The 143038-nt window shown below is 52.0% G+C and overlaps 1 protein-coding gene across 4 annotated transcripts; it reads right to left on the bottom strand.

Annotated features, from left to right (window-relative positions):
- Positions 1–4665: 4665 nt before the first annotated feature.
- On the bottom strand, positions 4666–102377 carry SLC6A6 (solute carrier family 6 member 6). 4 transcript variants are annotated; one of them, XM_075550080.1, is made up of 15 exons: positions 102096–102377; positions 84873–84909; positions 53616–53855; positions 52132–52266; positions 50708–50951; positions 40204–40336; positions 32126–32260; positions 30803–30906; positions 30520–30644; positions 26897–27009; positions 22239–22370; positions 20936–21038; positions 20282–20382; positions 17745–17915; positions 4666–14799 (listed from the first exon to the last, which is right to left on the bottom strand). In XM_075550080.1, exons 3-15 carry the CDS (start codon positions 53842–53844, stop codon positions 14659–14661), a joined length of 1866 nt encoding a protein of 621 aa, XP_075406195.1. In that variant the 5' UTR covers positions 53845–53855; positions 84873–84909; positions 102096–102377; the 3' UTR covers positions 4666–14658. The 4 variants fall into 4 exon arrangements, with proteins under 4 accessions (XP_075406195.1, XP_075406193.1, XP_075406197.1 ...); XM_075550078.1 differs by having other exon boundaries at positions 84873–84912; XM_075550082.1 differs by lacking the exon at positions 84873–84909.
- Positions 102378–143038: the final 40661 nt, after the last annotated feature.

A 143038-nucleotide genomic window follows, 5' to 3' on the forward strand; every position in this document is an offset into this window, starting at 1 on the left:
ACAGGGAATCCAGGACAGATGATCCCTTCAGGACCAGTGCTGAGAGTGGCGATACCAGGAGGGTGGAGGGAGAGTGGGGTGGAAAGGGGGAACCGATTACAAGGATCTACATATAACCTCCTCCCTTGGGGACGGAAAACAGAAAAGTGGATGAAGGGAGACTTCGGACAATGTAAGATATAACAAAATAATAATATAAATTATCAAGGGTTCATGAGGGAGGGGGGAGGGAGGGGGAAAATTGAGCTGATGCCAGGGGCTTAAGTGGAGAGCGAATTTTTGAGACTGATGAGGGCAATGAATGTACAAATGTACTTTACACAATTGATGTATGTATGGATTATGATAAGAGTTGTATGAGCCCCCAATAAACTGATTTTTAAAAAAAGCTCCTTGGTGGTGTTGTGGTTGGACTGCAATACACATGGTTGGCAGTTCAAAACCACCAGCAGCCCCACAGGAGAAAGACTGAGTTTTCTACTTGCATAAAACAGTTAACCAGTGTTGGAAATCCACAGCGGATTGGGATTGGTATGAGTCAGCATGGACTTGATGGCAGTGAGATGTGTGTGTGTGTGTGTGTGTGTGTGTGTGTGTGAAACCACCAAACCACCAGTAGCTCCGCAGGAAGCTGAGCTGCTGTCTACTCCCATAAACAAATAGTCTTAGAAATCCACAGGGGGCCACTATGCGTCTGCATTGACTAGATGCAGTGAGACAGGGTTACATCAGTTCTGTCTCATTGATGGGGATGTGATTCTCACCACCTGGGCTCCTTGGGGATGTTATTAGCAAGAGAGAACCAGAGTGAAGGATCAGTGAGTTCAAGGCCTTGGTAGTTAAGGTTCTCTCAGTCCTTGGGGCAGTCCCTCTTCCAATGGCCAAACTTCCAGCGTAAGGAGGCATGCCTGTGGGGGATTCTTCTAACCAGGACATTTCTCCCTTTCAGTGCCCAGTTCCCACCTGTGGCAGTTCCCACTGGGCGTGCCTCAGGGTGTCCTCTTTAGTAAGCCTTGGGGCTGCTGACCCTGTATTAATTGATCCTGTCGTTTCTCTTCCCGTTCCTCCTCCTCTAGGCCCTCTCCTCCCCCTATATCCCTGTTCTATAGAACGCGTAGGAAGCCATTTTTACTGACTCTGCCATGAGGCTTGCTGGACCCACTCCTAGCTTTCTGATATCTGGGGCGATGGAGCTATAAACTTATCTTTTAACAGGGTCTATCTGGTGCGATTCTCTGGGTCTAGGTCAGTATTCGGAATGAAAGCCTCTTGATTCAACGGTTTTTTTAAAACAGGCCGTTGGAGCCTCCAGAAGCCCTTGGTCAAAGGTTGCTAGTTTGTTATAATTAATTGTTCTCTGTTGGAATTTAAAAATTCCTTGTAAAAGACAGGAGAACCATTTCCCATCTGTTGATTCATCATCCCAGTAGGGATCAGTTTACGGTACGGCTTCTGCCATTTTAATATTTAGAATATCATTTTAATATTCATGTCACCGCCTTGGCTTTTCCCTTCAGACTCTCACTCTTGGAGATGGTGACAGCCTCTTGAAGATTCACTGACATCTCTCCAAGACAAGTCGGAGGTGAGAGTTGCCTTGCCCCACCCATTAGTGAACTTGTGAGGGTCTCTGTAAAAAACGTGCTAATTATCTGTAATGCTTTTAAGTCCTGTATGGTGAATGGGTCTTGGGTCTTGACTATGCAGTGTGGACCTGGGGCTCCTTATAAAGGCTTTGGGCAGTGACATAGGCTCTATTTACCCAGCTACCGTCTTTTCACCATGACTAATGGCTTTTGAAGTCAGAGGTGTCGCTCTGGTGCAGAAGGAGCCTTTATTTAGCTCCTAGGATTCCACCTGGGGAAAACTGGGATTTGGTTTTTACCCTCTTGGGCTCTGGTTTATTTTTTCCCAAGCAAGAAGGCAGGGTCCATTTTACAATTCCCACACAACTAGAGATCATTTCACAGGCCAGAGAAAGCCTGTAGATTAGAGACCTCTGTCTACTTTCCTTTTGCAAAACAAGTCTAACTATAAGAATATATCATAATTTAGACTAGTACTTTGGGGCCAAAGTTTCTCATGAATTCATATTGAGGGAAATTCATGAATGTCTTTCTAGGGTCTAAGAAGCAAACTAGTCCCGGTTGACAATCAGGAAAGGTGTGTGTCAGGCTTGGATCCTCTCACCAAACGTATTCAATCTGTGTGTCTGTCAGTTCTCCTTCTTGGTCTTCCTCTTTGTCATGGCCCCTCCATTTACTAAGCACGATGTCCTTCTTCAGGAACTGCCTGGTCTCTCCTGACATTTCCCATGTATGTGAGATGAAGTCTCATCATCCTTGCCTCTAAGGAGCATTCTGACTCTACTTCTTCCAAGACTGATTTGTTGGTTCTTTTGGTGGCCCATAGTACTGTTGATATTCTTTACCAGGACCATAATTTAAATGTATTGATTCTTCTTCAGTATTCCTTATTTGGTATCTAACTTTTACATGCATATGAGGTCATTCAAAATACGATGGCTTGGGTCAGGCACACCTTAGTCCTCAAAGTAACATCCTTGCTTTTCAAAAATTTAAAGGTCTTGTGCAGATGGGCACAGGAAGTGGGATGGGTATATTGAGGGAAATCTAATAAATGAGATGAATCAGAAAGTGTGTGAATTGAATGCAAACTCGGGGATCTCTTCTGGAAACCTTCACTTAATTCACAACCAGACGTTAACCAGGAAAAAAAAGTAATTACGGCCTAGAAAACCTAATGCAGTTCCCAAGTCAATCGATTCACAGCACTTTTAAACAACTAACATAATTTTGAGTCCATTTTGCCCTCTATTAAATTGGGTGAGGGGATACTACAGGCTCTCCTGACCTTGCCAGGTCAGAGTGATGGGAGTTGATTGGTTGGGAGGCTGCCTCCCAAATTGACCTGCTCCATGACCTTCGTGGGGCCCATCTCCACCCCTGATCTCAGTTTCCCTGTTTACAAGACACCTGGACCAATCCTTGACTTCTCAGGATCAGAGTATCCTCCATCTAAGGACCCAAAGAGGGTGGACATAGCAGAGCCGGTTCACCCTCCTTGTTTGCCCCTCTCCTGAACTCAGCCATCAGACTCCTCACATGGGAGGGAATCAGTGATTTCACCTGCAGGTGGAGATCCCGCTGTGGGTGACACGCCTTAATCAGGCTCTTCTCTCCTGGTCTCTCAACTCCAACCAAAGGGTTGGGTGGGACTATGAAAATAATTAAGGGTGATTGGAACCCTCATCGAGTGGATTGGTCCATTTTCGTTACCGCCTCTCTGGCTCTAAAGGTCTTCGAAGCAGGAACAGAGGGAAAACCCAGAACCATTGGCAGAGTATGTTCCAGATGTCTGAAGTGGCAGAGGCCGATACCCGAGGTACCAGAGGTGTGTCAAGATTACGGGACCATGAGACAGCAAGAGGTAGGCTGCCTGGCCTGGGAAGGCAGAGGCCAAGGCACCAGAGAGGTGTTGTGGACAATGACTATATCCTTACTGTTTTCAGACCCTGAATTTAGGTAACCTTTTCACTCCCCTAAGAACCCCCCTTACTGGGTGGCCGTTGCACAGAATTATCGAACCCAGAGCAGCTGAAGGTGGCATGGGAGGAGCGGCTAATGTCAGACTAGGCCGAGGAGAGCGGAGTGTGGGGGGAGGTCTGACCCCATGTGGCATGGCAGAAGAGAAGCCAGAGGTCTGATAGGGTCCCCATGCCATTGACGGCAGTTACTGAGTGATACAATTAGTTGAGGGCTCAACTTCTGACAGGTTGACAGCTTGAACCCCCACCCCGAGATGCCCTGGGAGAAAGGCCTCGTGGTCTGCTTCCCAAACATCACAGCTGTGGAATTCCTACGGCCTACCGTTCGACTCTGCACCCAGGCTCGCCGTGCGTCAGAATGCGCTTCGTAGCAATCGGTTTAGTGTGGGGTTTGCACCCAAGGAGGTGACTGCAGAGGCAAGGGGAGGCAATTTTCTTGGATTAGTATCCCTTTCCCAAACTCCTTTCTGGACTTCTGGGGTTCCCATGCCTGTCTCCCGATCCCTAACCTTGGGCTGAAGAGGGAATATTCTTACTGGAGCCTCTGAATGCCTTATGGCCATGGTTCTCAACCTCCCTGATGACGTGACCCTTGAATACAGTTCATGTGGTGCTGACCCCCAACCATAAAACTGCTGCTTCACACCTGTCCTTTTGCTACTGTTAGGAATCAGGCAACCCCTGTGAAAAGGGTTGTTCGAACCCCCAAGGGGTCGTGACCTGCAGGTTGGGAACTGCTGTCTTATGGCCTCCCTTCTAAGCATTCCAACATTTTGTTGTGGAGATGAAGGCTCAGCTCATGTAGCGTGCGAGCTCTCAGCTGCAGACAGCACTTGAATCAGTCCCCTCAGAACCTGTAGGAACAGATCCAGGTGTCTGAGAACCTGGATACCATTGTTGGTGCCCTTGTGTGTCCCCTTAGAGAAACTACTTCCTCTGTGAGCTGGGCTGAGTTTGCACCTTTAGGTCCTAAGTGGATAATGAGCCGCCTTTCAGCCTTTCAGGCACATCGTGGCGTCCCTCAAGGTCTCTGACACCCTAGTAAGCACTTACCCAACGTGAAGAAAACCCCCTCACAAATCCAACACCAACACAGGTCAGATTTTAAAAAGGAAATGTTTATTTTCATGTTATAAGGTGATTACAAACTCCTCTAAAAAAAGCAAAGATGAATTTAAAATATCGATATACATGTTTATCTAAAAAGCAAGAGGGAAAAAAAACAAACCCTGCAAAATACAGAGATTCATATCATAAAACATTTATACACAAAAGCTTGTATACTGCAAGAATGAATTACACACCAAGGATCTTGTTCAAATACAAAGGTTCCTCCTCAGGAGAGTCTCCTGTTGGTTGATTTTTGTTTGTTTAAAAAAGTTTAAAATATCTTAAAAATAGTTTGAGGTTAGAAAAAAAAAAAGTCCGATGAGCCAGACATGTTTCTGGAAGGACGAAGGCCCCACCTACTCAGCTTTGCCTTGTGCTGAATACAGTCCTGTTTGCCAGGGAGTGGAAAATCAATTGGGTTGAAAAAATAAAATGGAAGAAGCCAACATCTCTACCTGAAGCCAAATATAAATAACAAGATACTTCATCCTTCAGGGAACGCATCCAGTCTGTAGTGACATCCACAAGAGAATGGTGAAACACAGCTTCCTATTGCGACAAGATGCATCCCAGGGTGGGTTGGGAGGGCGATGGAGAGAGGGGAAGAGGAAGTGAGAGGAATGCTATTCCTGGGCCTCTGGGTGGTCTACTACGCCCCTCTCCAAGTGTTGAAATCTGGGTTTTATATTGTTGGATTTTTACATAAGGTGTCTGTTTGGATTTTACCTCGGTTCAGCCCCATCCCCCGCTAAATGGTTATTTTGTTGAGAATATACAGAGCAAAACATACACACCCAATCAACGGTTTCTACGTGTGCAAATGATCGATCTTGTTTGCATCCTTCAAGTTGTGCAACTCTTGCCCCCCTCCCCTTCTGGGGTCCTCCTGCATGAGCAGAGATGCACGGTCCACCCCACCCCTCAAGGGTCCCTATTGAGTTTTTTGAGTTGCTGTTAATTTGATCTCATACAGGCGGATCTTCAAAGAGCAGAAGGTCCAAGGCAGGCTTTCCCCCCAGACTAGTTTAGCTGATGACTTCAGGAAACAGGGTTTAAAGGTTATGTCAGGGCAGTCGGTTCAGGGGTCATCCAGCTTCCATGGCTTCAAAACGCCCCGAACCCATGATCATGTGAAATTGGGTTCTACACTTCCCCATTGCTGACCAAATGTGCTGTTAACTGCAGCTGGTACCAGGAAGTGCTAGTCTCACGGCATAGGAAGTATTGGCTACACATTCCCTTTTCTCCTTCCTGGTGTTCCAGGGGCACGAAGACAGGTGGTGCCTTGGGTGTCCGTCTGTAAGCCTCACACATTATGCTACCTGCTAGGAGGCAGACAGGCGCTAATCACATTACTAGGCCAATTAACTGGGATGTCCCATGAAACCATGGCTCTGAAGTGAGGAACCAAATCCTATGTCCGGAAGCAGCTCAATGGCTACTTTTTCTCCATCAATGTGAAGGCTCCTTTGTCCCTCCTTCCGTTCTTCTAGGAATATTATGGGTTGAGTTTGCACATCTAGGTGTTTAATCTGTTTTGATTTTGTGAGTCATGGTCTTATTTCATTGTCCTGCGTGTGGAAACCCCATTTTCCCAGCACCATTTATTGGAGACTGTTCTTTCCCCGACGAAAGGACTTGGCACCCTTGTCACATATCAGCTAAGCAGAGAAGGTGGAGACTGATTGGCTTATGTGACCAGCTGTTTGAATTCTGGTAGCTGTACAGTATTTTTCAAATTGGGAAGTTTGACTTTCTACTTGGTTCTTCTCGTTCAATGTTGCTTTAGCTACTCAAAGCCTCTTGGTATCTAATACAAAGCTGAGGGTTGGCTCACTTTGACTGGCATTGACATCACTACCAAGACTGGTTTCTAATCCAGGAATGTGCATCCTCTTTTAGAGGTCCCTTTGTTTCCTTTCGGCAGCGTTTTCTAGCTTTCACTGTAGAAGCCTTCATGGCCCTTGTTATGACTTGCTCCCCCTCCAGATGTCCCATCTAATATTTCAAGATCAGTGATACTGGCCTGCAGTTTTCTTGTGATGTCTGTCTCATTTGGTCATCAGGGCTACGTGGGCTTCACAGAATGAATGAAGTAGTGTTTGTGTCTTTGCTATCTTCTCAGAGGGTTTAAACAGAACTGGTGTCAACGCTTCTCTCAAATGTTTGGAAGAATTCCCCACTGAAGCAAAGACTTGAATCACTTTTGGAGGGATCAGGGGGAGCTTATCACTAAATTGATTTTTTTTTTAAATGTGAGAGGTTGGCTGTGCGCTTCTAAGAATTTGTCATCTAGTCCATCCAATTGGTTGCTAAATAGTTATTCCTAATAATGTCATAATTCTGACAGCTCTCACTTTTTGTTTTGGTTATGTGCATCTTTCTTTTTTGCCAGTCTAGCTAAAACCCAAACCAAGCTCACTGCCAATGGGTCAATTCTGATTCACAGTGACCCCCTGAAAGGCAGGACAGACCTGCCCCCTGTGGGCTTCTGAGACTGTAACTCTTTACAGCAGTAGAAAGTCTCACCTTCCTCCCCCCACCCCAGTCCGGCACAACGGTTCTCAGTTTTATCAAAGAAACCAACTTCTGGTTTATTGATTCTATGGCTTATTAGTCTATGTTCTGATCTTTATTTCTAGTCTCCTGGTAGATTTAGGCGGTTTGCTCTTCTCTCTCTAGGAGAGAAGTTGTCCGCTTAAGCTGTTGAGGTTTTGACAATATAGGCCTCTAGAGCCGTTTCCCTCAGAGCACTGCCTTTGTTGCACCCACATTTCCGTGCTGGGCCTTCCTATTCCTTTTGGATGGTGAAGTGTTTTACATGCCTGTCTTGTCAAGTTGACTTGTAGTGTCATAAAGTCTTCTAGTTACTTGTTCTTTCTAGATGTTCTGTCCAATCGAAAGTGGCATAGTGAACCTCCAATCACGACCTAAGGGCTATCGGTGTCTGCTTTACCTTGTCCAGTTTAAAGTGCCCTGATGTTAAAGGCATACACACTCAGGACTGCTAAATCGCAATGGGCCCTTTCATCACTAGATAATGTCCAAATTGATCTAACATGTTTTGTCTTAAAGTCTACTTTGCCTGATAATATGATTGCTACCTCAGCTCTTCTGGTTATTTGCAAGGACTTTCCCCCTCTGTCCTTTCATTTGCTACATCTACGTGTCCTTGGGGGGAAGAGGTATGTCATGTAAACAGCATAATTAGATCATGCTTCTTCAGCAATCGTGCATTCACCGACAGTTCTGCTACTTTGCTGGGGCTGTTTAGTGTGTGTCTTAAGCCTTCATGGTCTAGACTCTTTGGGACTGCTTGCTCTTGTGTTTTGCTGGAGTCTTACGGTTCTCTTCTATCCTTTGTGTGTGTGTTTTTAATAGTTTCTCTTAATGGTTACCATAGATATTACAGTTAAGAATGGGTAGTTAACATTCTAAGATAAATTGGTACCAAACTTAACTTCAATATCATACAACAAAGTCTACATCTATACCATTCTTCCGCCTGCCTTTTGTTTGACCACTTATTATATCTTAACTTCATATACCCTGTAACATAATTTTATACTTGCCTTTTTATAGATTTTAAAACATGAAGTATAAAACACTTGGAATTATCAAGCATGAATACCTTATAGCCCTTATATTTGCCCACGTGTTTCCCAATATCAAGGATCTTTCTTTTACATACGGTATTGAATGACTTTCTAGTGTCTTTCCCTTCTATCTCCAGCACATCCACTAATCATTACTTTTTGTAGGGCTAGTCTGGTGGCTATGAACTCTCTCGCCTTCTGTTTGTCTAGGAATGTTGTAATTACACCCTCGTTCTCGGATAGTTTCCTTGGGTGTACTATTCTTGGTTGACGCTTTTCTTCCTTTGAGCACTTTAAACATTCCATTGTCTCAGGGCCTCCAAGAGTTAAGGAAAAATTGGCACTTAGTCATGTTGTGGATCCTTTGTACGTCACTGTGCTCACTGCCTTCAGAACTCATCTTTAATTTTTGAGATCCTACGATGCAGTTCTCGGTGTACGTCTAGTTGGGTGTTTCTTGTTTGGTGTTCTCTTAAGTTTTATGGGCTTGTGGATTCATGTCCTTTGTTAGGTTGGGGAAATTTCATGTCATCATTTCTCAAATACTCTGTCGCTTTTGGTCTCATTCCTTCTGGAATTTTCATTGTGCGTCGTTAGGTCTCTGGTTGTTATCCCATAAGTCCATTGAATTGTGCTCAACCTTCTCGAGCCAACCTTCTTGTTGCTCTTTGGTGTCGCCTTTGCCTAACTCTAATTTGCTGAGTCCTTCTTTTGCCTGATTAGATTTCCTGGGAAGTCAGTGTTAGTTGAATGCACCTTTCAAACGAAGTATTGCTTTTTAGATTCTCAGTTTGTTCCTGCATTGCTTTCCTATGCCTTTGGGTTTTTTTGGCTATGTCTCTTGGTTATTCTAATTATGTCAGTTGTTGCTGTATGATTTCTTCCATTCCTCTGACTGCCCCCACCCCATTTGGTCACCCTAGATGCGTTTGTTCTCACTCACTTTGTCATGTTGATTTGGACCAGCCACTGTATCCCTGTTCTTTGTGTGTTTTGTGATTTTGTTGTTGGCCCAGTACTGAAATTCGAGGATGTCAACGTCCTCAATTTCCCTACATTCTGCACACAAAAAAAAGTTCTAGGTAACATTTCCTCTCCTCTGTGAAAACTCCTAATGGGGATCGAAAGTTCCAGATCTCAGTTTTTTAACTTCCAATGTCTTCCAAACGCATCTGCTGAGAACCTGTCCACCTGTCGGCACTGCCACTCAGCCGAGTTGTCATGTGCTACTCAATCTGTGCACCAGGGATTGTAGTCAACTCTCTCTGGTTATCAGTTCCCGTCTCTTCCTGTAATCATGTTTTTATTGGGAAAACTACACCAGGCAAGTCCTTTCTGGGGCTGGGTGTTGCCTGCTGGCTTTGCCTGATATTTCCTTCCCTGCTTTGTGAGGGTGGCTTAGATCAGCTTGAGCTGCATTCAGCAGAAGTACAGGCAAACGTTCTTTCATTTCAGGAGGATGATGTGGGAGGGACTGGTATTCCATAGAAGGTCCTCCAAGAAGCTGCTTTTGTTGGTTCCAGAGTGCCCGGGGCCCTGTGGTGGCTAGGAGAGCAGTATCCAATTAGGTGGCCCGTCTGTGAGAGTTCCTATAAGACAAGCTGGTGACTGTTACCAGTTGATGGCGGGGTCATCACACTGGAAACACCCATCCAAGAGAGGCGCGCCTCGCTGCTATCAGCTTATTCATAGTATGGCAGCTGTGTGTCACCTCCACCGGAAATGCCTGCTTCCGAGCAGACAGGGGCATCAACCAGCCATGCCGACTCTCGGTCCTCGGTGTCAACTCACTGTAAGGGGGAGCAAGGAAACCAAAACGGCCCCTAAGAGAGGTCTATCCTGTTGGCTTCAGCCAAGGAGGCAGGCGGAATGATGCTGCTGTGAACAGTCCACTGCAGGGGCCTTCCGTAGCCATGTGTAATAGCCTGGCAAGTAGTCATTCCTGGGTGGGGGTGTCACACTCGAAGGTCAGCCTGGTTGCTACCCGAATCCCCCAGTAGATTGTTGGCTGTGGGTGCAGCTCCCGCTTCGCAGTCCCCAGTGCCAACTGGACGTGGGGATGGGCGGAGGAGCCCCAGTGGACCCCCAGAGGGGATTTTCCTGTTGGTTTCAGAAGCCAGTGGTGTAGGGGACACACGGTGGTGCAGGTAGAATGGGGAGTGCGCTGCAGGGCCCCTTTGTAGCAACGCATAGCGGACTCGCAGGTGGCGTGTCCAGGTTGGAGAAGGGCTGTCATGCTGCAAAGGCACCTCCAAGGAGCGCTGCCTTGTTGCTGTGTGAGCCTTCCCTGTGGTATGTTGGCTGTGGGTGTCATCCCCACTCCAGAGACCTGCTTGCTTAGCCCACAGCAGCCTGGATCAGAAGTCCTCAGCACTGACCGGAAGTAGGGGAGTCTTCAGAACCACCTGGAAGGCCGAGCATGCAGAGCTGACCCGGGAGGTCTGTTCTGATGTTTCCGACATGAAGCGCTGGGGAGCAGAGAGAGGCAAGCCATGTGGACTCTGAGAGCAGGCTCCATCCGCCGCACAGACTGCCTGTGGCAGCTGCTTGCAACCAACAGTGTCTGGATGGGGAGGTGCTGGTACCCTTCACACCGGCCCCCAGGGTCGTCTTCCTTGTTCAGTTTAGGACAACAGTTTGGGACCCTGGTTGTGTACAGCAGGAACTGCAATATTTAGGGTAGCAAGTTCATCTTTCTGGGGCCACTACCCCAGTTCACAGTAGCCAACAGCCTGTGTGGCTCGGGGAGGGGTGGGGATGGTGGGGGAAGCAATTTTCCCAGTTGAGTTACTGATTTTTGTCTGTTTGCGGCGCTCCCCCGATTTCTTCTGCTACCGGAGTCCCTCCTCGCTTAGCGCCATTTCCTTGTTGCCCTTGCGCGGAAGGGTCAGAATCCGTTTCATGATGTCATCATCTTCCCAGTATTTGCATGAGACATGGTGTACAACATGCCCATGGGCAGCAAGCCCTGAGTCACCTGGGCTTGGGTCTGAAGGGCAGGTGGGATCCCAGCCACCTCCAGGGAGGGCTTTCTGCTGAGTCCTACTCAGGCTGGTGGTCCGGGTCTTAGGAGGCAGGAAGGCACCTTTGGCTTCAGCCCTGGTTCCCAGAGCATTTCCCCAGCCAATAGGGGCAGTGTTGACAGATGCTGGTTGTGGGACGAGTGCCCTGGGAACAGACTGGTCCCCTGTACCTCACCATTGTTTTCTGGGGTGTGCAGGGGATCCGAGGGACAGAACCAAGGGCCAGGGGGACGGAGAGGAGCTGCCCAGCTTACACAAGGGACAGTTAACCGAGACCACAGTTGGGAATTTCCCATGTGGTCCCGGGACAAGTGAGGCTTCCATTTAAACATTGACAATGGGGGTATATACTTCTTGCACCCCAATTCATGTCCTTGGGCCTCAGTTTCCTTATGTGCAATGAAAGATCTCAGTTCCTATCTCAGAGGACCATTAGGAGGAAGGGTTGGGACGGGGTCAGGGTAGATACAGACACCCGAGGCCCTGGAGTACCCGCCTCTCTGAGCCACAGCTTGGGGTCCAGCCAACGCTGAAGATAGTTGAAAGGGGCGGGGATACTGTCTACCTCATCCTTCAACACGGGGGGCGAAGGGGGAGCAGGGGGGCTAGTGTTTCCTTTTCCACGGAGCTGTGACCATGGCCGGCAGGGAAGATGCTGAGGCGTTCCGTACATTTATTTAGTCCATGTTGCAGTGCACACACTGAGCCGCACATCCGGAGAGCGGCGCTGGCGGCCACGTGACTAAGTTCAGTGCCAGTCCTGGCTTGCGAGCAAAAAGTCCTTTCTTGTCTCCGTGCCTCAGCTGACCCCATTTTACCCCAGTGTTGGAATAAGGGCCTCAGGGCCTTTCTTTCCATCACCGGCCATTCCTGACTCCAGTGAATAACTAGCTGATCCGCCCAAAGCAGATTTATCCTGGGACCAGTCCCCGTTTATGTGTCTTCAAAGAAATTCTTTGTCTTCCTTCTGTTCCAGATCTGGTTGGTGGGGCCCAACGCAGGCCTCAGAGTCTCTGCTCGATCTCAGGACCAGGGCGGCAGAGCCCTGGGTCTGTTCTCCAGAGACAGGTGGACTGGAGTCTTAAGCGCTAATGAAGAGTTTCATTTATATGGAGACATACAAGTCAAACATTGTTACACACTGTACTCATAGAGCCACAGTCTGCAGAGCCAGAGACAGAGAGGGATGATACCTGGAGGCAGGTGCCCAGAGCGGAGTTAAGAAATGGCCTTGGAGAAAAGTGGCAACTTTCTTTCCAGGCAGGGCCTGGGGTGGGGGGCTTGGTCTACATGCCTCTTTGGTCTAGAATTTGGTCTGGGAATCTTGTAAGAAGATGCCTTCCTTAGGTAATTTCCAGAATGTTTCAATTTGCCTAGCAACCTGAAATACTGCAGCCTCTCACCCACTATGTAAGTGCCCAGGGGTAGGAAAGGGGCAGGTATCACGGACTGAAATTGATGACAAATGTCCGGGTAGCCACGGCTCGCCAAGCCCTTCTTCTCACGCACATGTCACCTGTCTCCAATCATGACAGTGGTAAATTGACTAAAGTTCCACAAGACAAAGAACGAGGGGTCACGTTGCCACTCAGGACGATCAGGGACACAGTAAAATAAAGCCAGACTTGGTGGCAGACATAAATACATAGACAATCTAGGAACACGTTAGAATTGTTTGCAGTTTGGAATAAGATGGGATGTCGTTTGGCAGAGTAGGCGGCTTTTGAAATGGCAAATGTGTCTATTGGCCAAAGACAATTTGCCACTCGGGAGAGAGGTCACCAAAGGCTCCTCCCCCTCCCACATCTGGGTGTGAGCTCTTGCTAGGAAAATCCGAGCTGGGCCTCGCTCTCTGCGCCTCGCCAGGCAGGTCGGACAAGTGTTGCTTTACATGGCACGGCCCACGTCCAGATGGGGGCAGAGTGGGGTAGTGTGTCTACACGTGACTTCAAAGGTGTCGTACCTTCTCTTCTGGTTCAGGAAGGAATTGCCCTTAGCCTAAGGCTGTGGATCCAGCCAGGATTGGGGTGCCAGCCCCCTGGACAAATGCAGCCTCCTACAAAAGTGCCCCATCTACATCTCTGTCTCTACCGACAGCATGCTGGGTCCCAGCTGCTGCAGGGGTTCTGAAACGAAGGGCCTACCCCAAAGACAGCCTTGAGGGGTAGGCTGGGAGAAGCCCGCACCCTCCCGCTCTGGGGAACACTTTATCCAAACCCCGAGAACAAACCTCACCAGATGGTCTTGGCATAGGGAAGCCCCAAGGATGGGTCTTTCAGAAAAGCTGTCCAGGAGGGCGTGGGGAGACGAGGGAGGCAAAGCACCCCGAGCCACAGAGGCCCCTGCCCTTTGGTCCACATGCCCTCCTACCTCATCCCATCCCTACACAACACACAAGCACGGTGTTTCCTGGCAGGCAGCTACCAGTGGAACAACTTGAACCTGCCGAGGCTCCCCTTCCAGTACAATGGACCCACCCACAAGGCACAGTCCTGCACCCAGGAGGGACCATGGCCTGGCCCTGAGGCCACGAGGGAGTTTCAACACGGCTTCCACACACAAGCTCACTCTTCCCTCCTACGTGAAGGATGCCAAGAATCTTCCTGCCATCCCTCAATCTCAAAATAAAAGGCGGGCTTTTGCTCCTGGTGCAATGGTCTCGACCGATCAGCGAAGCAACCTTCTGCAGGAAGGGTCTCGTGTTTATGGGAGAGGTTGGTTCAATTAGTTTGGCGCATCTCTTCTTGGCTAAGACAAGTTTAATGAGGTGTCAACTCAGGAACGCACACCCTCCCCACCCACACCCCACCCCTGCCAGTCTGGCCAGCTGGTGAACCTTCTCCCCTGTGGTATTTGCCCACCTGAACCAGGCTTTGGAAGGTACTCCACCTTTGATATAGGTCTGCAGCCCCAGGGAGATGCCACCCCGGGTGTCTGGGCAGAACTGTCTGCCAGTGACACAGCACCGAAGAATTGCTTTTTGAAATGAGATCTATTGCTGGCAAGGAGATTAGTTCAAGTGGTCAAGTGTACAGCAATCTCTAAGTGTCTATATGTTAAAAAAAATTACAAAGAAAAATTTAACAAGTTCCCATAAAATACATCTAATTCTGTATGAAAGCTCGGCCGCTCCCTGGACGTCTGGGAGGGGAGGCGGGGTTCTTTTTGTACAAAATATCCCCCAAATCAAAATGGAACACGCACGCACGAGACCCACACACCCACACGCACGCACACACACAGTAACATTTTCTGTGACAATAAAAAAAAAATCCTAGTGCAAATGTAAAGCTCTGTAAACCTGGCCCTAGGAGAATCTAATGTTAGTAAACAGCAGGAAAGCGGCCCGGCCACCCGGAGCTCACATCATGGTCTCCACAATGATGTGGGTGGGCTTCATGAGAATGCCATTGGCAGTGGCAGGCGAGTTGTAGGGAAGGGCCCCCTCATGCTCCACAGCCCAGCGGTTTGGGTCCCTCGGTGTCAGCAGGTACTTGACCCTCTGTGAAAGGGAAGAGGAGATGTCAAAGGCCTGGGCCTGTCCTCACCCTGCTCACTCCTGGTCCTACTCAGGGGTCGGCTGCCCATCAGCCACCTTCTACTGTCTGGCCCACTGCCCCCTTTGTCCGTCTCGGTCAGCAACGGAGTCCAGCTAAGGTGCTTCTAGACCTCAGTGTGGACAAAAATCCCTGGCCAAGGGCTGCTTCCATGGGTCCAGAGCTGGGGAGGGGGAGGAGCGTTCACAATCTCCATGTATCAGCCCCTCCCCCCTCAGGAGCTGACATAGGTCTCCCTGCAAGCCCCTTACCCCTGGTTTCTCTGACCTGAGAAGTCAGGTGTCACCCCATGCCAATCAGTTTGCCACACCTGGAGGACAGCTTGCGATGCTGGAAACTGCCACCAATAATGCATATATCAAAAGGGTCACCCAGGGACAGGTTTCAGCGGAGCCTCTGGACTAAGACTAGGAAGAGAGGCCTGGTGATCTACTTCTAGCACTCCAGATCACTGGAGAACACTGGTCCGGAGCATGCAGAGAGCTATGTCCCCCAAGGCTGGCAGGGGTCACAATGGACTCACCGAAGATGGCTCGGGGCCAGGCCCTGCTTTGTCTGTCTTATAGAGGATCACCATGCGTATCAGGACTCCTGATGGCAGCTAACCACAACTTGAGGGCTAGATAACTGTCTTGACACCACGAGATCCCCTGCCTTCCTCAAAGAAAAAAAACTGAACTCTGTCTCCCTAAAAGAGTGTGGGCCACAAAAAACTTTCAAACCAAACAACGGTCTAGCTAAACCAGTTTAAAAAAACACCACCGGCCATGAGCACTGTATTCTTTCTGGAGCGATCTTACTTCAAACAGCTTGAGGGGAAATTCTAAGTCTTTTAATCTCCTCCTTCCACGAATCTTTTTGAAGATCCCTCTGATATGGGACCAAGGACCCCTGCTGGCCCCGTAGTAAGTGGTAGGTTGCTAATCCAAAGCTCTGCAGCGTGAGCCCCTCAGGACTATCAGAAAATATGGGGCAGTCTCTTGGGTAATGATTCACAACTTTGAAAAGCCAATGGGAAAGTTCGACCCTCTCCTAGAGGGTTGGCTGGGCATTTGAATCCCTCAGTAGTTCTGGATATGGGCTCGAACTGACCACAGCAGCTTCCCAGAGGGACAAGGTAGGAACTGGATGGGGCAGTGAGTTAAGTAAATGGGGGTGGGACAAAAGAGGGTGAAAATGCTCACAGGGAGTGAAGGGTGCAATCAGACATGGCTGAATGGGTGTCTGTTTTGCTGTGCACGTTCTCAGTAACAACCCAATAAATTAAAAGAAAAAAGTGTGAGGCCAACTGTATATGGGCCTGCACCTGCCAACAGAGAGGAGGAGCCAGAAGCTGAGCTGGTGAGGATTCAAAGACCATTCTGAGCAGGGTGAGTGTTTTGGGTTCCCGCTGGTTGCCTGGTCACAAAATCAATGTGGACAGAGAGCCTACCCCAGGGTCACACAGAGAATCAATGGCAGAGCAGTGAGCCCGCCCCAAGGACACACAGAACCAATGGCAGAGCGGTTACTCGTACCCAGGCCTGCTTCCCGCTTCAGGTCCCAGCCAGTTCCCATGGGCGACTCACACAGGCAAGCTGCTGTAAACAAGTCATCCGCTGGGCACTCCACCTCTAGTTTTTGGTATATTTGTTTTAAAGAGATCCAAAGCAATGAGGTGCTGATTCAAAGTTATAAAAACATTTCACTTAAAAATCTAGATTGCTATCTTTTCTCGAAAACGGCAAGACCTGGCACCCTGCTCCCTCCTGGCCAGCACTGTGGGACCTCGTGCCTGTGACTGATTTAAGAAACAAAAATCAATATACCTCTAATAGAGGTTAGATGCCATCTCAGAGGTAAGATGCCATCTCAGAGGCAGGGCTGCACTACTCCCAAGAAGAGACGGGAGTAGACTATGTCCCTTGGGCCCTGTGCTGAGAGGTAGGCCCCCTAAAAACCAGGAGCCGGAAAGAAGTATAACACTAGAGGGGCGCAAGACGGTGATGAACCAGTCTGGTTGTAGACTGCTGGGAGGAAGAAAAGACAAAGGGGTAGAGGTGCCCCGTGCTCCCAGAACACCCAGGGGCTGACTGCCTCAGGCACATCCCAGCTTCATGCTTTCCTCCAGGCCACGCCCTGGCTTCCTCCTGCTCCGGAAGGCTGGTCCCTGCGGGCTCCATCTCCCCTCTCCCCCCAAGGCCTCGCTGTCCCCCTCCTTCACACCATTCCCTGGTGTGGAGGAAACGTGGCCCAGCCAGAGGGGCAGCCAGAGCCAGGACATCCTGGCTCCAGATTTTTTAAGAGAATAACAAGAAAATAGCTCAAAACAAAACAGGGACGTGTTGGAGGTGGCCCAAGACCAAAGGTTAAGGGCGCTTCCAAGGAAAGGATTTCTTGGAAAGAACCCTTCCTTTTGCCAGCGCCTGGAGTCTCTGGTATTGTTAGGAGTTTCTCAGGACAGGGAGGGAGGCCTCGGGAGCAGAGGCGGGTGGGGTGGGGAGACTTGCCCTGAGCAGGGGTGACTTCCCAAGGCCCGGCTGCATACCCAGGGGGAGAACATTGGCACGCGCTGAGCTTAGCCTAATTTTGGCTCCTTAGTAAGGAGCAGCATCTGCCCCTTCCCCCTAGGGCCCCATCTCCTGTCCTGCATGAAGCCTGAACTCCTGAGCGGGGGCACTTCAAACCATGCCCCTGCCTCACACTGCACCCCACCAGGGACCCCCCCTCCCTTCTCACACCGTCGGCCAGTTCGTCCTTTTGCTCAAAGCGCTCTCTAGGGTAAGCTGTCCCTCATCCCCACGTCCCCACCTCGGACTCTTCTGCTCAGTCTCCACAGCGCCACGCAGCAGGGCTTGGAGAGGGTGGGTCCCGGTTCCCCCCGGCTGTGGGCCCCCACATGCTTACTCACCATGGAGAGAGAGCCTTGTGCCTGGCAGAGGGAGATGAGGAACACGAGGGGGATGCACACCATGGAGGACAGGGCCAGGGCCCAGCCCAGCCCAATGGCCCAGTCAGGGTACACGTAGACTTTGTTATAGGTCAGGGGCTGGTACTTGACGAGAGAAAAGATAAAACATCCCTGGGGGGAGAGGGAAGCAGTCAGTGCGGTTCTGAGCATGGAAGATGGAGGGGCCAGGGGACTGGGGTGGGGGGGGGGGTATCATCGCTTTCCTTGGGTGAAGACCAGATCGGTGCCTCTCAGCCTTTCCCACCAGGCTGCTAGCAGGGTCTCCGTGCAGGGTAAACCTGACCAAGCTGCTTCCCACCTCGAAATCCTCCTGTGCGCCCCAGTGCCTTCGGGATATGGCTCAAACCCCTCCCCACTCGGCCAGCGATCCTGCCAGGCGCTGCGCTCCTCCTCGTCCCTCTCTTAGAGTGCCAAGCCTTTCCCACTGTAGACGCTAGCCATCGGATTGACTCCACTGCTTCAGCCACCTGCCTCAGGGCCTTAGGATATGCCGTCCCCGCTCTTCCCTCTCCTTTCTCCTGCTGAGGCCTCAGTCTCCTGACTTTGTTCTAGTGGCTCAGAGGCCCCTTCCACGCTTCCATGCCCATGCTGCTCCTTGGAACGCCTGGTGTACACACATCGCTTCTCAGCAAACACCTCTCCCTGGAGCCCACGAGGTCCCAGGTCCACGCTGCCGGCGTACAATACATGCTCACTGCCGTACCAATCAAAGGCTCTCTCCGTTCCAGTGTTCCTGCAGCTTGCCTGCCCACCTGCAGTCCAGCAGGGCAAACCCTAGGTCCGTCTGCCAGAACAAGGCGTGCCCCTGGGTCTTGCCCTGCTCTGTGGTACAGCCTAGTTATGTGGCAGTGTCATTCACACCCACAAATGGGGTGGGGGGGCGTGGTGGCTCAGAGAGGTCCTGGAAAGCCCACACTTGCCTAGGCAGAGAGTGTCTAGGTCGGCTAGAGGCCTAAGCTTTTGCGCTGGTCGGAATTGGAGTATGCCTAAATTTCACCTGGGATTGTCTCAGATGGACCCAGCATATTAGAATGCCGTAAATCCTCACAGCCCAGTATCCAGTGCAAATCAAGCTGTTTTAAACAGGTAAACCTACTGAAGAACGGAGCTGACCACCTGAGGCAGGAAGTACACTGGGACCCACACACTTTCTACTGGCCACCCACTCACCTATGGTGGTTTCTGTCCTTAGGCATGAGGTGGCTGCTCAGACAGGGCAAGCCCTAGCAGAAGCTACTCTGGGGTCTGCAAGTCCGGGAAGCTTTGCCCCCCCCCCCCCCCATGGCTCATCACGTACCCTACCTTCCCCCTCTCCTGGAAGCCTGCTTAATGCTGACCTACCCAGCCTGTTAGGGAGAGAGGAAAACCTGAGGCTGGAGCACGGAAGCGGCTTCCTACAGACGAAGATAGAGAGAGGCAGAGAACATGGGCTTGAAGCCAACCCAATTCATCTTCACAGCGAACCCATCAATTGCTGTGGTCCCTGGCTGCTACCGTGTCTGGTTTTTGTGCAGAACACGGCCTGGGAAAACCATGTATCACCAAGGAGAACAGCATCGTATTAAATAACTGCAGTAACAACCTCAGGTGGCCAGCTGTCTCTTTAGTCCTACTCGAGAGAACCTCCCTCAGGAGCCCTGGTGAGGAAGTGGTTATGTGTTGGGCTGCGATACATCACATCAGCAGTTCAAAACCACCAGCCACCCCGCGGGAAAAAGATGGGGCTTTCTACTCCTATAAAGAGGCACAGACTCGGAAGCCCACAGGGTGGGGGTCGATTCGACAGAGGGGCGTTTGGATTTTTTGTTGTTGAGAGCTTCATGTTCCAGAAGAGGGCACTGAAGCCCAGAGAGAAGTGACTTTCTTCAGGGCACACAGTGATTCAGTTTGTGCTGGGAGCAGGGGTTTCTGGGGTGGGCGCCCATCTTCCTCTTAGCACTAGCTCTTAGGGATTCGGAGAACCTAGAGCCACCTTCTCCTGAGACTCCGTCTCTTCACGAAAGGCCTGTCCTGTCCTATCCTGTCCTTCACTCATGAAGGAAGAGGATTATACAAGGGCACCCCTCCCGCTTACCCCAGGAAGACCACGTTTCCAATGCCCTCCACCTGCTCACCGATCGATGCTCCGGAGGACTCTCAACCTCACCAAGGGCTCAGACTGAACTCATGAACTCTGGAAGGTCCTAGGGGAAGCACTGTCCCCGCTGTCTCGGACCCCAGCATTTCTGAGCGTGCCCAGGTGTACCTCCCTGTTCAAGAACTCCATGCCTCTGCCAGAACGTCCTTCCCGACAAACTCCTACTCATCCTTCGAAACCCAACTCAAGGTCACCTTCTAGGAATAGCCTCCCTGCAGCAGAGCCCGTTGCTGGGCTTGCTTGGGGCCAGCACTTTAGCAGATGCTGGATGGATGTGACGAGCGGGTAGCAATATCCCGACCCAGGGAGCACAGGCCACCACAGACAGGATGACACTCACAACACAGAGAACTGGAGTGATGACAGCCCAGCTGTACTTCATCCAGGGCCCAGGCCGATAGCCGATCATGTCCTCAATACCGTTATAAAAGTTATCAGCGCCTATGAGAGACGGGGGGAGGGACACAGTGAGACAGCGCCCAGGGCAGCGTCAGTCCTGGGAATGGCAGAGCAGAGGCCAGAGGGTCAAGAGGGAGCCCCTGGGGCCTGATCCAGGCCTCTGTACCCTGATATTATGTAGCCCCAAAGGAGCAGACCCTTCAAGAATTGTCTGAAATTCAAATGTAGCAGGCCAACTTATATTTCTCTGGCATCGCCTGGCGGACCCCAAATCCTCGTGTGGCTCACACAGGGTCTCCAGGAATGTGAAATGCGTCACTTCTGAGCCCGAGAGGAATTAACCATAGGTCTCTGCACAGCCAAATGGGCATTTATTTAAAAAACCACCACCACCACCACCACCTATGGTCATGTTTTATACCGTCAACACTAGGAGATCTAGAGGGTGGTTAGAAAAGCATTAGCCCAGACAAGGGTCAGTCTAAGAGGCAGGGGCCAGGGAAGAAAAGCCTCTGTTTCTTCAGGCTGAGTCTCCATGAAAGTTCTCTGCTTCTGATGTCCCTAAGTCTTGGGATGGGCAAAGATGGGTACTCACCATACACCCAGGCAATAGTAATACATTCAAAGAATGCGACCCACAGAAGGCATACACCGCTCGCTGCATAGTAGTCAAAGAGCTGAAACACATACATGCCGCCCTAGGGAGCAAGAACGCCACAGAGAAGGGGCATCTGTTAGTTGGTATCGAATTCCCTTCACATCGAAAGAGCTCTGGCATATCAATATGAAATACGACATTGTGTTTTGATCCAAGAGGAAAACAAGGCACAGCTGTGGCGAGGCAGTATGAAGATACACATAGCTCGATGCTCCACCTCACCTTTTTAAAATCTCATGAAAAACACACAGAAAAATGAATGCAAAACAAGATGTTTCCTAAAAAAAAACAAACCCAACAAAATAAAACAACACTAGTGACTTCACTAAGCCTGCTTTTAAAGGTGGTGCCTAACACCAGTCCCAGCAGACATGGAAGACTTCGTGGCATCCAGCCCAGTGCATGCAGCTGACTTTATGGAAAGTTTTCTTGAAAACATCTCAGGGGGTGGGGTGGGGGATAACACACCGATTTTTAACTTCTGGTAAGCAGAGTAGTGACTAAGGTTTGAGGGTGATTGTTAAATGCAACCTTCCGTTGGAGAATATGGGGTGGGGGGGTAGATTGTAGGAAGAAATGTGCCTCAGCCTGATTTTAAGACTCAACCTTAATTCCATCATCATCTCTCTCTCTCTCAGCACACTGGTCTCTTGATAGACATGCGGACCTACTGACGCCTCCCACCCTCCTGCTCCCTTCGCATTCTGAATCCAGTTCTCTCCGGGCTCAGCTGACTCATTGAACAGCACACCCTCCTGGTCAGCCACACACCCTCCACAGCAGAGATCTAGGCTTACATACAGGGTCTGCAATAAGGTGTTGATTCAGGCACTACCTGCCGGTAGTCTTTATGGGACTGGCCCCTGTAAATAGCCACCCCGCCCACCTGCTTTCCCTGTGGGCAGGGCAGCTGCCCAAAGTCATGCTGTTCCCATGCATTCCAGCTGGAGGCAGGACAAGAAGACAGAGGGTCTCCAGCGTAAAAGGGAGACGGGGGTTGTTATGCTGGAGAAGGGGCAGGGTAAGTTTGGGAGATGCACAAGCTACATGTGCATTGGCCATTGGGTCCTGAGCTTCCTGGCCGGAGCAGGGGCCTTGAGCTGGTCGGGTCAAGTGATTGCCCCACCCATCTCCTGCCTCCAGTCATGGTCAGGACTGGACCCCAACTGCTCTGAGAGCCTATCAGGGAGCCAAGCCCCACGGGGGATGGGGGGGGGGGCAGGGTAGTCAAGCCACTTACCTCTGTCACCATTGTCAGCCCCAGCAGGTAGCTGGCGCAACACATGAGGGCAATGAAGATTTCCCGATGCTTCCTTAGGAAGGATGGGTAAAGATCAACCAAGGACGTGATCTGTCCTTCAACTTCAACAAACTGACAAGGGAAGGAGAGGGGGGAGAGAAAGAGAGAGCAGCTGAGTGTCAGATGCCCACCGATACCGCCTGCTCAGGGGAGGGACTTGAACCTGTGCAGTGTGGCTGGGGCTGAGATGGGGTGGTGGCGAGGAATAGGACTATGGGAACACACCCAAACGTGTGCACCTGGTCCTTCCAGCCATCCCTGCAGGGGGAGTTGAAAGTGCTATTCTTGGGAGCTTCCCTTGCATTGGCACACCACACCTCGCTGCCAATGAGGGGGCCCTGACTCAAAAGAAATGGTGGATCTGTGTTCCCGAAGTCTTCAACGTCTGGGGTTGAGGGGACATAACCACCAGGCCTCCCTCCCTGGGGCACCTCTGGGCGCACATGGCCCTGTTTGTTTAGGATGACTCGGATGGACACGCAGCTTACCAAATCTCGCACACACGGCTTCATTTAGGCTGTTCCTGCACCCACAATGCCTTCCCCCCGGGAGTTAAGATTCCGCTCAAGAACGACGACATCCCTGAAGCCGGGATACCTCAGGGCAGGTGTCTCAGGGCAGCCTCCCCTCTGAAGGCAAAGGTGGTGACATGCCTGTTTCCACACCCTGGCTGTCTTGCTCCGGGATCAATAACTACATGACAAATGAGTACGTGGCCTTGGCACAAAATAACTAGGTGCCCCAGAGCAAGCCCGGTCTGTTTCTCCATCGGGGGAACCAAAGGGGCTCTTTAGGTTCCCTTTGGGACTCATGGGGTCATGAGAGAACATTTCAGGGGGGTGTGCACACCCACAGGCCCACACATGTGAGCCAAGTGCTGTGCACGTCTCCCAGAAAGATGTGGAAAACCCTCACCTCGGGGGCTTGTTAGAACTAGTTCCAGAACCTGGTGACCCAAATCTATCTGTTAACCTGACAGACAAGCTATCTGGGGGATGGTTCCCCGTTATTCTACAAGGAGCTGCCTCGTCTTTCCTAGAGCGACAGCACCAGGAGATTTACCCCTCCCCGAAGGACTGAGCCTGGGCTTGTTCTCTGCCTCTTGCTGGGCACCTTCAGGCATGTGCTGTTTGTGACACAAACTAAGAGGTGGAAGTGCCAGGCTAAAGGGCACGAAGCCTGGCGCTTACATCTGGATGGCTGCTGCCAGCCCGTCCTGCCAGCCAATCAGATTGCTTTCCATGTTGAAATGCCAGTGCCTCGCCCCTTTGTGGCTTGTTCTGGGAGGGGGTTGGGGGAAGGGTGTCCTCTCAGCACCCCATCAGACAAACCTAACCACTTGTCCCTTGAGGACACATTACAGGGTCATCAAAGGAGTGTGGGAAAGCGGGGAGAGAAAACCTCTCATGTGGGCTTGGGAGAGGACACTTTGTGGCCAGGAATGCAAAGACATTCCGGCCAAAGGCTTTTAGAAGGGGGTCATTACTGTGACCCGGACAGGGATGTCAACTGAATGGGTTTGGGACCTATGGTAGTAACTGAAATAGAGCAAAGCCACAGCTCAGCTGTATCCTGAAGCTACAGCAGGAATTAAAACCAACGGCTCTTTTCCTCTCCTGTGATGGAGAATTCAAGAAACGAATTCACAGGTAACTCAGGGCCAAGCCCGGCACAGACCACTGGCTCCCAAGGGCGTATCTTTCTCAAGGGACTCTGCCCCCACCTTGCTCCGAGGTGCAAATGCAAGGGCCCTTCAGGAAGCCCCGTGTCCTTCCTGTATATTAGGAGGCTCCGGTGGACTCTGGGGGGATGCAGGGAGAACACAGAATCCTCAGAGTGAACTGGCAATGGCAGCAGCTGGCTCATGGTGTTGCCTGCTGTCCCACCGGCCTCTGCAGAACACGTGGAGGCCCCGGGCACAGCAGGCACACAATACAGGCAACCCTGTGAGCCATTGCAGCCTGGTCCCTGGTAACCCAGGGGGTTACTTTTGGAAGTAGATGGCCAGGCCTTTCTACATAGCTCATCTTAGTGCAAGAGCTACCTGGAAACCTGTTCACGCCTCCACTGACAGGCAGCGGTGGCTGCTCACAAAGGGCGATGGCTGGGCTTCACACCTGGCTCGTCCACAGGGAGGGCAGGGATTCGGACTCTGAGCCCTCCGGGCCTCCCTGTGCATATGAAGGGTTCGATCCCAAGAATGAGGGTGACAGCAGGGACGCACCACCATGAGGGGAGCTTCCCAGTGCTGAGCTCCAGCTCAGTTCTCCTGTGTCCCATGGGCAGCCCGGATGTAAAGAGGCACCTGTCTCCTTTGGAATGACTTCTCTGCCCCCTCTAAGAAAACCACCATGCAACTCCCCAAGTGCTGCTCCCCTGAGCTAGGGCCCCAGGAGGAGCAGTTCCTCTCCTGAGAGGCTCACGCTGGCTGGACCACCACACAGGTGCAAGGCCTCCACCTGATGTGGCGTGGGATCTCAGTGAGTCAAAGGGACGGTTGTGGGAAGTCACAGGCAAGGCTGACAGACTAGCAGCTAAAGGGATGGGTTCTGGGAACAGGCAGGTCCAAGGTCACATTGTGGTTCCATGCCTTAAGTGGCTGGATGAGGCCTCAGGTCCCTCTGCTTTAATTTACTCTGCCAGGGAACAGAACCGGTTACCATGGAGTCAGCTCTGATGCTGCAGGCATTGGAGTAGAACTAAGCTCCACAGGAATCTTCCAGGCCTGATTTTGGGGGGTAGGGGGTAGGGGGTGGTAGAGTCGATCCCTGGGCCTATCTTCTGAGGTACCTCTGGGTGGACTCAAAGCCTTGACCTTCCTCCAGTTAGCAGCTGAAGGTGTTCACTGTTTGGAGCACCTGGGAAGTCCTCAAGGAGACACTGAGCTCTCCACGTCTTGGTCCAGGACCCACGCAGCAGGTTGGCTCTGAGCGCTGACTGAGGCTCTCGGGGCACAGGCTGGCCTGCACTGGGCATCCCCATGCAGACCCAAGCACCCCGCCCTCAGAGGAAGTCTACGTAGATCCCTCTGCTCAGGGCGCAGAGCCCTGCATTCTGGGCTCAAGATGTCACGTCTTGTCACTTATTAAACCTCTCAGGTTTTGTTTTCCTCTTTTACTTAGAGCTCCTGAAGAAGTTCTAAAAGCCATCGCTTGGGGCCATCTGAAGGCCGAACTCCTTATCTGGGGATGATTAACAGCACCCCCTTATCTGTTTACACAGCTCAAGCTGGTCAACAACTGCACAAGTATTTTGTTCTCAGCCTCCCAAATGTTTCCATTCGGCCTTCTCCGCTAATCCCTGTCCCTCTTTGCCAAATCCTGTGCTCAGTTCTTGACCTTGCTTTGCCTGACCACCTCGCCTCGTTGTTTTCTGGAATCCTGTGCCTCGGTTTGATCTTTTAAGATTCTCCTCTTACCCGGAACTGGCTCTCTCGGGACCTGCCCTTTGCAGGTGATTTCCCGTGAGAAGGGGAGCAAAGTTCTCTCCTGAACTATGCCACAGGCTGAGTCTCTCATAACCAGAGACGTGCCACAGACAGTCACCCTTGTGGGACGGCGGCTGACTAGGCTGGCAGCTGCTCCCCTGAACATCTTGAAGCCCCACTCCTGAAATCCTGCTTGTGGGTCTAGCCAGTTGTTTTTAAGGCCGTTCCAATCAAACACACATCCTTCCGGGGCAAGGGGACCGGGTAGTTCATGTCAATGGTTCCCCGACTGCAGCTGGCCGCTCTGTAAGCAGGCCACAGGTTCTCACAACCCCGGTGAGAAGGGTACAGTCATGCTGTTGACCAGACGAAGTGACTGAGGCTCACGGTAGAACACATGCCCAGTCACACAGCAGTGCGGTGGAGCCCTGTGGAGGTGGGAGGAGGAGTTCAGAATGGCAGGCAACCGCCCCAGCGGAGCAGGAGTCCTGCTGGGGAGGGTAAATCCACAACCATCAGAGAACAGGTCAGGATAGAGTGGGATGCCTAGAGCTAGCATTTGGTGGACAAAAGTGTTTTCCTGGAAGGAAATCAGTCAGGGGCCAGCGGCAGTTGAGTGGAGTCTGGCTCCCAGGGCCCCCAGTTGGGTTAGAGCAGGACTGGGCTCTAAGGGCGCAGTTTCAGGAAACACCAGGCCTTTCCTTCGAGGGGCCTCTGGTGGATTCAAACCTTTCGGTTAGCAGCTGAGAGCTTTCACTGTGGGGCATTACCAAGGTCTCCTCCCTCACTTATTCCAGGAAGCACCGAACTCTCAGTGGGGTTTAGATTTCTCAGGCTGCTTGTCATGGTGTCAGCCTGGAAGTGTCCCCAGACACCTTTCCCCTGAAGTCTACCCCTGTCCTGGGTCTACCGTAACCCACCTTCCCCGCTTCCATCCTCTCCTTGTCCTGCCCATCTGCAAACCCAACTCCCCCCCACCTCCCGCCCCCCACCAGCTTGGTAAACTCTTCAGCAGTCTGGCGACATTTCCACTGCTGGCCACTCGGATGACCCTTCGCAGACCACTGGAGGCGAGTGACTACCTCCCAGCCTAGATAAGAAGGCTTTCCCGAAGCCAGCTTCCCCTGCTGCAAGCCCCACCCTGGGAGCAATCCCCAAGCCAGCAACCTACCTGGCTATCCAGTCCAAGCAAGAGAAGCATAATAAAAAAAAGAATGGACCAAAACGTGGGCAGCGGCATCATCGTCACAGCTTTGGGGTAGGCAATGAAGGCCAAGCCAGGACCTAGAGGAGAGAAAATAGGGAGGGGGTAGGGGGGACAGGGAGGAAGCGGTCAGCCACTGAGTCCCTGACACTGGGGCTCACACACAGATGGCTGATCCCAAAGTGGGGTGGGAGGGGCCGGGTGTGAGCGTCTGCCTGGGGTGAGGTGGGGGGCACAGAGGGGCTGAGTAGGACCCCATTTTAGCATCTGTCTCCTACACAGCACAAAGGCCTCAATGCACACTAGCCTCCCAAGAACGCTATGGTGCTATGGGGCTGGGCGGGGCAAACACAGGACCGAGCCTGGGCCTGGAAAAGGGAGGGCTCCCCACCAAGCCAGTCATGTCAACTTCTGGCTGGAAGGAAGAAAGGGTGAGCGGTCTTGTTATCGGACCCCCTTGAGCCCACATTTGCAAGCGGGAGGCTTCTATGTTTGACTTAACGGCTGACCACTGCATGGGCAGGAAGGACAAAGAATGCAAGGCGTACCGCAACCCCCACCCCCCCAAAGGGTCATGGCATCCTTCTGAAGACAGCGCAGGGCTAGACCTGCCCAGAGTCCGACCTGGAGGGAACTGTGGGAAGTGAAGATCCTAAACCCAGGCCTAGATCCAGGTCCTCGGGCCCCTATTTCCTCATTATTCTGCCACATACCCCCTTGGAGTCTCCGGTCCCCCATCTTAAAGTGAGGGGTTGGTTCTGGAGAGGACCCCCAAGGAGCCTCCTGTGTTCAGGTCCTCAGAGGCTGAAGACATTTCTCTAGAAAGGGGGCTTTGCTTTCAAGAAGAAGAGACTCTGAAAGGGAGGCTCAGGGCTGCCCTGAAATCCAGAAACGCGTCTCTTCCTATCCCCTAGCCGCCCGCCCAGCCCGCGAGAAGCCCCCCAAGGGCAAGGATTTAGTTACAAAGAGACCCACGGGTCCATTTGTAGTCAGCAGCAGCACCACACTGGCGTAACTGGCCGGGGCTAGAGAAAATAAGTAACAACAAAATAAAGTAAAATCCATTAACTTAAAAAAAAAAACCCCAAAAATTTGAAACAAAAAGGGGTCGGAGAACAGGAACTGGAGAAGGTTTTATAAAGCAAACCATCGAAAGAACCAAATGAATGACTTACGAAAAGAATTAAAAACAAACCCCCCCAAAACGTTGACATAAATTGGAACCAGAGACCGCAGTACGCAGCGTGAACATTCACAAGGGGGCAGAGAAATTCCTTTGACGGTCCACAGTTCCCTCGCCCTGGGGGAACTTGATCAGCAGGGATGTCTCCAAGTTTCCAGAGGAGTTGGTCCCATGGAGGTAATAAAAAGTCACAGCAGTAGAAAGGAGGCTCTCACTGGCCCCCGGGCTGCCCAAGAGGTCAAATGGGAGGGGAGAGAGTTGGGATGAGGAAAAAAACCTGACCGCAGACACCGTGGACCAAAAATAACTTTGGGATCAAAAGCCCAGTGGAAATGGAAAGCATGGCATTCCCACCCGGGCTGGTCCAGGCCCCCGGGATACGCTGCCTGGGGGCGTATCGCCGAGGGTGATCAAGTCCTGTGAGACAGATGTAAAATGGGCCCTCCTCCCCGTCCCCTGCCACCCCACCCACTGGGCATCGGAAGTTCCCAATTTGCTCGGTTCTGTATTTCAGTTTTGCCCTTTACAAGCCCTCCCCTCCCCCCGTGGGAGCAGGCCTGCGCTTCTTTCTCTCGAGAGAAGTCCAAGTGAAAGAATGCAGTCACTTGGAGCCCCTCTGGAGCGCTCTCCCTGAGGGGAGGCCCGGCAGCGAGTCTGAGAGAGAAAGAATCGCCCTTGGTGTCTGGGCTGGGGAAGAAATGGCAAGGTCTTCTTTGAAGTGGACAGGAGAAAAAAACTCCGACAAACGCACGTGTGTGTGTGTGCATGTGGCTGTCCACGGAGAAAGACGTGTCTTCTAGATTTATATATCTTGTCACACCACCAAGTTTGCTCTGTGTGCCTGGCGATGCCGTCAACCAGGGTTGGTTTGCAAACCGTTGGCCGGAAGAAAGCTACTTCAAGATGGTCAGAACTCTCCCAGGTCCCCCACTCTCCATTCTAACTGCCACATACCCAGGTGGACATGGGTACTTCCACCTCCAATTGCTCTCACCGGTATGGGACCAAAGGCCCGACTGAAGGATGCGTGGGGTGGGGTTTCCAGAGCTCAGGTTGTCATGGCAACAGGTAATATTTGCCAGGGGAGGAGAAGGGCAGGCTTGACCCTCAGGAACTTACTTTACATATTTCTAGGGTAAGGTGGGGAAGCAGAAGGGCCTGCGCTCTGGTCACCAGTCTGTGCATCAGAAGGCACAGTCAAGGAGCCTCCAATGTTTGAGCTCTAGGTCTGGGAACTAAACCAGACTCCACCTCGGGTTTCACACACAGACTAATGAGGACAGGGATGGAGCTGTGGGGGGTCTAGCTGGGGCTAGTTGTGGGCCATGGTGGTCCCTGGAGCTCCCCTAGCCTTGGCTCAAGGCCCCAGAGAGATGGTGGGAAATCAGGAGGTGGGAGGGGTAACAGAACCTTCGAGGCCACCGACAATCACCCCCTAAGGAAATGGGATATTGGGGAAGGGCGGAGATGATGCAAACGTGGATTTTTTGAGAATCCTGGGGAACCTCATGTTCTGCATCCCATATTTGAGTCCCTGCAGCATTAAACCTACAGGCTCCAAAGACGTATGCATCCACAGGGCCGGAGGCTCTGGGACTCTAGCACAGAAAACCACCATCATCCTTGGGGTCACCTTACTGGAGCGGGGAGACCCCAGGTTCCTAAGGTACCGCATTCTCTATAAGACTCCATGTTTCTGAAACTCTGGTTCCTTGCCCCCACCCTGTGATCCAGGGCTCCTGGGAATTCTTGTCTAAGGGCCCACCTCTTTGGGGCCATGGCATCCTCCACCTACTTCCAAATGGGCTCCTGCCGAAAACTGCGCTAAGACACCACAGCCCGAGGGAGCTTCCCCCTGCCACACGCTCCATCTCTTTCCCTTGCCTCATCCCCATGGGGGCCACAGTGCCCAGCACAGTGCCTGGCATGGAGCAGGCACTCACTAACAGCCAATGCTGTAACGGGCAAGTGAAAAGGTTCACATCGAGGGAGCACGCTGGGGGCAAAGTGCAAAATACAGAAGCGAAGGCGGCCAGTTGGTGGCTGGCTCAGGACCTGCATTCAGAGAGTGGTTCACAGCTGGAACCAGGCCTTTGCTGGGAAATGGGGGAATGAGCGGGGACAGGGGAAGGACCAGGAGCAGGTAGAAAGCTAAGCAGTTCCCAAATGTAACCACACACCCCCACCCACCACACCCCCATGGTCCTGTGACTCCCTGGGCAAAATTGCAATGGAAATGTTTCCGGTTTAGTTGCTGTACCCTTTTCTATCCGGGGGAAATATCTCTGGTGGTGGGGGGTGTCCCCCCACCCCCCAGGTCCCCCTGGGATCTGGCTTCATGCCTGCAGTACTTGGCTCACACACTAGGTGGCAGTGCCCACCACCACTGCCACCGGTATCACCATACCTGACTCAGCCACATCAGCAATGTCCACCCCTTGCTCTTGTGCCATGAAGCCCAGGATGGAAAAAATTGCGAAGCCAGACACAAAACTGGTACCACTGTTCAGGCATCCCAGCAGCATACAGTCCCTAAGTTACACATATGTCAGGGAGCAAGTTAATTCACAGCACAAGGAAGCCACGCTCCCTACTTCTTTCTTTTTCTTTAAACATCATCATCATCATCAACAACATCATCATCATCATCATCTCTAAGATGCACCAGGCCCCACTGGGCCAACACTTGCCTGTACGAGTTGTACTTGTACTTGTTGTAGCTTCCCAGCGAGGTCATGGCCCCCAGGCAGATGGCATAGGAGAAGAAGATCTGAGTCCCAGCATCAATCCACACCTACGTGGGCACCAGGGGACGGGGAGGGGAAGGGGGGAGAGAGGGGGAGGGAGAGAGAGAGAGAGAGAGACAGAGAGAGAGAGAGAGAGAGAGAGAGAGAGAGAGAGAGAGAGAGAGAGAGAGCAGGCCGTGTGGACGCCTGGCCACCCGGTCCTGAACAGCTTGGGGTTGAACCTCCCAAGGCATCACTCTGCACCTCTGCCCCAGGGCCCAAGGGAAAAGAGGCGGTGGCATCTTCTCAGTGAATGGAGCCGGAACCCTCCTGGTGGAACCCAAGGCGCCTTTCTAGACAGTGCTGAGCTACAAGGAGCCCCCGAGGTCGGAGAAACTACCCAGTCATTCATCATCAGGATTGAGGCTGGGCTTGGCGAGCAGGTAGACCCGTAATTCCAACCCTGGGAAAGTACTTCCTGGCCAAGAAAATATCACTCTCTGGGACTCGATGTTCACATCTGTAGAACAGGCTCCACTGTCTTGCCTCCCCAAGCTGTTCCCCAGGTGGGAAGACGTGCTGTGGTGCACGCTATTTTTATTCTTAGTGTCTGGGGAATCTCCGGGATGGAACGGGGGCGGGGGGGGGTTCCCTACAGATTACACACATTGCTGTTCTCCAGGACCTTCACTACATAGCTCCTGATGGCCACCAACTGCCTTCCCAGCTCTTCTCTGATGCAGCCAGCCAGCCTGCCCCCTCTCCTTGTCCTCCGTAGGGAGGTTGGTGGAAGGGGCCCTGACTAGATACAGGACCTTGGGAGGCACCTGGGACAAAAGGTCCTCTGAACAGGTCCATATCACCTCTCAGGGCTTAGAGCAGAGCACCAGCAGGGACATGTCATGCAGATCTATCTGCACCTCAACCTCTCAAGGGGTCATTAACCATGAATCCTGCCCTTCTCAGACTGGCAGGCAGAGGTTGGGGCCGAGCTCCTCTCCCATAGCAGGCACAAGGCCTCGGGAAGATGCTGTTAACTAGCCAGCCACAAGAGCTCGGATATTAAAAGCCACCCCCACCCCCACCCCCTTTGGGAAGGCCGGACGCTCCTGGGAACAACCGCTGCCATCACAGGCCCAAAGGAAAAATACCAGGGTGACAGCCTAACTCCGCACGTACACCAAGGACATGGGGCATGACGCTACCAGCTACCCTCAGCACCCACCCCGTCCTACACTAGCCCAGCCCTGAGTGGGGAGGACAGGTAGGGTTCCCGGCCTGCAGTACCTGGGGGTCCTCAAGGCGAGTGATGTTGGGGTACAGATAGAACTTGATGCCGGCACTAGCCCCTGGCAGTGTAAGTCCGCGGACCAGCAGCACCAGGAGCATGATGAACGGGAACGTGGCTGTGATGTAGACAACCTGCAGGGACATACAAGGATTCAGGCCTGCGGCAGACGCTCCCAGGCATGGGCTCTAGAGTCGGGCTCCCTGTGGCCAAACCTCTGCGCCACCTGGGCAGGTTTCTGTTGTCCTGCTTGTAACTCGAATCCCGCACTGCACTCGCCTCTGCCTCCCATTTACCAAGAGTGAATGACAAAGCCTCCTGAGTGCTTATTCATCTCAGAGTGCTGCCATGGAGTCACTATTCAGCTGAGCGTAACAAAGGGCCCTCCCAAGCCAGGCCGCTTCTGGTCCATAGGGCAGCAGCACAATCACTTGGAGGGCCCTCGGCTCAAATCCACCTCCGTCACAAGCCCAGCGGAACAATACACAGTCCTTGCTGATGGACCCTGTGCATGCTGCTTAACCTCCCCGGGACTCGGTTTCCTCATGTGGAAAATGGGCACCGGACTAGCCGAAACCATCGTACCATGATGATGAGAGGCCACCATGGGAGGGTGCTTCCCTTGCTCCGGAAACTCAGGAGGGGCTCAGAGGAGGACCTGAGGCTTGGCCGGCCTCCAGGACTTGCTCAGATCCCCGAGGACAACACTTGAACCTGGGGCCCCTGGAGGGCTGAACACCTTGCTCTGAGCACACATTCACCAGGGGGTGCGGGCAGAAAGTCTATGGTGGCCTTCTGAAACCCTCTGGCTGCTACTTCTGAGGGCCTTGGGGATCCTGGGGGCCAGGAGGGAAGAACAGCTATGTGGTGGGTGAGTGAGTCTGTTTTACCAGAGAAAAAACACATACAGAGTAGGAGGAAAGTGTGCCTTGCCCTCCCCATCCCCAACAACCTCCAGCTGCCCTGCACAGCACCTCTGTGCCCTGCAGAACACACATGTGGGCACATGCTGGGAGCACCTAGGAGCCCCCCACAGAGCAGACTGCCCAGCCACAATCCCTTTCTGTAGAAAGCAGCAGATAGGGGGGTTGGTAAAGGGCAAGATGGATGCTCTTATGCTCTGTCTGGGTCACCACTTACTGAGTGTTCACTCTGCCTGGCCCTGTGCCTGCGCTGTACCGTCTACAATCCCTCAATCCAGCCATCAGCTCTTTCACACAGGTTTGGCCACTGTTTCCACTGTGTTAAGTGAGGTGATGGGGGCCCAGAGGAGTCTCACTGCTTGGCCAGGGTCACACAACATGGAAGAGGCAGAAAGAGTGGTGAGCTGTTAGTCAAAGCCTTCTTTCCGTGTCTGGCCGTATATTTGATTCTCTCAATAGCCCAAATGAGGCCAGGCTTCCCACCTGCTGGGGCTGAGAGCCCTGGGTCTCATTTTGAGAGCAGCAGCTGGCTAGCTACAAGATCTTAATACCCTAGTGTGCAGCTGTGGTGTGGTTGGGGGTGGGGGGCTGAGGCTCCCTGAGCTCTGTCACTCTCAGGGAGAAGGTGAGTCGTTGAGAGGACGAGTTGGGGCCACCTAGATCTGCCGATGATGTGTGTGCCTTGGTCTCAGTTTCCTAGTTTGTGCAATGGGGATAATGAGAGGACACGCCCAGCCTGGCACACAGAGTGCAGCCCAGAAAACTCAGACGTTACTAAACAAAACCCACAGCCACCGAGAAGCTTCTGTGTCATGGTGGCCCTCTAGGGCACAGCAGACCTGCCCCTGCGGGTGTCTGAGCCTGTAACTCGTCACAAGAGTACAAAGTCCCACCTCTCTCCCACGGAGTGAGCGGTGGTTTCGAACAGCTGGCCTTGCGATCCTCAGCCCAACACAGAGCCACTAGGGCACCAGGGCTCCTCAGCCATTGCTATTGCTGGGATCATCCTACACAGCTGAGAGTGGGCCCCGAACCCTGCCCTGGACATCCTTCCCCTCAGGTTCCCCAGCACCCTTCACTGTCCTCTGAGGGTGGGAAGCCCTCCTAACTTACCCCGCGGGGGTAGGCAGTGGGGGAGGGCAGGACAGGCTTCAGGAAGCCCTCGAAAGGCTGCAAGGGGGTGCAGTAACACCAGCCTGACCTCACAGCCTGCCCAGCCCTTCCTGTAGACAGGCGCCCTCCCTCCACCAGTGTCCACCTCTGGGGCCCTGCTGGCTGTGACACGCCCGGCGGCTACCAAACAATAGTGGCTGAAAGCGCCCGCAGGCCAGTCCCCAGAGGATGGCCACTTCAAAGCCAGCTGGGCCCCCATGGGCTGGGCAGTCCAGGCTGCCGCTAGTGGCTCCCTGCCAAGGGCATAAGGCAGGGGCTGGGAGTACGGGCAACTCCTTGTTTTCACGTTTCTACTGTATTGAAAACAGACTCGTGTGGAACTTCCTATGTGCCAAGGGCATGGCACATATCAACTCAGTACTTTTACCTCCATTTCCCAGCGGAGGAAGCCCAGGGCCCAGAGAGGTGAGGTCATCAGCCTGAGGCTGGCAAACGGTGGGGGTGGGGGTGAGGCCAAACCATCTGGCGACACAGCTCACATTTCTGTGTGTGTTTGAGAGACAGAGGCCTGTGTGCATATGAGAGTGGGTAAGTATACAGCATGTACGCATGTATGTGCGTATACAGGTGCATGTACATGTTGTTGCCCTTCTCTCAAATCCAAAGTCAACCGTGACCAACACCGGGTCCTCCCACCTAAGCTGCCTCTTCGGAGAGCTGCTTTTGTTTTGCAGAATTTGCCGCTCCGAGGACAAGCCCCTGAGAGCTATCGTCTGTGAGTCCCTCGGGATCCCCGAGGGAGAGATGGTGCCAGCCGCCGCCAGTGGGCCTCTGGCGGGTGGCCCAGTAGGCCTTGCCACGGGACATAGTATTTTTCCGCTCGTGTAGGTGAACCAAAGCCCTGTGACCCAACGGAAACTTGCAGGGCCAACTTGTCCTGCATCCGTGGGACAGTGTGCAGTGGGGCTGGCCTGAGAGCAGACAGGGGCTGGGCACCAGGCTCCAGACTGCCCCTTTGGGGGCTGAGCCATGGGCAGAGGGGGGCACTCATCCCACAGGATGGAGGCTCCAAGGTGGGGCCACTTGGAGAGAGACCTGAAAAGTAGGTAGGTGGGTAGGTGGGTGGGTGGGTGGGGGGAAGCAAAAACTCATTCCACACAAGGAAGGCTCAGAGTGGGGGAGGGTCTTATCCAGTCCTGCAGCTTGTGGGGTGGGGCTGGGAGGAAAAGCTGAAATCCCAAGCCAGGCCGGGCTCCTTTGTTACCAACCAAGGATACTGAGGGGTCCCTGAAGATCCTGCCAGGTATCAAGCTCACGTCTACGGCTTTACTGCCCAGCCCAACACAGCCCCCTGCCCCTTTGGCTGCAGATGCTGGAAACCACCAGCTGCTCTGGGAGAGAAAGACCAGGCTTTCTACTCCCATAAAGAGTCCGTCTCAGGAACCAGTTGGACTCACCTTGATGTTGGCAAGTTTTGCTTGAGTTTCGATCCCGAGGGTCCAGACTTCTGTACCCTGCCCAGGCCGGGGGCTCTGTGAAAGCCGGTCTGTGCCTGCCTTGTGCCCTCCCACAGCCTCAGTCCAGCACAGGCCAAGGGCCCAGGCCTGGTGACCACAGCAAGAGCACAGGACTTGGATGCCGTGGTTCCAGTCCCAGCTTGGCCACCAACACACTGCATGACTTGGTCAAGTTCACTAACCTTTCTGGCCTCTGTACTCCCAATCTGTAAAACATGGCAGCATTGTCCCCAGAATGGGTGAGGATTGAAGCAGCGACACAGGACAGTGCCTGGCACACAAATGCTGCCCCAGGCTTGTTGTTAGTATTATCACTACTTGTTGAATGAATTTAATTACAATATATTCTAGGGCTGTTTGAGACCCCCTAGGTGGAGACAGAAGGTGGGAGGTCGGGGGTTCTGAAAAGTGACAATAGAGAGGCAACAGGACTTGAGGTCAAGTCTTGTACCTCGATGGCTGGGTCCTCGAGGCCATTTCCACGGTGAGACCTCCTACTGCTGATGACCCGGCCTGCAGTCAGGGCTAGAAGCTTCGGCAGGTCGAGGGCAGGTGGCCTCTTAGACACAGAGCCCAAGAAGGTCTGCAGTCCTCACCTGTGTCTGTGCTGGCTTTGCTGGGCAGTTGAGGCCCTGCTATGGTTCAGGGAACCTTGCCTGTCCCCGAAGGAAGAGGACATCGCTAGGGTGGGCGGGGAAAGTTATGTCTGCGCCAGGCCTGAGGTGGGCAAATGCTGGGGCAGTGGGAAGCACAGTTGCCTTCTCCCCAAGGGTCTAAGTCAGGTATCCCTCTCAGGACATTGGCATTGTCTGCCCTGCCACCTACCTGCCTGGCTAAAACACTCTCACCTTCCTTCTGACTCATGGTGACCCCACAGAGTACAGCGGTCCTTTGAATTGCGGAGGCTGTAATTCTTTATGGGAATGGACAGCCTCATCTTTCTGCCCCCAGAGCAGCTGGTGAGTTTGAACTGATCACCTTTTGGTTAGCAGCCCAACATGTAACCCACTATGCCACCAGGGCACCTGGCCAATATACCTCAGTTTAAAAAACAAACAGTTGAACCAGTTGCCCTCTCCTGCTTTGAGACTCTTTCTCTGCATGGGTTCTGTGGCTTGATCAAAACAAAATGAAACCGTTTCCATTGATTGACTCCAACTCACGGGAACCCGTGGGTGTCTGGGCTCCACACCGTTTCAAGGCCAAATTCAAAGGTTTCAAATGTATACTGGATAAGTTCAAACTGTCCCTGGACCACGCTTTACTTAATTGCTCTGGTCAGGTGCCGTCAAGTTGGCTACACCTCATAGCGACCCTGTGCACCACAGAACGAACCACCACCGGATGCTGCCCCCAAATCACAATTGTTTTTATGTTTGACCCCACTGTGATGGACAGCCACAGTGTCAATCCATCTTGTGGGGGGCCTGCCTCTTTCACTGCCCCTCTCCTTTACCCCGCAGGGTGTCCTTCCTCCAGGGACGGGTCCTTCCTGACAACACGGCCAAAGGACGTCAGATGAGGTTTTGCCATCTTTGCATCGAAGGAGAACAACGGCTGTCCTTCCAAGGCAGACTTGTCTGTTCTTTTGGCATTCTCCAGGACTTTCACTATGCTTTGCTAGCACCAGAATACAAACCGATCAGTTCTTCCTGGGTCTTCTTTATTCAATGTGCAATTTCACATCCCTATGAGGCAGTTGAAAATACCACGGCTTGGGTGAGGCGCACCTTAGTCCTTAAAGCAACATTCTTGCTTGTCAACATTTTTTAAAGGTTCTGTGCAGATTTACCCAATGCAACATATCCTTTGATCTCTTGACCGCTGCCTCCATGAGCTCTGACTGTAGATCACAGCACATTTAAATCCTTGCCACCTCTCATGTTTTCTCCATGATGTTACCTACTGGTCCGGTTGCCAGGATTTGGGTCTTCATGACATTGAGCTGCAACCCCTTCTGAAGGCTGCAACCCTTGATCTTCATCAGCAAGCACTTCATTCAAGTCCTCCCCCCATTTCCAACAAGCAGAGTTGTGTTCTCTGCAAATCTCAGGTCGTTAGTAAGTCTTCTGTCAGTCCTGATGCCAGTCTTCTTCAATTAGTACGGCTTCTCAGATTCTTTGCTCAGTTGATGGATCAAATAAGGATGGTGAGAAGATACAACCCCGCTGCACACCTTTCTTAATTTTAAGCCAGGTAGCAATTCCTTGTCCTGTTTGCAGAACTGACTCTTCATCCACGTAGATTCCCCATAATCACGTTAGGCGTTCTGGAATTCCCATTCTTCTCAAGACTATCCACGGTTCATTATGATCCACGCAGTTGAATGCTTTGGCGTAGTCAATAAAGCACAAGTAAACATCTTTCTGGTATTCCCTGTCTGCAGCCAACATCTGCAATCATCTCCCTTGTTCCACATCCTCTTCTGAATCTGGCCTGAATCTCTGGCAGCTTCCTGACAACGGACTGCTGCAAACATTGCTGGAAGATCTTCAGCAAACTGTTTCTTGCATGTGCTATCAACAATATTGTTCTATTAATTGGAGCATTCTGCCGGAGTCCCTTGCTCTTGAATAGGTACATCTATGGATCTGTTCCTGTGAGCTGGCCAAGTGGCTGTCTTCCAGATTTCCTGGCAATGGACGAATGAAGGCTTCCAGTGCTTCATCAGCCTGTTGAAATATTTCAATAAGTGTCCTGTTAATTCTCGGAGCCTTGGTTTTTGGCTAATGTTTTCAGTGCAGCTTGAACTCCTTTCAGCACCATGGGTTCTTGCTCATCGGCTCCCTCCTGAAATGGTGGAATGTCGACTAGTTCTTTTGGGTAGAGTGGTTCTTTTGGTGTATTCTTTCCATCTTCTGGTGATGTTGCCTGCGGGATCCAATGTTTTGCCCCTAACATCTTTCAGTACCACAACTCAAGGCTTGGATTTCTTTTTGAGCTCTTTCGGTTTAAGATAAGCTGAGCGTGCTCTTGTCTAAGGCTAAGTCTTTGCACATTTCATGACAAGAGTTGACTCGGTCTTCTCAAGCTGCCCCTGAAATCTTCTGTCCGGATTTGTTACTTCATCATTTCTTCCAGCCGCCTCAGCAGCCAGTTTGAGAGCGTCTTCTCATGTTCATTTTGCGCTTTTCTTCCGTTCCTGTCCTCGTAATGCCTTTCGCTTTCTGCCTGAAGGATGATCCCGATGTCCTCCCACAGTTCGTCAAGTCTCCCTGTCATTAGTGTTCAAGACACCCATCTGTCCTGGAGACGGCCTTAACATGCAGGTGAGCCAGACTGAAGGTCATATTTTGACCCTTGTGGACTTGTTTGAATTTTCTTCAGCTTTAACTTGGAATTACCTATGAGCAATTGGTGGTCTGTTCTGCAGTCAGTTCCTGGCCTTGGTTTAGCTGCTGATACGTACGGCGCTTCTCCACCTTCCGTTTCTGTGCCCTTCTAGAGAACTAGCTCCAGGCGTCAAGTCGCCGTTGTCATGTTGTTGAAAAAGGCATTTGCCGTGAACAATTTGCTGGGGTTGCCCAGCTTAATTTCTGTCACAAAGACCTTAAGTTTCCAACTACTCTTCTGTTTCCAAGTTTGCATTTCAATGGCCAATAATTATGATCAACTTCAAACTGAAGACACCGGTTGAATGCTTCACCTGCTCCATCATTAGCTTTAGCGGTGAGTGCGTCAATCTGAGTAAGAGCTGTATCGACTGGAGCCCCTTGAGTGCAGATAACTGTAATTCTATCACAGACATTTAGTGGCCACTCGGAAGCCATTTGCGCCACAGGGCTGTTTAAAATCGTAGCTACAAGCTACCACTTAAAGTGCCCGCTACCACTTACTATGAGCGGCTAACACATTCAGCAGGGGCCAAAGGTCTGTTAGCCTGTCGGTTAACATCGTGTTTATCAGCTATGGGCTCATTACAGTGAACACCATCAGTACCAGGCCAAATATTATTTACAATGTTTGCAGTGGGATTTCTCAAGCCCCAGCACGCATTCAACTGATGTGCGGCTCTTGCTCACATGCAGATCCTGACTGTGTAGGTCAGAGGCAGGCCCTTGGGTCTGCACTGCTCACCAGTCCCCCAGTGGTCGACGGCTGGCCCACTCACACGCTTTCTTTGAGAAGTAGGGGTTCCTGTTGTCTGGGAGCAGCAGCTCATGATGAGCAACACGGTTGCTGGCTTGGCTGGTTGCCAGCTAACTTACTAGTTAAAACTTTGTTGGTCTTCTGCTCACAACTGGATGAACAGACAGCCTCTGGATAGATATGTGCCAGCCCCATGCGTGCGGGAGCTGCTGACATGACTCCAGAGGGAACTATTTCTGCAAGCTGGTGTAAAGCCATTCATAGCTCTAAATGAGACCCGATGGGGGTACTTAGACCACCGAGTGGACAGGGCTATAAACCAGGACTCTTATGCTTTTCTGGGGACCGAGTATCAGCATGCCCCCCCCCCAGTTAGCTCCTTCCTGGATGGTCTGCTGGGGAGGGGGCAATGGGGGGGAATGAAGTACAACTTACTTTCCCGGTGGACTTGACGCCCTTCCAGATACAGAAGAAACAGGCCAGCCAGACGAGGAGCAGGCAGAGAGCGAGGTCCCACTTCAGAGCACCTGGGTGGTCGATTCCAGAGGACAGGCTCAGCACATTACGCCTTCAAGCAAACAGAGGGAGACACCCATCAGTACTGGCTGGGTGAGTGGACCAGTGTGGGGCAGGCTTGGCTTGCAGTCCAGTTCAGATCCTTGGAAAGATACTGAGGGCGTGCAAGTCGCCCTGTCTCCCCAAGCCTTGGAGGAGTCCCCGCCCACCTTGGATATGCCAGTGCTGTTAGGAACTCAACAATGGCATGGATCCAGACTCCAGGGTCTGGCAGGCTCGGGTTCAACTCAGTACATCCTTGGGTAAAGTAACCCCTACGACTTAGCTTCCTCATCTGTAAAATGGGGACAGCTGGACCTCAGCAGATCTTTCTTCAGTTAAAACAAAACCCAAACCCATTGCCCTTGATCTAATGCGGTCTCATAGTGACTCTGTGTTTCAGAGCAGAATTGGTCGAGAGAACCGTCTCGGCTACAATCTACACGTAGACCACCTAGAGTTCCTTCCTTGGTGCCACTGGTGGGGTCAAAATGACAACCTTTAGACTCGAGGTCAAGGGCAAACCATTTGGGCTACCTGGGCTCTTTGCTTCCGTGCCTGTCACGGGCCTGTTCAAACCTCAACGTTGCCCTTTAATCGCTGGCTTGGGACAAGACACCCAACCTCTCTGACGTGCAGATTCCGCATCTATAAAATGGGAAAGACCCCAGTAGCCACTGTCTGACTGTTAATTGTGGTGCTGGGGAAGAATCTTGAAAGTACCGTGGACTTGCACGAGAACAAAGCTGTCCTGGAAGAAGTACAGCCAAGAATGTTCTTTAGAGGCAAGGAGGGAGAGACACCAGGTGAGACCAGGCCGTGGGAAAGGACGTCATGCTTGGTGATGTCGAGGGGCCATGAGAAAGAGGAAGACCCTCCACGAGATGGGTTGACACCCCAGCTGCAGCAAAGAGCTCAAACGCAGCAACAGTGGGGAGGCTGGCACAAGACGGGGCTGTGTTTCATCCTGGTGTACGCAGGGTTGCTACGCGAGGTGAAGCGGACTCAACAGCACCCAATGACGACAAAAACAACACCCATGAGCTCCAAGGGGCAGGGTCTTTACAGTATCCTTTGCAGGGGCTTATTATCAGAAAATCAAAAAATGGGTCCCCTATCGAGCCTAGGGCAGCACTTGCTACACCTCAGCAGCTGTCTCCGGCAGTGTCAAGTACACAGCTGGTGCTTCAACAGGGTTGGTTCCCCCTCCTCCCCCCTCCATGCCAGAGGTTTGGAAGTCCTAGGGAAGCTTCCTGCTCCCGGAAAGATTTACAGTCTCCGAAACCCACAGGCTCAGCTCTAAGCCGATCTAGAGAGTTGCTAGGAATCCAAATTGACTCGATGGCAGTGAGCCTGGAAGAAGGGTCAGCCCTCTGAACTTCCAGGTGGGTCCAACTGGCAGTGTGGGGCAGTGAGAATGTGTGGGGGCTCGGTGCTGACAAGAGCAGCTAGCTCCTGCTAGACTGCTACCTGGCCTTTTCTGTGTATCTCAGTGGATCCAAGGAGGAGAGATTATTCATCTCATTTCAGAGGAGGAAAACAGAGGCTGACAGGGAGGTCAACTTGTCCAGAGTAATATAACCAGTAGGCAGCAACGCTACTGCCTTCAACTCAGGCCTACCAGTCCCCAAGAGCAGCTCTGCTCGTTCGGTGCCACCCTGGGGCCTCAGGGCAGGGCCAACTCTGAGTGCTGGCAGACAGTCAAGCGCATCTTGCTAGGCCCTGCCAGGTATGTGGGTCTGGAGGCTGCAGAGCTTCTGAACTGACAGGCAAGGCCCCATTCAGCCTGTCACCCTCCCGCCTTCAAAGAGCCAGGAGCATTGTGGGCAAGGAGCCCAGGGCCACCCTGTGAATGGGCGGAGTGGGAGGAGCTGTTTCCCCACCACCTCCATCCCTTCCCCAGTGACCAGGCCCTCCTCGCCACAGCAGTGAGGCTCTGGGATGCCTTCCCAATGTTTGCTCCAACAAGGACTGGGAGAGACCCTGTCTTCCAGACTGCCCCCCCTCATTCTGAAGGCCACCCTCTGCTTAAATGTCCGTCCTGCCCACTAGACCCTACACCTAGGGAAACGGCACACTGAAATGCTCAGTTAATGCGAGCTGAGGCCACTCACAAGCCAGGCAAGCTGACTGCGCAGCATCAGCCTCTGAGTCCTGCTTCTGATCCCACCCAGCCTGGAGCCAGTCAGCCCCATCTGTTTTTCTCCAGCCCCATTCTGGGCAGGCATGTGGCACCCCTGCTGATGGGACAGGGGAGCCACCACCTGGCCTGTTCCAGGCACCTGGCTGACTTGAGAGGTCCCATGTAGGCACAGGGATGTGCTTACTGTTCCTGCTGGCAGCGGACGGTTCCGCTGTCGGGACTCCCGGTACCATATCCAGGGATGTCTTAGCGCCCATTCTTGGGCTGAGCCGTTTCACTTTGAAGACTCTGACACACCTATAGCTGTCCCCATGGCCACATCCAGTGTCTACCCAAAACCAGTCATCCCACCACTGTCTGTAAGGGCACCAGACTGGCAACAAGTCCCACATTCCCCACAGGGTGCCCTGCACCTCATAGTAGTACGGATCGCGCTGCATGAGGGTAAAATCCACTTGGGAGGGGCTCCAGGTGACAGTAAGGAAGTCATCTAGTAGATCAGGCATGTGGACCAAGGAGCGAAGAGACCGCAGGTCCTGACTGTGCTTCCCTATGCAGGCCACAAAGACCGGACACAGCGGTGACCTGTGGTGGGGGGTGGGGGTGGTGAGGACATATTCTATGTGCATGTTTTAACATGCACATATTTATACAAAATGTTGAATGGACACATGCACACATCTCTGGGAAGAAAATAAATGTGTCACACTGAACAGGAGTTGTCTCAGAGCAGGACCCCACACAAGGTTCGGGGCCAGAGTGACACACAGCTGTCTGGATTTTGGAGGACAGTCACAGAGGCTGGGGTGTGCCAGTTAGACCCAGGAGGCCCAGGTAAGACCGGCCACGCAGACCCAGGCCCTGTCTGCTTCAAGCACAGAGGCCCACGGCCCGTGCTCAGTAAAGTGTGGAGTACAGTGCCTGTGGTCCCTGCTAAGCACCCTCGCAGGAAATGGGCTATGTCGCCTAACATCTGGCCCTCCTACATCTGTAGTCCCCTACCCTCAAGAGCCTCCAGTGACCTTCTTGCTTTCATTACTGCTCCCAACAGCCTGCCCCTCCTGGGCTCCTCCTTTTGCTGGCGAACCAGACCCTGCCAATCTGTTCTGTTCCTCTGTTATCACCCCTGCCCACTAGGGTGACCAAACAGTCTGCATTCACACCCAGTTGCAGAACGGCATGCCAGGGCAGCAGGGGTTAACTGGGGCTGTCCCCAGGCAGGCAGGATGGACCCTTGAAGCCCCATCCCCCATGCTGCTGCCTTTCCTCCCTTCCTCCCTCCGCCACCCTGGCTCTGGCGGCACCCCTCAGTGGGCTGTGCAGGTTCCTTTTGAACGGGGTCTTCCCTCGTCACAAGTGGCATGGCTCCCTCACTCATCCTCTCCTGCTTTCTGCTCAGACACCACCTCCACACAGCAGCGGGGAAGAGACGGTAGATAAACACCCCTGGTCTGGCTCCCCTGCCTGCTCTGGCAGGCTGGGACTCTCCAGCCCCCACTCCACTTTCAGTGCAATGCTGCCATCTCTTCCTGCCTGTCAGCTGCCCAGGAGCAGAAGCCTTCCTTCTTGCTGCTGGAGCCCAGAACGCTGCAGGCACACAGTAGCCCAATGACCTTGTTGTACCCATTTGGGCGACGAGGACATCGAGACTCTGAGGGTAAGAGATTCTCGCCTGAACTCATGCTCCGGGTGCCCATGCTCCCTCTGCACACCCTCGGGACCAGCCATCCCCGTGTGCTGGACCTGGACTGGCCCTCCCTTGCGGGGCGCCGGCATCCCAGGCCCCCTCGCAGCTTCCACAGAGGACGGGCAAGACTCAGAGGTACGCTGCATTCTTGTCCAAGAATAGTAAGGGCGCATTCCAGGGTGGGATCCAAAAAAAGACTCGCCCGGACGTCTGCTTTGCGCCGGCCGCCCTGCTGCCGTCCGGCCGGCACTCAGAGATGTAAATACGTCCTCCGAGTGGGCCAAATCGTTTCCTTTTGACTGTGGTCCAGCCATTTATTGGCAATGCTTCTCCCCTGGAGACCGGCAGAGGCAACAATTATAAAAGCGCCCGTCCGCCCGAGCATGGAGCCGCCACACAAGGCTTTCGCCGCCGCCCCCTCCCGACAGCTGCAGGGGAAGATTGGCCGCGCGGAGCTTGTTTGCAAATATGACTCATTTCTTTGATTCTAATAAAGTCTAATGATACGTGCTGGGCTCCCAGGGGCTTTGGAAGAACTGGGGAGGAGGAGGGCATGGCCTCAGCCTGAGGGATGGCATGGGGCCAGGGCTTAGCTCCATATGCCCTTGGTAAGGGTGAGGGTGGTGGTGGGGTGGGGGGGAAAGAGGCATGTGGGGTCCTCAGACAGAGGCAACCCAGAAAGCAGGGCTTGGTGGGGATGGAGGGAATTGGGGACAGAACTGCTTCTTCCTCATCACAGAGCAACTTAGTGATTAATTACAAAGCCAGCGTGAAATGACAGTCCCTGGGGCCAGGTGCTTCCTCACGGGGACCTGGAGAGGGACAGCTCATCTGCTTCTGCCGAGAATAGCATTTCAGAGGTGCGGGTGGGGGGCCAGGCTGAGAGAAGACCCCACGCCACATGGCAGGAGGCTCCCCTTTAAGATGGGGGCCTCTGTCTGGGAGGCAGGGGAAGGGAGGGCACAGACAAGCAAGGATGACTGAACTGGGCGCCAAGTGTGGAGGTTGGAGCTAGGAACTCTGCCCACGACTCGCTGGGTACGTAACCTTGGGCAAGTCACTTGACCTCTCAAGGCCTTGGTGTGTCTCTAAGCAGTCCTCAGAGGCCCTGTCCTCAGACACTGCTGGTCTGAGTGTATTAACCCTCGAGCTAGGCTGTGAGGGGTTCAGGCCATGGTCGCTTCACAGTCTCCTCCCTGCACAAGAGGCCTGGAGCGGCAGGGAGAGACGATCACTAAGCAGCAGCCCAGGTGGTGTGTGGGCTGCCACCCTGCCCTCGTGTGATTGATGCCCAGGGAGAGCTCTGTGCCCCTTGGTTAACATTGCAGCTGGTGGCAGGGGGAAGGGCATAGGAGACCAGCCCAGGAGCACGACCTCACTAAGCTGCAGTCCAACCGGGGTCCCAGCCAGCACAGTTGCATAATGTTTGGGGTGTCTCTCCCAGTGGGGACCCTGAGTTACACTCACAGGAGAGTTGCAAGCAAGCTCTTTTCTGGAGACATCGACTCAGGTAAGGTTTATTTTAACAAGAACCCAGATTCTGAGCCCTTAAATGCCTCCCCCCACCCTCCACCCCACATCTCTGGGACAGTCAGTGCTGGACGCATGCTTCAACCTCTCCTACCAGTGTCTTCTTTGAGAAACATACACAAACTAGTGACAATCACAGACATGCTGTTCTCATAGACCTCCATCCTTCCCTCTCCCACAGAAGAGGTCAGACTTATCCTAACAGCCAAACCTCGACCACCAGACTTCTACCTTTCTCCCTGGCTCTACTTCCTGCTCCTTTCTTGTGAGTCCGATGCTCCAGCCAAACCAAATACAAATACTTGCTGTTCCCAAATACTCAGATACTTTCAGAATGTCAAGCCTCGCTCTCCCTACCACTCCCCCATTCGACCCCCGGCAGAGGCTGTTTCCTCTGCCCAGATGCCTTCTTCTCTCTCCTTTTCTGCCTACTGAACTCCTATTCATCCCTCAAAGCCCACTCATAAGGGCCTCCAGCTTCAGGCTGCAGAGTCAGGGAGTGTCAAGATAAAACTAAGTAGAAGAGCCGGCACTGGGTGGGAACTTACTCTGTGCCTGACACTGCACCACACCACAAGAGCCTGCATCCATCCCGGGTCGGGAGGGTCAGATTATGTTGTGGAGACCAGGGGAAGATGATGAACTAGGAAATGACCTGCCTGAACTCACAATTGAGGAGGAACAGGCAGGACACAGCTGGACAAGTGGCAAGGAGGCAGTGTGGGCAGCGGGGAGGATGTGTGGGGATTCTGGGTACACTTTGAAAAGAGCCAAGAGGCTCTGTGCCCCGAGGGCGAGATCGGAGGTCGGGAGAGAATCTGGGAAGATTCCTAGATAATTTCCCGACAGACAGTGGCTCTGCCAAGAGTCACGGGTGGTTACAAATGGCTAATGTGCCCAGGTGCTAGCCAGCACGTTCATTCTGGGCCCACCCAAGGGTCCCTGGGGAGAAAAGCCCACTGCCCTACTTCTGACATCTCACCCACTGAAGATTCATAGGAGCCCAGTTCTCCTCGGACACTCATGGTCAGAGTCAGCTCCAGCACCAGTGGTGGGGGTGGGGCGGAGGCAAAGATTTAGGGGAAGGAGGCGGCACATTCCGGTACAAGGGTAGCCGGCCATCAGTTCGTGCCTGCAGATCCTCTGTCCTTCTCATTGCTATTCTCAAAGGGAACAGCAGGCTCCGTAAGACAAGAGGCCACCCCTCTGTCACCCCTTGGTGCCTGACTCAGAGTTGTCTGACATCTCCTTGGGTATTTCTCCTCAAGCTCACAGACACACAAGCTGCAAGGCTGGTCCCCGCCCCTTCTGTGTCCCCCAACCCTCCAGGGGTTCTAGAGAGCTGTCAAATTATTTATGGTGGTCAGGTGCCCACTCTCACGTGGCTGTGCAAGAAGCCAGGAGGGGACAGGTCACAGAGCCAGACCAGACGGGAGGAGGCCAGTGGCCGGCAGGCAGCCAGCACTCACTGGATCACTCAAGCCCATCTGGATCATATAAGGGACTTGGGAAGGTGCTCATGGAACCAGGAAATGTCCAAAGATAAACAACTGTCTCAGGATCTTCCGTGCCAGAGAAAGGGACTAGAACTTGGAAGGCAGGAGCCTTACAGTCTCTCCCAGGAGGTCTAGAGGAACAGAGGGGAGGGCAGAAACAGAGACAAGGTCCGGGCACCCTAGGACCCCCATCTCTTATGTAAGCACCTTCTCTAAGCCCATTCTGGCCTGAGGATTATCGGAGACAAACAGTACTTCACAGAACTGAGTTCAGAAGAACTCAGAGCAATGGAGGAGACCTTACGAGTACTGAAGGAGATCTGGTTCTCCCCCCGGCCCCCCTCCCATCACTGTGACAGCACCGCACAGCCCCCTGGGGGGACAGTAAAGACACCAGCATCATAATCGTCCATGTAAGTTCTCTCCACCAGGTCCTAGGAGCTGCTGAGTGGTGGAGACTGCGCATGCACTCAGTCCACCCAGAGGCAGCTCAGAAGAAAGGCCAGCTTCTGCACAACTGGCCACGGAACACCCTGAGGAGCAGCGCTCTGGCCCGGCCCCCGTTTGCCGGGAGTTGGAATCGACTCAGGGGCAACTGACTCCAAGTTCTCTGGCTGGCCACTCGGGACTGGTCCAAGGGGGCAGTGCGATGGCACCCCACTTATAGGCTGGGACCCTGAGACCCAGAGAGGTGAAGGCCCTTGTCCGAGCAGAAAAGGCAGGGCCAAAGTTCAAGCCTGGGACGTCAAGTGTGTCCCCGCGGTTGGAGGACCTGACAGACACTAGGTAAGCAGAGGCCACTCTTAGAGCCAATGCCCTGGATGAGTTAGGCTCTGGTTTGTCGGGCCTGTGCCAAGAACACCACAGAAAGGACAAGGATGTGGCCTCAGGCCCCATTCAGGCAGAGAATGGAGTGCCAGCCTTTGTCTGGCTTCGCTCGGCGCCCGCCCTTGTGAACTCAGCTTGCCAGGGAGTGGGCAGTCGAGGAATGCACTTTTAATGCCGTCTTTGTTTGCCAGTGGAAAAGACCTGCACATCAAGAGCCTCGACCCCACGGAGCCCCAAGGCCCTGGAGACCAATCCTGAAGGCCCACATGTCACGAGAGGGGCATGAGCCACTCCACTGGGTGTGGCCAGCCCATTTCCACCCCTTCCCTTCCCTCCGTGAGGATAGCTGCCCCTTCACCTGCGGCTTCCCAGGCCCAGTCCGCTCCGGGATCAGGTCCTAGGAGGTGGGTTGTTGTCGTTACTAGCAGCTTCCCAGTTGGCCCCCAACTCATGCAGCATAAGCTCTGACCCCTGGGATCCAGACGGCCTTCAACAGGCTGCTTTTCAGAAGCAGTTTGCCAGGCTTCCCATAGTCCACCGGGGGCCTGGAAGTGCCGCGAAAACCTGTCCAACATCCAAGCAGCAGGCAAACCTCCACGAGCAGGAGCCGTGCATGCGCTGGGAATCACACCGAGGGTCAGGGGCCCAAGAGGTGTGCAAACACCTTGAAAGCAGCAAACCCAACCCGAAGTGGAGAGGACGGCTAGGGCCACCCCCCTTCTTTGACAGCCCCTCGATCCCTTGGGATGCCCCTCGATCCCAAGCTCCCCTGCAAGAATCTCATAGTTAGTCCAGGGCTGACCCAGGCCCAGCTCAGTGCCAAGCCCCAAACCCAGGAGCTCATGAAGAGCACGGAGCATATACCCTTACATAATGTTTGACCAGCATCCAACCCCGAGGTAGCTTCCTCCTACCCCAGCTTTCTAGGAGCTTCTCACGATGCTTGTCCTAGCTGGACGCCCCTTGTAGAGTGACTAAGGAGGCTGGTGGTGCTGTGAGTTAGGCACCGGGCTACTAACTCAACAGTCAGCGGTTCGAATCCACCAGAAGAAAGATGAGGTGGTCCACTCCAGTCAAGATTTACAGGCTAATAATAAACCTTACAGAGGGTCTCCACGAGTCAGAAATGATTCAATGGCAATAGATTTGGTTCTTTGGTTTGGTAGAATGACTAACTAGGCTGTGGCATGTTTTTTGTTTTTTTTAATGCCCATATTTCTCCAGTCCTCTCATAAAGAGGCTGTACTGGATCTGGATGGAATTGTGCCCCTGTACCAATGCGTTGAGAACTGAACCCCATACCAGTCAGTGTCACCTGTTTAGGGCGAGGGTTTCCTTCGTCACCATGGTATGGGTCCTCAACCTCAGCACAGCTGTGTCATGGGGAGCATCAAAGGCACAGTGATCAGGAAGTAGAGAGATGCTGTGTGAAGGTGAGGGAGCTACAGGCTATAGACCCTCATGGGTTTCAGGATATCAGAACCTGAAATAAGGAACCCTGGTGGGGCTGCGGGCTAGGTGTTGCGTTGCTAACCACAAGCTCAGCAGTTCAAACCCACCAACTGCTCCACAGGAGACGAGGTGAGTCTGTCTGCCACCAGAGAAGACGCACAGTCTTGGGAATCTGATCGAACGTCACAAGTTGGAATCGACTGGCTGGCAGTGAATTGAGTAACGGACTAAATTGGCTCAATGGTGGTGGGTTCAGTTTTGGGTGGATAGACGATGGTGAAATAGTCCAGAAGAAACTTTCCCCCTGAATTGTGCCCTGAATGGAGACCATGAGTCTCCTAAACTTTGAGAAAACTACAAGAAAATAAATTTCTGTTTTTGAAAGCCACACATTTGTGTGGTGTTCGTGTTAAAATAGCACTAGGTCACCACTTGAATTGGAGTGGGTGACGGGACTTTCTTTGGCTAATAGTATGCTGGCAAAAACGGCCGTCCCGGAGACATGTTAGACTTTCTCATATTCTGTTCTTGAAATGCCGAGCCACATGTGAGGCAGCCCAGGCTAGCCCACTGGGTAAAGAGACCACGTGGGCCAACCAGCCACGCCTAGTACCCCAGCCAACCCCCTAGAAAAGCTACCCTGATAACCAATAGCTCACTACAGACACTTCCACCCAGCGGCGCTCACCCAAATTGCCAACGAGTAGAATCATGAACTAAATAACTGATGGTTATGCAGCAAAAGCTAAGCAAAATAGGCTGATTTCCCCCTCTCTTTCCTCCCTCCCTCCCCAGCCTGCATAAAAGAGCTTCATGTGAGCATTTTTTCTTCACAATAACAGGTTTCATATTCTAACGAGATCTTTTCTAAAGCAGACTCAAAACACCATGTCATTTTCAGATCTTTCCTCCAAAGTTGATGGCAAGTATGAACTGGGAAACCAATCCTCAGCATCACCCCCCGGGGTGAAGGATGATTCATTGCCTCACGGGACAGGTAGAGAAGTGTGTGGTCAGTAAGTGGCAGCGCTGAGATCTGATCCCAGGCCTGAGACTCAGGGCATGGACATTTCACCAGAAGACAGAAGAGGAGGAAGAGAGAGAGGGAGGGAGGGAGGGAGGGAGGGAGGGAGGGAGGGAGGGAGAGTCTCTCTACACCCATGTCCCAAAAGACAGAAGAGGAGGAATTATGTGTGTGTGTCCTTTGTGCCTCCACACCCATGCCCTCCCCCCAGAGGCTGGCCTTACTCCCAGAACTCGATGACCGGGGAGGTGTAGTTGGTGGTGTTGATGGCGCTGAGGGTGATCCACATGCTCTTATTCTTGCGCATGGTGTCTTCCATGCAGTGCGGTGTGTTCCAGCTGTGGTTGCAGTGTGCCCAGGGCAGGTCCGTCTGGAAGGAGTGGAACAGGTAGTACATGGCCCAGGCCAGGATGATGATGTAGTACACGTTCAGCAGGGACACGATCACGATGGAAGCGTAGCCAATGCCTGCAGAGGTGGGCAAAGAGACACGCGGCCGAGGTGAGGCCAGGTGCACTGTGTGCACCTGCCCATCCGTCAAGAGCACCCACGGCAGTCCCAGGGGCTGGGCTAGATGACAGCAGCCTTCCCAACCGCCCGCAAAATCCACAGAGGAGAACCGTAGGACGGGACGGATAGCTGGATGGCAAAATAAACGGTGCAGCAGGTGAGAGAAGGAATGAACAATGGACCATGTCAGGGACTGAATTTTTATTTGCCCCCCCACTCCCCTCAAAAAACCCAAAAACCTCGGGTTGGAAAAATCTATGCCTGTGGCTATCGCTGGCTCATCTGGGAATAGGCTGTCATTGTGATGCTAATGAGGGAGGATTACTGTCAGGTAGTCATGAGTCAACCTCTTCCAGAGAGAGAAAATAAACTTGTTTGTTAACACCACCGTCTGTGGTATTTCTGCTCTAGCAACTAAGAGGCGATGGCTCAGTGGTTAGATGGTGCGATAAATGAATGGAATGTTGGCTGGCAGCGGTGGGTTAGATGACTATGTGATGGATAAGCATGGGTTTCCTGCAAGGCTGGAGGTAAACAATGAGTGAGGAAATAGGGAAATGGATGGTTGATTGGATGAGCTAATGATTGAACGGTTTACTGTAAGAAAGGTTCAATGAATAGATAGGACTCAGTTTCTAGATAACTGAGTGAATAAACTCATATATGCTCCTATCTCTGCCAATTGCTAACGGATTACTTCTAGGTGTACAAAGCCTTTTTACCTATGTCACCTTGTCTTCATAGAAACCTGTCTGGTTCCCATTGACGGATGAGGACATGGCGCGGGGAACACAGAAGTTAAGGCACAAGGGTACCATGAAGAGGAAGTAGAACTTGAACCCAAGACAGAAAAGGCTCCTGACCTTGAGTGCTAACCTATCCCTTCCCAAGAATCCCCTAAAACAGAACAGTTTCTCCTTACTGAACCACTACCATGCGCCAGTCACCTTCCGCCTACGATTCTACCAGCAAAGGCCGCAGCCGCCCAGGGAAAACGTGTGGGGTGCTATCTTGTAACAGGCATGTGATTTCACGAGGACTCCACATTCCTGACAAATGGTCCATGCTCCATAAACACTGCTGAGTCAACGAGCAACCGGCCCACCCCCGACCCCCCAGCGCCTTCACCCACACTCACCAGTGAACAGGGGGCAGATCTTTTCCCAGCAGGTTATTCCCCCTTGGGAGGTATACTGGCCAATGACCACCTCCAGGAAGAACACAGGCAGGCCGCCGCCGAACAGGAAAATAAAATATGGTATGAGAAACGCACCTGTGAAGAAGCAGAGCGGGGCAAGGGCTGGTCAGGTTGTGGCTGCCACAGAGCTGGCGGTTCTGCAAACTGCACCTGGAAGGGGCTGGTCCCCAACCCCCGCATCCCCCCATCCCCCTCTCAGCCGAGGAAGAGGACAGGTGAGTGACGTGAAGGGGACAGGTGTGGGCTTGGGAGTCCCGCAGACCAGGCCCACCTACGTGGTTGGTGTCGTCTGCAGTGTGCCCACCACCAGGTAAAGGCCACCAAAGGCAAGGCCACCAGGACCTCGGAGCCTTTTCTCATTTAATCTGTGCTGGCCTCCTTCCTCCCACCCTTTCGTCTGAGTGCGCGCCGCTCAGCCTGTGGGACCCATCTCAACAGCGACTTCCTCGCAGAAGCCTTCCCCATGCACCCCCCAGGCTTCTCAGAGGAGGCAGCTGAAAAGAACTCGCTGGCCGGATGCAGTGCTAAGGCAGGAGGACGGCATCTCCAGCCGGGGGTTGGTGGGGGGGCGCCAGGAGAGGAATGAGGGGCCGAGGGGCTAGATGGGGCTCCTGCCTAGGGTCTGCTGATGGTGGCTTTGGCGTTCACAAACCCTTTGAAGCTGAATAACTCAGGGCGAGTACTCAGATCCATGGGGGCTTGGATCCTACAAAAGGTGAGGAAACAGGCTCTCAGGCAGACTTCTTCCAATGTGGTGGCATGAAGCCTGCCCTTTCTTCATAGGCAGTGACTCCATGAGAGGAGGCCCCGAGCATGCACCGGCGAGCATGTCTGTATTTGGCACGGCCAACCTTTTAAAACCAGTAGCAGGAGACATGTCTATGAGGGAGGGGATTCTAGCTCAGAGCCTTCCATAGCACCCCCCCCCAAAAAATAAACACCTAAAAACCACAAGCCAAAGCAACCAATCGGAAGCCATATATTAAAACAAACCAAAAAAACCTCTCAACTCTATTTTATTTTTCTGGGCATTTTTCCATGATGGCAAATGACAGTGGTTTCCCATTTGGAGGAGAAAACCAAGCTTGCTTTTGAACGATGTCTAGTTAAGTCAGGAAAGCAAAAGCGCCCATAAAAAAACTACATCAGTCCGGGCCCTGATGTATTTCTGGGGGCAGGTATATATGTGAGGACATTGAAGAAAGGAAGATGTGAGGCTAACAGCCCGATCTCTTCCGTGAGGGCAAAGCGGAGATCAGAGAGGGCAAACAACTGCTGAAAGTCACACAGGAAAACCTCCACAGAGCATCGCCCAGGCCACCCCGTTTCCCGGAGGTGAGGTGGGGACAGGTAAAGGGAGGCTCAGGGAAACACCCACACTCAGGTCCCACCGAACCCCTCCCCTCCGCGCAGTTCCTGATTACCTCCACCATTTTTGTAGCAGAGGTACGGGAAACGCCAGACGTTGCCTAAACCAATGAAGCCTCCAGCCACAGAGAGCACAAAGTCGATCTTGCTGGACCACTTCTCCCTCTGGGGGTGCTTGCCCTCAGCCTCATCCTCAGGCCGGGTGCCTGGGCTCTTCCCTGGAGACGGCTTCAGGATGTCCTTGTGGAAGTCTTTCAAGCACTGCAGCTTCTCCTTGGTGGCCATCTCTTCACTTTCTATGGAGACAAAAGCAAAGCCAGCCCATGGTCACTTGACAACAGTACCATCTCTCTGGCCTGCCCGGGTTGTGGTGGGGGGGGCAGCTCCCCAAGCCTTCCCACTGCTCTGACCACCACACTGTTAATCGTTCAGATGCCCTGGGGTCAGGGATTTCAGGATACAGGCTGAAGATGCTTGGGACCCACCGAATCAACAGGCTCTATACCCTGAACATCTGCTGAACATAAGCAACAGCCTGCCCCTGTCCCCAGTCTGCCCCATGATGGCAGATAGGCAGGGGATCTTTGAACTGATCAAGCGCCCAGTTCAAATCCCAGTGCCACTCCCCAACCGTGAGTTCGAGTGAGCCCCTCGGCCTGACACAGAAAGATGGTCCGCCGGGGGTGGGGGGGGGGGCGCTGCAGGGGGGGGGGGTCTGGGGGAGGCTGATACAGGCACAGTGTGGCCTGCCCGCAGGGTTGTGCTGAGGCGCTGTGGCCCAACAGCACACAGAAACCCGGTCCCTGGCCCCCCCCACCTTCTTCCTCTTCTGGCCTGCAGTGGGGGTTCCTGACTGTTGGACTCTGGCAGCGAGCAGAAAAGAAAAGGTTCTTGGAGAGGCTGGTCGCTCACTGCGATGCAACCTTGCCCATCCCCTGGAATGCTGACGTGCTGGAGTTGGCACCCGGAGTGCCTTTCTCTGCCGTCCCCTGGGGTGAGACTAGGGCCTGGCTGGCTGCAGCTCTTGCAAAAAATAGCCTGCACGGTTCAAGCATTGTTCTCGTGCCGCTGTGTGCGCCTGATGGTTATCAGAGGGCCCATTGTGGCCCGTTCCACGGAGCATAATTGGAGGATGTAGGACTCAACTCCCTCCTGGTGAAGATGTTGTTCAGGGAATGACCCTTGGGGCCTCCGAGCTCAACACGACTGGCTCCACCGTGCGGGGACCTCCCCTGGATCTCAGCACTGGAAGCGACTAAACCTCGTGAGGCCCCTTGAGATGTCAGGGGGGCACTGCCAGCTCCTCACATTCCTGGTGAGGGGCTCACAAGTGTACCGTGTGTCCTTACCCCTCCCCCAGAGGTGGGCTGGTGACCTGGAGATGCCTGGTTCTGCCCTCTGAGCCCCCAACCCCACTTGTAGTGGTACCCAACATGGTCTAGACATCTGGGAGGCAGCACCCACAGTTCCCCAAGACTCCTTAGCTCTAGGCTCTGGCTTCCCACGAAATGCATTTCCCAGGCCCCACCACACTGAATACATGCCCTTCCTGGTAGAAGCCATCTTCCTGACTCCCGTTGGACGCGCCAGGAGGTATGCGTGGTGCCAGGGAGGGAGTGCGTGTGTCGGCAGGGGGAGTCTCCCCACACATCACCCCCACACTGAGCACATGTCACTGAGCTCCCAATGTCACCTCTCCCACCTGGGCTGCAGCAACCCAGGCGTCCTTGACCTTGGAGAAGACATAGCCAGTTCCAGAATCCGACCCCCACCCCTTAGGTTTATCTCTGGCTTCCCCCAAAGCCAGTGGCAAGTGAGGTCCACTGCCCACGGCCTCACCAAAGCCTACAAGAGGTCCGGCAAGGCTGAGGCGGATGCAGGTGCTCCCCAAGTCTCTCTGGGGGTGTCTGACCAGACCCATGTCTGTACAAACCCATCTTCATCAGACCCTGCTGCTGATGCTACCTCCTGAATGTTCTGGCAGCCACCCACATCTGTAACCATGGCAACCACTGTGCTCAGGGCATCAGCCCTCGTATGGGCATCTGCACAGCCTCTTTGTAAGTCTCCCTGCTGCTACTCTGCACACACACATGGGCACACATATATACACGCACGCACACACATCTATTAGACACTGCAGCTAAAGAGAACACAGCACAGCCCACAGAAAACCATAATGCCCTCCCAGTCACACCAGCCTCGGCTGACCTGGAGGCCCCTATCCGCTCATTTGCCTCTCTCCTGGCAGCAGCTACTCAACTGCTCTAGTCCCTCTCTCAGGTCTTAGGTTTGGGTCAGCACCGACCTTTCCCATTTGCCATTGTGACCTCCACCTGTCCCGGTCCATCAGGGGGAGGCTCTTCCTGGGGGTATAATAACCTCAGGCAAATTCCTCGACCTCTCCTCTGATCCTTATCTGTCAAATGGGTATAAAGGTGTAACTCCTAGGAATGTTGTGGCAATGGGAGTGGAGCTAGCAGGAGGGCAGGCATCTGAAGAGCCTGCTCTCCGACAGCATGGCATATGGAGCCAGAGTTCCACGGGTGGCTCCCGCTGTCATCGGAGTTGTGGCTGCTGCCGCCATTATCAGTGAGCTCACCCCTCAGCTCGTAGGGACCGGACCAGGGCCGTGTCCAGGCCCTCAGCTTCTGCTCACTCCGGCACCCCCCCTTGCTTACAGAGCCTGACCTCAGACAACACCTTTCCAGGAATATCTGTCCACCTTTGGAGGCTCACAAATGGCCCCAGAGCTCATGCCCATTAGCTAGATGCCACCTCGCTTCTCCATGCTACAGTACCTACAGTACGTGCTTGGGAACAAGTCTCCACATGCATTTGAGCCGCCTGCTTCCCTGTCAGCTACCAACTAGCCACGGAGCTGCTTTCGTTGGCGCTGGGCCCAGGGTTATTCTGTAGCAGCTGAGATACATAATTCCCCATTTTAAGAGCTTCCTCTTTGGTTATTAGAGCTACAAAGGATTAGAATCGGCTCCGATAAAAAGCCTCCATCCTGGTCTCACTGAAATCCCTCCTTGTCTTTGCTCCAGACACGGCAACCTGAGACAGTGGTGCCTGAAGACCACCTTGCTGGTCATCTGGTCAGTCTGGCACAAATGCGGACAGATTTAAGTCCGTTCCAGGGACACAGTGGCTTTATAAGATATTCCTTTGCTCTCACCAATCCCCTCCCCGCCTTTTGGAGGGATCTGGTTTCTGGGTACTTCCTGTAGGCTGAGCTGTTTACAGACTTGATTCCCTATTCACTGCGCAGAAAACTTTACTATGGGAGGGAGTTCTAGTCATGTACTGCACAGGACAGAACCAGAGGCTCAAGCCCGAGGCTGTCGGGTTGGAAGGAGGCATGAAGGCGAGGAGCCTGAACTCCCCAGAGCCAGTCCTGAAGGCACTGGAGTACAAGGAAGCTTAGAAAGACAGGTTTTCAGGACAGGAAAGGTCATGCTCAGGTTTAGTGAGGGGCAGAGCAGGGCAGGGGCCAGATCTCTGCGTGCCCCCATGTCCCTCAACTCACTGACCCTCAGCTCTCAGCTGCCCATGCAGAAGCCAGTTTGACCTTGAACTGCGTGGCAGGTGTAGCAGGGGCTGCCCCACCCAGCACTTACCACTCAACTCATGGCTTTGGGGAGACCAAGCTCTTGCCTCTTTGTCCTGGACAGGCTGCCCAGAACCCTGGAGTGACCTGTGTGGCTCACCAACTTGCTTGCCCTTCCCTGAAGCACCTGAATCTCTGCAAGGAAAGGGCAGGGCTGAAGGTGTCTCTGGACCTTCTTATCAACTTCCCAAGGGGGAGGAGAATCAGGATCCTTAGCCCTGAGCGGATTCCGGTGAGGAGGTCAGACGCGCCTCCGCTCGCCAGCTTTTCCACCAGCTCTGGCACTGACGCCTCTCCCGGCGTGACTTCTCTGCTGGCTTCAGAATGCTGTTGCAGCTGCCACACCGAACTCACAACCACAGTGCGGATCGTGGCGTTTAACAGGGAAGAGACTCCGACACAACACAGCTCTCGAATCAAAACTGCTTAGTCTTGATGGGGCCCACAGGCCGGCCCCTCTGGCTCTCAGCCCTAGGCCCTCTGGCCCTGCTCAGGCAAGCAATTTAGGAAGCTCTTTAGCTCTATTGATAAATGCCCAAAGGCACTTGATTCTGCCAGAAAGCCTCAGCCTTAAGCACTCATTGCTCAGAGTCAACACATGTGCTTGCCTATTAGCTTTGTGGGCCTGTAAGCCTGTGTGACCCCTCCCACGGGTCTCCTGGCTCTGCTGGCACCGTCTCAGATGGGATGGCCCCCTACCTCCTGGTCCCAGGAGGTTCTCATGGTAGGAAGCCTGCATCCAGATGACATGCTCCAATCCCCTCCCTTCTTCTTCGTGGCAGTAAGGAGCCCCCTCTGCTGAGGTGGTTCCTTTTAAGCCTAGTGGGTTGGCAAAACTGGCCAACCTCCTCACTAGGGTTCCACACACCTAATTTGCATAGCCTTAGCCTCAGTGGTGTTCCATCCACCTTAGCAAGTTGTCCGATCCCTTGGGTGAACCCCAAACATCTTATCCCACCCAATCATTTTGCAGGTCTCACAAGGTAACATCAATTTATCCTATAATAAATTTATCAAGGAGTCAAAAGGAGGGGGGTGGTCACTGGGGAGGGAGGGGGGCTGATACCAAGGACTCAGAAAGTAAATGTCTAGAAAATAATGATGGCAACATAGAGACAAATATGCTTGATACAACTGATTTCTGGATTATTATACGAGCTGTAAGAGCCCCCAATAAAATGATCTTTAAAAAAAAGGTAAAAGGTCATTTAAACGAATTCATCACACAGCAGATTGAGATTGAAACCTATTATCACTGACGTCAACACTTGTGACCTTTACCCCGCCCCAGGAGGAAGGGGGTTCAGCCTTTCCCTTCTTTGCAAGGTCCCCCCAACCCCAATAGCACAAAGCAGGCCGAAAGGAAAGGTTGGACAGTTGGCTGGTTCTCAGTAAATCTCGGGGAGCCCGTTTTGTGGGTTCGGCAAGCAGCTCCCAGCATCTGGACCTGGGGACCGGAGGAGTCCTGGCAGACAGATCCATTTCATAGGTGGAGAAACAGATTGGAGGTCTGAGTGGGCCCCAGGCGGGGCTCCCTGCCCTCAACTCTTTCAGGAGTAGGCAGGGACCTCTCGCTCTGGGTTCACTGGGACCACCAATGTGCCTCCGTTTCCTCACTGGTCAAGAGAGAAGATAAAAATGCCATCGACCTCTCAGGGATGGGGCAGGACAGAAACACTGCCTGTCACCTGTTCCACTCAGGCCCTAGGCCATACTAAGTGATCAAAATTATAATCTCTTCTTGAAGAAGATGCCTGGTCACATTGGAATTGTGTTATACCATATGCCAGGCTGTATATCCTAAGTGTTTGATTAACAATAAGAAGGAAGCTGCCCTAAGAGCCTGGTCCCTTGTGAAGCACTCTGCATGCATTCTTAGTCCCCATCCACGGGTCATGCTGCCAGACCACTTTGCTGATGAGGAAACTGATGCGCAGGAGGATGGAGTTCACTTGTCCAGAGCTGGACTGGGCTTCCAATCTGCCTTACCCTTCAAAGTTCATGTTCTCAGCCTCCCACTCTCTTGGCTCACTGATTTGGTGACTTCATCAAGTGAAATGGGGTCTGGTTCCTTTAAGAAGTCAGCCCCAGGCCTCACACCAGCCTGACAAATTAAGAGAAGAAGCGGACAAACAGGGAAGCGAGGGCCACGTGATGGAGGCCACAGGCGGAAGGCCAGGCAGGGCTCTTGGGGAACAGGCAGGGCCCAGGGCCATAGGGGCAGGCCGGACAAGCAATGTCGACCTTTGCTCCGATTAAACAGCACAGGCTCAGGGAAGTTGTCACCATGGAAAGGAGCCTGCTGGCAAATAGGGGTTTCCCCCCGGGACTTCGAGTAGATTGGAAGGGGATCTTTTTGAGCACCGGGTCCACGGATTGCCAACTCAGCGAGGAGAGCTGAGGTCAACTAGTAATGCCTGCACAGGCATGTGACTCACACACAATCCCTGCCAGAGTCAGAGTGTGTGTGTGGGGGGGGGGGGGCGGGGGCTGGCAGTCATTATTCAGAAAAGCCCAAATCCGTTGCCATCGAGCTGGAGCTGGGGCCAATTCCGTGTCCTCACTGCTTGTAACTGTATGCAAACAGATGCCTCCTTCCTGCAGCACCGCTGGGTGGCTCGCCCACCTGCCTTTCCATCAGCAACTAAGGGCAACCGGCTTAGGCCTCCCAGGTAAGCGATCCGTACTGGGGCAGACAAATCAATGTTAAGTTCCGTGTTGGGAGTGTTGCCTGTTCTTGACGAAGTTAGCTCATCAGGAAAAGAACTCGATGCTCAAAACTCAGTACCATCAAGTTGACTCCGACTCACAGTGACGCTGTAGGAAAGAGCACATAGAATTGCCCCGGGGGTGGGGGGGGGGTTCTGAGACTGACTTCCCGCGAGGAGAAAGCCCCATCTCCTGGGGAGCAGCCCAACCTGAAACCACTCTGCCACTGGGGCGCCCTTGAAAAGAAAGGGGAGTCTTTCATTTCCCCCCCATACAAAGTTACTCAGAAGGTTTAATAATTTGGTGGGATCATGGGCTAGCTTGGTTATCTATTTGCGAGGAAACGTTAACCCAAGCATTACTAGGGCAAATGCCTGGCAGGCAAGGGCCTTAAGAAAGGAGGCTAAGCCGGGGGGTGGGGTGGGGAGAGTAGGCACTGCCCCTGCCTTTTGGAAGGGGGGGCTGGGGGTGTTCCACAGAGACCAGATGCTCCAATTTCTCAAGAGATACTGAAATGTGGATGTGCATATACAGTTTCCAATTTTTAAGACACACACACACACCGACACACCACCACCACCACCACCACCACCCCCAAGACCCAACTCAGCCTGGAGCTAATTTGTCTGCAACCGGCCGGGCCAGATCGCAGTCTGAGGTGGTGCCCTGAAGGACAGACAGGCTTCCTGGGGCTGGGGCTGGGCCAGTCAGCGGCACCGCCCCGCTCATTCTTTCCAGTGAGGTCATCCAGGAACCCAAACATTGTTTTGCCCGGAACAAAGCTGAAACAATGAGCGACAACCTTCCAGCCCCAGTGAAAGTGAATTCTGTTTATGGAATCTCCAGGGACAGGGCTTGGGATCTAGCCGGGGTCCCAAGTCTTTCCTGAACTGTAGGCTGGCTACCCCGTGAATGCTCACTGTCTTACCGAGACAGCCCCGCACCCCCCTGTTCCCCGGTCAGCAGACGGCCGAGGTCACCTCAGCCTGCAGAAGTTCTGTCTCTCCCGCAAGTCCGCTCTAGGAAATCAAGCCTCAGAAGGGGCGGATCACACAGTTAGAAGATGCTGGGCCAGGATCTGCACCGAGGTGACCTGTGGATTGGAACCTGCCAGAGGAGTTAGTTCCCCTTGGTTTGAAGTTTGCAGAAGACAAGAGTCCGTGAAGGTGTGGTGGCATCCTTAGGTTTGGGGTCACGTTCCCCTCCTAGGACCCCCTGCCTGTACCAACCACATAGAATGATTAATAATATTTATCTATTATCAATCTTACACATAGAATACCATGTGATACCTAGAGTGTGAAGTGCTGAAGTGCAGTACTTCTTAGAATACTGACAAAAAATTGTTTTGTAAAAATGTTTCTACATTGAATTACAACATTATTAGTAACTCCGGAGCCTTGGTGGTATGGTCGGCCAAGCCTTGGGCTGCTAACTGTACGGTCAGGGGTCCAACCCACCAGCACTCCTTGGGGAAGGCAAGGCTGCCCCCTTTCATAAAGATTTACCGGCTCAGAACCTCTAGGGAGCCCAAAGTGGATCGGAATCCATGCGATGACAGTGTGTTTGGATTTGGTTTTTAAAATTAGTAACGTAGTAACTTATTAGTAACTTTTTCTTTCGTTTCCTTTAATCACGATGTCATTCTCAAAAGAGTTACTACATTGCTATAGGTTCATAAACCACAACAGTGTAGCGAAACCACCAGACAGGTTAACAAAATGGGAGCCAAAAAAGAACAGCCAGAGGCAGCAGCAGCGCAAACAGCAGCGCAGGCAAGCAAAGAAAGCCACCTGCTTCCCAGCATCGCGGGCACTGTGGAAGGACAGCCCGCACCCGAGTGCGTTAGAAAGTTCTAAAAGGCCATGCACCTGGAGCTTTCGCCTTGTAGGCATATTGATACATGCGAGCTGGACTTACGAAAAATATTTTTGTTGTTATAAATCACCACAGGGATGTTTTCATAAAAAATAATACATTTCTGATGAAACACTGCACAAAAACACTTTCTAGTGTCACACAAACAAACCCAACTTTCTCTGACAACATCACCTGATGTGCTCCCCACACACACACACATACACACACACACCCCTACCCCCGCCACACACACACACACACCCCTACCCCCGCTACACACACACACACACACCCCTACCCCCGCTACACACACACACACCCTACCCCCGCTACACACACACACACACACACACCCTACCCCCACTATGCCACTCCCCCAGTGTGGTGAAGAACTTGGGGTAGGAGCGTGGATCCACCTACAGCCACCTGGCCATCGTCCCTTACAAGAACCTGTGTAGCTAAAACCAGTCTGGAGCCTGCATCCAAACCGTTTCCTAGTCTCCTTGGAAGTCACAGAGCATACCCCAACTCCCCAGTGGCTGGGAAGGAGAAGAGAGGACAAACAGCAAACCGCGGGCACCCCAGAAGGGTGAGGAAGGAAGAGACATGCTGAAGCTGCCCTGCAGGGCTGGGGTCAGTGCAGGGTGGATGGGAAGGGGAACCGAGTTAGGGGGTGGGGTAGTGGGCTGTGAGTCAGAGGATGGGTCTCAATGGCTCTGCTGGGCCATCAGGCCCGGGCCCTAGACGTGTGTGTGTGTGTGTGTGTGTGTGTAGGGGGACAGGAGGAGCACACAGCAAGCTGAGATCCTGCCCTACTTGGGTGTGCCAGCACTACTCTAGAACTGAGGACCCCAGAGAGGCCCAAGGGGTTGACGTTCCAGGCGGAAGGCGGACACAAAGTAAGCAAATGACCGGATCTTTCCAACAGGGACCGGCCCGCGGCGTCTATGGCTGAGAGCTTTGAGTGATATCTGTGCTGGACAGAGTCGAGCCGCCCCACGGGTGCCCACAGCAGTCATCTTTATGGGAGCGGATCCTGGGGGAGTTTCTCCCTCAGAGTGACTGGTGGGGTAGACTCACAGACCTTTCGATTACCAACTGAATGCTTAAGCGTTACAATACCAAAGTGGCTGGAGACATCAAAGTAGGCGGCTACGTGCGTGATGGGACCAGCCTGCGTTCACCGGCAGCAGATGCCAATCGAGGGCTCTCTGTGAACCAGGCACAGTGGAAGCCCTTTCCAGGTGCTGACTTATGTTTACTCCACAGCACAGGCAATGACCTCCAATAACCTGCAGAGAGGGAAACCCCTTGCCCAGGGTCACGAGGCTGAGATGTGAACTCAGGTGCTTGGCGCCAGGTCCATGTTTTTAAATGCCATGGAAGCTGAGATCTATCTGACAGAGCTGGGGGAAGGGTGTTCTAATCGTTAAGGACAAATATTGTACGAGACCCGTTATTTAAAAAAAAAATAAGAACACGTTTTCCTATTAAAAGAAACAGACTTCCGCGGCTCCTGGGAGTGGAAGAGGAAGCAATCAGCCAGAGCAGGGGTCGGCCAATCCTGTCACTCACAACAATTTAAGAATCCCTTGAGAGCCATCCAAATAGTTCCCCAAACAAGTGACATCACCAAGATCTAAATGAGACTCTTTGGAAATTTTCAATTCTCCTTCAGAATCACACATGAGGACCAAAAGAGCCCTTTAGTGCGGTAAACTGAGGGACGGGACGATAACGTAATACAGCTCAGTCATCCGTGCTCCCAGTGATGGGAAGACTCTCACAGTGAGGAGATATACATGAATCTCAATATACATTCTCATGACTGTACACAGTCCCTCCAATAACACCCCCTCCCCAATAAAAGAACTGTCATAGAGGAGCCACCATATAAAGCGGATCATTTCTGCGTCCGCTACTTCGCAATGCCTAACGGTTATCTGTGGAGCAAAGTAATCAGGTTCTATAGCCAACCCACCATGACACGGAGCACACTCTGCTCTGACATCTCTTGTTGACAAGGATCAGAGATAGCTACCCCGGGTGGGCTCAGAGGGGTTTGAGGTCAACGAACACTAGATCATGACGATGACTCATGTCATTGCCTGTTTATTGGCACCCATTAACTACGTATATGTTAGCTGTAGGACAAGCATGCCTGATGAAAGATCTGGAAGCCCCACTATCTATACCCATTGGAAAATGCACTCGACAAGAAGCCCCTGTGTCCCACTGTCGGTCTGTCTTTGATATTTTCCACAATCGCAAAATCGCGCCCGAGGACCCGTTCAAATGTCGGGAACCCCCTCATCCTGACAGCATGTGGCCCTCAAGCTGAAGTTTGCAGATCCCCCCAGCTAGAGGCCAGGCAGGTGTTAACCTGGAGAGCTAGGAAGACACTATTCTAAGGAAGATGAGCAAATTCAAGCAGAGGGACACAGGGCAAACTACTGGGGGGGTAATACGCTGTTGAATGTAAAAATGATGATCTGATCTGTAAACCTTCACCTAAGGCACACACTCAATTTTCTTTTTTTTAAAGAACAGGGAACAGCATGTACAAAGTGGGTCATTGTGGCCACATGAAAGGAAAAGAGAAAGCCACAGGGGGACAGGGAGGGGAAGTCTGGGAGATCAAGGTTGGAGCCTGTCTTGTCATGTGGATGCTGGAGCTAGAAGCCCCAGCTTCTCGCCATCTGCCCAGAGACACTGGCTTTGTCACCCACTAGTGACATAGCTCTGTGGTGGGCTGAGTACCCCAGTGAGGGGCCAGTCCGGGATGGGTGACACAGAGAAGAGATGATCCCTGTAGGCTGAACGTAGACCCCGCTCCCCAGTGAGTGAAACCTCTGGCTTCAGAAAGGGCAGGGCCACCCTTGGATGCTACATGACCTTGGCAAGTCACTTCCCCTCATGGAGGGGACATTCACCAGAACGGTCCTCCTTAAGGTTTGGAACAAAGAAGCAAAGACTCTCACTTGCCTCGGACAGGTTCCGGCAGCATGTACCGAGCACGCACACTGTGCCTGGCCCCGCGGCACTGCTGGGAACCCCAAACACCTCGCTGCCCTCACAGTGTTAACGTCACTAGCTACCCTGGGATCCAAGGCAGAGCAGGAGTGCCATGCTGAGCCAAGGGCACCGAGAAAGGCTTTGGGGAAGAACTAGCAATGATCCCACTGAGCGAGGCCTCACAGCCTGGCAGGAGTCAGACTCAGGGAGGAAGGTGACACTCCAGAGATGAGAACAGTTAAGCCTCCTGGATCCCATCTGAAGGGGCTCAAACCCCACGCCCGCCCTGGCATGGAAGGCAGAGGCGGAGGCAGCAGGCTGTGGGGAGGCAGGGAGGAGGGCAAGAGTGGAGGGGAGCTCTGGGTGCTGCACCTAGGGCTCAGGACCACCTGCCCTGGGCCACCTGTGCCCTCCCTGTGTGAGTTTGGACCACTGCTCCGCCTGGAGCTGTTTTTGTTTTCCTGGTGTGTGGGGGCCAGGTCTGACCACCAGCTTAACTCTGCTCTAGACTGGGGTTCAAAGGGAGTGGGCAGCGAAGCCTCTGCTCCATCCCCTTGCCCACACTATACCTGCTTCCATCAACAGCCAGAGGGGCCCAGGCTCAAACCCAAGGCAGGGGGAGCAGCGGCGGTGCCAGTGAGTCAGCAGGCAGTGGACACTGAGTCACCGGCAACTGGCTTGTCATTCCTCGATCATCGCTTTCCCCACCGCTCGGGCCCTCCATGGCAACCTGGTTTTTCTGCCGGAAGTGGGGGTGGGTGAGGCCAACCATGGTCCCGGGTTCTACAGAACCTTGGATTATTTCGGGAGGACACACACACACAGCTCGGTTTCCATTTCCTCAAATTTCTCCTTTCCGAGGTAAGCACTATGAAGCTGCCTTCTTCTGCCTGCCTGCTGGGTAAAGCAGACCGAGAGCCCCTCCCTGGCTCTGTGAAAATGGAAGTAGATAAGCCCTCCCTCAGTGACAAGGTCAGCGAAGGGCGCCCGGGGCTGTGAGTCCCAGGGCACCGTCCCCAAGACTCAGCGGGATGGCACAGTCCCATGGAAACCCGCCAGGACTCCTGGAGGAGTCCCCTGCGCTCCTCCAGCCCAGGGCCCTTGTCTGAGATGGGTGTAGGAGCCAGCCCACAGTGTGGGGGGAATCGAGGTTATTAAATGTAAACAACCCCTACTGTCCTCATTGTTCCTCTTTGACACAGGGTTCTCCTTAAAGAGGAAGAGGCTTCTTATTCTGTCCTAGTGAAAAAAAACACACAAACTAGGGAGATATAGATATACAGTAGGGCAGGGGTGGGGGGTGGGGGGTGGGGGCAGTGATTGATTAACAATGTCTGCCTCTGGCGCCCGAGGTAACAGGTGGAGCTAGATTAGCCATGTCTGCCACTGGGGTCCAAGGTGTACCGCGTGTGTCACACACACAGGAGTTGTTGATGGGGATTTTGCTCCACTTATTTAGACACTGGGTCTCTGACACCCTCCACCATCAAAACCCAGGCACCCTGCCGAAGTTACTAATTCACAGATCCCAGGCTTCCACGCCTCTGTTCACACTGCTCCCTCGGTGAGCCCTTCCCATCTCATCCCAGGCCCACCTCCCAATACGCCCGGCTTTCCAGGCCCTGCAACCAGTCGCCTCCACCCAGGTACTTGTCGGCTAGCGCTGTCACTGTCCCAAGACAGACTCATGAGCAAGAACTATGTATTATTAAGCTGCTTCCTGACACCTCGTCCTGGTCCTGGCGCACGAAGTATTGTTTAGGGCCCTGGGGACACCCAGTCTCGGGGCCAGACGCCCTCACGTTTCAGTGGCTCTTCGGGTTCCTCTATAGGGTGAGAGAACAAAGGACAATGGCAGAAGACAGAACACTGGCCGAGAGAGAGGAAGGGCGAGCCACATCCTTTGCCGAAGAAAGGGACCTGTTTCCAGCATTTGAAATAGTTTCCACAAAAACGTGCAGAACGTGACAGCCCTGCCGTCCTGGTGAGGCAATCTTTATTTATACCGGTTACCATCAAGTCAGTGTGTACCAGGAGGGCTGTGTGCCAAAGGGATTTTCCAACAGCGGGGCACTGAGCCCTCTTCCCAGGTGCCGCTGGGAGGATTGGGGCCATCAACCTTTGGTCAGCAGCCGAATGTGCTTAGGAAAGTCACTTTCCCCACACTATCCTCTGAGCATCTTCCAACTTGGGAGTGACTTTCCTGGACCCTCTCAGAATCTGACAAGGGCTGGCGGGGGTCCGGGGGGGCACCCCTTTGGCTGTATCCCACACCATCACAGACTCAAAACACAGTCCCTGAGTGTCTAACCGCAAGCTCATTTTGTAGATGAGGAAAACCAAGGCCCTGGACTCATAGCACATCCACAAAGTCCCGATGGTGCACACACCAAACCTCTCCCGCAAATGGACCTTCAGAGTCCAAGGAACTTGAAGCAGAGATGAGGAAACAGAGGCCCAAAGGAGGTGGTGGGGGTTGGGCATGTTCCCAACAGCCCCCACCCTGAGATACAGAAGGTGCCAGAGGCTGAAAGTTAAAGCTCTTGCTCCAAACCTGGGTGGACCGGATTCATATCTAATTCTGTCGGGTGCAGGTGTTGGCACAGCGGCGGCAGCGGCTTCCAGCACTGCAAGATGGTGCCTAGCAGGAGCTACTGCTCAGCTAGAAGAAAAACTCAGCGTTAAAATCCACACCAGAGGCAGGGGGCAGGCTCGAGGGAGGCCTACCGGGATTCATCTGTGGTCTTCCCCAGGGAGAAGACCACCTCCCAGGCTTTTGAACCCCAGACATTCTCTGCCAAGTATGTCTCATGGTGCCCACCAGTCACGGGCACAGTGCCGTGCCCCATGCTGTGTGTGTCTGACAGCTGCCACTGCGCCACGTCTGGAGACAAGGTCACTCTAAGCGCCGGGTACCTCCTGGGAGGCACATCCTGCCCTCTGCCATCTCACTCCCAGCTCTAGAAACATCAGGGGCTCCTGGCTACCTGAAGAATGATCCCTACATTTCTCCAGCCTGGCGTCCCAGGCTCCTCACCCTTTCTCCCCATTCCCTTGCAGGAATGTCCGGAGGATGCCTTGTCCACCCCTGTCTTTTGTATGTGGGTTCTATAGGTGGGTCTTTAGATGGATCCTAAAGGGGCATTCAAGTCACTCAAAGCTCTTCCTGCTCACCCCAGACTTTCCCTCTTGCCTCCTGCCTGGGCTCTCAGAAGGCTAAACTCTGGTTCAGAAACGTATGTGTCGGGACAACGGTGGAAGCCCATCTGCCTTGAGAAACCTCAGTTGCCTTCTCTTAAAAAATGGTCCTTACTGAAATCTCTGGACTCTTGGGAAGAGTTGGTGGACCATCAGTTTTCCCACAATCCCTGAACATCCCTGGGACACTGTCTAAAAATATAGACTCTTGGACACACCCCCACGGAGCCCTTTATGGCATTGTGGGGTAGATGGTGGGCTGCCCACCACAAGGCATGTGGTTCAAACTCACTCTGCGCTCTGGGGCAGAAAGATGAGGCTTTCTGCTCGTGTCAGGAATGGACCGTCTCAGAAACCCTACATGGAGCCATTACGAAGTAGAATCCACTCAAGGGCAGCGGGGCCCACCTCAGACCTACCAACTGAGTCTTCAGGGCCAGGGCACAGGAATCTGTATTGGCTCCCCAAGAGAATCTTCAAGGAAGGAGAGGCTGGGGATGCCAAGGGACCAGGATATGCTTGGTGAAATGTAAGGGGATAATCCCTGGCTAGGGGAGATGTGTGCATTTCTACCCATTTGGTTCGGCCTTCTTTGCTGGACTGTAACCACCTCTGGGCTGGGGCCAGCCTAGGGTTCACCTGGACCAGCCCCACTAAGTCTAAGCCTAACCCACTAGCCACTCACCCTTTGTCAGAGGGCTTGATCATCCCTATTATCTCAGTTCCTTATAATCAATTCTCTAGATCCGTAGCCCTTCACCCATTTTACAGATAAAAGAAATTGAGTCTCAGAAAAAAAGATATGCCCTAGTCTAAGGTTACCTAGGAAACAGTGACAGAGCCTGGAGTTGAGCTCAGAATAAGGTCCGCCCTTTCATCCATTTGTTCAATGGCAGGGAAGTCGGGGGGGGGGGGGGGGGAGGGGAGTGTGGAGGCCTGTATGCTCTGATCCTAGGGGCCACCTGTCAGAGTCCCTCTCCCCCTCGGGTGCAGAGAAAGCCTGGCCCATCTCCACCCTGACGAGAAGTAACACCTAGCCGAACAGGCCCCAAGGAGGCTTAAATCCTCCGCAACAGCCCTGGGAGCACCTTCAAGGGCAGGGATGGGCTACCTGGGGTATAGGGCCCCTGCCACCGTCACCCCACGAGGAAAGTCACTTTCACCCTGAAGCGAAGGTCTTCCCCAAAAGGAGAAACACCTGCCCCTAAAATGCCAGCTCCCTATGCACTGAGCCCACAGCAGGTCCAGGGGCACCCCCAACTCTGCCACTGACCACTGTCTGCCCAGGGCACAGTCTGTTCTTCCCTGGGCTGTGGTGGAGACTAGCTGACGGCGTGCTCACAGAGCCCAGGAGGCACGCCTGCACATACACATGCCTGCACATCTTCATGCATACAAATATGCACACATACCTCTTAGTTGTCCCGAGGCTAAAAAGAACTAATGCGTTCAATAAAAAAGCGTATCTACAAAAACTTTCCACAGGGAATTGTTCTTGGGGCCTGGGGGTGAGGGAGAGGACTAATGTCCCCGAATGCTTAGAGCGATACCTGGCACCTAGTAGGTGCTTACACAGCCTACTGGATCAACTTTCTCCCTAGACCCAGCAACACCTCGACTGGAAATGGGTCGGCTGCCGGCTGCTTTTGCAGGACCTCACTGTCACCCTGTGCAGCTGAAGAAGGAAGCCTTGGGGCAGGGATCCAGGCGAGACTCAAATGTTGGTCAACCAGCTAGAACATTCAGGGCTGCCTACCCCCCCCCACCCCCCACCATGGCCTCGCTCCTCCCAGCTGTGGCTTCACTTCAGCTCCAACTTCCTCTTCTTCCAAGGGCTCACACGGACTTCCCTGCAGCAGCATGGGGGTGGCGAGGGGCCCTGGTGAGGCGGGATTCCGGGCATGACACCTGCTGACTGAAAGAGGATGTGTGCTGGGGACCATAGCACGATGTCACCATTTGCTCCTTACAGAGCCTTGGGATGGGGTGGGGTAGGATGAGGGGGCACTTCAGATCAGGTAGAGGGTGTTAGTAACCTTTGCCCAGGGTGGTAAGAAGGATGTTATGAGGACTGACGGACGCTGGGCTTGGGGACAGAAAGGGGCTTTGCCGCCAAGACTGCAGGGAAGTAGGACATAGAGCCCAGGCCAGCCAGAAGGAGCCTGAACACCAGCTACCTGGAGCAGAGTGGTCAGCTGACCTCCTACCAACAAAGCCAGAGACTCTGGGCAGCTGTGACTAAAAACCACCAGGAAGTAGCCTGGCTAGTGCCCCCCCCCACTCCCCACCCTTCCCCCAGACCAAGCGTTACTGCAGAAATGTTATGCTGTGACCTCAAGCCAGCAACCTTGAGACCCTAAAGGTCCTGGCCAACCTCCCTGGATCACTGAATGGCAGCTCAGCCCAGCCATCCACCCCCACATTCAGCAGCTAAAGAGCTAAAGAGCCGCCCACACCTGCACCCCCGGCCGCCTACCTTCAGGTGCCTTAGGGGCTGAGAGTCTCCATCTAGCAAGAATGTGGGCTCAGGTGGCAGGAAAGCAGAAGTAGCCATTGGGGGCTGGCTGGGGAGCACTCAGGCAGGTGGTCCTCAGCAAGGGGAGCCATAACTTGCTCTGAGTCTGATGCTTCTGAGAAAGTCCCCCCACCCCCCACCCACCCCCCACATTGGCTCCCCTCCCCTCTTCCCACGGATGAATGTGTCAACGCCGCCGCCGTTTCCTGGGTAACTTGTCAGTGACCTGCCAGGGCGTGTCACAGAAGGCAGCCCAGGTGGTTCCGTCAAGGGGCAAGCCACAGGGACACCACGTGACACCAGGAAATGAGCAAGCACACTGGATGAGGCCCAGCATACATCGACTGCAGGCCAAGAGGTGCCGGCCCAAAGGGCTTCAGGAAGGAGGGCGTTTAGAGGCTCTCCAGAAACCCCCACGAGGAAAGATGTGCGCGGCACCCAAGGCAGCCCCAACCCAAGGCCACTGGCAATGAATTCGAAGCCACAGGGACCCTATCCCACTAGGCAGAGCAGTCCCACATGGCTCCGGGACTGTGCCTCTTCCTGGGAGCAGCCCAGCCCGCGGCCCACTGCGGCCCAGGACTCCTGGAAGCCAGGCGGCGATGTCACAAGGCTGGAATTCGGCTTCTCATTGCACAGGCTGCCCATGGGGAGGCTCTGGAGGTCCTGGAGTGGGCACACCTGTGCTTCGTCACCCTCCAGCGCTACCTTCGTCCTGAGGCCTTCCCTGGTACCCCACCCGGCCCCTGCTGGACCTCCGCAGAACAGAGTGCTCCTGCGCAGCCATCAACCTTGTCTCTTCCTTCATGACCTTCAAAATATAGCGGCCACAGATTGCGCCGGGGCATTTGCAGTTCTCCCCTCAGGTAGGGATGAGGAAGGACCCAGCTTACTATCGCCATAGCAGTACTTTCTCTAACTTTCCGGTTTCTCTGAATTCCTTGGAAGAACACGAATGGTTGCGGTAGTAATCACGGCAGCAGCTGACATGGTGAGCCCGGCGCTGTGCGGAGCACTTTCTAGAACACTAGTTGGAAGAGATGGAGGGAACCTGGGTGGCACAGCGGGCTACGCATGGGGATGCAACTCAAAGGGTCCACAGGTCGACAGTTCGAACCCAACTGCCGGAGAACAATGAGGCAGTTTGCTTAAAGGAAAGCCTGAGAAACCCACTGGAACAGTTCTACTGACCCACAGAGTTGGAAGGGACTGGAGGCTGGGAGGGACTTGGTGGCAATGGGTAGGTTTGGTTATGGGTGGGTCTTCTGAAATTCTGTGCTGTACACCAACATCAGGGATCAAAGGATTATCAATCACATAATCCGGAGTCGAAGGAGGGAATTGTATCAGAGCCTAAATTGTGAGAATCCCATTTGCAGAAGGCTATGTGTGCATGACAGTTGGAGCCCATGGCACATTTGTGGGATCCAAGGCTCTGGTGATTTCCCCTTATCCGTAGAGGGATGGGAGGAAAGTGGCTATTAATAGAGTGCATTGGAGAGGTGACTATAGGAGATCAAAATGGTGAACCTGACTTGAACAGTTAAAAACCTTGTCAGTTGATCCCCTCTCTGATACACTTTGGGCCTGATCTGGTTTTCAACAAATTCTGGGAGGGGGGTGGGGACAAGGGACACTTTGTTCATATTGGGGTTTATCTCAGATGTATTTTGTCGTTGGGGTAACCCTCTTGAATTTTTATTATATTGTTTTTCTGTTTGGGGGTATATGAACCCTGGGATTGATGACCCTATAGAGACATCAAATAGAACAAGGGTTCCTGGGGGTACAGTGGGGGAGGGTGGGGGTAAAGGGGAGCCAATATCAAGGAGTTTAAGGAAGAGAATGCTCTGAAACTGATTGTGGTAAAAAAAAAAAGAAACTGATTGTGGTAGCAATTGTACAATACTGCTTGATGTGATTGAACTGTGGAACGATATATCTGTATGAGCTCCCAATAAAATGGTTTTGATAAAAAAAAATCCTGTGCTGTGATTCCTCATTTAGATGCCCAAGGTTGTAATCTCATTTGGGAATGGTTGTCGTTGCGACCTTAATGATCAGGGCTTAGTGCAGGGTGTTTTGAGTCGGATCTCTTCTGAGCCATACCAAACCCAACAGGAAAAGCAGAATTGTGGTCATATTTCCCAGGCCGCAAATCTTTAAAAAAAATTTTATTAAGAGATCATGTTACTGGAGGCTCTTACAGCTCTTCTTATAATCCATACATCAATTGTATCAAACATACTCATACATATGTCGCCATCATTGTCTAAACATTTACTTTCTATTTGAGACCTTGGTATCGGCTCCTCTTCTTTCCCGCCAGGACATAAATCTTTATGGAAGCCAACTGCCACATCTTTCACTCGTGGACTGACTGGTGGATTCAAACCACCAACCTCTGGATTAGTGGCCAAGCACTTCCTCACTTATGAAATATAAGAGATTAACAGCAAGCCAGTAGCAGAAACAGAGTAAGAGATGGCAGGCCACAGGAAGAAGTCCCAGGCACAGAAACTGAGAAATAAGGACGTTGCTCGAGACCAGAGCTAACAGGGAAAAAGGCCGTCCTCTAGAGCAGCAGTTCTCCACCTCCCTCATGCCTCGACTGTTTCATACAGTCCCTCGGGTGGTGGGGACCCCAACCATAAAATTATTTCCATTGCTACTTCATCACTGTAAGTTTGCTACTTTTATGAATTGTGGTGTAAATATCTGATATGCAGGATGCATTAGGCGACCCCTGTGATAGGGTTGTCCGACCCCCAAAGGGGTCATGACCCACAGGTTGAGCCCCGCTGCCTTAGAGCCTGCACTCAGGGTTTGGACTTCTAGCCTCAACTTCTGTCCGTCAAAGCCGCCCATGGGTTCTTTTTCTAATACAGCAGCACTCGATAAGGTATAGGGGTTACGAGTTGGGCTGCTGCTAGCTCCAAGGTCAGCAGTTTGAAACCATCAGCAGCTCTGAGGGACAAAGAGGAGGCTGGGGGCGGAGCCCTCTGCCATAGGTGTCCCTATGTGGCAGAAATGACTCAATGGCAGGCAGTGAGATGCTAAGACAGGAACTAATAATAATGGTTTAATTGGTGCTAAGAACGTGCTCATTTCCTTCTTAGTAACTCACGGATTCTCCTAATTGCGCCAAGGGTAAGGAAACGGCTGTATTTTCAGATTTTGAGCTGTTGATTAGTAAACACACTCGTGGCCACTGGGCCCATCCCGACTCACAGCAACCCTACAGGACAGAGTAGGGGTTTCTGTCAAGACAGGTGACCAAAGTGGCACAGCCAGGAGGGGGCAGGCTCCAGAGTCCCCGGGCACGGCCTGAGCACGATCTTTGACATCATCAAGTCCCACCCCCTCATGACGCAGGAGGAAACTGAAGCTGGCAGGAAATGGGGTGTCATTTCACAAGTGAACCCGGGAGGGTTCTAATCAAAGCCGTGGAGACAGCCGTCCTCATGGGCTAGGGAACGGTGGACCTCACCCCCCAGCAAGAGCACCGGCCAGGACAGTCCTGGTCCCAGGCAGATGAGGAGGGCCCAGGCCTCACTTTCACCACGAAACGCTGCTCCCTTCCATTGGAGTGGAGCTCTGAACCATTTGGAATTCCCGCTAAACCAGCTCCTGTCCAGGGTGTGGCTACTCTCCGGGAGTTGGTGGGGAGCCCAGACCGACAGTTTCTGCAAATGTGGTGGCCGCCTCCTTGCCTGCCCTGGGCACCCCTCCCCCATGTCGCACTTCCCCCATTTGCTTCCTGGGTACATTCTTTCTCACCTGGACCCCTCGCTCCGCTCAAAGTGTCCCACCCCCTGCAGCCAAGGACCTAATCAGCTCATTCACCCGGTGGATGGCTGGGCCACCTGAACAGATCCCTCATTTCATTCTTCCTTCCGGAGATAAGGATCCTCAAGATTGAGGCCACCATTATAAATAGCCAAGAAAGCCGCTGTCCTTCTTAATGAACTCATCTATTTATTTGGTCAATCAGACGGCCGAGTTCTACATACAGCCTCCCCAGACGCTGTGGAAGAGGAGACAGGCCCTCCTCACCGCCCTCCCCCCACCCACCCCGCAGCCCTATTCTCAGTCCTCCAGCCCCCACCCCCTCCCTGCGAGGCTGTGCTCCCTAACGCCTCTGCTTCTGCAGCATCGTTCAAGAGGAGATGCTCCTTGAAAGGAAAGCCTGCCTGCCGCCAGGATGACCTCAGCAATGCTCCTTCCTGGTCATCAGTCAAATGGGCCATCCCGTCCCGTGCGACACAGGGGAAGGGACCCGGAAGTGCAGCAACTCACCCGAGTGCCAGCTCCCAGGAGAAACTCCCCCCTGCCTGCCTGGGAAGGCTCAAGCATCTCCCATTCCATGCAGTTCAGCAAACACGGCCTAAGCCCCTGCCTAGCATCACGCTAAGTGCTGGGAGAGGCAGAAAAAACCCACTGCGCAGGCAAAACACCCCGGTCAACAGGCCCCTCCATCTGGTGTTCTGTGTCTCACAGGCAGGCTCGAATGGTGTTGGGCTCTTCAGGGCTGCCACCCACCTCCACCCCGGGCCACCTCGCCCCCACCCCCGCCCCTGTATTCTCCCCAAACCACGTGAGTCAGCAGAAGTAGGTTAGAAATCTCATTAGTGTGTCTCTCCCTTAGGACTGTGCGCTTCGCCTACAGCCCTGTTCAGGTGAGGGCTGGGCTTGTCTGTTCTTCCGAGCAGAAGCCAGTTACCCAAACCATGAAGACCTCCCCCACCTCGAAGGGCCACTTGAAGCCATTAAGCCATTTAACGGACTTCTGGTCCCAGGCTGTTTCCCCAGAGTGAACCAAGACCCAACAGTTCACAAACTAGACTACTGACTTGTCCAGCCCCTCTGCCCTGCCCACCGCTCCGTGAACAAGACGTTCCTGCCAAGCCAGGCCACCTGTGACATCCAGAATACTGCACGCCTTCACTCTGCCTCTGGGCCTTTGTACGTGTCTACCGTTTCCAGCATGTTTTCCTGCCTTGACACCACCTAGCAGATGCTGCAAACCTTTTCTCGGTTTGCAAGGTTGCCTTACTGGCCTGGGACCTGGTGCTGTTCACCTCGGGTCCCCAGACCCTGCCTTGAAATGCAAAAAAGTATGTAACGTTTAGATCAGACTTTCACTCTTAATTTTCAAATGTTTAGAGGTTTTCCCCAAACTTTCCCTGACATCACAGAGTCCTGGCCTGGGCCTTCCCCAACTCAGCAGGCCTGGAAGGGAGATGAAAACACTCATGCAGCCCTGAAGCAGAAAGGCCAAAGGGAAATAAAAGGCCTCCACTCAGTGACCTTTGAGAAGGTGTGGTGACTTGATTTTTCTCCCCAGAAACATCCCCTAGGGGCAGGTTCCTCAGCCAGAGTGACCCCGGCAGGGCTGTGCAGGTCCAGGTTGCCCAGCTCAAAGACGCGTGAGGCTCGGGACTGAGACTCGGCTGACCACCTTGGGTGCTTCTTGGACCATCTTCGCAAACTCTACTTTTGTCTCTTCTAGCCTAGGTCTTCCGGAGCGTCCAGACGGTTACACATGACTACGTCATCCCCTGAAGCACGTTCCTCAGAAGACAATCACTTAAGGAACATCTCTTGCAAGCTTTCCAATCTACCAACTGTCTTTTCTGACATACGTGCTAGAGAGCACAGTGGGACCACTTTCCCCGTTTTATAGTTGGGCCAACTAAGGCCCAAGCAGGAGATGTGATTTGCATGAAACCACACAGCCAGATGGCTTCTTGACCGCGGACCAGGAAGGTGGTTTTGAGGACAGTGGTCACTGCACCTTTCTGAGCCTCAGAGGCTCACACCAGGAGAGAAATGGATGCGAAGGTGGAGAAGGCCGAGAGGTTTGTGAGAAATGGCTCAAAGCGCCAGACCTTTCCCTTCCGTCAATCCCAGCCCAGGTCCAGCTTCCTAGTGTACATATACACTGCCTTGAGTCTTTGGGACCCTCAGCCCAGCTGCAGCTAAGTACTTGTTCACGGTCATTTATGCCCTCTCTCTCCCCGAGGCTGTGGGCACCTCACTTGCTGTTCTATCCCTGCTCCCGAGCCCTGCCCCTGGTAGATCAATACCTACCAGTGAAGTGACTAAATGCTGAATGAGTAAAGATGCGGTTTATTCAAGTGTGAGGTCACCCCACAGGCAGCAGCAGGCCTGGGGGAGAAGTGTAGAAAGGGCTGGGAGGCTCCACGGGGCAGTGTCCCTGAGAAGCGGCAGGCCCGTCTCTTTCACTGCATGGTGCAGGTGGCATCACTCCGGCCCTGCTGGGCGCCAGCCACCAGCGTGCATCTAAGGCAGTGGTTCTCAGCCTTTCTAATGGCACGACCCTTAAATAGTTGTTCATGTGGGGGTGACCCCCAACCATAAAATTATTTTCATTGCTACTTCATCAGTGTCATTTTGCTACTGTTATGAATCGGGCAATCCCCGTGAAAGGGTCGTTTGACTTTCAAAGGGGTCATGATGCACAGGTTGAGAACCGCTGGTCTAAGGCCTCCTGGCTGGAAACAAGGAAGTGATGTCCATGCTCTGGGCCTAGCAGAGCTCAGTTGGCAGCTTTGCATCCCAACTCTCTCCCTGCGACCGAATGGACTCCCACTGGTAGAGACCCTAGAGCACAGGTTGGAACTGACCCTGTGAGTTTCTAAGACTACAACTCTCGATGGGAGTAGAAAAGCCTTCTTTCTCCCACAGAAGGGCCTTGTGGTTCTCATGCCCACTTGTAACCACTCTGCCCCCGGGAGTCTTGTGCCACAACCAGACCCAATAAATCGAAGGAAAAAGATCCCAAGTGGCAGGGCCAGAACTAGAATCCACTGAGACTGGAGAGTCACAAGAAAGATCTCCATCCTGAAGAAACAGTTCCCTGACGGTTTCCTTGGGAATGACCATTTCCTCCCTGGAAGCTGGGTGAATAAGGATCTAGAACTCGAGTTGCCGGATTGGGCAAACACTTCAGGGGATGTACAGAAACTGAAAACCAACCTGCTGCTGAACGGAGATTCTACTTCACTGTATTTTAGATCTGATGCAAAATGCGTGCCACTGAATGTTCCTCCCACCGTCAAGAAGCCTCTTGCCTGAGGGATGCCCCACACTCACCACAGTCCTGTTTCCATGTGGTTTTTCCCAAGCAGGTGTCCCTCTTGAAGGACGTCCCCCAGATGGCCCACGCACCACCTCTGCCTACGCTGTCACCCTGACAGACATTGCTAATCAATCACAGCACCTTCCCCCTGATCTGGACCCAGCCTCAGATTCCTCATCAGAACCTGCTTCCTGAGCCTCGGGTATGTGAATGGACAAGCGGTAAAACCTATAACAGGGAGACAGCCAGGGATGGGGGAAAGGGTGTGTGTGTGTGTGTGTGTGTGTGTGTAGAAAAGACCATGACTGAGGGGTGGGGCCAACAGACGCCAACAAGACAACCTTGAAGACTGCACAGGACTGCACAGGCCCCCCGTGCCCTCACTGTGTCAGGAGGCAGCAAGAGGAAGAGATGTGAGCCCTTCGGACCATGTCAGCTTGGCAGGACCCAGCGAGATGAGGCGCTGGGGGAAGAGGACATAACTGGGGAGGGAGAGGGCATGTGTAGGGGAGAAAGAACAGGCCTGGGAAATGAAAGGCAGGCGAGCAGGCCATCTAAGAGCACCTCAGACTGGGATGAGGAGGGTAGGAAGCCTTGGTATGCAGCCCCACCAGAGGAGCGGCAGCTGCCAGGCCGAGGGAGGCGCCAAGCTTTCCTGAACGCCAGCCAGACTTCGCTGCGCAAACACTTCTGTGGGTCCTCTCGGCGAGCACTATCCAGAGGGAAGGCCACTCACACTGGCCACGCAGCTAAAATGGAATCTCCAGTCCCTTCTCAGCACTGATACCCCTAGAAAACTTGCTCCAAGACCGAATGAATCCAGGCCCCTCGTTTGACACATGAGGAAACTCAGGGCCCTGAGAGGGGTGGTGACGTGCCCAACTTGTCCCCCGAAAGTTGGAGGGGAAACGGATGGATCAGAGAGGAGCTCTCTGGCTAGCTATGTTTGAATACTAACTCTCAGACACCTTTCCTCAGGGGTGTCCCAAGGAGGAGCTGGTGCCTCCAAATACGGAGGCTGTCTGTCCCCAGGGGATCCAGGAAGCTCCGTGTTGGAACCTCAGTTTCTGCTGGCCAAGGACAGACGAACAGTTGGGAATACCTTCCAGAAGCCTCTCTCAGGTTTCACACTGCAGGGGCTACTCTGGTCTCTAAAAGGCCCGGTCAGTTTCTGGAGGAAAAAAACACAGCAACCCTCTCCTTGGAAATTCCCATGAGACCCCTGTTCAGGCTGAGAGCCAGGACAGGAAGATCCACCCAAGGAGTCATCTCTCATCGGAGGCCCAAGTTTTCCAACCACAAGGAAGACCACAGGAGAGGAGCTGACTGTTCCCTCTGCACACTGGGAGGCCCTGGGAGACTACAAGCCAGAGACGCCAGTTCAAACTCAGGCTCCTGTCTGTCCTGTCCGGACACACGACTAACCTCAATCGTCTGCCTTTTTGAGCCTCAGTGTGCTCTGTAACAGTGATACCAATAGCTACTTTAGCAAGAGGATGCAAGTACTAAGCCGGAGGGGGGGTGGGGGAGGGAATCGATATAGATGGCATTCTTGTCTATAGATCTGGACTTTCTGAGAGGGGCGTGTCAAAAATAACAAGTGTCCCGGCAACAGGATTCACAAGAACAAGGACGACCATTTACGGAGGGATCGCTAGCTGTCCGGTCACAATCCTGAGACCGTTCACAGTTCTGTTCCCCAACCCTCACGGATTTGAGATCACACCATTTTAACAGAGGACGCAGAGCTCCAGAGTGATGTGCTCAGAGCCACACAGCAGGGGGAAGAAGGCTGACTGATACCCACACACAAGGGAGCCCCACATCTTCATCACGAAGATCCGCCCATAAGGGCAGGTCCTCCCCCTCCCAGCCAAGTCTAGTCGAGCATTCATGACCATTTCCTCCCCCAAATGAGGCTGGCTGGAGGATTGGGAGGTGCTCCTTGGTGCTGGGCAACCTGATAGTCTGCTTCCTAAAGCTCTGAAGGCAGGGCCGGGAGGGGAGCTGGAGAGGAGCAGTGTGTTCTCAGTGCCATTCGCGGCAGGTGGGAGTGGAAATTCCGTAGGACGACTACTACAAGAGCAATTCCTGGACAACAAGTGTCCAGATGGGACTCCTTGGTCCAGAATCTTAAAATGTGTACCTGCTTTTGGTTCTTGGCCAAGTCAAGGTGTATGGTGTATGGTGGTCATTGCTGAGTGGTTTCCAAAGAAGAGAAACTGCCAGGCTCTCCTCACTGAGATGAAAGACATGGTCTACCTACACGATTCACTCTCATACAGCCTCTCCACAGGATCCGCACACCCGCAGTCTCTGGGCCAAACTCAGGGGGCCTGGTTTTGCTAATAAAATCTTATTGGGACACAGCACACACACACCCCCATTTAATTGCATAGTACTGAGACCTGGTTCCCCAACCAGGTTGAGTCCACATGACCCATAGGCCCAATCCAGCCCTGGAGGGAAAGTTTGCCGATCCTTGTTCCCCAAACTAAGTATGTACTCTGTGAGCTAAACTTGGACAAGGACATTTTTATTTCTTTATCTGCACCCACAGTTTAACTTCACCGTGGTTATCTTGGGATGGAGGAAGATGAATTAATTTTTTTCCCTTCCTTTAGCTGTGTCCTGGCCTCCCAGTTTTTCTATACTAAATGTATAACTTTTATAATCAGGGCAAACAAACAGTATTGTTTTATAATGATGTTGGCCCTTTCCAGGATGGAAGGACATTGGCACTCTCATGGAAGAGGCCTTCAGGACATCAGAAGCCAAAAGTCTGGTGCCCAAGTTCACACCCCTGCTGGAGGATGGGGGCTAAGCCCCAAGAAAGGCCACAGGCCAACCCTGGAGGCTCCTCCCTAAATTATCCCAGGAACCAAAGAGTATGGGGGGAGGGGGGATTGTAGATGTACTTTGGGGATGTAGTCCCAAGACATTTGGAGCCAACTCTTGTTAGCTACGGAACGCTGCTCTCTGGGTCCCACCTGGGAGGAATGAGAGTGTATGGGGGTGCTTGGCACCGATTCTCTCAGGCCTCAAAATTGTATCACCAAAACAACGAGGCTGTGGCTGTCTTTCGAATTGAGTTATTGCTCCATTTTGCAGGTTGCGAAGCTGAGGCTTAGAAAGGTTCAGTGTGACTCCCCTGTGGGTCACACAGATGGCAGCCCCCAGCTCCATGGACTGTCCACGATAGGGGCTGCTCTTGTTGGGAACAAGTGTCCTGGCTGGCTCCTACATAATCATACCTAATAATCCAGGCACCAAGTAGTATTAACGGTCTAAGATCCTTCAGGGCTGAAAGTTTGGATCACTCACCAGGCTAAGAACTCTGATCAGCTGAGGTGCGTGCTAAGGGCAAATGGAAGGTGGAATGGGTAGTGGAAAAAAAAAAGTTACTATAAATATCAGCCATAACCAACCATGTGACCCGTTCCAGGCGTGAAGACTCTGTTATACTTATTGCTTGTTTTGTTATGAATATGTTTCTCTGTGTGTACATATGGGGTAACGTTTACGTCAAATAATTTGTACTTCAGAGATTACTCTGAACCCTTGGAAATTCCTGAGCATTTCAAACACCCTTGTTACCAAGGAGGGGCCCTGGTGGCATAGTGGTTATGAGTTGGGCTGCCAACCAACCACAAGGTCAGCAGTTCGGAGCCAGCAGCCGCCCTGAGGGAGAAACATGAAGATCTTAACTCTTTGTAGAGTTGACAGCCTCGGACACCCACCGGGGCATGTCTGCCTGTCCCATAAGGCTGCTGGGAGCCCGAATCAATTCGATGGCAGTCTGTATCTAGGCCTGGAGGGCTGCGCTCATGCGGGGAGGGTAACCGGAAGAGAGCCTCTCACCCACCTCATGATCAGAGGAGGGGGCGGGGCCGGGTGCTGACATAATCAATCACAACAGCGGTCAGGAAAGCAGCTCAAGTCCCAGGCCCGGATGCTTCCCAGGCTTCCTTGTTGGTGAAAGAGGATGCCCTTGTGGTGATGCGGAAGTTCCACACTGGGAATTACTTGGGCCTCGCCCATGCACCTCTTATCGGTTTGATCCCGTTGTACATCCTTTTTGCTACCATAAAACTGATCGCATGAACAGCACTTTCTGCGAGCTCTGTGAGCCCTCCAGAGAGTTCTGGAACCCGAGAGAGGAAGGGAAGCCAGGTGGTCAGTGAGGGCAGAGTAGAACTGGACAGAACCGCCCCTCTGGGTTTCCGAGACGATAAATCTTGACGGAGTAGATGGTTTGATTTTTCTCCTGAAGAGAGAGCGTTGGGCTCAAACCACTGACCTTGGGGTGAGAAGCTCAATGGCAGCCCAGTCCCCCATCAAGGGAGCCTTTGACCAGACACTAGTTGCTATTATGAAGTAGCAGTTGCAGTGGGGGGTGGAAGGGGCCATCAATTCAGTTCCAATTCATAAGGGATCCTGTGGGCAATGGAGCGAAACAGGGATGCACCATTTTCACAGATCATGGCTGGGCTTGAGTCGATAACAGGTGACTAAATCTAGACGTGGGTCTCTCTCACCCCGTGAGCTGAGACCGTAGGGGGTCAAGAGGGAGTGTGTCCCTGGGGTGTCCTCTGCCTTCTGACTATGGAGTCTGACCAAACGGCCCCACCCTTGGTTCTTTCCATGGACGAGGCCAGGGACATCAGCCTTTCACCTGACCTGCGGGTTGCACTTCCCAGGCCCCCGAGGGCACGAGCCAATGCCTCGCTAGTTTGGTTTCTCTAGAGGACTTCCATGGCTAAGACACTTTGGCAACTTCTCTCATTCAGCATCTCCATCTGGCGATGCGCCACCCCGGAGGGGCCTCATGAGCAAGCTCACCCTCTTCCTCAGAGGGAAGCCTGAAGGTCAGAGGCACCCAGCAGCCCACGCCCAAGGAGGAGGAGCAAAGGCAGCATCCTCACACTTCAGAGGCAGCTGCTTCTACCCTTTCATCCTCCAGAAACCCCCGCTTCTCACCCTCACGGTCTGCCAGGCCAGGGAGCCAGGGAGGCCTTCTAGAAAAGAATAAACCAAGAGGACTGCTTGGAGGAGGTGTCCGGCCTGAAAGCAAGCCCACCTCTCAGCCTTAGCTGCCTGGCCCATGAAATGGGCTCTCACCCAAGTGCAAGGCCGCCGGTAAGCAAGCCTTGAAAAAGAGGAACAGTGGCTGGCCTCTGTTTATTGCCTATAAAGCCACCAGGCTGGGTGGGGGCTGGGGCCTCTTGCACAAGACTGTCTTTATCTGGAAGCAGAAGTCACATTCCAGCCTCTCAGCAGCAGGCGCCTCATTCCCCGGCTGCCCTCTGCTACTTATTAACCAGCAGCCAGGCCTAGGGGGTGGGCAGGGCGCTGGCTGGGCAAGTGTGGACACCACGGTCAGACCCATCGGGGCTCAAATCCTCCCCAGCTGTGGGCCCCTGAGGACGTCCATTCATCTCTGTGTGCCTCAGTTTCCCCACCGAGACCATGGAGACAGTGTCAGTGGACCCCATCCAAGGTGACGAGGAGGACAGCAGGTGTCCGTGCTCAGCAGGGCCTGGTACCCCCTGTGAGCACCCACTAGCTGCCTCTGTGTCACTGTGCGGGATGGAGGGGGAAGCACCCTCTTCCCTGGGTTGTAGGATGAAACCAGCTCACAGGCATGGGCCCCCTGCGGTGAGCACCAGGAGCGCGCCCCTCTGGCGGTCAAGACCCCTCAGTGAGCATGACGCCTGGCGGTGGGGAGGGTCACGATGACTCAGGAGGCTGACGTGGCGAGTCCTTCTCATACCCACTCAACAGCTGCTCCGGGAGGCAGACACCGGGACATGCCTAACCGATTTTCCACGGTCGACGTCAGGAGGTGAAGAACACATGACCGACGACTCAGGCTATGGACCGAGGGTGGCTCTTCTTGCCGTGGCTTTGGAAACGCAGCTGCTGACTTGATGCCCGGCGACCCCAGTGCTTCCTGGGATTTTCAATAGCTGGTTCCGCCCCCCCTTCCCGTGATCCTGATAGGCCTCTCTCTCTTCGAAGGAGCCTCTGGGAGGCTTTGAACCACCAACCTGTAGGTTAGCAGTCAAGTGTATTCTCTCCATTTGCAACACCCGGGGATTCCCTTGGCTCGAAAAGCAACCCCCTAGCCCACCTGTGCCTCTCCCTGGACCGTTGGGAACATGGCCGGGCACACATTCCCTTCCCCCCTACAAATGTCTGCCCAGTACAGCCAAGCTCTTCAAGAGCAGACCCCAGCCCCCACCCCCGGGCTGTAACACCAGCACACGGTCAAGGCTGTCCTGTTCGTGGAACAGAGCAGCGCAGATGGTGGGCACCGTGCTGCTGAGGGATGCTTGGGATGAGGTGTGTGACAGCTTGTGATACGACCTGTCATAAAATGTACTTCTCACCGAATGACGGGGACCTTCTCTAACACCACAGTTCCCATGACATCACTCACCATCAGGGTGAATGTGCTGGCTGCAGAATGGTCAGGTTCCTATCCTATGAAATGCCTTTAAACCCATGATGATCCTGAGCTGGGGGGCCCACGGGGTTGCTGTGCGTACGGGAGGCAATGGGCCAAATGTCACTGAGGCCTGCAGATTAGACAGCAGAAGTATGTCAATGTCAAATGTCCCGGGGCTGATAATGGTGGCTGGGGTTCCGTAAGAGAATGGCCTTGTGCTTATGAAATACCTGCAGAAGGCCTGGGGGCAAAGGGGCATTGGGCCCGTGACTTACCTCCCAGTGACTCAGCAAAAAAGGGAGCATGAGATGTGTGACTACCTACATGGCACCGTGTAGAGGGAGACAAAGCACTTGTGATGGAAGGACTTCGAGTCACCACTATTCCTGCAACTTTTCTGAGGATTTTCAATGAAAAACAAAGCCAATCAGCCCCAATTCTCAGAGCATCTTGTCTGTGCTCCGCCAGGGCCGAGGGTCACCCTCTCACACCTGTGAAACCAGCGTGGTTCCCCCATCCTCGGAGTCACAGGTCCGAGACTGGTGTGGTCATCCACTGTGCCAATGAGGAGTCACCCCAAAGAGAAAAGGGGGTTTGTCCAGGGTGGCTCTGGGGAGCGGCACGGCGGGGCCGAGACTAAGACTCCACAAGCAGGGCCGCGTCTCTTGGCTGGGCCACCTCCCACACGGGGTCTGCATGGGCAGAGCTGAACATGGGGTCTGAGTAGGCAGAGCTGAGTGGGCAGGCTTGGGGGCTCTGTCCTCTCTCCCTGGGGCTCCCATCACAGGTGACCCCCCCCACAGGAGTGAGGCAGCACGACCGCAGGAAAAGCCAAAGAGCCACTTACATTTTGCGTCTCCTCAGAAAGGACGGCTGTTCTTGACCTGCTGCAAAGAGATGGAACAAAGGAGAGGAAGGCCCCAGTAAGGACTCCGAGTAGCTGTGAACGCCTCACTTAGCACGCGTGGGGGAGGGGCCCAGCAAAGCCAAGACCCTCCAGCTCACACGCATGCATGCATGCACACTCATACATACATACACGTACGCTCACGAAGCCTCCGATCCTTACAGACAGAGACATACATAAAGCACACATGTGCACGCATGCAGTGCCTCATACAGGCCCACATGATCACACACACACATGCGCACACACGCGCAGGCACATAGTCACATAAAGGCATCCGTATACAGTGTCACACACAGACCCAGATGCTCACACACGCACACACCGAGACATATGTGTAGACTCGCCCTCACCTGCACTCCCCCATACCACTTTTCTAGAGGCTAGGACAGGGCCCAGCTCACAGCTACATAGGGACAGTTCTTTGTCTGGCTACCCCCAGTTCTGACAGCCCCCCTAACTCAATCAGGAGACCAAGCCTGTCGTTGGCCTGCCCCACCACAAGCTCAAAGAGACACCGGGGCTAGCTGAGGCGTTGGTGGGAGACCCACGTGGCCAGGTTCTTGTAGAAGGTAATGTTCTCCAGCTGGGCAGAGGCTCCAGTGTGAGCCACCGAAGAATGCTCCACCTTTGCTGAGTCACCATGATTGCTCAAGGGTCCTTTTTGGTTTTTGTTGTTTGTTTGTTTGTGTTTTGGGGGGATTTGGGAAAGAATATGAGGGAAGGGAAGGCAGGTCACCTTGACTTTTCATTCCACCATCAAAGCCACTTGTGGCAGACTCGAGGGCCTCCAGGTTCCCCAGAAACTAAAACTGTAAAAACCTGGGAAAGGCTCCTTATCTTCCAAGATCTCACCACTCAGGGAGCAGTTCTATTGGGATTAGCAGACAAGAGACAAGGGGACAGAGGGAGGACAGAGAAGGTCTCTGGGCTCTTCTTCCTCTTTTTAAATCTCAGTACCTGCCCTTAAGCCTCTTCCCCACCCAGGACGAGGGCTCAGAGACCCTACAGGACAGAGTAAAAGGGCTCCTTGGGGTGTCTAGAGGTTGTACAGACCGTTTTAGCTCTCTCTCCCTCCTGCACAGTAGCCAGCAGGTTTGAACCACACACCTTGTGGTGAGTAGCTTAATGCTTAATCCATAGCACCACCAGGGCTCCTGAGCCTCTTCCCCAAGCCACAAAAGGCCGGCAGTGAGCGCTGACGCTGGGTGATCTCATCAGCAGCTCACACCGAGTTCCTGGCTGTGACTGTTCCCGGGAGGAACCATCAGTCAACAATTTCCTGGGTCTCTACTGCACGCCATGCACTGTTCTGGCCAGTACAAAACATGACAGTGGACAAGCTCCCTGAACTCAGAGCCTGGAAACATGTTTGGGTGGGCATGTGGCTCCATGGAGACTGGGGTGGATTAGTCATGTCTGCCACGGGTGCGGCTATCAAGTGTGCCTACACAGCCGAGCTACCCTGCACTGTACCACGGGGAGCGGGACACATGGGAAACGAAGAGGGTTTTTCAGTACGAATGTTATGCTGCTAAGGGAAGGGTAGCATAATTTTGGCCGAGGTAAGACCTTAGAAGGTGCAGGGAGCAAGCACCACTGAGAAAAGGGGATGAGAGAGGCACCAGGCCAGCTGATGACATCCCTCGCCCTTCTTCTGAGGTCTGTCTCATGGCACCCCACTCCGTTTTGGGGAGTTCAAATAGGTTGAGTCCACCTCCTACTTCCAGGGGTGGGTGGTGAACCAGGTCTAAGCAATCAGCAGGGACTGCTATGATTGAAGCCAGAAAAGACCTTGACTCATACCTGGATTATGGGAGTGAAGACGGAGACTTTTGCTAAAAATATTGGGGGGGAAAAACAAGCTCTTTCTCTGCTTCCATTTTAAATCCGGGAGTGGCAAGGGGAACCTTAAGGAGCTTGGCAGGGAGCTGAGAAGTGGTGAAAAAGACACTGACTTGATGGCATCTCTCAGCACCTGGATTCAGCCATACCTGAAGTACACCTTGGGCTTTTCCGTTAAAATAACAAACAAACCAAACCCGCTGTCCAACTCACAGTGACCCTACATGGGATGACATCTTTAAGGGAGCAAGCGCCTGATGGTTCTCTCTCAGAGTGGCTGGTGAGTGCACCTGGACCCCTGGCTTTGAACCTGGCAGTGAAACACTTGACCCACAGGGCCACCAGGGCTCCTTTGAGCTTGTCCATTAAAACAACAAAAGGAAAAACCAACAAACTCCCACTCCCGGCCATTGAGTGGAATCCACTCAAAGCAACCCTATAGAGCAGAGTGGAACTGCCCCTGTGGGTTTCCAAGACTGTCTGTCTTGACAACAGTAGAAAGTGTCCCCTAAGTGTTCACCTTGCGGTGAACCGTTTGATGTGGAACCACTGAGTGGCCAGGGCTCCTGAGCCTCTTGGTTAGGAGTCAACAAACGCTCTTCCTGGTTCGAATGTGCTGGACCTGACTTCTGCCCCTGGCAAGACTCGCACCCTGCCTTGAACTTGAGGTGTACCTGTATGCATCAGGCCCTTTATCTCCCCGACACTCCGCCCATCAGCAAAGGGGGGAGGGGGATAGAGATGAAATGGCATCTCAGGTCCCCCGCAGCCCCCACACTCTAGCTATCACATGCCCACTGCCCAGGTGAGGCTGACCCCACCCCAGGCATCCTGCCGAGGAGATGTCGAAATCAGTCCTTCTGGACTCCGTTAAAATAGGCGGGGAGACCTTGATAAAAACACCCGTGGCTAAGCCCCTCCTCCGGCGAGTCTGAGTCAGCGCAGAGTCTGGGCTGGGGCCCAAGACCCTGCTTTTCTCACCGACTCCCAGGTGACACCCACACAGCGGGTCTGGGAACCAGGTGGAGAAACAAAGCTCTAAGTCTCTTTCCCACTTTTCCCAGTTCCTGAGGGAGGGCCTGTGCCCGGTACAAAAACAACACCCGAGCCGGGCAGGAGGCCATGTGCCCGCCTGCCCTCAAACCAGGACCCCCACTGGGGAGAACACCTTCTTGGGTTCAAAGTGGACCAGTCTTTCAACAAGACAGTGCCAGGCCTCCTGCTGGCCCTTCCGGCTTGGGGCGGGGGTTGGGGGAGGGCACTCTGCCCTGGAATTTGCCTCAATAGTGCCTGATGCTACCAGGCCGCATGCTGGCCTTCTGGGAGGTGTGACTAGCCCCCAGTAGCCACCCCACCACCGGGCAGTTCCCCAGCACCAGGTCCTGCCTTAACCTGACCGATGGATGGACCACGGATGAGAGGCTGTCAGCATGCTTGGCTGCAGGCACCCCCTGATTTACATCTGACTGGGAGCCTTGAAAAGCTGCCTGTGGATTTTGGACCCTGGGCCCCCTTCCCCCACCCCTGTACAGGAAAGGGTTTCTTATTTGCATCCTTTCCAACAGGATGATGGCTGTGTCCCTGTTGTGTGACCTTGGGGACGGTACCTACCCTTTCTGGAGCTTGGGGTGTCAACTGCGAAAAAATAATAATTATAGTGCCTTTGGTACAATTCCAGGAGATGGATGATGCTTACAAAGCATGAGGCCTGGCTTGAGGTTTGGCCGGAGCTAAAAGATACTCAAAACCATTGTTGTTAACTGCAATCTTGCTCTGAATTAAGGTGATCCCACACATGCTGGGACAAAACACCATGGGGTTCGTGCCAGCCCCATGATCGATGGCAGATGGGATCACTATGCTTCCCGAGGTTTTTACGATATTTGGAAGATTACCAGGCCTTTCTTCCTGGTCTGTCTCGGTCTGGAAGTGCTGCTGAAACCTGTCCAGCATCACAGCAACACACAGGCCTCCACTGACAGACAGATGGCTGTGGGTGAAGTGCACTCATGGAAATCAAGCCCTGGTCTCCTGCTGGGAGGGCAGAGACAACCACCGCATCCTCAGTAAGTTACCCCGCCTTCTTCCAAAGCAGGCCCCCAGATGCGTGGCAATAGAAGTACCGCTGGGGAGTTGGTCAGTTTCAGGCCCACCCTAGAGGCGCTGCACAGGTAAGGGTATTTTTACAGGACACCCCAGCTGATGCCTGCCTGCTCTCAGGTCTGGGGACCGCTGGTTCGTGCTGTTCCTACTTTTGTTAGGTTTCAGGCTCCAAGACGGAGCAGAGAGGCAACCAGAGAAGCCCCTGGGCACTAGCAGCTCGAGCTTCTGAAGCCCCTGCCTGGGGGGAAGACAGGCAGGGGTCAGAGATGTAATGAAATGGGGAGGGGGTGAGAAAAATCCTCCGGTGCCTCTCAGCCTCTAACGGGGCGGGGGGGGGGGGGTGTAAAGACCCAGTGTGGTGTTCTTTCTTTCATGAGCTGTAGCAAGCAACTTCCCTCACCAGACTGCACTCCACAGCCACGGTAACAGAAGATACTGAAAAGAACATTCCAGATCTCAGATGAGGGGCTTTTGGAAGACTCTGGCAGCCTCTGTTCTAGCGCTGCTTTCCCTCCTGCTCAGCTGGGATCTGGAACTGAGCCTGTTCAAAGCAGAGGCGGGGCTAGGCCTGGAGTGGGATGGGGTGTCCCCTACCTCTGACAGGAAATGTCTCCAGCCTGGCGCGGGGCTCCCCTGGGGAGCACTTGGGGTGCCTGGCCGCCGCGGCAGTTTTTCCTTGTTTCAGCTTTGCTCCAGCCCGGGTGCAGCTGACACCAAGAACAAGAACAGTGCACCCTGACCCTCCCCGTGGGACAGACTTCGAGTCCAAGAAGCCAGACAGGGAAAGCTCTGGAGGCTCATGGGTCACGCTGTCGTGCGCAGCTGTCAGCTCTGCAGAATGAACTGGAGCCGGGACTGTTCCCCAAACTTTCACCAGGGGCGGGTTGCAGATTTCCATCCACCCAGGGCCAGACCATGGCACAGTCAGACACAGATCAGTGAGACTGGGGGGCACATGGGAGCCAAGGTCATGTGCTTCTCCAAGGGAGCAGAGGGTCCGAGGCTACGACATCATCGCCCTAAGTCTAACTAAACACACGTTGAATATGCAAACACCGCCCACATTAAAAAAAATACTGCTCCATCCATGAATGTGCACAGCCGCTTTATTTGTAATAGTCTAAACAAAAGCCAAGCCAGACACCCTTCACAGGGTGAGCAGCTAGCTAAACAAACGGCCGTCTATCCATGTCCTGGATACGCGTCGGCAGTAAAAGGAACAAGGCACTGAAACATGCAAACAGCCTGGGTGGAATGCCAGGATGTTCTGCTGAGTGAAATAAGCCAGCACTCAAAAGGGTTCATCCCTGTACACAACCTTGTTGAAATTACAGCTTTACTGATGGGCAACTGAGTACTGTGACGGACATGGCCGCCGTGACGGAAGGCAGCAAGAAAGCCTGTGACCATGGAAGCGTTCTTTCTGTGCTCTGACTGTCTTGCTGTCAGGGAGTCCACTCGGACTGGTGGCGACTCCGCTGTGTCCAAGGAGAACTTCGTTCCACAGCGTTTTCCGCAGTGGATCGCCAGGCCTGAGCCCCGTTGGTGCACCAGGTGAGGCATGGGGCTCTTAACCTAAAAGCCAGGAGTTCAAACCCACTAGCTGCCCCTCGTCAGAGAGATGAGGTGGTCTGCTCCCAGACAGATTGGTAGCCTCAGGAAGCCTCTGGATCAATCCTACTCCGTCCTACACAGTCACCCGGAGTCCGATTCAACCCAATGGCAATGGGCTTTCTTCTGAAGTCGCTCTAAACCTCTGGGTGGACTAGAACCTCCAACCTTTCCTTCATCAGCCGAGTGCATTCACCACTTGGACTGCCTCAATGTCAACACCCTGGTGTGCCTTGAGAGGTAAGGATGTCGACACTTCATCACAGACTTCTCGGATGCGTTGTCAGGGGAGACCAACTCCTGGAGAAGGACATCATGCTGGGCAAAGTGGAGGGACGGCAGACTAGAGGAAGACTCTCAGCCAGAAGGGTTGACCCACGGACTACAAGAACAGGCTCAAGCAGCAGAACCAGGGTGAGGACGGCACCGGACCGGGCACAATGGCCTCACAACAACACGATGCGGAAGACATTACCTTTGGGAGACACTGGGGAAAGAAGACACAGGATTGTCCTGTCTCTTTTTTTTCCAACTGCAAATCTGCTGTGACCTCAAAAGAAGAGTTTGAAAGATGGGTACATTTAAACATTAGAGATCGATTTTTAAAACCGTTTTATTAGCACTTCATCCATGTGTCACAGGATTCACTAATTCAATCCCATCAGAAAAAGTTGCATGATCGCCACCCTGAACACTTCACACTCGATTCTAGAACATCGTGTTCTTCCCTGTTCTCATTGGTATTCGTGCAAATCTTTCTTTCCAATTGTGGCAAAAATATAGACAACGAAACAGTCTCCAACTCCACAACTTCTACTCGTAACAATTCGGTGCCATTGTTGATAATTATTTTTAAGTGTAAAGTTATATGTCAATACACTTTTTATCTGAAAAGTTGGCTCGAAGGTGCCTATGCCCAGAGCTGCCTCCTGGAGACCTCCAGGGGAGAGAAGACACAAAGAGAGATCTCTGCTCAGCACCTTCGCAAAGGGGCAGCAGGCTTTTACTTTTCCCAAGGGGTCTATTCTGATTTATGTGCTTCTACCAGTGGTGGAAAGCAGGGTGGAAAGTTCTACACCTGGGGGCATTGAACTGCTTAACCATGAGGTCGGCGGGTCAAACCCACCATCTGCTCTGTGGGAGAAAACAGCAGCTATCTGTTCCCATAAAATGGGTAGCCTCCGAAATCCTAGGAGGGGTCCCTTCGAGTCAGGCGGGTTGTTGCTGTTGAGGTTTCGGTTTTCTGGTCACTAAAGATGGGAGAATAATCCACTGCTCCAAAACAAGACAAGGTTTTTGACTAGAATTCCAGATCCCATGTTGGCCAGGGTGCCTCCTTTCAGACGGAAAGCTGAGGCATCTTGAAAAACGAATGGGAGGTCAATGACCCACAAAACAGCACCACCACCACCTCCTCCTCCTCCACCACCACCACCACCACCACCACCACCTCCACCTCCTCCTCCTCCACCACCTCCACCACCACCACCACCACCTCCACCTCCACCACCTCCACCACCACCTCCACCTCCTCCTCCTCCTCCACCACCTCCACCACCACCACCACCACCACCTCCACCTCCTCCTCCACCACCACACGTGGCGATCGAGAGTGATAGGGACCATTCTTGCAGCGAGAAGAGTTATTTCCTCCTTTACGCTTCAGAGAATTCTCCCAAACGTGAACTAAGGAAGGCCCCACCACACAGTACAGGTCGGGAAGCTGAGTGAGGGCCAGAGAGGGCAAGCCTAAAGTCACACAGAGAGCCAGGGGCCAAAGACATGCACATGCTCTTGATGCCATGCCCAGCACTGGGTCTTTGATTTTTAAAGTCCCCTGTGATTTGTTTGACACCCATCAGCCTCACCAGGGTCTGCGCTAGTGCAGGATTGGGTCTGTCTTCATCACCTGCCATTTCCCCAGGGCCTAGGACCCAGGTTGGGACAAAGAAATAAATGTCACCTGGATGAGTGGGTAGATGGATGACTGGACCAAGGGAAGAGTGGGTGAGTGGGGCGGGCAGGTGGGCAGAGGGTTATTGACACGTGTCGTTAAGGCAGCTCAGCCTGATGATGATCCAATGTACAAGAGAACAAAGCAGCCCAACCGTGCCCCGCCCTCCCGATTGTTGGGTTTTCACCTGCCAATTAGTTGTAGCAGGTGTGTCTCTCCACCTCCGGGAGGGCCTCTCTCTTCTTCATCAACGCCATCATCCAAATCCATCCGTTCTTCCCAGGACTTCCTTACCCAATGTCCGGCTCTTGGCTCCTTCACGCTTCAACGTCCTCTTCTGTGACAGACTGTCCCGGTGAGTATGCCATTGGAGTTCCACACCGTTACTTCCAAGCGCAGTAACGGCGGCTCTAAGGAAAGCTTCCATCTTTTCTCCCTTTACCACGATGATGGCTTGGGGTCCCGTTATGAAGGCTGCTTCTCTTGGCATGAAGTTGTGGGCAGAGAAGTCTACACGTGGGATGATGATAGAATCCTATGATTTGGAAGTCTGGATCCACTCAGCTATTCAAACTCCGGGCTCTCTTTTCGGGACAGAGGGAGTCGGGGACCCTTCATCATGAGCGCCGAGCACCTCCGCTGCCCCAGGCCCGGGGCTGAAGGCAGGCGTCCCTCTCCGTGGGCGGGCGATGAATGGAAGCCAAGCCCGCAAAGGTCTCGGCTTGGGCCAGAAGAGCTTCAGGATCTCAGTGCAGGGATAGCTTCCATGGACGTTGACTCAGGTCGTCTGCATGTGCAGCACTGTGAGGAGGCTCAAGGGAAACTTCACAAACAGGCAGGATGGAGCTGGCCCTTGAGTGGCTTAAGGAACGGGCCAAGCCAGTGGGAGGCCGAGGGACCCGTTGCTTAGCCTAGGACTAGAAACTTGCCCAATTCACAGGCGAGAGGAAAGAAGCTGAGGCAGACGAGGACTTGATTTGAGAAGCCACCGGTCTTAGAACAGAAGGGTGACATGTTCAGAGCTGGCCCCTGGGTGGTGCAGAGAGGTGCCCGAGCACAGACATGACTGTGCTAAAATCCACTGGCCAACCACATCCGCCAGCCTCCATCAAGCACCAAAGGATCCGCAAGTGAAGGACTTTTCTTTGCTGGAAGGAGGACGGAGCGTGGCAATGAGTCATTTAGCAATTACACTGTGGCTCAAAAATGGCCTGATGGGGACTCTCAGAACGTCCCAGCACAAAGGACCCCATGGAGCTAAGGTCCCATCCTACCATCTCATAGACACAAGGGTCCTCAGAAGGGGCCCGAGGTGAGCAGGCTAAGGGTTTAGCTCTTGCCTCCCAGCCCAAGTCTGCTCAGACCCCACTTAAGGGAGCAGTCAGTCCCCTTCAAGGCAGATGGCCCTCACCCGTGGCGCGTCAGCCTCTCACTCCACCTTCTCAACACGATGCCACAAACAGCGGCCAGAGTTCTCCCCACATGCCGGGCTCATGTTCACTCTCGGAACAGAGGCCGAGCTTTCCAGGAACCCCCATTCTGGATTCTTGAGGTGCCTGTGAGCAGCCGAGCCCTGCACAGTCTCGGTACAGCCTGGCCCTCACCCTCCCTCCCCATTACCTGTGTTAAAACCAGGAGTGAGAATCATGAGTGTGTGAGGCAGACACACAAACACAAAGGAGCGCTTCATAGAACCACCAAATGTGGAGTGGAACCAGGGAAGAACACACTGACAATGGCCAACGGCCTTTTTCTCATCCCATGTGGATAATATGCCTCACTCAGGACGTCAGTCTTGGCATCCATAGAGTGAGTGGGCAAAGGAGCCTATCGCTGTGTGATCCCACAGGCCACATCCCCACTTTCCCTTCCCTCCTGGGACATCACACGTCCTTGGCACAAACCAAGATTATCCATAATATCCAGGTGGATCTCCTTCCCGGCCTCCTCCAAGGCTGGGAGGTACTTGCATATGAAGGCCATTCTATTTATCCCGCCTCTGCGAGTCCTGGCACCATGTCTGACACAGAGTTGGATGCCCGGGAAACATTTTCAGCGCCACCAGTGGAATGAAGTGGCCTCTGGTCTAAATTCACTTCTTGCCATTTCCCAGCTATGTGTGCTAAGCAAGTTACTTCTCTGAGTCTTAATGAACTCACCTACCAGTGCATGAATTAAACACACGAGGGGAGATAGCGTTTGGTGGGCGCTCAATAAATACTGGTCCCTTTCCTTCTCAGAAAACTGGACGAGCTCCTCCAGGGCAAGTTCAAAATCAAACAGTAGGAGTGTTTCTTTCACCGAGCTGGCGGCATGCATGGTGATTCAGATCGGCTGTGGAGAATGCGGCCTGGGTACATGCAAACATGTTCAGACATAAAAAGCAGAGCTACAATGAATCGAGCAAATGACAGACTGAAGAACATGACGTCATTGTAATCAAAAAGAAGACTGGAGCTGAAGAGATTCTAAACAGAGCAAGGACATCAAAACTGAAATGAAAAATCGAGTACTGAAAAGCAGTATTCTTCCATATAGAATGAGTTAAAGCAGAATGCAGAGGAAAATGCATAGTATCAATGGTCTATGATATATAAACTTAATCTAATGTACACTTACAGACTAGACGGTTTGCATGTATATATATATATATATATGCATTATCTTTTTTAATGATCCATATGTACGGATTTGTGCCTACCTGTCAAAGTAGTGATAGCTACAGAGTGGATCTTGAGTCAGGAGGGGTTCTGGCAGAAGGCCACATTGTTAATACACCCAGTTTTATATGCTGAATGTGTATTACTTTGGTAATTAAAATATTTTTTTAAATTTCTTATAAAGTTAAAAGTACAGACATCACTATCATTTTCTTAGGGAACCTAACTCATCCCCATGGTGCATACAGTAACTCTCCTGTTAGCACTAATTTAGCTGATGGAATGGAACTTAAAATATTGATAAGGACAGTATACATGTATGTACAGGGCAGCTTTTTAGATTAAAATACAAGAATTATTGACTTGTGTGAATTAAATACTTAAGTGAGTGGATACCATATTTTCACCAACAATGAAAGGAGGTAAGGCAAAACTTTCAATAATGCTCATTCATAAAATCAGACTTACATTGACTGGACCGAAACACATCATAAAAAACAGAATGAAAACGCAAATACATGAGAGTCTTTAGTTGTCATTGACTGGACACCCTCAAAGCAAGAGAGTCAATAGTGCGATGACTTCCAAATCCATAGCCCTGAAATAGTCATCTGCTTCTTTTGCGCCAACTCATAGCCCTCAGATATCTAAGAACAATTAGTTCTCCTAACATGGCCTTACTCAACACTTGTCCTCGTGAAGATATGGGTGCTATAGCCAAGTGTGCTGAAGAAATCCGAGAGTGCCTGGCTATCAGAAAGAACCGTATCTGAGGCCTTCATGCCTTGTTTTAAAATGATCAGCCAAGTCCACATGGAAGAAGCACACCAGCCTCTGTGATTCAAGAATTGTAAATAAGTAGAATTCAAATGTTTTGGGAGTGATGATGGCAACAAATGTGCATATGCGCTGGACACAATGGATGGATGTATGGATTGTGAGAAGCGTTGTACAAGCCCCCAATAACATTATTTTTAAAAATTAAAAAAATATATAAATAATAAAATCCAAAACCGGAGGAGAGAACTGTCTCAGAGCTTCAATTCTGAACACTAGGTTTGTAGAAGGCTATGTATGGATGAAAACTCAAAATCCATTTGAAGGGTTCTTGGGTGGATTAATCTCTGGACAATCCCCTCTGACCACTGCCTAGGGATGTGAGTCATCTTGCTACATAGGGCATTAGAAAATGGATTGATGCGCATGTAGTTAGGTTAACCTCTAGCACCTTATCACTTGTTCTCTCTTTTGACCAGGAATGTGAACAATCTGGCTATCAGGCAGAGTGCACTAGAAAGTGAATTAATGTAGTAGCAGTACTTAGGTTAAAATTTAGCACCATATCAGTTGTTCTTCTTTGGACCCATTTTAAATTTGTTTCATTTTTATTACTTACTGCTTTCTTGTTGACCGATGTGTTTCTGTTTTATTGCTGTTGTTTTTGTTGGATTCGGGGTTGTGGTTTTTCATTTACTTGTTCCATTTGATTTTCTGTACGTGAAACCCAGGATAGGTAGCTCTACAGACAGTAACTGGATTGATGGTTCCTTGGGGTCATGGAAAGGAGGTTGGGAGGCGATGGGGAACTAAGAATAATAAGTGCAAGAATGAAGAAAATGTTCTAACATTGATTGCGGTGATCATTGCACAACTCTTAAGTATGTTTAAACCACTGAATTCTATCATGTCAAGTATGCCAATGTTAAAAATTTTTTTCAAGTTGGGTGGGAAAAAATTGTATACAGACATTCACAATAGCTTTATTCATAATAGGCCCAAACTGGAAACGACTCAAACATCCATCAACGGGAGAACGGACAACAACTGTGGTACATAGCCATACAATGTAATGCTACTCAGCATAGAAAGAAATGAAGCACTAATTCTCTCAGCAGCCTGGATGAATCTCAGCCATGTCAGGCCTAGAAAAAGTTGCCAGATACATTCTCCGCTGGAGGATACACTACAGCCTCCCCTTTAGGTGAAGTTCAGGTGGCTACACTAACTGCAGGAGTTACAAAAGTGGTTGCCTCTTGGGAGCGGACAGGCCGGAGAGCTGGCAATGTTCTTTATCTCCAGCTGCATGGCAGTTACACGTGGGGGAAAATGTGTCAAAGCTCCACCCATGGGTCACAGGGCCTTTGTGTTTCCCTGCATGTACCTGACCGCTCCAGCTTTCAATAGGTCTGTAGTCACGTGAGACTTTTGAGGAAAATACCGATTCCCCAGGCACTTCTCCCTGACAGTTCTGGATCAGTGCATCCCAAGTGGGGCCTGGGAATCGGAATTCCTCAGGAAGGATTCCAGGTAATTCCACTGAGCTATGATGGTGCAGTGGGTGATGGATCGTGCTGCAGGGTGAGCTCCCCGCCCACCCGCTCCTGGGTAGAAAGATGAGGGGCTCTATTCCTATAAAGACGTCCAGGCTCAGAAATCCACAGGGGCTGTCCTATCAGATGGCTACAGATCAGAATCGGCTTGACGGCAGTTAGTGAGAAGCAAGGTGTCAACCCCACATCTGGTGGATTACAGCCTTCATCACTGCCCCCTTTAAGGTCTAGAACGGTTTTAGGAGGGTCAAGCCCTATAGAGCTTGAGAAACACATTGATTGGTGGCTCTCTCTGCCTGTCCGTCTGCCCCTCCCTCCCTGCAACTTCCCTGAGAAGCCTCTGGCCAGGTGAGGTGGAAGAAGGAACAGTCCCGTCCAGAGAAGACGCGAACTACCCCTAAAGATGCTAGTTTGGATCTTCTGCCAAAGATCTCTTTAAAGGGTTAAAAAAAACACCGATGCTGTCACTGTGAGAACCAGGGTGGGCCTGACCCAAGCCGGGGTACAGTCCGTGGCCTCAAATGCATGAACCTCCTTCTCATCGAAAAGCTGAAGAATGAATAAGGAAAGCGGAAAACGGATGTCTTTGCATTCTGGTGTTGGCCAAGGACCTTGCCTAAACCACAGCCTGCCAGAGGACCGAGTTCATGTCTTGGAAGAGCTGTGGTCAGCACGCTCCTTGGAGGTGTGGATGGAGAAACGGTCCCTCCATGTGCTTTGAAGGCGTTATCAGGTGGGACCAGTCCCAGAAAAGGGCAGCATGCTTGGCAACACAGAGATTTGGTGAAAAGAGAGGAAGAGCGACAAGGAGCTCATTCGATTGCCACAGCGACTGCAAGGAGGGACTCACAACACGGTGGTGAGGACGGTGTGGGACCAGGCTGCCTGGCACTCTGTTGCACGCAGGAGCGCAAGGAGTTAGCACGGACCCCATGGGCACCTATCAACAACGAAGCGAGGCGGTGTGTTCTCAGGAAGGTCAAAGGCAGCGAGTTAATGGCCTGTATGCCTGTTCAACAGCTTGTCCAGGCCTTCACCCTGTGCTCCCAGAAAGCGCTCAGGGCAAGACTCGCTGACACAGAACACGCAGTGCGCGCTCACGTTCAGCAGTGGCAGTCTCCTTCTGTTTGCTAGACCAGCCTCACTCCCTCTACCACCACTCTTCTTTCTTGCCTGGAGTCTCCGCCACTGTCCCCCCAACCCAGTCTGACCCCCTCAAGCCCAACCCCAACCCCAGCAGGCAAGTCCCCAGCCTTGGGGCCCCTATCAAATCCAGTCCCCTCCCCGACCTCCTCCTATTCCTCTCTCCCACTGGGACTCTGGGGGACTGAGTCTACAAAGACGCTTAGCTACTTCATGCCTCTGCCTTGGCACCTGCTCTACACCCCCTCCCCAAAATGCCAGTCCATCCTGCTTTTCCAGCCTCAGAAAATGCCAACTCCGACACGACCTCCCCTGAGAAGGTTGAGGGCCTCCTGCCCATACTCTGCACTCCTGAAGCAACTCAGGGCCACGAACGTCACCGTCACAGCTGCGACATTATCCTATCTCCCTTGAGAGATAACACTCTACCCAAAACCAGTGCCTGCCCAGACGAATGTTCCAGAAGCAAACCCACTGCCACAGAGTGGCTTCCAACTCACCAAGTTCCAAACCGAGAGGGTTTCCAAGACTGGCGATCTTTACAGGAGCAGACAGCCCCATCTGTCTCCTAAAGAGTGACTGCTGGGTTTGAACTGCCGAACTTGGGGTTAGCAGCCCAATGCCTAACCCCCAGCATCACCAGGGCTTCTTCGAACAGACCTTAGTCACAAAGTTTACTTAAATGAACCACGTTAAAAAGAGCTCTCATTCTAACACGACAACCACCGTATATATATTTCTACTCCCACCCCACCCCCTCTAGAAGCCAGACATTTACACAACTGCTTTAGCCAAGACAGGATGGCAAACGGGAAGGGAGACACAAACCCAAAAAATCTAACTCTTCCTTATGACCTTCTGCAAAAGTGAGGGACCGAACTGTGCCAGCTGGGGTGGCCCTGGGGCACCAGGCCAGTCCCAACCCTCACCCAGCCCCCTCCTATTAAGACTGTGTTCTGGAAGGTCTTTGGGCTATTTGCTCTGTACTGAGGGCTCTGTAATGACTTCCAAGTGTCTTTCATCCTGGGACTTCTGGAAGACTTATAGAGAAGGACAATTCCCAAATCCTGATAGTAGGAAAATTGGGGCTAGAAACTATGGTCAGAGAGTCCCCAACTGCCTCCTGAGGTGCTGGGCTCCCAGGAAAGGCAAGAGAATGGATAACTAGCAACAGAATTGAGGTGCCAAGGGGCCCACGTGCTCAGCCTTCAACTCCAAGGACGGCAATACCTTTGTCCCTCATTTTTCCCAGGCACTGGCCCGATCCCAACTCCCCAGGCCATCTGGAGGCCAAAGCCCCAGGGGTCAAAACTCATAGATGACTGACTGAAGAAAGGCATTTTTGAAGGCCTTATCATGCAGAGGCCTCTCAGTTGGCCCATCTGTAAAATGGACACTAGTGCCCCTTTGGGATATGAGGAGGTGGGCAGGGCACGGTTGAGTATCTCTAGCTGCACCTTGGTGTCCCCCTGAAGGACAAATGCTCCAGAGTGCACCTCAGCTCTTACCACATGCACCGGTGACTTGGGACCTCATGACACCCACTAATCAGCAGCTCTGTGGCCGAGCCCGGCTTTACAGCTTACCACAGGCTTATTCAGCCTCATCTCTCCCAATCCCCTCAAGGACACAAGGAGGTGGGTGTTGGCACCCTAACTGCCCAGACAGGAAAGCCTAAGCTGAGAGGCTAAAAGGGCATGTCCAAGGTCACCAGCCAATTAAGGCAGGGGGCAGTACTGGAACCCACAAACCAGGGGACGAGCTCCTGCCACTGAGTCCCTAACTTACCCCAGAAGCAAAAATCTGCCCCACCCATTTTACAGATAAGGAAACTGAGTCTAAATGAAGGTTGCTTAAGGTCAGATGGAGGCGGGAAGGAAGGCAAGTGTAAGACCTTTAGCCTCTCTGCAAAACCCACTGAGATTCTCAGACAGTGCCCTCAATCTCCCCCCCTAGCCCCACAACACCATCCCGATAACATTTCTCCCTCCCACCCAGCCCCTCACGCCCACCCTGCGCTCCTTGGACGTCTGTGGTTGAGAGAGAGGCGGGCGGTTGCTAGGCGCTCAGCGGTGCTCTCTCTCATAAAAATAAACTCCTTCTGGCTGGGAGACTCTGGGTGAGCTCCCCTCCCTTCCAGCCAACAAAAAAATTAAAAAGAATTTTGGAGATCTCCTCCGTGACATTTATTTGAACGTCGCCAGCAGTGCCAAAGCGGGGGCCAAATTACCCAAGTCCAAATGAGGCCACGTGCCACAAAACCTCCGTGGGAGACCCTCCACTTAAGCATCTGGGCAGTCACTGCGCGGATTTATTCCCCCCAGGCCAGGAAATGGGGTCTCAGGCCGCCTCCCAAGCCTTTAGGGCTGGTCCTGGGGAGAGGCCAACGCTGGCAAAGGCCAGCGGTAACGAAAATAGCCAGGCCAGGGCCCTGCCCAGCACACACCTCCCTCCTCATGCCCATGAAGGCTGCCCTCAGGGTCCCCCACCAGTCCAGGCTTAAATCTAGCCTCCAGGCTGCTGGATTCCGTGCTGGACAAGGGGTTCTGGGGATTCACTGGCCCTGGCGTCTCGGCTCAGAGGAGGATGTGAACCCCAAATGGTATCCACACAAGGGAGGGGGAAGTTGGGAGGAGGATGTTATCTGTCAAGCTGTCCCTGCTCGATGCCCACCTACCCCACCCTGCGGCCCCCCACCAAGGCTTCGAAAGGATGAATACTAGCACCACCCCACACACGCTATGCGGTAGCCTCGGAGATACTTCACCTGTGTGCAATCAGTGACTGCCCAGGTGAACCCGCTCTGGTCCTTGGGCCCTGCGAACAACTGGGGGCACTCCCTTCGGGCACAGCCAGGGACCCCGAGACACGGCCGCATCGGAGCCACCCAGTCGCAGATGTGCACGTGCGCATACACAGGCAAGGACTCCGACGGAAACGGACACACCGCCCAACACCCAGACACACTCGTGTGCACACATAAGCGCACAGAGCCCAAGACACGCGACACGGCCACACAGATACGCACGGGGGTGGGGGCACACCGACATACAAACACCCATCAGCCAGGACACAAGTGCACACGCTTGAGGACACGGATTAAGAAAACAGCCACTCTCACACACAAACGTGCACAGGGTCACGGGGACGGACGAAAAGATGGGGATTGGGGGGGGGGCGCGCGCGCGCACACACACACACACACACGCACACACGCACACCTCTGCCACCTACACGAGAAGATCCAGCCCTTTCGCCAGCGAAACAATAAGAGTCCCGCCAGCGGGGCCGATCAAGGGACTTCTTCCTCCTCCCTTCGGTGATGAAAGGCGTTCACATAGGGCAACCCGAGAGGGCGGAGGGACGAGGCCAGGCTGGCGAGCACACCCAGCAGCAGGGCGAGGGGCTTGGCTGGGGAGAGGGCTCCGGAGAGCGGGGCTGCGCTGGGGCCCCAGCGGCCCGCCCGCGTGGCGCCCCGCGATCCCCGTACCTGGGCGGCCGCGCCCGCGTTCCGTACCTGGGGTGGCCCCGGAGCTCCCCGCTCTGCCTTCCGCTGGCCGGGGACCGCCTGCCCGCCCGATCTGTGGCCCGCGGTCTCCCCGCGGCTTCTCCGCGCCGGTCCGGCACTGCGTTCCGTGTGCGCGTGGCTCGGCGCTGGCGGCGGCGCGGGGCTGTAGCGAGCGGCCGGGGCTCAGCGCTGGCGGCGGCGCGGAGGAAGCGGTAATTTATAAGCGGCTTCTTCCTGACCTCGCGTGTCTGTTGTCTGAGCAGGCAGCTCTCAGCATCACCCATCCTGCTGGGTGGAAAAATACCAGCTCGGCCGGGCCAGGGGCGGGGCCGGGGCCGGGCGGGGGCGGGGCCTGGTTGCCCGACCCCGCCTCAAGCACAGAGGCGCGCGCACATACACGCACACACACACACACACACACATGCACACGCGCACGCACGCGCGCACTGGGAACACACAAAGAGCCCGGGCACGCCGAGAGCGCGCGCGCCCCCTCTATGCTCAGGGCGAACAGTGGGCCTCCCCTGCCCACCAAAGGCTGGAGCGAAGTGGTACAGCCCGACCTCAGTCCCCTTCCTGCTTTTTGCAGAATAGCAGCAGAGCCCCACCCCACCCCCAGCCCACCTCTGCCCTACCACCAGCCACCCAACGCCACCACGCGCTAGCCGCCTGGCTCACTGGAGAGAGCCCGAGATCCAAACGACCACGCTCACCTTGAGGCTTGGTGTCTCCTGAAGAAGTGGGACCAGTAGGCCCACCCTCACTGCCTTCCCTAGCCGAGGGGTGGGGGGGAGCCCAGATGGTGCTGGAAACCTGCTGAGGAGAGCTCTGGGGTCTTGACTTGACCGGGCCTCTGCTCCTGTAACCTTCTCTCTCCGCATAGGTTTCCTCATCCATACGTGGCCATGAGAACGGCGGATCCCACCTCCATGAGAATCCAAAATTAACCTGGTGCAGAGGACAGAACGGCACCCAGAACCTAGCAAGGGCCGAGCCACTATTTTTAAATGGGTGGTGGGGATAGTGGGGTGCCCTTATTCTTGCCCTCCTTAGAATGAGAGAGTCCTCAGAGAGCGCTTTGCGCATCCACTGCCCCCCCCCCACCTCTGCCCTTGGGCAAGAGGGTGGGGCTGTGGGAGAAGAAAGCTGGCCTTTCCTCTCCTCAAGAGCACCCTGGCCTTCTGCTCTCCCGCCCTACCTTCACTCCCTGCCCCTGGGAGATGGCCATGAGCTTGAAGAACTCACCTCCTTTCAAAGCAAGAAACAAAACAGAAATACCAAACAGCCTCTCTGAGCAGAAGGAGATGTTTCAGCACATACTACACACACACACACACATGTATGCACTCTCACCGTGGTCATGTGTGCCTGCACGTGGTAGAAAGAGTTGAAGCCACTGGCTTTGGAGTTGAGCCTGAGCCCAGGGAAAGCTTTGGCAGAGCCTACACAGGCCAAGCGGGTACAGCAGGGTTGGCGGAGGCATGTTCTAGGCAGAGAAAACTGCCTGAGCAAAGGCATGTCTGCCAGAGCAGCAGTAACACCAGGCAGAGGTAGCTTGGGCCATGCTAAGGTTTGTAGAGGCGTGTGAGGGCACTGGAAGCCGAGGGAGGCGTAAGACAGGAGGCACATGCTGAGACTGCGTTCTCAGCTCAGGGAAATGACTATCCGGCCAGCAAGAGTTGCTGGATGAGGTCCCTGCACCAGACTGCAGGGCTAGCTCATGTGGGGTTAGGGGCTTTTGTGAGGGGCTTGAATCCCAAACAATGGGGGTCTATCTGGCTCTGGGTGAGGCAATGAGCCAGCCCCTTGAGAAGGGACTGGGTCACCCTTGCCCTGGACTTAAATAGGAATTGATGGCAGCTTTCATGAGAAGGGTGAGTCTTCTGAGCTATGGGAACCAGTCACAGGGTTCTGCCCACCATCCCGAATCCTCGGCAGTCCCCTGCCTCCACTCTGAGGTGCCAGTCTGCACAGGCAGCCAGAAAACAGATGAGCAGAGCCCCTTTGATAAGTGGCTGAAATGGCAAATGTTGCCTTCCATACCATTTGCTCTAGTAAAAAGGGAAAGCACGCAATTAAATATTTGTGCCGGCTTTTCCATCGCACTTAGAACAAAGGGCAGAATCCTAGCAAGGCCTGGACTACTGTGGCCTGCAGGTGCTCAAGAACTAGGCAAGCTTTTGGAGAAAGAATGAAGGGCAGGGTGGGAATAGCAGAAAGAAGAACACTTGGCAGGAAACTGGTGGGGTGGAGGACGTGGGCAGGCAGTATAAGGGATGGAAACTGAGGCAGGGCCTGGGCTGGGACAAGTGGAAGTGTTAGGAGCAGACTGGAAAGACAGTTTTCTGCATTGGTTTAGAAAGCAGAGCCAGTATTAACAGCTGTGAACAGCCTCTCTTGAGTCTGTCTGAGCCTTGGAGCCAAGGGTATTCTGAACCTTCCTCCGTGGGTAAAAAGTTGCCGAAGGACATCAGTGTCCACCACCCAGGATAAGGCTGGTCCAGTCATCTGTCTTTCAACTGCAAGAGCATTGAGACCTGGACTTGGTCTTTCCCTATGCCTCCTTGCATCTGACCCAGGGCCTGGTACAGACAAAGCATTCACCAAATGTTTGTTGAATTGATTTTATTTAACAAATCCTTCTCTAGCACTGAACTGTGTGCTTTGCACAGTTTAAATCACTTGAAACAAGTTTAACTCATGTAATCCTCACCACGGTCCTATGAGGTTGGTCCTGTTTCCCCCGCATGTTTTACAGAAAGGGGAAACCGAGTCCCAGTGAACTTAAATATCTTACCTAAGTTCCTTTAGCTGGGGAGTAGTCGGACTAGCGGCCAAGGTTTGGAGTGAGGGCATTTACGGGATGGGCGATGGCCAGAGAGAAGAACTCAGTCTCAAAGGCCAGAACAGAGAGGGGGAACAGAGACAAGGAGCTGGAAATGCTCCACCCCCAACTCTGGGGAGAGGTGACCAAGAGCAAAGGCTTGATCAGGTGGGAGAGGGGTGGGGAAGGCAGGGTGGGGGGTGGGGAGCCAGGTCCCTGAGGCCAGCATGGGTGAAGGAACTTTATCCTCCAGGCAGAACCTCCCCACTTCCATTCCCTGTTCTTTGTGAACATCAGTTTCCCCAGAGGCAATGTGGAAAAGCAACCCTGCTTTGCCAAGCCATCGTTAAAAGAGGTCAGAAGTCTCAAACTGCGGGGTGCCCAGGCTGAATCCAACACTGGCTTCTCTGGCCTCCATTGGACTTTCCGGTTTCTTGAGTTAAGGTCTATGATTACAAAAGTGGGCGAGTTCACACTGTTAAAATCAGAATTTCTGGTTTCGCTGGAAACACAGGCAGATGGAAACACAGACCACTCCAAACCCACCTGTTGACAATGGTCTGCAACTGAGTGGCATCAGCTACCCTCTCCCATGGGAGCAGAGGCTCCTCGAGGGGTCAGAGTCCCACCTGCGCGGTCCCTGGAAGTGGCTGAGTTTGAGATCCCTGGGGCATCTGGGTACAGTCTCCTGCCCCTTCACCAGAAGAAGCTGTGGGCACCAAAAAGAACGTAAGTTCTGGCAAACGAGAACAACCTTCAATGAATCCCAAAAAGAACTTTCCTTCAGAAGCCAAAGAACAGCATGGAATTCCACCGAGCCTCAGCCCTCCCATCTCAGGAAAGGAAATCTAATGCCAGGGAGAGCAACAGATAGAAGTGGTGCGAGGAATGATGGGGACCATAGTTTCAGGCACCGGTCCACAGCTCTTAACTTAAAGGCAAGGAGTTCGAGGTTTTAAAAGGCTAATTTGAATGACCATTCTTCAGCAGCTGGCACAGTAAAATAAAATTGATCCAGGACTTTGAACAAAACCCTTGTCCCTTGCCAAAAGGTTTGCCTCACCTATGGGCAACTTCTAAGAATTGTGGAAATAGTGCTGGAGGTACAAGCCCGGCGGGGCCCTCCCCTGGCCAGCACAGGGCAGAGACCTGTTCAAGATACCTGTTCCTCCAGAGGAATGTAAAGCCAGCCTCTCGTAGAATCATTCCCAGGACATCCCTGCAGACAGTGTCCTGGTCACTTACAGTCAAACTCCAGTGTATTCCCACCCCCGTGGAAGTATCTTATAGCACACGTACCACTGAGTACCTGAGCCTCCATCGAAGTGCTTCCTGTCTACCCAGCCGGGCGTCTTCTTGCCTGCTTGTGAATGCTAGCTTTCTGTCTCACTGGCTGTGACCGAGGGAATCATGTGACTTTGTGCCTCCCTTTTCTCATCTGTAAAGCTGCACTAAAATAACAAGGCCCGGTGGGTTTGCTGTTGGGCCGCTAACCAGATGGCTGGCGGTTCAAACCCAGCAGTCCCTGCCCAGGAGAAAGGTGAGGTTGTCTGCTCCCACAAAGATTTCCAGTCTTAGCAACCCTCTACAGGGTCACAGTGAGTCTGAATCTGCAGCGTGGCAGTGGGTTTGGCGTTTGGGCTTGGTGCTGCAGGCTGCTGTAAAGATGAAATGGAAATGAGATGACTGTCCCTGTGGGGCCCGGTCCATGGGTGATCAGCAAACATTAACTACACTCTTGTCTGAGTTTTCCTACCTCCCCTCCAACCCCTCACCCACCCCCGCTTTGCCTACCCACAAGCACTTTGTCTGGTGCCCTCCTGCAGCCTGGACGTCAGCCAGCCTTGCAATCACTCCCCGGACAGCCCCAGAAAGGCAGGAGTCCCGATCAGAGCCCAGCGTGGGGCCTGAAGTTTAGGGGAGCTGGGAAACAAATGTAGACTTGACTAGAGGATGTGGTCTGTGGGCGGTTGGCCCCGTGGCTCACTTCCTCCTCTCTGCTGCTGGCAGGGCCCTAGGGGGCAGGTTTGCTGTGTCTTTGCTGGACACTGAGAATTACACACACACGCACACCCACGGCATGTATTCCTTTACCAAAGCTCTGCCAAACCCTCCAACCCCATCACCACTCTCAGGCCAGACGATCATGGTCTCCCTCCTTCTGGGTGGTCACAGGATCTTCCGCACCCACTTCCCTCTCCAGCCCCACCCCATTCTCAGCACCCAGAAATGGGAGCAGAATAGCTTCATTTGACCCTTTCCAATAGGGTTAAGCAGGGTTTTAATGTGCAAGGCTGCAATGCCTTCTCAGTATTGACTCGTTTACAGCGGACATAGTTCGAACGCTCGGTTTTTCTCCCAAGGAGTAGCTGGTGGTTTCGAACTCCTACGCCACCAGGGCTTAGGTCTGTGCATTGCACTGTGTACGATTCTAAGTGAGTGCATAATGAACGAGCAAGCAAAATCAAAAGACCTCCCCTTGGGTCTCCTTCCTGCTTTCTACCACCCCTCAGCTCCCACAACAAGGCTCCCAACCTATTGGAGTTCAGCCCAGCCTCCCCTATCTCCCTGCCTCTCCTCTCCTCCATCCCTCACCCTCAGCACGGGGGTCTTCCTTCAGACTCCAAGCCCCCTCCAGCCTGGGGCTGCCCTATGCCTCCCCCGCACGCCAGCCTTCCCCCTCAATCCCGGTTCCTGCTTCAGGCCTCAGCTCCCATCCTCCTCCTCAGGAGTCCTTCCCTGGCCTGCCTCTAGTCCACCCTCTCCAGACGTCCCACACCAGCACCCTTGCCTCACTTTATTTTACCTGATGGACTTTTACGCAACGAGCTGTTTCTGTAGAAGCTTCCGGCGGCTTACAGGGAAACGCTATAGAAAGTACCAGATTTCCATATGACCTCCCCTAGCCCCTATGCTTCCCATTTGGCACCATGATTTTGTAATGATGGACGAGAACCCGTCATGTGCAATAGGATTAGCTGAAGCTCCTTGTGCACATTGTTACCTTCCAGCCAACCCTAGGTTTGGACAGTCCTGTGAGACTTGACAAGTGCCTCACGCCATGTGGCCACCTTTCAGAGAAGGGTCACTTGCCCCCAGATGGCCAGAACACTGCCCCTTCCCCCATGCATTTTACTTTTACGGTTACTTGGGTAGCCTTGTGAGTGCACCTTGAACCCTGTTGACCTGATTCTCTCTGCTTCCCCAACTACACGGCCCACTTTACTTGGGCAGAGCTATGGCTGCCTGGCCCAGCCTGAACCCCCAGGGGGTGCTGGGAAGGAGGTGGGGGGTTCCACAGTGAAATGCTAAGCCTGAGGCTGCACACTGTTTTCACACCCACCCATCAGAACTCCCCACCCCCACCACACACATACACGTGCAAGAACACACCTCCCCTCCCTCTCCCTCACACAAGCTCACCCGTGGGAGCACACCCTTCACATGGGACCAACTACAAGAACACAGGGGCACCCCACACATTCTCACCTACGAGAGCATCCCCCCAAGACATATCCACTGATGGGAGCACCCCCTCTACCTGTCAACCTATGGGAGCACTCCTCCCCCACATGCCCCACCTCTAACTGTAGAACTGACCCTTTGGGTAGTTGGGGAGAAAGGAGTCAGTCTTGAAGACTGCACTCAACGCCATCCACAGGCGCATCCCTCTCCACCCAGAGGGACCCAGACCTCTGGCATGGTCCTTCGTGGCTCTGCGATCCCGAGAACAGCCTCGCCCCGCCCAGTGCTTCTGTCTCCACCGCTTCTCAACAATCCCTAACGTCTGAGGCACAGGAGGCCAGGGCAGTGTTCTCAGAGGGTGGACCGCCCCTGCCCCAGAGCACAACGTCAGCGTCAGCCGCGGCGTCAACATCAGCATCATCTAGGAACTTTTGAGGAGTGCACATTCTTGGGTCCCCACCTGAGAGGCCTCCAACTAGTGTGGACATGCCATCACATCAGTGCTGACGCATAGCACCCGTGGGTGCAGCGGAACAAAACACGACCTGGTCCTGAGTCATCCTCACAACGGTTACGTTTTGGCTCATTGTCCTGGCCACCGTGTCCATCTGTCTCACTGAAGGTCTTCCTCTTTTTCTAAGCGTGACCTTGGACGTTAGCCAGCATCACAGCCTTTCCCAGGTCTCTCCTGACCACATCTCCCAAGCATGCGAGACGGAGTCTCACGCCCCTCATCTCTCCGGAGCGTTCTGGCTCTTCCTTCCCCGGACAGACTGGTGGGTTCTTCTGAGAGGCCTGGTGGGATGTTGGGAACGTGCTGGATTGCTAGCCCCAGGGCTGGCAGCCCAAACTCACCAGCAGGTCCTCGGGACACAGGTGAGGCTATCTGTTCCTGTGAAGCAGCGGTTCTCAACCTGTGGGGCGCGACCCCTTTGGGTGTCGCACGACCCTTTCACAGGGGTCACCCGATTCATAACAGTAGCAAAATGACAGTGATGAAGTAGCAGCGAAAATAATTTTATGGCTGGAGGGTCACCCCCACATGAGGAAGGCATGAGGAAGGTGGAGAACCGAGGCTGCAAAGGGACCTTCAAACGGGTCGGGATCCACTTGACGGCAGTGGGCTTTAGAGGCTGTCAATCTTTGTAGTAGCAGATAGCCTCAGCTATCTTCATGAAGCAGCTGGTAGGTTTGAACCACTGACCTTGCGGTTAGCAGACAGCACCACCAGGGCTCCTTGGGAGCCTGCCTAAACCTCTGAAATCACATGCATTTCCAGTGAGTTGATTCCAAACCATAGAGCTCCTATAGGACAGAGTAGACTTGCACCTATGGATTTTGGGGGCTGTAAATCTGGTTTTTGTTTTGTTTTACATACCAGTATATCATTTTATTAGGAACTTTGAACAAATGTTTTGATTGGTTGATGATTATGTCAGAACACATACATCTTATGAGACCAGTATGCACTCAATTTTCCCCCAATTCAGCAACTTCAATGTGTATAATGCAGTGCCATTGATTATACTCTTCATGTTGTACAACCATTATTGATCTCCTTTTCAAAATTATTCCTCCACCATGAACATAAACTCAATGGCCCCTAAGCAGCAACGCTTCCTCCTTCGCCTGTGCAAACTCTATGGGAACAGAAAGCCTCATCTTCTTCCCTCAGAACAGCTGATGGGTTTGAACTACCTACCTTGTAGTTAGCAGCCCAACCAGACATCCACTACACACCAGAGCTTACCTAGGAAGTTTTACATCATCTCGATGCCTGTGTCCAACGCTCAGAAATGTCCAATTGGCCTGCGGAGTGGCTTGGGCATAATGCTTTTTAAAAGCTCTCAAGGTAATCTGAACTTCTGCTCAGCGCCAGAGCCGAGAATCCTTGACCTAGTGTTTCCTAGGGGATTTCTCAGCACTCACCACTTTCCCAGACATCTCCAGGCAGGCCTAACTCCTCTGCATTCTTGCTTTAGCCTCTATGAGACTGCTTTCTTATATTTGGTTATTTTCCCTCCCTCCCCAAACACAACAATTCAAAATATTCCCAGCTCCCAGACAATAAACAAAGCCAAGGGAAGAGAGCTCCCTGCCTGTTTTGTTCCCACTTATGGTCTGATCCAAGGCTGGGCCTGATTGGGCCCTCGGGGCTGGTCCTCTGAGCCAGAGCAGTGGGCCCAGTCCTACAGACAGCCCCACTCCACCTCCTGAGATCCCGGAATTCCTCAGGTCTGGGTGACCCTAGAGGGCCTCTTATACTACTTCCGTCGGAACATGGAGGCTCAGAAGGGAGATGAGACTTGTCCCACGACACACAGCAATGTTGGGAAGGTCCTTTGAGCTGTGGTTTCCAGCACGGGACAGGATGCTTGGGCTCGAGTCAGAAAGCTGTGGGTCGAGTCACAGGCTCTGCTGCTTTCCAGGTGTGTCTTTAGGTAAGAGATCCATCCCTGAGAGTAGAGCCCAGTCTGGAGGTCCTGGGCCAGCGAGGGCCTGCACAAGGCGAGAGCTCATAATTATTACTGGCATTCCCGTCATTTTGGCCACAATGACAAAACTAGCTAGAGCAAGCAGGTGAAAAAAACCACGTGGAGGACAGTGGAGAAGTGGGATTTGCCGTTCTCCAGCTGGGTCTCCGATGTCTTACCTCCAAAAAACCAAACTCCCTGCCATCGAGTCAATGCTGACTCACAGAGACCCCCTGAGGGGTTCCAAGAGAGTGACTGTAGACGGGAGTAGAAAGCCCCATCTTTCTCCCATGGAGCTGCTGGTGGTTTCAAACTGTCGACCTTTCGAATCCAAGCTCAATGCATAACCACTACACCACCGGGGCCCTTGTGCCTTGCACCTAGGAGGGCTTGATTCTGGAGGAATGAAGGGAAGATATAGATTGAGGTTATCAAAGATCAACCTTGAAAGGTCTTGGGGAAGGAGAGAAGCCAACAGCTTCTTTGTGCAAATGAGGAACCAGAGTAGCCCCGGGAGGAGGTGACTGGCACCCAGGAACATCATCCTGTGCCCTGCTTGTGCTGACAGCTGTTGAGCCTGCTCTTCTCCACTGTCTACAGAAAGGGCCGGCCCGGCACATTGCTGTATTTGACAGGCACTCAGCCAGCTTACTGCGGGAGCAAGTGAGAGGTGGTGGCACTGCAGCAAGGCTATATAGATGGAGGCCAACACACATCCGTGGCCGCGGTGAAGGAGCCGTTCAAGGAGGCGTCTCCTCCTCTCCTACCTTGGCAGTTATATGCTCAGGATGAGCGAGAGGCCAGGTTCAGATTTAGAACCATACTAGCCAGTGGTGATAGCAAGGAAGAGCCAGCTGGGATCTGAGGTTGTGACCCAAGGCTCTATCCTCTGCTATCGTCTCGGGCTCTTTCCGGAAAGGGGAGTAGTCGCTTTGCATGCATGTGGATGCACAACCTAGGCTCACCGAAGCTTAGCTATGCTCCAGTTTTTCAAACAGCCCCTTATTCATCTCACGAGTACACAGCGGCAAACCCTTCCCCAGGTAGGTGGGCGAGGGAGAGATCCCATAGGCTGGGCCCCTGGGATCCGGAGTAGCAGAGTGGGCTCAAGAAGGCGAGGACCTGTTTTGGGTGCCTACAGCCTTTCAGCTCTGTGGAATCCTCAGCCCATGGGGAAGTGGGCAGGCAGAGGTTTACTGAGGGGCTCTGTAAGGCCCAGGCCGTGTGCCCAGGATATCTCTGGATTGTACACAGTTGCTGGGAAGATTCAGTGAGGCTGTGGCATCACTTTGATTGGTATCACTCAGGGTGGTAACTCTTGGCATCATCTGCTCCCTTTATGGACCTTCTCCCCCATCAGACCGTACAGGATGCTTAGTCATGCTTTTTGGAACCCACGTAACAATTCCTATAGATCACCGAATGTAATGGCAATGGTAATGACATCAACCAGCACCAAAAGTAAAACGACATCTTTGAATCATTATCGATTAATATCGATTACAGGCAACATTACATGATGCAACGTGTCCTTGTGGTTGGGTGAGAAGAACAGCTCTGACTCAAGTGCACTGTTGCTGTTGATGTTAGAGGGGGCAGAGTCAGTTCCTACCAAGAGTGACACCCGGCCCCGTCCTGTGCCAGCCTCAAAATTGTCCTTTTGTTTGAGCCAATCAATGCAGCCATTGTGTCCGTCCATCTGGTTGAAGGTCTTCCACTTTTTCGTCCCTCTGTCTCTCTTTTTATTTGTTTTCTCTTTTTTTAATGTTTTCTTAGGGGCTCATACAACTCTTAACACAATCCATACATACATCAATAGTGTAAATCACATCTGTACATTCATTGCCCTCATCATTTTCAAAGCATTTGCTCTCCACTTAAGCCCTTGGCATCAGGTCCTCTTTTTTCCCCCTCCCTCCCCGCTCCCCCCTCCCTCATGAGCCCTTGATAATTTATAAATTATTATTTTGTCATATCTTTCCCTGTCCGACGTCTCCCTTCACCCACTTTTCTGTTGTCCATCCCCCAGGGAGGAGGTCACATGTAGATCCTTGCAATCAGTTCCAACCCACTCTCCCTCTACACTCCCTGTATCCCCACTCACACCCCTGATCCTGAAGGGATCATCTGTCCTGGATTCCCTGTGCCTCCAGCTCCTATCTGTACCAGTGTACATCCTCTGGTCTAGCCAGACTTGCAAGGTAGAATTCGGATCATGATAGTGGGGGGCAGGGGAGAGGAAGCATTTAGGAACTAGAGGAAAGCTGTATTCTTCGTTGGTGCTACATCGCACCCTGACTGACTCATCTCCTCCCCTAGACCCCTCTGCTGTGGGATCTCCAGTGGCCAATAAATGAGCTTTGGGTCTCCACTCTGCACTTCTCCCTTCATTCACTATGGTAAGGTTTTTTTTTGTTCTGATGATGCCTTATACCTGATCCCTTCGACACCTCGTGCTCACACAGGCTGGTATGCTTCTTCCATGTGGGCTCTGTTGCTTCTGAGCTAGATGGTCGCTTGTTTACCTTCAAGCCTTTAAGACCCCAGATGCTATACCTTTTGATAGCCAGGCACCATCAGCTTTCTTCACCACATTTGCTTATTCACCTGCTTTGTCTTCAGAGGTTGTGTTAGGAGAGTGAGCATCATAGAGTGCCAATTTAATAGAAGAAAATATTCTTGCATTGAGGGAGTACCTGGGTGGAGGCCCAATGTCCTTCCGCCACCTTAATACTAAACCTATAAATATAGGCACATAGGTCTATTTCCCCATCCTCATATATAGGTATATTTGCATATGTACATGTTTTTGTCTAGACCTCTATAGATGGCCGTTGTCTCCTAGCTCTTTACTCTATTTCCCTTGACTTTCCTCCTGTGGCATCACTTTGTGGCACCCCCACCTGGGTTTCAGCAATACCTCTTCATTACATTACCCTCAATCATGCCCTACCAGGCCTCCCACACCCACCTCTCCACCAATTTGGATCACTTGTTGTTCCCTTGTCCCTGAGTTTGTTGACCCCACCTCCTCCTATTCCATTTCCCCCCGGAACTGTCAGTCCCGTTGTTTTTCCTCCAGATTGTTCATCCAGCCTATCTTATTTAGACAGACCTGTGGAGATAATAACATGCACAAAAACAAGACAGAGGAAAACCAAGCAACAATATACAACAAAACAATAACAACAAACCACTGACAAAGAACATAACAAAACAAGAAAGAAAAGCTTGTAGTTAATTCAAGGATCATTTGTTGGCCTTTAAGAGTGTTTTCCAGTCCAGTCTGTTGGAGCACCACGCCCTGGCCCCAAAGTCCACTTTCAGCATTCCCTGGGGACCTTGCCACTCCATTCCCTTGCTGTTCCGCTGCACTCCCCCAGTGCTTTGCCTCGGTGTGGTGGGATCAGGACCGGAGCAATTCCCACACTGTGTCTCCGGTGCTATCCCCCACAAGGCCATGGGTCAGAGGGGGACGTCATGTCCCATAGTGTCACCCCTCTATCCCTTTACCAAACATAATGTCCTTCTCCAGGGACTGGTCTCTCCCGACACCATGTCCAAAGGACATGAGACAAGGTCTCGCCATCCTTGCCTCTAAGGGACATTTGGCTGCACATCTCCTAAGACAGACTTACTTGTCCTTCTGGCAGTCCATGGTACTTTCAGTATTCTTCACCAGCCCCATTAGAAGGTTCAAAAAATAAATTAGCATAAAATTTTGGCTGTGCAGGGGGATTGATACTTGGGCTTACCCCAACACGTTTTTGTTGTTAGAACTCAATACAGGGATATTTTTTATGAAAAAGAATACATGTCTGTACAAAAATGTTAAAGACCATTATTTTGGTTCCGCCTCTTCCCACAGTGTCTCCCAGTGCAACCTGTACCCCTTACAGCCTCCTAGTAACGTGAGGGCTTTAATGCTGTAGAGTCAGCACAGGAAAGGGCTGAGAACAGGGGCTGGCATCTCAAAAGTTCCGTTCAGATTATTTTTGATGAAATGATAATTTCTTATGGAAAACTCCTAGAGTAAGTGTTGCCGGTGGCCGAGAAACACAGGGGCCCACAGTCAGGTGGGTGCGTAGGGCCGTGGTGGGTTGCATGCTGGGTGGTGAAACACAAGGTCAGCAGTTCGAACCCACCATCTGCTCCTTAGAATGATGAATCTTTCCTCTTCTGAAAAGGCTGGCAGCCTCAGCAACCCAAAGGGGCAATTCTACTCCGTCGTGCGAGGCTGCTTTTCACCAGCATTGACTTGTGCGCAGGGCGATGTTAGAGTTTTCTCTTATGTGTCAGGAGTTCCGGGAGGGCACAGTTAAGTGCTCAAGTACCAACTAAAGAGTGCATGGTTCAAACCCAACATATATGCAGAAACTATGGCCAGCCTTCTCCTTAGGGGAGAGAAATTGAAAGCATTCTTCCTCAGGAGGGAAGCCGACAGGAGTGCTTTTCATCACCGCTCCTATTTAATGTAGTGCTAGGAATCTTAGCCAGAGAAATCGACACCAAAAAGAAACCGAACGCATCATCGTGGCAAGGAATAAATAACGCTCGCTCTGTTTGCACACACGACAACTCTGTGTACAGGAAACCCCAGAGGCTCGATAAGAAAATTGCTGGAACTAATTGAAAAAAAAATTGGCAATGTAGCAGGCTATAAGATCAGCATACAAATATCCATAGGATTTCTGTATATTAAGCATGAGAACTCTGAAAGGAAATTAGAGGGGGGAAATACCATTTACAGTAACCACCCACGAGATGAAGTATTTAGGATAAACCTAACGAGAGAAGCAGAAGACTTTAACAATGAAAATACAAAACACTACTACGAGAACTCAAAAGCCGCATCAGTGGAAGAATGGTCTTTGTTTAGGGATGTCGCTGCGAGGTGCCATAGAGTCACTTATGGCCCAGAGCGACCCTAGGCACAGCAGAACTATCACTGACCGGCCCTGGGCCATCTTCACTATTGTTCCCACGCATGAGTTCAGTGGTGCAGCCACTGTGTCAATCCATCTCGCTGACAGCCTTCGTCTATTTTGCTGCCCCTCTACTGTACCAAGTATGATGTCCTTCTCCGGGACTAGTCTCTCTCGATCAATATGTCCAAAGTCTGCAAGACAAAGTCTCATCATCCATGCCCCTGACGAGCATTCTGGCCGTACCTCTTCCAAGGCAGACTTGTGGGTCCTTTTGGCAGTCCGTGCTACTGTCAATAAATATTCTTTGCCAGCACCACAAGTCAAACGGTGGGGGGGGGGGGGATCAGCCTCCCCATAACCGAATGGGCCCAAGGGGTGGTTGTGTAATTGAGGGGTAAATTAAGGAGACATCAGACAAGACAAAGCATGTGAGGGCTCTCTTCCTCATTCATGACTTCAGGAGCCAGGTCAGAGCAGAGAGAGAGAGAAATTTAGTCTCATGAGTTTACATAATCTCAAGCATGCAGAACAACGTAGGCACGTACATAACAGAAAGGGGTTGTACAATAGGTATACACATCCCAGGAGGGGGATGAGCTAGGGGTATACATGCAAAAGGAAGGGGTTGTGGTAGGGACACACATGTGACAGGAAGGCAAAGAAGTGTAACAAGATGGACGGGCTCTTGAGCCAAGATGGCAGCCTAACTTTGGTGGTCTGTGAGTTGGCTTGACCTTAGATGTTTTTGAGCTCTTTTCCAGGCGAACACTCTATAATCAAAAGGGAGAGGGCCCTACGTAGGGTGGGACAGACAATAGGGTCTGATTGTTTTTGATGGCAGATAACCTTTGGGGAGAAAGCCTTTAGCCAGCTGACCTTCAGGTGTATACAGTAGCAGCCATGTTCTTGCAAGTAGCACCTGAAAATTGGCATTATTGGGGGTGGGGGTGGGGGGAAAGGGGGAGACATCGTGGGGAATAAAGGTTACTTAGGAGAATGTGAGTGGGACCCATCTCCAACCCACCAATGTGACGGTTTCCTCCACCGGAGCCTTGGCCTCCCAGACTCCTTCACATACGACTGTTGAGAGTTTGCTGCATACACTCTCCTCCAGGTTCTGTTTCCCACAAAACAGATCAATGCATCTACTGCCTTTCTTATTCAATGCCTCATATGAGGCAACTGAAAATACCACCGTTTGGTCAGGCCCACCTTAGTCCTTGCTTTTCAACACATTCAAGAGGTCTTGTGTATTGGTTGTGGATCCAAGCAAGGCAAAATCCTTAACAACGTCAATCTTTTCTCCATGTATTATGATGTTACCTCCTGGTCCGGTTGTGGGGATTTGGGTCTTCTTTACATGGTGTTGTCATCCATACTGAAGGCTGTCGTCCTTGGTCTCCATCAGCAAGGGCTTCCAGTCCTTGCTTTCAGCAAGCAAGGTTGTGTCGTCTGCCTATCAAAGGTTGTTAATAAGCCTTCCAATCCTGATGCCACTTCTTCATCATAGAATCCACCTTCTCTGCTTATTTGCTCTCATACAGATGGTATGGTATGGAGAGAGGACACAACCTTGACACACACCTTTCCAAAATTTAAAACATGCAATATTCTCTTGTTCCGTTTGAACAATTGCCTCTTGATCCATGTAAAAATTCTGCATGAACATAATGGAATGTCCTGGAATTCCCATTCTTCTCAAGGCTAGCCATAGTTTGTTCCAGTCCATACAGTCAAATGCCTTTGCAGAGTCGATAAAACACAAGTAAACATCTCTCTGGTATTCCCTGCTTCCAGCAATAACCCATCTGACGTCTGCAGGGATATCCCTCCTTACACATCCTCTTCTGAATGGGGCCTAAACCTCTGGCAGCTTCCTGTCATATACTGGTGCAACTGTTGTTGGATGATTTTCAACAACATTTTATTTGCATGTGATACTTTTGTTATTGATATTATTATTATTTGTTCTTTGTTATTGATATTGTTCTGTAATTTGAGCATTCTGTTGGGTCACCTTTTGTGGTAGTTATATAATTTCATGTCAACTTGATAAAGAAAGTGAAGGGGTGTAGTTCAGCCTGTCAATCAGGTCACAGCCTGATGATGCCTCCTGGTGGGCGTGGCCTTTTCATGAGGATTCTGGGAACTTCTTTCTCTCTCTCTCTCTTTTTTAAAACATTTTATTAGGGACTCATACAACTCTTATCACAATCCATGAACTTCTTGTTCTCCTTGGAGGCTGGCCACACACTCTCTCTGCTTCATCTTCCTGTTGGCTAGCCATGTGGAGCCATGCTGAGACCTGAGTGAGCCATGTGCTGGAGGCCTGTGCCAGCGCTGAAATGTTTCCACCAGCATGGGAGCCACAAGACTTGTCACCCACTGCCTATGATCTTCTTGAATTTTGGATCATTGCATGTGATGCGTGACTCTGAAGAGTGATTCATGACTATTATTGCACTTATGGACTTCTTCTGGACCGGGCTGGGATGTTTTCTCAATATACAATTACACTTTGATATAAAACTCTCTCTTACAAACATATGATTGTCTCTGGATTTGTTTCTCTAGTCACCCTGCCTAACACCTTTCTTTGGAAAGGGTACAAATATGGATCTCTTTCCGTCAGTCGGCCAAGTAGCTGTCTTCCAAAAATTTCTTGGCATAGATGAGTAAGTGCTTCCAGTGCTTCATCAGCTTGTTGAAACATTTCAATTGCTATTTCATCAATTCCTGGAGTCTGCTTTTGGCTGATGCTTTCAGTGCAGCTTGAACGGCTTCCTTCAGTACCGTTGGTTCATGCTCATTACTATCGCCTGAAGTTGTGGAATGCCAACTAGTTCTTTTTGGTACAGTTATTGCATATTCTTTCCAGCTTCTTTTGATGTGTCCTGCATCATTCTATATTTTGCTCAAAGAATCCTTTAATATTGAAACTCGAGGCTTGAGTTTTTCTTGAGTTATTTCGGTGTAAGATTGCTGAGCATGCTCTTCCTTTTGCTTTCTAACTCTAGGTCTTTGCGCATTTCATGATCATATTTCACTTTGCATCTCAAGATGCCCTTGGGAATTTTCTGCTCAGCCCTTAGACTTCACCATTTCTTCCATTTACCTTAGCTACTCTATGGTTAACCGCAAGTTCTAGAGTCTCTCCTGACATCTGCTTTGATTTGTATCCCATTTTTCCTGTCTTTTACATGACATTTTACTTTCCTTATGAATGGCATTTGTCATGTCCTCCCACAGCTTATTAGGTCTTCTATCATTAGTGTTCAATGCAGCAAATCAGTTCTTGAGATCTCTCAAAATTCAGATAGGACAGAGTCAAGGTCATATATATATTAATTTAAATGGGAGTTCTTACAGATATTGTCACAATTCATATTTCAATTAGATCAAGCATAATTGTACAAATGTTACCCCGATCAATTTCAATACATTTTCTTGAACTCTTTGATATCAGCTCCCCTTTATCCCTTCCTTCCCCAGCCCTATGCTCCAGGAGTCCTTATTACTATTTATTATCATTAGTTGTCAAGGTCATATTTTTAGCTCTTGTGAATTTGTTTTAATTTTTTTCAGAACTGACATATATGAACAATCGATTGTCTGTTCTACTTATCAGTCCCTGGCCCGGTTTTAGCTGTTGACATTGAGCTTCTTCATCATTTCCTCCCACAGATGTAGTCCATTTGGGTTCTGTATAGTCAGTCTGGAGAACTCCATGGGCAGAGTCACCATTGTGTTGCTGGAACCTGTATTTGCTATGAAGAAGCTGTTAGTCTTACAAATTGCTTCCAAGCAATCTCCAGCTTAGATTCCACCACCGAGGCCCTATTTCCCACCTCCTCACCATCCTCTTTGTTTCCAACCTTTGCATTCCAACCATTGAGAATTATCAATGTATCTTAATTGTATATTTGATCAAATTCTTCCTGAAGACAATTGGTAGGATTTTCCAATGTCTTCATCGCTAGCTTTAGTGCTGGGTGCATAAATTCGAGTAATGGTTGCATTGGCCGGATATCCTTGAAGGTTGCGGTATGACCCTGTCACAGACAGCATCGTCCTTCCAGAGAGGTCTTGAATGGTCCTTTGTGACAGCGAATGCAGGGTCATTCCCGACACAGCAGCCCATAGGGGTTTCTGATTCAAAATGGTCAATACCTGTCCGTTTCAGCTCCTTAATACCCAGAGTATTGATCTTTTGGTGTTCAGTTCATTTGTGAAGACTTCCAATTTCATACTTCATCCATTCCAATTTACGATGATTAGCGTAGCTGTTTGTTCTCACCTTGAGTTGTGCCTCATCAGCAAATGAAGATCCTGAAGGCCCCCTCCCCCTCCCACAGGTTTCACACCACTTGTGTCTCCATGGTTGACTCTGCTTCCAGGAAGCAGCTCCTGCTCAGGCACATGTCTTGTGCCTTCCAACCCGAGAGACCCATCCTCCGGTTCTGTCTCTGTCAATGTTCAGCTTCCATCCATTAGACCTTCAGGTTCTGATCATGTTTCATGGCTATGCATCAGGCTTCAGTGGTGCTTCCTCTGAAGGGGGCAGCCAACTCCTCCTTATTAGTTAGCTTTAGTCTAGCCTGTTCACTTCGGGGGACCCTGTGGGCATTTGATAATGGCTTCCAGGATCACAGCAATGCACAAGCCACCACAGTCCAACAAACTGACAGACACGTGATGGGTGTTTATGGATAGGAAGACAGTATTGTGAAAATATCAATATTACCAATTACTAAAGCAATCGATAAATATAATGCAATTCTAATGCAAACCCTGGCATTATTCTTCAAAGAAACACAAAACCTAATCGCCAAGTGTACATGGAATTGGAAGACACCCAACATAAATAAAACACTAATAAAAAAATAGGAAACCTCTCAGCGACTGATTTCAAACCTATTACACAGTCACTGCAGTCAGAACAGCGTGGTGTTGGGCAGGGATATCTGCGGAGGTCAGGGTAACAGAATAGCGAACACAGGAATAAACTCAGGCACCTACAGACATCTGACTTTTAATAAAGGTCTGGTACACAGTAAATGGGGAAAACAAATCTTATCAACAAACGGCGCTGGCAAAATTGGATCTCATTTTCAGAAGAACGCAACAGGAACTATATCTCACACTATACACAAAAATGAACTAAAGATGGATTAAAGACTGAAAAATAAATCCTAAAGCTATAAAAATCATCAATGAAAACAGGGACAAACTTAAGGGTTCTAATAAAAGGCATAAGAACACCACCAAATATAATGAAAATCACCCACACCGAATTGTGCCCGATCTGACCCTCCACACTGGGGCAAAACACTAAGGTGTGTAACAGAGCAGCAAGGGGAGCAGAGCAATGAAGTCCATGGGGAATGTTAAAAATAGACTTTGGGGGACAGGGCATGGCATCCCATCAGACTCGTCCAGAAAACACTCCTAAAGGTCAACAAACAGACCTCGAACTATTTATAGGCTTTTCTTTTTTTGTCGTTGGTTTCGTTATTGGTTTTCTTTTTTTTGTTTTCATTTGTTTTGTTTTGCGCTCTGTCTTGTTTTTGTGCTTATTATTGTCTCTGCATGTCTAGATCAGATAGGCAGGATAAACACTCTGGAGGAGAAAACAGCAATACCAAGAGTTCCAGGCGGACACAGGAGAGGGGAAGGCAGGGGAATAGAAGTGGTGTTAACAAACCCAGGGACAAGGGAACAAGGGATCTAAAATGGACAGGTGAAGAGGGCATAGAATGCCTGGTGGGACTTGATCAAGGGCAATACAGCCAAGAGGAATTACTGGAACCCGAATGAAGGCTGACATGACAGTGGAACAAGAGGAAAGGAACAGGAAATAGCAGAAAGAACTAGGAAGCAAGGAACATTTATAGAGGTCTAAATACAGGCATGTGCATATGCACATATATTTATATATAAAGCTAGAGAGTTTCATCAAATAAAAATCTTCTCACTGTTTAATGGTTGGAGCAACATGCTGTGACAGGACGGTCCTAGGGCCCTTGGGCCTCCCTCTCTTGCCGCCTAGGTTCCCTTGGACCTCTGTGGATGTAATCTGAAGACCCCAGGAAATCCAGGCTCAAGGATAGATGATGGAATTGCCTCAGGTGCTTGGCCCTGAGGGGCAGGGCTAGTGGAGAGCATGTTTTTTATTTGATGAAACTCAATGCCCTGGAATCAATGTGCACTCTGAGCGACTCCCTGTGGGTTTCCAAAACGGTCACTGTTTACAGGAGTAGAAAGCCCAAAATAATTTAAACAACAAAACCACTCTCAAATTACTGGGTTGTCAGACCTGTGGGTCTCCTCCCTGCCCACTGACTCTTACTTAATTCCCTCCCTTGGTCAAGCAAAGTAGACCGGCTGCGGCTCCGTTCTCTCTGGGGAGACAGGGGGTGCCTCTGTGGGAGAGTGTGATCCCAAGGGGCAGCTGCAGGGGGAAATTTCAACCCCACCAGGTCCATCTGGTGGCCTCAGAATCGGTGCTGAGTACCTACCGCCATGGCCCACGCAATTCCCTCTGCCATCCCTCCTCCACCTGGCTGCGTCTGCCCATCCTTCAGGCTCTCCCTTGGGAAGTCTGCCCTGATCCTCCATAATCTGCTCCTCCCACTTTATAATCTACATCATAGTGCTTCATCCTTGCCAGCCCAAGGTTAGACTCACCTTGGAGCTGTGTGAAAAATGCCCATGAGGCACTGGGTCTCGATTCAAGTACTCCCTCAATGAAAGAATGCTTTCTTCCAATAACTTGGCATTCCTTGATGCCCACCTTCCCGACACAATAGCTGAAGTCAAAATGGTTGCATAAGCAAATGTACTGAAGTAAGATGATGGTGCCAGGCTATTAAAAGATATAACCTCTGTGGTCTTAAAGGCTTGAAGCTAAACAAGCGCCCTTCTAGCAGGGAAGCAACAAAGCCCACGTGGAGGAAGCACACCAGCCTGTGTGATCATGAGGTGTCAACATGTTAAGGTTTCAGGCATCAGAAGACCCAAAAACAAACTAATATATCAATGCAAATGATGGGAGTTGTAGTGGAGACCCAAAGTCCATCTCTAGATAACTGAACATTCTCTCACAGAAGGGTCACAGGGAAGAATGAGACAGCCAGGGTGCAGCACAGCACTGACAGAGCACAACATTCATCCGGGTGGCATTGTGGGTTAGGCTATGTGCTGTTAATCTCTAGATTAGTGGTTCAGATCCACCAGTCACTCCAAGGCAGAAAGATGAGGCTGTTTGCTCCAGGAGAGATTTATGGTTTCAGAAACCCTGGATAGGGTCTCTGTGAGTCCACATTGACTCAAGGGCAGTGGATTGCTGGAGCCTGAAGGAGCAATATACAACATATAAGATATTTCATATTTCATACCGTGATGTGAGGGAGCCAGCCCCTAACAAATTATCTCAGGACGGCAGGCACAATTATACAGTGGTAATAAGTAAAGATTATAGTAAAGTCATAGAGAAATGGGGAGAGATGGGAAAGAGTAAAATAAAGAATTCAGACACATTTCATGGTATCATGCTCACTTCCTGGATGGCCATGATCTCAACAGTCAGGTCCACGCACAGCGCGGGCAAAGAGAGGAACGATTTATTGCTAACTAAGGCTTATATATCTTTAGGGGCGTACATGCCTCCTAATTACAGGTAAAGACTTATGTCACAGGAAGAGGTTGTACACTAGGCAATACAAGCAATAGGAGGAGGATCTACAATGGGCATAAGCGTAACAGGAAGGGGATGAGCTGGGGGTATACACATGATAGGAAGGGGAGGGACTAGGGATATACATGTGACAAGAAGGGCGGACCCTAGATTCATGATGGCAGACTAACCTTGGTCGTCCCTGAGTGGGGTAGACCTCCTTGGGTTCTCCTACAGGGAAATAATCTACTACTCTCTTTATTAGAAGGGAGTGGGCCCTACTTAGGGTGGGACAGACTATACAGTCTGATTGCTCTAGATGGCTGATAGTCCTTAGGGAGAATAGCCTGTGACATACTTTCGTTGACCTCCAAATGTATGGTCATTTGCCATGTGTAGCTAGGTTTAGCATCTATTTGGGGGTGACAACTTGGGAGAAATCATTGTTTCCCACACCATGAGGCCTTCCTAATCCCCAAGCACAACTGGACTCGATTCATAGTCCTGTGGACCCTCCACTATGGCCAAAGGTGGCTAACATTTCTAGAACATGCCCCATAAGCCCACCAGAGAGAGTGCTTTAAAAGGATCCTCGGGTTTCATCTTAAGCACCTCTTGTTCCATTACAGCAGCGGGTCTCAACCTGTGGGCCACAACCCCTTTGGGGGTCCAAGGACCCTTTCACAGGGGTCGCCTGATTCATAATAGCAGCAACATTTCAGTTATGAAGTAGCAATGAAAATAATTTTATGGTTGGGAGGGGGGTCACCACAACATGAGGAACTGTATTAAAGGACCGTGGCCTTAGGAAGGTGGAGAACCACTGCGTTAGAAGAAGGCATCATTTCTAATGCCACTCTACAGAGAAGAAAACCAGATTCAGAGAAGATAGGTAACTTGCTCGTTGTCTCACATCTAGGAAGTAGCAAGGATGGGGCTCTGAGATGGTTAATTTTATGTGTTGACTTAGCCAGGTTCTGATGCCTGACTGTTTGGTCAAGCACTCATGTAGACTCTGCTATGGAGTAGTTACAATGGTTAAATCATTGGCCTTAAGTAGCAAACACTCTATCATGTAGATGGGCCTCCTCCAGGCTGTTGCAGACCTGGAGCACAAAGGTCATTTTCTCCAAGGCGCATTTGCCAGGACTTTACTGCGCTTCATTCTTCCCTTGCCTGACCCGTGAATGTGGGGGCATAAACCTACAGGAGTCCCCAGCTTGTCTGACACCCTCTCCCTAAACGACCAGGCAGGGGGAGGCCATGCTCTCAGAAGCCCCTTTAGTACTTAGCCTTGACCCTTAGCCTAACTGCTGTGAAAGGCCTTACTGGAGGGATCTTCCCTGAGGCGTCTCCCCTATAGACCGCGGGCCTCCAGCTCCGGCTGTCCTTCCAACCCCAGGGATGGATTGCATGCTCTTCCTCTTCCTCTTCAGTGAAGCCCCTGCTTGACCACAACTACCTGGAACCCCTCTGAGTGACCTCTTCGGTGAGGCTTGTCTTCTGATGTTCAAAGCCTTGGTTCTTGGCGGGCCATCAATTCTTTTAATTCTCTAACAACCGAGAGATTATTGTCACTGTTGCTAGCTGCCATGGACTTGGTACCTAATTCATGGTGACCGATACACAACACAACGGAAGAGAATGCTCCCCACTCCAAGCCATCTCCATGACTGACCATTGTGATCCACAGGGCTTTCATTGGGGGTTTTGGGGGAAGTAGATCTTCAGGTCTTTCTTCCTCATCTGTTGTTGTCTGGAAGTGAATCACAGCAACATGCAAATCTCCACTGACAAACACGGTGGCTGCATGTGAGGTGTATGGACCAGGAATCAAGCCCAGGCATTCCTGTATGGGACATGGGAGGAGGTACTACTATCAACAGGGAGAGGAAGCAACCTGCCCCCATGTGGAGCAGGGGTGGAGCAGAAGCAGGATCTGGACCTTGGTCACCTGACTCTGGAGCAGGACAGCACGGAGGTGCCCACCTTTGCAGACAGCTGTGGGGTCAGGCGCTTGCCGTCCTAGATTAGGGAGGGCCCAGAGCTGCTGCAGATCCATTGTGCAACCTTTGTGACAGACTCTGGCCCTCTTCGGGCCTCATTTTGCCCCCTTTTTTGCAATAACCTTGAGCCCTGACTTCTTGGATTGTCCAGGAGTCTTTCCTGCTTTAGCCTCTTCCTGCTCCTCACCTGCTCAGCCCCAGGTAGGCTCCTCACCCCCCAGACCTCCCCTCCGAGTAGACTCTCTGAGACCCTCCATTGATCAGGTAAACCTAAGACCTTGGTCCTGACTTGGACCCTGCCTCTTACTCCAGCCTCCTCACTTGCTTCCCAACCTCCACTTGAGCTCTTGGGGCAACACCCCGCTCCCCAGGGCACTCTTGCTAATCACCTTCTGTGGGTTCTTCTGGCCCAGGTCTCTGGCTAGGAGCAGCTCAATCAGGACTCCCAATGCCTCAGCCTGCATTGATCAAACCCCAGCTCCTCAGCCCAGCCCTCCAGGTCTCCCATATCCCACCTCTCCTTCTCCACACTTCCTGCCACCAATTGCTTCCCACCAACTGTCTATAAAGGAGTCTGCTTTGATCTCGCTGATGGTGGATCCACACCGTCCCATCCTTGCTTCTCTGCTAGATCCCGCCCTCTTCCTCTTCCTGTGGCAAAGCTAGTAATGCCAACTCTCTGGCCAGAGTAGTCATCTTGGACTTCCCAGGCCAGCACCACCTTGGCAGCTGCTGACAACTCTTAGCCCAAGATGTGATGGAGACCAGGTGGTCTAGCAACCTGGATTCCTAAGGGGTGGGGGCAGGGGGACAGCAGGCAACAGGTGGCAGAGGAGCCCCAAATCGGAGTGAATTTGACAGAAGAGTTCTTCCTCTGTCCCACACCTAAAGAAGCCCACGAGGATGTCACTGGGGGCTCCAGAAAACTGGCCTCCCCATGCTTGCTGTTGCCACCCGCTCCCTCTGCTATGGGGATCAGCCATCCTGGCCTCCTTTTTGATGGGTCCTAGAATCTTATGCCGATAAGATTCATCACCCCTTTGCTCAGCCCACCAGTAACCCCTGGGCTCAGTTGTGAATACTTCTGAGTGTCCCTTCCAAGTGCCGTTTGGTGGAGACCACAAGCCCTACCCATGGCTCCACTGTGCCTGTGGGAGGTGGGGCAGGAAGACCCTGGTGTGGACATCTGGTTATTGGGCCTCTCAGGCTCTGCTCAGGGTGGTGGGGGTCTGGGAGATCAGACAGTGCCAGGGAAGAGGCAGGGCTGGAAACACCTAAGAGGTGGCCCAGGGTTGGGGAGGGTGGGGTGGTGAGATTGTCCGGTGGGGAGGTGACACTGGGCACAACTCAGTGGGGTTGTGGGGTCAGGAAATCATCCAACCCCAGTGAGAAGGCTCTTGATGTCGGGGACATTGTAGGGACGGGTCAGACGATCCCCACGTTCAAGGTCCGGCTCTGCTGCCTTGCTAGTTATGGACATGGAGCAAGGTTCTTCTAGCAACGCATCCCCCGGGGGCTGGAGAATCAATGCGCGAAGTACCTGCAGGACCCGGATGGGGTATTCAAACCCTGGCAGTGAACAGCATGAACAGAGAGCTAACAAGCTGTCCTAGGCCTGCTGTCTGCCTCAGTGCCTCCCGGAATCAATGCCGGAAGGCGACAACCCAGCACCAACCGCTCTGCCCCCGTTCTCTGCCAAATCTGACAGAGGACAAGCGTGGGTGCGAGAAGTCTTCTCCGACACCTACCTCAGCGGCCGGCGGCCCTTCGGCCGATTCATAACAGTAGCAAAATTACAATTTGAAGGAGCAACGAAAATAAAATCTTACGGCTGGGGGTCAGCATCACATGAGGAACTGTGTGAAAGGGTGGCGGCCTGAGGAAGGTGGAGACCCACTGCTCTACTTGCTAGGTGGAGCCACGGAAGATTCCAGCCACGGCCAGGAGAGCTGAGTGCCCCCCCCCCCAGGTGCCCCCCCACCCCCACCCCGGGAGTGAGGCCTCTGAGATTGGCCTCAGGCGGCAGATCTCAAACCCCTCTCCCCCGCCACCCCCAGCCAGCGGAGGGGGCATGAGGAGGCTTGCTGTCCTTCTGAGAGTGGGACTAGAGTCTTTCTGCCTTTGACTTGGCCACTCACTAGCTTTTGGGGCCAACTTTCCTCCTCCTCCCCTCCTCCTCCTCACCTGGAAGTGGCATACCAGAGGCCACACCCATCTCTAAGGATTAAAGTGCCTGCCCCCCCACCCCCTCCCAGCCCTCTCAGGCACTGTTGTTGCAATTTAGGGAGGACTTTGGTGCCTAAAGGCAAAGGTTGACTGGTGGACTTGAAGGTATCTGGGCAGCTGCTGAGAACAGCTTGCTTCTTCTTGCCGGGGCACCAACAAGTCTCTAGGCAGCTTCCAGGAGCCTGCGGGTAAAGTCTGCCTGAGTGAGGCCGCGCAGTGGAAGATTCCTTTCCTGGCGCAGGAGAGCAGTGCGTCCTCTGGGCATAGGGTACTCCCTGTGATGCAGAGGTTCTGTGAGCCCTCTCAGGTGCAGACACGAAGCAGGCCCCTGAGAGGCCTCAAGCTGATCCCTCTTTCAGGAAACCTGAGGCTCAGAGAAGGGACTTGTGGAAGATGACACACAGATTAGTGAAAGGGGAGGGAGGACTGGGGGGTCTTTCAATATGGTCCTTTCTGGGAAAAGCAATCGTCTGCTCTGTCTTCAAGAGCCTGAGGCTAATGAGAGGGCTGTTCTCTCTCCCTGTGGTGTTGTTAGGTAGCTGGATCCGGAGTTGTCCCCCTCTATGCCCAGGCACCCCCACAGGAGGCTGCTGCAGGGAGTCAGGTGAGCCCAGTCAGCCATAAAGGCTAGAGGGCATGCACAAATTCAGGCCTTTGAGACAGGAAGCCAGTGCACCTGGGAAGACCCCAATCTAGGCCAGGTGAGCCTAATATAGCCAACGGGGTCAACCAGGACCATGCCTTCCAGCGGAGAGCCCCAACCAAGCCTGAACTGGAGCCCACCCCTCTCTCCCAGCTGTTCCTGAGCTGACCGTGCTGCAGTTTCACTGTCCTGAGGCCGCCACATGTGCGTGTGAAGTGCCCTGAGGTGCCTGTGTAAAACCTGCGACTTCTTCTGTCCTATATAAAAACTCACCCGATCACAAGCCAGCCTTGCTGGTGCATGGATTCTTTCTCAGCCCCCAAGGCAACCTCCCCTTTAGGCGCCTGCTCGCTGGGCTTTCCCTCCCTCCCCTCTCACTCCCCTCATAGCAGGAAGCCCAAAGGGCTGATTCTGGCTCCCGGTGGTCCTATGGGTGCCAATATAGAACTGTGTGTCACAGGGGTTTCTTTCCTTTACATATATGGGGCTCCTACAGCTCTTATAACATTCCATGCATCAATTGTACCAAGTATTTTTGGGCATATATTGCCATCATCATTTCCTAAACATTTTCTTTCTATTTGAGCCCTTGGCATCACCTCCTCTTTTTTCCCTCCCTCCCCCCTCCCCCCTTCTCAACCCCTTGATAAATTATAAATTATTATTATTTTCACATCTTAAACTGTCTGCTGTCTCCCTTCACCCATGTTTCTGTCATTCGTCCCCCTGGATTTGGGGGTGGTGAATATATATCCATCATTACGATTGGTTCCCCTTTTCTCCCCCTTCTCCTCCCACCTACCCTCATGGTATCTCTACTCCCATTATTGTTCGTAAGGGGTTTATTCCTGTGTATTCTGGATTCCGTGTGTGGAGAGCTCTTATCTGTGCCAGTGTACATGTTCTGGTCTAGCTGGATTTGTAAGGTAGAACTGGGGTCATGATGATGGTCGGGGGCAGGGAGTGGGGAGGAAGCATTAAAGAACTAGAGGAATGTTATGTGTTTCATTGGTACTATACTGTACCCTAGCTGGCTCATCCCTTCCTTGTGACCCTTCTGTGAGGGGATGTCCAATTGTCTACAGATGGGCTTTGGGTCTCCACGCCAACCCTCCTCGTTCACATTGATATGATTGTTTGTTTTGAGTCTTCTGATGCCTGAAACCTGCTCCCACCAACATCTTATGATCACACAGGCTGGTGTGCTTCTTCCATGTGGGTTTTGTTGCTTCCCAGGTAGATGGCCGCTTATTTGTCCTTAAGCCTTTAAAACCCCAGATGTTATATCTTTTAATAGCCAGGCACTATCAGCTTTCTTCAGTACATTTGCTCATGCATCCATTTTGTCTTCAGTGATCGTGTAGGGAAGGTGAGTATCACAGAATGCCAGGTCATTAGAACAAAGTGTTCTTGTGTTGAGGGAATACTTGAGTAGAGGCCCACTGTCTGTTTGCTACCTTAATACTTAGCATATAAATATATGTACATAGATATATATCCCTATCACTATATATTAATATATTTACATATATACACACCTATATTTTATGCCTCTATAAATATTGTTTGCCTCCTAGTTCTTTTCTCTATTTCCGTGTACTTTCCTTCTGTCTCACTATCATGTTTGACCTTCATTTGACTTTCATTAATTCCTCTCAGCTACATTGGACTTGATCAAACCCCATCAAGCATTCTATGCCCTCTCATAGTCAATTTTAGATCACTTGTTCCCATGTTCCTGGGTTTGTTGGTTCCCCCTCTCTATCCTCCCCCTCCCCCTCCCCCTCTCCCTTGTCCCTCAGAAACTGTCAGTCCTCTTGTTTTCTCATTGGGATTGTTCATCTTGCCTATCTTATATAGATAGACATGAAAGAAGAAGAAGTAGGAGGAGGAGAAGGAGGAGGAGGAAGAGGAGGAGGAGGAGGAGAAAGGGGGCTATAAATAGTTCCAGGCCTGTCTGGTGAGCCTTATGAATGTTTTCTGATCAAGTCTGATGAGGTTCCAAGTCCTGCCTTCCGAGTCTGAAGTTTATTTTCGGGATTCCTTGGGGACTTCATTGCTTTGTTCCCCTTGCTGCTCTGTTGCGCTCCCTTAGTGTTTTGCCTTGGTGTGTGGGGGGTGGGGTGGGGTTGGGTGGGGAGGGTCAGACCAGGTATAATTCCTGTGCTGGGTCTCCAGTGCTGTCCCCTGCAGTGCTGTGGGTCAGTGAGGGGACATTATGTTGACGGTGGGGCCAGCCCTATGGTCCTCTCTGTGCCTTGGCAGGAGTGTCGTCCCAGGGGCTTGATGGGCCAGGATGGGTCCACTCTCTCTCTTTCTCTTTCCCTCTTAGTTTGCTCCAGTGTGGTCTGGGCAGACATGCCCCTCTCCCCAGGCTGGATCTTCAGTGCTGTCCTCTGCAGTGCACTCTGCTGGGGAGGGGGTCGATGGAGCTGGGATTGGGCCAGCCCCGAACACCTCTCTGCTAGTTCACTGCTTCATGCGGGCAGGCATGTTGCCCTCAAGGATTGTAATATCAGCCTGAGGTCTGATCCCTCTCTCCCTTTCACTCCATAGGATTTTCATTGGCTGTTTTGCCAGAAATCAACTGCCAGGCTTTCCCCCCAAGGTGTCTTCACCTGAACTGGAATGTACATGTTGGTTATCAGCCATACACATGAGCCCTCAGTGTCACGCATTTCAACCTTCCCCTCCAACTCCCTGGGGTGTGGAGGGCTCTCCCTCTGAAAATCAGTCACTGATGCGACCTGCCCCCAGGGCATGTAAAGGCAAATGGGCCAGTACTGGGAGAGAACCTGGTACAGGGCCTCATGCAATACCCACCTGTAATACCGAGCCTTGCTTCATAAGACATTGTTGTTCCCGATTCAGGGGCAAGGAAGCCACAGAGACACAGCGAGCCCGCAGGAGGCAGAGGAGGCAGGCCAATTGTTTCCGCAGTAAAGCTCGCACTCAACCACACCATGATTTTACTTCAATGTACTATTCATTCAATGGCTGTTGGATGAATGGATGTGGTAACATAAGAACAAGAAATCACACGTGCGACTTAAGCTGTGTAGAACTTAGCTGCCCTTGTGAGACAGTGCTGAAGGGGGTTGCCAGGGAGGAAAGGACTTCCTTTTTCAGTGGCTCTTTCTTGAAAGAAGTATCTTCCTTGGTCCCCATCCCCTGAGCCACTTCCCTCCAGGGTTCCAGCTTTGCACCAGCCTCCTCCTCAATGGTCTCTTGGTCTCCAGCTCACCCCTGCCTGTCGTCCTCGCTCAGGTCACTCTGCAGTGGTCTGCCTCCTCCTGGAACCTTCCACGGCTCCCTGCTGCCCGCAGAACAAGGATAGGTTTCTCTTTGACCCTCAAGTTGACCTTGTAATCTGGCCAACCAAATCTGGCTTTCCAGCCTTCCTCCTCTGTTTTCATCACCCGAAGGTGCCCATTTCTCTCCCTCTCCTGTGTTTGCTTACTGTTCCTCCCATCTGGCTCTCCCTCCACCCTCTGTTGACACTTCATCCAGTCTCTAATACCATCAAGTGCCACCTCTTCCCTGAAGCCTGGCTATGGAACCTCTCCCCACCCCCCACCCCCAAGATATCCACAATAGTTTGTCTGTCCTACCCTTGCAGACTCTTTACTTAGAGAAGTTGGGATGGAACCAGATTGGACCATGTGACTTCAGGTAATTCATTCTGTTCTTACATTTTCTCATCTGTAAAGGTCATTTGGAGGTCATCAGCTGCTACCAGGACTGATGGAAAGGTTACCATGAATAAGGGCTTGTACCCTGGGGCAGGAGTGCCAAATCACTAACTCCAACTTAGAGAGGAAAAAGAGAAGTTTATATATTTTTAAGAAAGTTTAACCAGCAAAGAGGACAGACAGCAACACAGGCTCTCTTGATGGTGTCATGTTTGAAATCAGAATGCATAGAAAATATATACTTTTTACCTCAGAATTCACACCTTAGGGGACACAAGTACAGATGTCCCACCCCCGATATTTTACATTAACTCAGGTTGCAGGATAAGCATGGAAAATAAACAAACAGAATAATAAGGTTCTTAAGTCATCGGCCAGTCTTCAGGTGTCTCAGTTGACTAACCAGATAGGTCAGGAAGGAAGAGAAGATTCTCAGGTGATTTGGCCCTTCCCAGTGACATCTACATCCAATCCGTTTGCCTCAGCAATGGAGTGAGTTAGAGAGACTCCACCAGGACTGCATTAAGTTAAGTTACCTGGGTTACCTTTGATTAAGAGAAGCCACAGTTGGGAAGTGAGCCCGGTCATCTCCAAGCTCCAGATATGGAAGAGGAGCGCCCCGTGTGGCCATCCTGTTCTGCCTGGCTGCCCCTTCCCTTCAGGCCACGGAAACTCTGATAGGGTGGAGGGGGTGGACCACCTACCCCAAGGTAGAAGTCTGGATTGGTCTTGGTCGTCTCCGCCATCCAAGTCTCCATTGATGTAAATGGTAGGCACGGGAGGCAGGGGATCAATGAGAAAAGAGGAACTATGCTGGGGGCTTTGGGAAAGTTTCCTTCCTGATGAAGAGAGAGGTATATATAATTTTTCTTCTTTTTCTGGGGGAGGCTGCTGTTTCCTTTCTCCTTGTTTGGGTGACTTGATACCCCATGCTGCAATCTTTTTAAAATTTTCAATCGTGGTAAAGTATGCATAACAATCCCTGTGCCAATCCAACATTTTTCACGTGTACAATCCAGTGACCTTGACTGCATTCATCATGTTGTGCAACCATCGCCGCCACCCATTTCCAGATGATTCCATCATCCTTCAGAGGAACCCTTTCTCCCTCCCCCAGTCCTTTTTGTCTCTGTGAAGTTGTTTATTCTAGAGACTTCACATGAGTGTGATCATAAAACACCTGGCCTTTTGCAACTGACTGATTTCACTCAACACCATGTTTTCAAAGGTCATCCAAGCTGCGACGTGTATCAGGATTTCATCACTCTTTATGGCTAAGTCATATTTCACATTTTGTTGATCCGTTCACCTGTTTATGGACACTTCTGTTGGTTCCACCTTTTGGCTATGGTGAACAGTGCTGCAAGTGTTTGCTTCATTTCTGCTTTCAGTACCTAGGAATGGCACCATGCTAGCTCATGTCCAAGAAGGAAGGCATTACTGACATGGTAAGGATGGTGCTGTGGAAAGTCAGGAAGTTCTGGGATCCTCTGGGACCACACTGAGCTGCCGGGTCCCCCTGGGGACAGAGTGGGACCCAAATGACAAGAGCCAGCCATGTGCATATTTAGGAGAAGGTACTATGTCGAAGAAGGAACAGCCATGTAAAGGACCTCCGGCAGGAAAGAGTTTGGTGCATTCTAGGAACATAGAGAGAGCAAGGTGTGTGTGTGGGCGGGGGGGGGGGGCTGACAGCCGAGTGACAGATAAGACCAGAGGTGTCAGGGATGGGATGACCTCATAGACCACAGGTAGAATTTTTTTTTTTACAGGTAGAATTTTTAAGGTTTCCGCAGTGTTCTCCCAAGTTTTACTATAAACATGTCCCCAAATACAGAAAAGTTGACATAAAATACACACCATATCCTGCCTAGGTGTAGCAATTGTTAATATTTCACTACTTCTGGCTAATCACCTGTCTATATAATTGTCTGTATGTATACCACAAGGGGACGTCAAAACATTCGTGGAAAAATGAAATTTTCCCATGGAAATTTCAAGTTATATCATGTGTATGTATATACATATCTATTTACCTATTTATAATGTGTTCAGCTATCTGAAGGTAACTTGAGAATTGAATGTCTCTTCATTCCTAAGTACTTGATAGTGTGTCTTTTAAGAGCCAGGCTGGTATTCCTCTACATAAACATATTGCCATTTTTATAAAAAGAAAAGAATTCTCTAATAATCTGTCCTTAATCCAATCATCCCCCAAATATTTTACACACCTATGTGTCTCCCTCCCTCAGCCCCTCCCTCCCACCCTCTTTCTTCCTCCCTTTGCTTTCATGGAATGAGGATCTAAGACAGGCTTACATGTTGCATTAGGTTGCTTTTGCTTTAAGACATTCTAATCTATAATAGTCTCCCACCTACTTCCCCCGCCACCTTAACTTTTTAACAGTTCATTTAAAAATTAAAGTTCTGAAACACGTACATAAAGTGAGTCAGTGACTTCTTCAGTGTGGGACTTGGTGAATGTATACATGAAAGTCTCCTTCAAAAGAGCCATTGGAGAAATTCCATTATTTTTCAATTCCATTTTTCCATGAACTTTTTGAAGCACCCGTGTGTTTAATTACCACTAAGTCAATATACATTTCCTTCCTTCCAGAAGTTTCCTTGAACATCTTTCTGGTGATGCTTCTTGCCGGAGGTAGCCAAAGTTCCAATTTCTCTCACTGCAGATTGGCTTAAGCTGTCTCAGGATTTCATCTACATGGGATCGCACAGTGGGTGCTCAACTGGGCAGGACTGCGTTCAGTCGCATGGAGTCGCACAGACTCAACCCCATGGTTAGGTGTGTGCTTGAACTTGGATGCACTCACCTGTCGATGGGCTGTTTCTAGTGACTGGTGCTGATCAATAAGGCATTGACTTTGGTGGAAAGTCCAGGACAGTTGTCATCTGCTTCCTCATGGCATCCCTTAACATGTTTCTCTGTCCTTTGATTTCACACGCCCTCATGGCGTAGTTGGTTACTGGTTGGGCTGCTAACCCAACACCAGCGGTTTGGAACCAGCAGCCTCTCAAAGGGAGAGAGATGAGGCTGTCTACTCCCATAAAGAGTTACAATCTTTGAAACCCATAGGGGCAGGTCTACTCTGCCACGAGTTGGAACTAACTTGATAATAGTGAGCTGACAAACCGTGAAGCACCATGTGTAAGTTCGTCTTCACAGTGCATCTCATCAGGAGGCTGACAATGCAACGTGGTCCCATGACTCGTGAGATGGATGCAAGATCGGTCCAGGGCTGGCAAGTTGGTGTCCAATGTGGGTAGGAGGCCTACACTCCTCTGTTTCTCTATGGCAGCTGGCATTCCCAACAAGAACTTGTCCCAGAGAGGAAGGTGGGGGCTGCAATGCCTAGCTAACTTAATGTCAAAAGTCACTTGGCACTGTATCAGCATCATCACACTGATTATACAGCTCAACCCTCTTCAGCATGAGATTGATACGGCCATGTGACCCTGTCTCCCCCCATTCAGCATAGAGGTGAGTCCCCATCTTTGACAGTCATGAGGAAGTCATATCTCAAGGACGAGGAAAGCGCCTCACCAACTGTCTCGACTTACTTGCCCATCGTTTAGAAGGAGAGACTGAGACCCTGCATGCTACTCACTGGGTTACAGCTTGGGTAAACTTGGGCGTAATGCAAGTGGCTCGGGCTTCGCGGACAAGCAGAGAGAGAACTTCATTCATTCATTCAGAGGGTTCGTTAGGTGGCACGAAGATGACCCCTGAAACCTGCAAGAGCCTCCTATTCAAGCCCGGAGGGACAGGAGTTCTGGGATGAAGGGCCAAAGGATCTGGGAAGAGAGGGAAAGTGCCCCTGGCTAAAGGGAATCAGGGAAGGCTCCAGGAGGAGGTGGCATTTGACCTGGCCTTGAAGATTCGGGAAAACTTTGGCAGCCAGAGGGGACAGTATCACACAGGGGCTAGTGCCAGGGGCCTTCTGACGCATCTTCATCCAATGTCTGTTGCCGGTTCAAATAAATGATGGCCACCACAATGTCTTGATAATTTAGAAGTCTTTATTCAGTTATAATCAGACTGCTGGACTCTAAAGCGATTCTTTGATTGCAGTCCTGAGTGGAGAGCATAGCCAGCTCATATAGACAAAAACCCATTGATCAGAAACTTTCCTATAGAGCAGCGGTTCTCAACCTGTGGGTCTCGACCCCTTCGGTGGGCGGACGGTCCTTTCACAGGGGTTGCCCGATTCATCACAGTAGCAAAAGTACAGTGATAAAGTAGCAATGAAAATGATTTTATGGTTGGGGGGGTCACCACAACATGAGGAATTGTATGAATGGGTGGTGGCATGAGGAAGGTTGAGAACCACTGCTATAGAGCAAGCAGGTATGACAAAAGCAGAAAGCAAAATTAAAGGGTTAATTGTAGCTTCAAAAAGAGCAAGTAAGCATTGCAAAGTACAGCTGTTTAAAAAAAAAGAAACAGAAACAGATTATAACATCCTGGTTCACATAATAAGAATAGCAAGATTAATTACACCATTCAGATTACAACATCAAGAGGAACAATATTATTAACTACTATGTTCTGATTCTGGGTACACAGTTCATTTTGAAATTAATCCCAGCGGGGATTTTCAAGATGGGAGGGGGGAAGGAGGCAGGTCATTCAGCAATCAACATGACATTGCAGTGACTAATCTGCCTCACTTCTACTTGGCACCAATCAATTAGTCAAGTACTGGGCTCTGTGCCTCAGGCCAGGCCCTGAGATCCAGTTTAAGGGAGGGGGGGGGGGGGGGAAGAGGACCTGATGCAAAGGGCTTAAGTGGAGAGCAAATGCTTTGAGAATGATTAGGGCAAAGAATGTACGGATGTGCTTTATATAATTGATGTATGTATATGTGTGGATTGTGATAAGAATTGTATGAGCCCCTAATAAAAAGTTTTTTTAAAAAATGATGGTGCTGCCTGAGACACAGTGGGGGATGTGCGACTGAGCTGACCCCACCACACTGAGGCAAAACACTGGGGGCGTGCAATGGAGGGAGCAGCGGGGGAAGCAGAGCAAGGAGATCCCGAGGGAGTATAAAGGATGGGCTTTGGGGCCAGGACATGGCATCCTACCAGACTCATCCGGAAAACACTCCTAAAGGCCAACAAACAGACCTCGAACTACTAACAGGTTGTTGTTGTTTTTTTTTTTTTTTGCTGTCTTTTTGCTTTTTTCCTCTTCTTTTAAATTTTGTATGTCAGTGGCTTTTTTGTTTGTTAGCGTGTCAGTGTTGCTGCTGTCGATGCCATGTTCTTATGTGCCACTTTGGTGCTGTCAAAGCCATCCGCATTTTTATGCACATATTATTATATCTGCAGGTCCACCTAGATAAAATAAGCTGGACAATGTGAGAAGAAAACAACAGGACCAAAGAGTGTGGGAGGTAGGGGAAGGGAGGAGGTGTTGGCCAACTCAGGACAAGGGGACAGCGAGTGGTTCAAAACCAGTGGAGGGAGGGGATAGGAAGACTGGTAGGGAGTGACCAAGGGCAAGGTAACTGAGAGGAATTACTGAAACCAGAATGAAGGCTGAACATGGTAGTGGGACAGGAGGAAAGCATAAAGAAATAGAGAAGAGGAGTAGTCTGTATTTAGAAGCCTAAATACAGACATGTACATATGTAAATATATTTATGATTATGGGGGAAATAGACCTATGTGCATATATCTATAGGTTCAGTAGTAGGGTAGCAGGTGGACATTGGGTCTCCTCGCGCACACTCCCTCAATGCAATAGCACCTTGCTCAGCTAAACAGTCATTCCATGATACCCACCTTCCCGACATGATCGCTGAAGACAGACGTGTGCATAAACAAACGTGGTGAAGAAAGCTGATGGTGCGTGGCTATCAAAAAGATATAGCATCTCGGGTCTTAAAGGCTTGAAGGCAAACAAGCGGCCATCTAGCTCAGAAGCAACAAAGCCCACAGAGAAGAAGCACACAAGCCTAAGTGAACATGAGGTGTTGAATGGACCAGGTAGCAGACACTAAAGAACAAAAACCATCATTGTGTGATCACCTTCCCCACATAAACACGGAAGACGAAGGTATGCATAAGTAAGTGTGGTGAAGAAGGCTGATGGTGCTCGGCTATCGAGAGATATAGTGTCTGGGGTCTTAAAAGTAAACAAGTGTTCATCTAGCCCAGAAGCAACAAAGCCCACATGGAAGCAGCACACCAACATGTGTGATCATGAAGGGCCGATGGGACCAGGTTTCAAGCAACAAAGGCGGGGGGCGGGGGTAAATCATATCATCGTGAATGAGGGGAGTACGCGATGGAGACCCAATACCCATCTGTAGACATCTGGACATCCCTTAAAGAGGGGTAGTGGGGAGGAGATGAATCACTCAAGGTTCAGTGTAGCAATAATGAAACACAACTTTCCTCTAGTTCTCAAATGCTTCTTCCCCTCCAACTATCATGATCCCAATTCTACCTTGCAAACCTGGTTAGACCAGAGGATGCACAGTGGTACACATGGGATCTGGAAACACAGGGAATCCAGGACAGATGAACCCCTCAGGACGAACGGTGAGAGTGGTGATACTGGGAGGGAAGGGGGGGTTAGAAAGGGGGAACCGATCTCGGGGATCTACATACAACCTCCTCTCTGGGAGATGGGCAACAGGAAAGTGGGTGAAGGGAGACACCGGGCAGTGTAAGATAAGATAAAATAATAATTTATAAATTATTAAGGGTTCATGAGGGAGGGGGGAGCAGGGAGGGAGGGGGAGGGAAAAAAAAGGAAAATGAGCTGATTCCAGGAACCCAAGTGGAAGGCGAATTTTCAGAATGATGAAGGCAACAAATGTATAAGGGTGCTTTACTCAATTGATGTATGTATGGATTGTAATAAGAGTTGTATGAGCCCCAATAAAATGATTTATTAAAAAAATGATGGTGCTGGGTCAGAGACAGGGCCTCAAAATAACCTTGAGATGAATAACAATTGGAAAGATAACTATTCTCCTCAAGGAATTGTATGTATCATCCATTGCAGTGGGCATGATCATATCTCTCTGAGCAGATAAGAAAACAGGCCTAGAGCTTGAAGCAAGTGGCCAAAATTAGCAAGATAGGGCCAAGCCTCAAAGTCACATCTTCTAACTGGAGCTCAGAGCCCAGACAGATCTTCAACCTTGCTCTCAGGAAAGTTCCAGGCTCTAGGTCAACAATTCTCAACCTCTGGGTTGTGACCCCTTTGAGGGTCAAACGACCCTTTCACAGGGTTGTCCAATTCATAATAGTAGCAAAATTAAAGTTATGAGGTAGCAACGAAAATAATTTTATGGTTGGGGGGTCACCATAACATGAAGGGTCGAGGCATTAGGAAGGTTGAGAACCAGTGCACTAGAGTCTAGGTGCTGTGGGGGCCTCTCTTCCCCACTGACCGGAGACCCCGTAGGTCCAGGGATTGATGAGACTGAGTGGGAGGAGGGTAGCAGGGCTGAAGGGCAACCTCAGGACCAATTAGAAGGATTAATTCCCTGCGAGTCACAGAGTGGGAGCGGGGGATGGCGGTTTCTGGAATTTCCAGGGAGTAAAGTGTCACTGGGCTTGATGTACCTCTACAGAGGGAGCTTTGGAGGCCCTGGGCTTACAAGTGATCTATGGAGACTCCAAATTTCGGAAGCCAATCAAATCTTTCATTGGCCCTCCTTTCAGTGATGACCATCGTTACTGAAACGGACTCTGTGCCAGGTGCGCTGAGAGCGTCACCTGCATTGATGCACTGGTGCTTCGCTCTGTCCGCAGCAGGGGCCCCATTTCACAGGTGAGGACACAGATGCTGGCTCCCAAGTTAATCAGCTGGGCTGCCTTTCCTGGAGGATCAGCTCAGAGACATGAGCCAAAGGTCACAGAGAGAGTTCTGAAACATAAACCATCCCCTTCCCAGGACTCTGAATGAGACAGGCCTGAGCTGAATGCTGCTCTAAGTCTGTTTGCTTCCTCATCTGTAATTTTGCTGCTGTTAGGTGCCTACACACAACCAAATAAAGCCCTGCTGGGCCTTGTGCTAGCCTCACGGGGTTGTTATATTTCAGTTTGTCATTGTCACATCACTGTGTCCATCCATCTCCTTCAGGGGCTTCCCCTTTTTTTTTCCCTTTGGCTGACCCAGCACTGTCAACCGAGTACGATGCCTCCCTCCAGGGACCCGTCCCTCCTGCTAACGTGTCCAAAGCCCGGGAGATGAAGCTTCCCGAAGGAACATTCGGACTCTTTCTTTGGTCCCCGTCTTTATCTGCCAACAGCAGAATTCAAGGCCCCTGTTCTTCTTTGGTTTGTCTCATTATCTGTAATCTGGGGATAATCGTTGTGCTTGCCCTAGAGGAACACGAGAACATGATTTGTTCCGCACATGTGAGGTTTTGTGGTCCCCAGGCGTTTCTATTTAGGTTTGTCCAAATGCGCTCCGTTCCTCTGTCTAATAGGTACTGAATGGCAGCTATTCTCCAGCAGTGAAATGGGCTCTGGGCATCCAGCTGACCCAAACCAACCACCATGCAGACGATTCTGACACAGCCAAGAACTGGCCGAGAGGGTTTCCAAGGCTGTACATTTCTTTCTTTTCTTTCTTTCTTTCTTTCTTTCTTTCTTTCTTTCTTTCTTTCTTTCTTTCTTTCTTTCTTTCTTTCTTTCTTTCTTTCTTTCTTTCTTTCTTTCTTCTTCTTCTTCTTCTTCTTCTTCTTCTTCTTCTTCTTCTTCTTCTTCTTCTTCTTCTTCTTCTTCTTCTTCTTCTTCTTCAATTGTTTTATTAGGGGCTCATACAACTCTTGTCACAATCCATACATACATCAATTGTGCCAAGCACATTTGTACATTCATTGCCCTCATCATTCTCAAAATATTTGCTCACCATGTAAGCCCCTGGCATCAGCTCCTCATTTTCCCCTCCCTCTCTGCTCCCCCTCCCTCATGAACCATTGATAATTTATAAATTATTTTTTGTCATATCTTGCACTGTCCAATGTCTTCCTTCACCCACTTTTCTGTTGTCCATCCCCCAGAGAGGAAGTCACATGTAGATCCTTGTAATCGTTTCCCCCTTTCTAACCCACCCTCCCTCTACCCTCCCAGGATTGCCACTCACACAACTGGTCCTGAAGGGATCATCCACCCTGGATTCCCTGTGTTTCCAGTTCCTATCTGTACCAGTGTGCATCCTCTGGTCTAGCAATATTTGTAAGGTAGAATTGGGATCATGATAGTGGGGGAGGAGGAAGCATTTAGGAACTAGAGGAAAGTTATATGTTTCATCATTGATACATCACACCGACTGGCTGGTCTCCTCTCTGAGACCCTTCTGTAAGGGGATGTCCAGTGGCCTACAAATGGACTTTGGGTATCCATTCCACATTCCCCCCCTCATTCAGTATGGTATGATATTTTGTTTTGATGATGCCTGATACCTGATCCCTTCAACACCTCGTGATCACACAGGCTGGTGTGCTTCTTCCATATGGGCTTTGTTGCTTCTGAGTGAGATGGCCACTTGTTTACCTTCAGGCCTTTAAGACCCCAGACGCTATATCTTTTGATAGCCGGGCACCATCAGTTTTCTTCACCACATTTGCTTATTCACCCGCTTTGTCTTCAGCGATTGTATTGGGAAGGTGAGCATCATAGAATGCCAATCTAATAGAAGAAATTATTCTTGCATTGAGGGAGTACTTGAGTAGGGGCCTGATGTCCTTCTGCTACCTTAATATTAAACCTATAAATATATGCACATAGATCTATTTCCCTATCCTCATATTAGATAATTTTGCATATGTACATGCCTTTATTTAGACCTCTATAAATGCCCTTTGCCTCCTAGCTCTTTCCTCGATTTCCTTTGACTTTCCTCTTGTCCCACTATCATGCTCAGTCTTCATTTGGGTTTAACGCTGTACATTTCTACAGAAGAATGTTACCACACCATTCTCCCATGGAGAGGCTGGTGGGTCTCAAGCACTGGCCTTATGGTTGGCAGCTAAGCACTCACCCACTGAGCTGCTGGAGGCATGCTAGAACAGGGAAAAGCTGGGGCCTCAGTGCTCTAAGCCAAGCCTACACAGGGAACTGACCATGCAACCCTCGGCCAGTCTCTCCCCCTCTGCTGCTTTCCCTTCAAGACAGGCTTTGTGCAGGGCCTAGATCAGCGGTTCTCAACCTGTGGGTCGAGACCCGTTTGGGGGTCGAATGACCCCTTCACAGACATCACCAATCCATAACAACAGCAAAATGACAGTGATGAAGTAGCAACGAAAATAATGTCATGGTTGTTGGGGGGGGGGGGGGGTCAGCACCACATAAGGAACTGTATGAAAGGGTGGCGGCCTGAGGAAGGTTGAGCCTTACCAGGCTCTAGGGAGGGAATGTGTCTTCCCTTCCCCACCCTGAGCAAAGCAAAGGCCAATTCCCCAACTGAGGAAACTCTTCAAGGCCACCAAGGAGCATCTTGGCGTTCACAGGCCCTGGCTGCCAGCTGCTGGCATTGTCTCCCTGCTGGGCAGGCCATGGACATGAAAGGGGTTAGCTCATGGCCCAGGCAAGTGAGTTTGCCTTCCAAGGATGGGCACAAGGAAAACCACTCTTTTTCGGAATTCCACATCAACATCCCCTTCCACTCCCTGGGGGAGAGACATAGCTGCGGCTCTCCGCGTTCTCACAGTCCGGCTTGCTGACCCACTGACCAGTGGTCATCCAGCCTGGAGCCTGGCACAGACCCCTGCCCACCCTCACGTCTCTGTAGCATGAGGCTCCAGCTTTGATGAGAACATCGACCAGGAGGGGAGAAACCATTCCGGCCATCCTCAGCGACGGCCCTGCCCCCAGCACTGCAGGCTCCAGCTAGGGAATCCTGCTGGGTGTCCTCCAGTCTCAAGACCCGTCGTTCCTCCCACAGCCCCTCCTTGTTTGGCTGGTCATCCTTCCATTTCACCCCGCATCTTTCTCCACTTCCTCAGCCCCTATGTCCTCCCGTGTAAAACG

This window comes from Tenrec ecaudatus, chromosome 5 (assembly GCF_050624435.1).
Source record: "Tenrec ecaudatus isolate mTenEca1 chromosome 5, mTenEca1.hap1, whole genome shotgun sequence".
Classification (NCBI taxonomy): domain Eukaryota; kingdom Metazoa; phylum Chordata; class Mammalia; order Afrosoricida; family Tenrecidae; genus Tenrec; species Tenrec ecaudatus.

What these genes read in the sequence shown, in the direction of transcription:
- SLC6A6 (XM_075550082.1), bottom strand. Translation starts at nt 53,844, where the DNA reads ATGGCCACCAAGGAGAAGCTGCAGTGCTTGAAAGACTTCCACAAGGAC. An exon ending in TCACTCCAGTTCTCTGTGTT is followed by an intron (nt 17,916 to 20,281) that starts GTGAGTGTCATC and finishes CTCTCCCCCCAG; the next exon opens with GGATGTTTTATCTTTTCTCT. An exon ending in CACAAGGCTCTCTCTCCATG is followed by an intron (nt 14,800 to 17,744) that starts GTGAGTAAGCAT and finishes TCCCTTTCACAG; the next exon opens with AGGGTCAAGTACCTGCTGAC.